Below are 115,492 nucleotides of genomic sequence, written 5' to 3' on the forward strand. Positions count from 1 at the left end.
AGGTTGAATTACTGCATGATGCTCAGTAAGTTCTTGGGAAGATATTTTAATAAGTTCCACGGATCATCTTAGGGGCTACATTAACTGGAAGAAAAATAACTTCTGAGAGTATCAGAGCACTGAAGCAAAATGAAAGACCAATGACACACAGCTCTTCCTCTTAGATTCCCCTGTTCTGCCATATCCTATAAACGCCTAAATTGTTCTGAGAACATTTGCAAAGGCACAATGTTTGATGATCATTCCGTGATTAGACATGGGTAGTCCTTGCCAGTGTGATGTTCCTGTCCTTTGCATTTGAACTACATGTTCTGCTCTCATTGTGCTAAAGATCATCTAACAATAAGACACATTTATGGAGAAAATTCTCCAGAGCTCCTGTATCATAACAATTTTTAATATTTTCTTCTAATCCTTATGCACCTAAGTATAGATTTATATGATGACAAATCATTGTTTTATTGCGCTGTTAAAAATGTGCTTTAAGTCTTTTCATTTACCGGGGCGCCTGGGTGGCTCAGTTGGTTGAGCGACTGCCTTCAGCTCAGGTCATGATCCCGGAGTCCCGGGATCGAGTCCCGCATCGGGCTCCCTGCTGTCAGCGGGGAGTCTGCTTCTCCCTCTGACCCTCCCCCCTCTCATGCTCCCTCTCTCTATCTCATTCTCTCTCTCTCAAATAAATAAATAAAATCTTTAAAAAAAAAAAAAAAAAAAAAAAAAAGTCTTTTCATTTACCATAATGCTTTGTAATATTCTTTTATTATTATAATTTGCTAACCTGTTCCTGTCTGGGTGGATAATTAGGTAGCTTCCAGTTTTGCTTTTAGACAATGCTACAGAGGACTTCTTTGTGCATATTTTCTTAGAACAAGTTCCTAGTAGAAGACTCATCAGTAAAAGCAAAGGAGAATTCTTTCTTAACATTTTTTGTCACAGACAGGGAAGAGTGCATAAAGCACACAGTTATTGAACAGTTACAAAGCAAACACCTGTCTAAGGACTGTCAAAAGTCAAGAGGGATAATTTCTGGCTCCCCAGAAACCTCCTCTGTGTCCAGGAAGGAACATTTCTTGGCTTTTGCATCATATTTATCCTATGGCTTTCCAAAGGGGTTAAAGGGATTTATGTTGTCACCTTGCTGGATTAAATACAATGTTTCACCACAACATTATCAGTTTTGAGTGTTTTTTTTTTAAATTAACTATAAGAGATATGTTTATTATTACATATTCATCAACATGCATATCCGTTTTCTAGTGCTGCTTATTCGATACACATCACTGCAAAGCCATTGTAAATTTCCGAGGAGGTATTTGGTTAAAAAAATAAATAATATACTGTCCACATGAATCAACTCTTGTTGTGGGACAAAGAATTTAACAGTATTTACCTGGTAATTCCTATGTTAACTGGAAAATACAGATGTATTGCCATAATTTTCTCTTACATTGATGTAACCTACATAGTTTGCAGAATTTTATAAAGTCTTTCATTATTGTAGCAATTAGTTTAATGGAAAGATTGAGTGGTTACTTTTAATATGTTTGCCAATTTAGTAGGTATAAAGAGGGCATCTCAAGGTTCTTTAATTGACATTTCTTGTCTTTATGTGAAGACAGAAAACAGATTTTTTTAATGTATATTTGTATTTCTTTTGAATTCTGTCTGCATCTCACCCGTTTACTTTTATTACATTTTCAGTACTTGGGAGACTTGAGATGAATTAAGGTCACAAATAAAATTTCACTAATATAGGCATCACTAATTTAGAAATAATAATTAAACCCAAGGCATGTGTTGAAAGCAAACCTATCAACAATCACTATTAACATCCCAGTAATTAATGTGATAGCTCACAAATATACATTGTGTCTCTCTTTTTTTTTTAAGATTATTTATTTATTTGACAGAGAAGAGAGTACAAGCAGGGGAAGCTGCAGGGTGAGGGAGAAGCCGGCTTCCCAGGACCCTGAGGTCATGACTGGAGCGGGGAAGGCAGACACTTAACCGACTGAGCCACCCAGGCACCCCTGCCTCATCTCTTAAAGTAGGTCTAGGAAGACCCAGAACTGCAGAAGAGAGCTAATCAACAGTCCTGGACATATAGTAGAACTGTATTTTTAATTTAATATTTTCCTAATGCAGATGTATCACAGGTGATCAGTAGTATTTAAAGGAAAATATGGACAATCAAGGGCCAAGTTTTTCTTCCAAAATTAACCGTGATATGTTTGAAATTTAAAATGGATTAATCCAGGAGACAACCAAGTGCAGATACCAAGAACATAGTCACACTAGTGTTTTATTTTTACTCATGCAGAGTCAGGGAGGAGGTTGTCCAGTGTGCTTTTATATCTCAAGCCTTGGTGGGTTCAGAGAGGAGAGTTTTCATCAGAGTTTCAGGAGAGCAGACATTCCTGAGTTTGGTAGTTCATCAGATTTAGCCATGTAAGGTGACTCTTGAACTAGTTGATCATTCAAGCTTTAAGGGCGCAAAGCTCGAACTCTGTTTGAGACAGGATCAGAAAAACAAACAGTCATGAAGGCTGCATGTCAGGAAGAAAAAATGGAGAGGTAGAAGTAATAAACAGAGTATTATTTTCTTCATTTCTCCTCCCTCCCACCCCCCTACAAGACTATGTCTGGAGAACAGGAAATCTCTTATTCCTTCCTGTGCTCATAAAACTGGTGCAAAGGAAACAACGTGGGGATGCATGGATGTGTGGGTGAATGTGCTTTGGGTTGATCTACAACGACTTCCTCTAATTCAATCTTCTCAAGGTTTCTTTCCGTCCAGCATATCAGAATTACCTGGGACTTGTTAGAAATGCAAATAGTTGGGCCCCACCCCAAGGCTAATGACTCAAACTCCCAACTGGAGCCTGGCAGGTGGTGGTGATGACCATGAAGGTTGAGAACCACCATTAGCTAACCTGTTCTGCCACCTACTGGAATATTTGGGAATAGCATCTGGCAATGAGTCGAGTACATTAATTCTATTAACTTTTTTGCCCTTACAACCACTCTGAATGTGTTCTAAAACTGGAGTTGCCTTCTACTTGTTTACAGTTATTATAGGGCAGGTTATGTCAAGATATCAACAGGCGGTCTGTGCGAACTTGTCTTTATTGTTTTAGAAATGCCTTTAATTTTGCCCTGAAATTGCTTTTATCATACACTGGAATAATACATAACTATTAAATAGTGCTAGGAAGAATAATACACGGGGAAATGCAAAAATATACCTGAAAAACAGGGTTAAAATGGCCTACAACATTATTCAAACTAAATGGTTGAAATAGGCAGAACAACAAAATGAAATACACCAAAAGGGTAATAGTGGTTCTTTCTTGCGGATGAGATTGTAGGTAAATATTTTCTATATGCTTCTTTTTCTTTTTTTGTATTTTCTAAGTTTTCTACGCTGAATATGAATTATTTTTAAGAATAATTTTTAAAAAAATATTCTAGTTATTCATTTGAGACAGAGATACAGAGAGAGAGAGAGCATGAGCAGGGGGAGAGGCAGAATCAGGCTCCCTGCTGAGCCAGGAGCCCGATGCGGGGCTCGATCCCGGGACCCTGGGACCATGACCTAAGCCGAAGGCAGACGTTTCACCATGTGAGCCACCCAGGCGCCCCAAGAATAATTTTTAAAATGTTTTAGGTTATGTAATACAGCTGCAAGCATCATTTAGCTCAAATTCTTTCTCTCCGGAAATATTTAATGAAGTCCCCATACCAGGCATTGTGCTAGGGCCCGGGGATGCAGCGATGAAATGTGTATGGTCCCTGCTTCCTGGAGCTCATGGTTCTCTGGGGTGTCATACACACAAAACCCAAGAGGTATAATGAAGGAAGCACAAATAAGGGAGAAGCTCTACTTAAGGGTGATAACCACGGTTTCCTGGAAGAAGTAACTCTCCACAGAGTTCCCAAGCTAAGAGGATTCTAGATCCAGATACCCAGTAAGTTACCAGCCTTTGTAAGCCAGCTCTAGGATATGCATGGTTGACTGGATTGTATTACTCCTGGGGGTCTCTGTAGTCAATACAGGAACACATAAGACAGTACTAGAATTTGAAGACAAAATCATTAAACAACTGAAATTCAACACAAAAAGAGCAGGTTGTTGGTGGAGGTCCAGTTTTTCAGTCTCTCCAAATCTGTCCATAAAAACACCCCCTCAGTAGAAAAACCAAAAACCCAGACAATACTTAAAAGTAGGTCTCGCGGTAACACCATGATCCCCAAAGTATAAGCAGGTGGGGCAAACAAGAAACTGCCATGAGAACAGCATTTGCGCAGAACGAAAAGGAAGGAACAGGTTAGTATATGACAGACGTGAGAACAGGAGAACCCAAGATAGGCAACAGGTGATCACCGAAGAGGGGCAGCCCATCTAAAAACGTTGGCTGAAGCTGGGAGAACTTTTGTTTTCTCCAACAGTGGGTTCATGTGAGGGCCAGAGCAGGGCAGCCCTTACAAGCTCATGAGACTGCCTGCTTTCTTCTAGAACAGGACCCCACACTGGGGAAAACACCTGTAACTAAAAGCAGAATTGAGCAGGACAGAAACAAAAGAGAGAGAGACTATTCCTCTTGAGAGTCTTTGTAGGCAATGTAGGAACATGTAAGACACTACAAGAATTTGAAGACAAGCAAAGAAAGAGATGGCCCAGACCCAAGAAAGGGTAAGGACAGAGCCAGGAAGTCCCAGAAAGCAAGCTGCTTTATTTTTAAACTCCACACACAAAAGCAACAGAAGAGAGGCCTCTATGAAGGTTGAAAATCTTCCCTGAATATAGCCTTAATTCAAAAAACCAGGAAGGATCATTTCACAATCAGATAAACAATAGAAAAGTCTTAAGGCCAAATTCCATCCAAAGTTATGAACAGAAAAGGGACCAAGAGGAAGCAAAATAACATCCCTGTAGACAATGGAAGCACACCAGGGAGACTTGGTTAGAAAGAGACCAAAACCATAACATATTTAAAAATGAAAATACATTAAGCACATGAAATAAGACATGAGGGAATTGCATAAATCCAAAATGGGATGAAGAATTCAGAAAAGAATGAGAAATTTTTTTAAAGATTTTTTAAAATTTATTTGAGAGAGAAAGAATGAGAGACAGCATGAGAGGTAGGAGGGTCAGAGGGAGAAGCAGACTCCCTGCTGAGCAGGGAGCCCGATGCGGGACTCGATCCCGGGACTCCAGGATCATGACCCGAGCCGAAGGCAGCCACCTAACCAACTGAGCCACCCAGGTGCCCCAAGAATGAGAAATTATTTAAGAAACGAAGACTGGGGGGCACCTGGGTGGCTCAGATGGTTAAGCGTCTGTCTTCGGCTCAGGTCATGATCCCGGGGTCCTGGGATTGAGCCCCACGTCTGGCTCCTGGCTCGGCGGGGAGCCTGCTTCTCCCACTTCCTGTGCCTCTCCCCTGCTCGTGCTCTCTCTCTCTCTGTCTCTGTATCTGTGTCTCAAATGAATAAATAAAATCTTTAAAAAGAAAAAAAGAAAAGAAATGAAGACTGGGGGCGCCTGGGTGGCTCAGTCGGTTAAGTGTCTGCCTTTGGCTCAGGTCATGATCCCAGGGTCCTGGGACTGAGCCCTGGGTTTGGCTCCCTGCTCAGCGGGGAGTCTGCTTCTCCCTCTCCCTCTGACTCTCCCCCCTGATCCGTGCTCTCTTTCTCTCTCTCAAACAAATAAATGAAAAATCTTAAAAAAAAAGAAAAGAAAAAGAAATGAAGACTGGACCACAAGCAGCATAAGGACAAAACACAACAGGTAACAAACACCTTAGGAGAAATAGAGGGTGATAAAGAAAAAGAAGATTCGATTGAACGTGACGCATCTTCAAGGCACCCGAAAGAGATCAAACACACAGGTTAACAGGGGTCCCTGAAGAAGAACACCAAAGCAAGAATACAGAAGAAATGCTAAAAACTGTAATTCAAGAAAAACATTCCATTTAAATAAAAAGGTCGAAACTGTATTGAGCGTATACTGTGTACCTGAGAATATAGAACCAGAGGGACCACCAAAATAACAGGTGAGGGGAAGTGCATCTTAATAAAAGTATTCCAACTCTGAGCGGGAAAAGAATGATAGAAAAGCACCAGTTGGCAGCCCCGCTGAATACCTAGGCATGAAGCATCAACGGCTGCTAAGATTCCAGTGAGGGAAACAACCAGACACAGGTTTCTTACAGTCTTTCCAAAGGGACCAAACCTGACTCTGAACCATTCTCTGAACACTGCTGCCGTTGTGCAGAAATACCAAGGACTGAGGACAGCATGCAGAGTGGCCCGGGGCGGATATGCGGACTGCGGGAAGCTGCAAGTTCAATGATTCTGCAACACATACTTTGTAAGAAAATGAAAAAACGATGGAAGAGGAATCTATAGATTAAGAGACAAAAGGCGGGACTTTTTTTTTTTTTAATTATTCCTTAGAAATTTTTTACTAGTCTCCTTGTTTCTTTTTTTTTTAAGATTTTATTTATTTATTTGAGAGAGAGAATGAGAGAAAGAGAGCACATGAGAGGGGGGAGGGTCAGAGGGGGAAGCAGACTCCCCGCTGAGCAGGGAGCCCGATGCGGGACTAGATCCTGGGACTCCAGGATCATGACCTGAGCCGAAGGCAGTCGCTTAACCAACTGAGCCACCCAGGCGCCCACAAAAGGCGGGACTTTAAAAAAAAGAGGCAAGGCTCTGAATGTGCAAAAGTTTTCGAAGTATCTCAACAAGTGTATTTTACTCTTGGTCAATGGATAAACAAAGGGAGGTATATCCATACAATGGAATGCTGCTCAGCAATAAAAAGGAAAAACCTATCGGCACCTACGATAACATGCATGCACTTCAAAATTATCATGCTGAGTGAAATCAGCGGTACACAAGAGAATGCAAGCTCTAAGATTCTACTGACACAAAATTCTCTAGGTAAAACGGACCTCTAGTGACAGAAAGCAGATCAGTGGTGGTCTGGGGTTGGGGATGGAGTTAAGGGTGGGTTACCAGAGATAGGAGGAACCTTTTGGGAGGGAGGAGATCTTCATTATCTTGATTAAAATGGATACTTACTCAAAACTCGTCAAATCGAATACTTCAAATGTGTGCAGCAAATTGTATGTTAATTACACATCACGGAAGTTGTAAAACATGATTTCCTGTTCTTGCTTTATATTTTTACGTGCCTTGCTTTATTTGTTTATTTATTTACTTACTTAAAATGCCTTACTTTCCTAAGTGTATTTACCATGCATTTCTCGACCAGTCTATTCCAGTCATTTTGCTTCAGATAGTGGATGTTTGTCTGGGTAGATGTTTGTCCTCCTTTTACTGTGGTTGTGCTTCTCAGGTGGCTAATTGGTTTGGTCAGTGAGGGCAGGTTCCCTTGAGATATCACTGCTCTGTAATGTTTTGGGGGAAGAGCTGAGGACCAGGCTCTAATCTCTTGTCCCTCCCACCAGGTTTAAGGTATGAGGAGGGGGTAAGCCCTGGGTCACAGAACCTCAGGTCCCTCCACAATGACTCTTGATCTCTCTGGTGTGAGCAGCAGCATTGGGAGGAGGCAGTCTCTCCAGGGTGTAATCTCTGGCTCCATTTTCTTTTTCTTCTCGTTGAGGCTTTTTGCTTTCCTAACAGGCTGACCCATGTGGCCTGCCTGGCCTGCTAACTTCTCCTGGGGCAAGGCAGGCGGTGGTTATCCCAGGACAACACCTGATGAGGCAGGTGCCAGCCTTAAAGGCCTTTCTTTCAGCCTGTTCTCTTTCTGCTCCCTCCATCGGCCTTCCTCCCAACCCCCCTCCCCCGGCTGCAGGTACCCCCCTCCCTGCTCCCAGCTGTACACACCAGTTCTAGACAGACTTCTGACTCCCCAGGGGCCTCTTCTTATGTGTTGTTTTACAAGCTCCTCAACTCTGTCCTTCCATTTTCCTAAAGAGAGAGAACCCCGTGTTAGTTGACCATCTTATTACGGACCCCATAACTTAATTAATCTGCTTTAAAACTGTTAAATATTCTTTGAAGAGGTAGTCTAGATCTGAGCATGTGGTTCCGAACACTGTAAGAGAACACTAAAGACAAAAAACACGAAAGAATGACAGAAAAGTGGAAAGTAGTTTGCTGATTCCAAAGCCAGAAAAATAACAACTTTTAGACATCTTTTGTCAAATACTTTCGAACGGTATCCATTTGAGTTAGCACTCAGTAAATGTGAGGGACTGGCATTACCCTGTTCTGAGTGAAGCAAAGAATTCTAAATACGTTACAAGGTACCTTAAGTTAGAAATGTTGTATTTAACAGATCCCACTGGCTTCAAGGCTGTGTGTGACTCAATGAAGATTTTTCCACTTTGGTTGTGTGTACTGACTTTTCCATTTGCCTAGAACACACTTCTCTCAGATCTCCGCTATTAGTCCTCTTTCTCAGTACTTAGGACTATCCTCAGATTTCCCCTTTCTAGAGATTTCCATGACCGCTCTACCCTCAAAATCCCCATGACCAACACCATTTACTTTCAAACTTATTTGCTTTGATTTTCTTCACAGACCTAAACTCCAATGAAATTATATGCCCACTGGTTTACTTAATTATTGTCTGTCTTCTCCCATATGAGGCTGTGGGTCTCCTATCTTATTCTACAAGGTGCAGATCCCAACACCTAGGATAATATAAAACCTGGTGCATAGTACGGCCTCAGTAAATGATTGTTAAGGAAATGACTCACCCCCTGTGCATTGCTATTTCTATCTATTGCTAGGTAATAGTCTACTCTGAAATTTAGTGGCTTAAAACAACAGCGATTTATTATTTCTCACAATCCAGCAGGTGAACTGGGCCTGCTGGGCTCCCCTGGTGGCTGGTCTGGGTTTGCCTCCCCCACATGTCTGTCCTCTCTCCATGGTCTTTCACCCAGGGTTTCTGTTCTCCATGGCAGAAGCCTTCCAAAGGGCAAAGGTAGAAGGAACACCACAAATCGCTTCCACCATGTTCTTTTGGTCAAAACAAGTCATGAGGTCACTGGGCTTTGTGATGAGTGGGTGTTGGAGGGTGAAGCCGCCTTGTAGGAAACAGAACCCTAGGGTGCCTGGGTGGCTCAGTTGGTTAAGCGACTGCCTTCGGCTCAGGTCATGATCCTGGAGTCCCAGGATCGAGTCCCACATCGGGCTCCCTGCTCGGCGGGGAGTCTGCTTCTCCCTCTGACCCTCTTCCCTCTCGTGCTCTCTATCTCTCATTCTCTCTCTCTCAAATAAATAAATAAATCTTTAAAAAAAAAGGAAACAGAACCCTAGTTTTATGAACAGAGAGACATGCATTGGAAAAACAGCTCTGCCCCTGATAGTCTGTGTCACCCCGGGAGATCCACTTACTCTCAGATTCTCAGTTCTCTCATCTGTAAAATGGGGTTAATGACACCTATCTCATAGGGTTGTTAAATGAGATTAGAAATAGTGCCTGGTTACGGCGCATAACGCCCTAACTCAATAAACAGGGTTAATACTATTGGTGTAATACCATAGGTGTATAGCGTATAATAGATGTTCAGCAACCGTTAGCCGAATTTAAATACTGTAAGACTAGAAGGGCAAGAATCATATCTTTTTCAATCACCATTGATTACCAGGATCTAGGGCATCAAAAATGTCTTATAACAGGTGCTCAACAAATAGTTTCTCAATGGTTGAATGAGGTCCTCATATCCTATCTCTATCAACGTGAATGTGTTCGCTGGTTGTGAGTGCACGCATGTATGCCTGTGTACGTGGGTGTGCACGCATGTAGTTATTTTATGTCTTCTAAGGACTTCCAGACACATTTTGCTTTGTGTATACCCCAACACTGACTAAGCTGCCAGGGGTCAAGTTGTTTTCAGAAGCGTTTTTTTTTATTGTGGTACAGTGAAAAGAATACAAGCCTTAAAGAAGACCTGGGTTCAAATCCCAGATCTGATCAGTCCTACTTGAGGCAAGTCACTCATCCTCTCTGAGCCTCACTTTCCCCATTGGGGACATAAGGAAGTTGTTGCCAAGGCCAAATCTGCTCTAATGTGTTCGGATTCTGTACATCTAATTGTGAGAACCAGCATAGCAAGTGGTGCCATTTTGTATTTTATTGTTGTCGTTTTTCTCATTGAAGATCATCATTAGCCAGTCACTTGTTGCTACATTGCCTTCATAATTATCATTTGTACTGACTGTACATTATTCTGTTGAATAACAGAATTTATCTAAGCATCTTCTTTATTATGGACTCCTTAAGTAGTTCCAATTTTATGTTACTGTGAAAATTGCTGCAATTAACATCTTTGTCAACATAACTTTTTGCTTCGGTTGGATAATTTCCTCAGGAAACGGGGTAATTTTGACTGCCTCTTATGGAAGACTAGAAGGATGTTGTCGCAACATTTTTGTGTGTTAGCATTTTGTGTGAACCAAAAATGAGAAAGATCAGAACTATCCTTCAGTAGGAAGAGCTTGAATAAACTATATGCCAACCAATCAATGAAATACTATGCAACCATTAAAAAGAACAAGGATTATGGAGCACCTAGGTGGCTGAGTTGGTTGAGTGTCCGAACTCATGATCTCAGCTCAGCTCTTGATGTCAGGGTTGTGAGTTCAAGCCCTGTGTTGGCTCCATGCTGAGCATGGAGACTACTTTAAAAAAGAGAGAGAACAAGGATTATTCATTATAGCCAATAAGTAGAAACAAGCCAAATGTCCATCAACTCGTGGATAAGCAAAATGTGGAATAATATCCATACAATGGAATATCATTCAACTGTAAAAAGCAATGAAGTTTTGAGACATGCTACAACATGGATGAAACTTGAAAACATGCTGAGTGAAATAAGTCAGACACAAGAGGCCTCACATAATAAATTCCATTTATATGAAATGTCTAGAATAGGCAAATCCACAGAGACAGAAAATTAAGTAGTTATCAGGGGTTGCAAAGGGAATGGAAAATTCTAACTATTGGTCTATGCCATTGGTATAATGGGTTTGCTAGCAGGTCTGTATTCTAATTCTAACTATTGATCCATACTATTAGTATAATGGGATTGCTAATAGGTAGTAGGTTTCTTTGGGGGATGATGAAATTATTCTAGAATTAGTAGTGATGGGTGCACAACCTTGTGAACATACAAAATCCCTTGAATTGTACACTTTATTTGATTTTTAAAAAGATTTTATTTATTTATTTATTTGAGAGAGAGATAAGAGTACAAGCAGGGAAAGTGGCAGAGGGAAAGGGGGAAGCAGACCCCCTGTTGAGATGGGAGCCTGACATGGGGCTCGATCCCAGGACCCTGAGGTCATGACCTGAGCCTAAGTCAGATGCCTAACTGACTGAGCCACCCAGGAGCTCTGAATTGTACACTTTAAAAGAGTAAACTTTATGGTATGTGAGTTATATCTCGATAGAAAAAGGAATGAAGAAGATCTATATTGACATGACCTATTATTCATTGAAAAAAGCAAAGTGCAGAGCACTATCTAAAACATAGCACTTTGGTGGAAGTCTTGTTTTCTATCTTCAGTGTTTGAGATTGTGAGGCTTCCCCAGGAAGTGTCGGTCCTGCCCTCACTCTGCTGTAAGCTCAGGCATGAGAGCACCCTCTTTCTCTGGGCTGTAGAGCCCATTGGATGCTGGGGGCTGCGATCATGTATCAGGACTTTTATGTAACATATAATTATTCCCATCGTTTCAGATAACAGAACTGAGAGGTGAGAGAGACGAGTGGCTTGCCAAGGTTATACAGCAGGGAATGTGGCTCCACCAGCAATCAAACCCAAGCCTGTATGACTCCAGAGGAGGTGAATCAGAGGCTTGGGTGCCCGGAAGCTAGTTTATTTGTTCCCCAGAGGCCAACTGGCCAGGGGCGTGGAGGCTGCTTCGCTACAGAGAACATAGCTTACAAGAATGCTGGTTTATGTATTTACCTGGAGAGGTCCTTTATTTTCCTTTATTTGAGGATTGTAGGAAGGGGATCTCAGAGACTTATCTTGCCCCAGGCTAGTCCCTTATTGCTTGATGGGAATATTTCAGTAGTTCCTAACTGGCCCACTCATGCCCCTTTACAAAGCTGCCCTTGCTGTTGTTTCTAACTAGAGAACTCTTCCTGGCACCAGCCACTCAAAGAACTCCTACTTACCTGTCAAAACCCAGTTCATATGTCCCTTCTCTTGTTTTCTTCTTATCAACAACATTTATAGATGCCATTACTGGCATCTGTAGAATAATACCAATAATATTAATAGCAGTTATCATTTGGAGAGCCCCACTGTGCACTAGGCAATTTTGACCATTGACATGTCTGTTCCTTTCAGTTCTCATGGGAATTATGCAATAAAAATATAATTATTTACATCTCTTTCAGGTGAAGAAACCTAGAGAGGTTAGGAAATTTGCCCAGAATCACACAACCAGGATGTGAAGAAACAGGTCTTTCTCACTCCAAAGTTCATACTTTCCCCTTACCCCACATCCTATCTCCTATACTAGTCACCTTGAATTGCAAATGCTGTTTGTTACTGTTTTCACCATTGCCCTGTGAGCCCTAGAAGGCAAGTAGTCAGTCAGTCTGATTTCAGCACCGTGACCCTACTGCCCAGTGTGGGACCTGCTCCCAAGTGGCTGATCCTAAGAGTCGAATAGGAGTGAATTGTTCCATTTGCTGGGACCCAGCCTGGAAAGTAAACGCAGCATGTTTGTCCTATCCCTGCAGATGGGACAGCCTCGCTATCTCTCCTGAAGAGGTGATAAAGGGGCAGGTCTTGCCTCCTTGAGGACTTGCAGATGTTTCCTGAGGCCATGAGAGCACTTTCTGCTTCTTGCCAGTTCGTGTGAGCTGCTAGGAAAGCTGGCTTCATGGCTCTGCTAGTGTGAACGTCAACAACCAACTCTAGCCAGCACTCTGGAAATCACAATGAAATATTAAGGCCAGGAGGGGCCCATGGAGGATCGAGGCACCATCCCCCGCTGGCTGCGTTTTTGCCACAGCCCACAAGAGGCTTCACCGTAGGGACCGCAGGACCTGGTGTGTGGGACCTCCAGCTTTGTAGTTAGCTCCGGCTTTGAACGCCATCTCCACCACTTACTTACTAAATCTGTGGCCTTGGAGCAAGTTTCTCAAACTTTCTAAACCTCAATTTCTTCATTTTTACCTGGGAATGATTGCCTCCTTTTAAAAGTTACGGTTAAAAAGAGATAATGCACATCAAACCCTTACCACCAAGCCCAGTACAGTGCCTGTGTCCAATGATAGGGATGTTAATGATGGTAATAACAATGAAAATAATTGTTATTATTGAATAATAACAATAAGAATAGTTGTTATTTTTGAAAACCCATATGAGATATTTGTTGTTTGCAGCCAAGAATCCTGTCTGATATAGTTAATGTTATTACTTGGGGAGCAGAGGAGTTCTCTAGAAGGACAGGCCAGTGGGGCCGGATGGGTGGTTTCCCCTGGTCCAGGACAAGAGTTGAGTGAGACAGTAGTCTTCCATCTTGTAGGGTGAGCATGTGCAGTTCTGCCAGGATCCCAGCTCCTAGAGTAACCTGAGAAGGGAGTGGCCTAGTCAAGACTCAGATCCCCATTCTCCCAAACCCCAGGCAGCAAACAATCATTCTTCCGTCCTGACCACCTAATGGGGCATTGAGCAATTAGCAGTTATTAAAATCATGGACTATATTTTGGAGAAAATGAATAATTTTATAGTGAACCACATTGAAAAATTAGAAAGTATTTTCCCACGGATTATTTTATTTACATATCTAAGCACCCAAATACCCACAAAACAGAGATGTGCTTTATTTAAATTGGATTTAAAATTTTCCTTGAGCTCTTCCAGTTTTCAGGTATAGGCCTCTAGGGAAGAAATTGATAGACCTGTGCAGTTTGGATTTCTCGTATTTTCACCAGACATTCCTTCGTACGTGTTTTTCCATGTCTTGACAAGATTTGTATTTGTCATTTGTAAGACTTGTCATAATGTTCATTCAAGTGGATGGGCCAGTTTGTCCTTCCACCTGTCATTTGGCACTGGGGTAGTTCCAGCTTTTTGCTGTTATATATAATACTATCAACCTTTATGAAAACAAGCTTTTAAAACAATCTTTGGAAGTATTTCCTTATGACACATTCCTAGAAGCACACTGAAGGACCAAAGGGTGGGAATAGGTTTTCTTGGCCTTGTTGCTTAAGGTTAGATCATTCCTGAGGAAAGACAAAACCAAATTGCAGAGATTGCCCACGTGTTCTCTCCTGGTCTGAAATGGGAAAGAAATACAGCTGCAGCGCCAACAAGACGACAAGACAATTTGCTGAGCCAGATAGAACTTTCTGGAAGGGGCTAGACTTTTCCATGAGAACATCCTCGACTGATATCCAGTCCTCTGACTGTCCACTTATTTGGGGCCACCCCACCCTTCCACAAGAATCGTACACCAGCCATTGGTGCAGAGCTGGGTGCTTTGCAAATCTCCTACGAATTCCCAAGAGTTAGATGCCTGTGGTGGGTGCAATAAATGTTTTACATGAACAAGGCAACGTAGCCTGGTGGAGTGAGTGCTGGCCCGACTGTGGAGCCAGAAGACCTGGATGCAGGCAGGGCCCTGCCATCCACCTGCCGACTCCACAGGCCCTCCCTCCCGTGTGCACCTGGAGGACAGATCACCAAAATTACCCACACTTTGATATATTCCTTTCACTCAGGACTTTGACTTTTGCTAAAATACAAGACTCCCCGGGAGAGGGCGGGCGTAGTGCCCTTTATATCCCAGGGTGAACGATTTTGTCATCGCTGACCCCGAGAAGAGGTCGGACTGGAGAAGAAGGTGAAGGGTCCCCTACAAGACTCTGAAAGCCAGGGAAGGAGCCCCGTGAAGGTGGTGAAGCTCAGAGTCTAGCCTTTCACAGAAACTTTTAGAACAGGGTCCTCTGGTTGCCTCTGACCTGTGGCTGCTCCAGGAGCGCAGAGTTCCCTGGGGGAGCAGCAGAGAGCCCTCCTGAGGTCATTGCCTAGGCAGAAACCCGGGGTGGAGGTCTGCTGTTGAACTGGAGAGCTCAGTCGGAGCAGGTGCCAGGCAGGTACCCCAGTGACCCCAGCCCAACCACGCGTGTGTGAGCACCTGGCCCCCCTCCTTCATGGGGCTCCTTCCCTGGCTTTCAGAGTCTTGTCGGGGACCCTGAGAGAAACCATCACGGCGCTGCTATGATTTCTGCTTTGCTGTGGCTCTGCTCCTTGGGGACTGGGATCATGCCGTGGTTTATTCTTTGGCCAAGCACGGCACGGTAGGTTGTGGTGCAGACCACAGGCTCCTCTCAGATTTTATCTCCTTCCCTCTTCCCCTCATTCACTATGCCTTCCCCATGCTGGCTCTTCTCTTCCTCCGACAGTCAGCTTGTTTCTGTCCTAGAGATGGATGTGCATGCGCTGTTCTTCCTCCTTGCCCTCCTTCAGGCCTCACCTCTTTTCCAAGAGGTCATGCTGCCCCCGAGTCGCAGTCTATCCCGTCTCTAGCATGTGTTCTTCCTAGCAGTGCCATTTCCTGAAATCATCCGATTTCCTCTGACTCCCTAACCGGAAAGGAAGCTCCAAGAGGGTGGTCTCAAAGATCCTTGTGCTCTCTGCTCAGAGCAGAGAACCATGTAGGTACATGTAAGGGAATCCAACCAAGAATCCCCAGCCGAGCTGCCCTTGCTCTTCCTTCATTTGGTTTTATCATTTTTCTCTTGGGCGGGATCTGGGCACGGGCCTGGCGGGGGAGAGAGCTTGGCTGGCCTGTGTGCAGATCGGGGCTCCTGCCTGACTCGGTGCCATCTGGGCCGCCTCCTACCCAGGTCTGCAGGAGGAGCAGACGGGACTCAGTGGACGGCAGCTCACAGGGGCCGAATCTAGTTCCATATGAAGAAGGCTCTGGAACAGAGCTGATGGGAGACAGAAAGGTCATTCCGCTGCTTACCTGGGCTACCTCCACCCCTTCTGGCCCGCTCACCACCTTCGGCCTCCTTGGGGCCTGCCTACCAACCGGCAACCTGGGGGAGCTCACTGGCTCTTGGAACTTTTCCCAGCACAGGCACTGGGCACCCTGCCTTGCTAAGGAGACTGGACCAGATGCTCCCTGTGGTCCATTTATTCTCCAATTCCAGGGGCTTGTGGAGAGCTGTTTATCTCTAAGCCACGGCCTGGGGACTGCAGGGCCTTCAGGCAGGAGAAGGTGACAGCCTGGGCGAAGATGCTAATGGTGTGCCGAGGTTAAAGCTCAGTGGCCCACGACACCAGCACCCTGCTCAGTGACCACATCCGCCCCACCTGCTGCTTGCTCTGCACTCAAAGCTGATCATCTGAGTCAGGAATGCAGCATCTAGAAGAAAAATGAGTTCCAGGCCTGGTTCTGCTGTCAAGTTAGGGTGTGAGCTCGACTACATCCTTTTCTTCTCTGAGATTGGTGTTTCTTTCTGGAAAGAAACAAGAATGTTTGGATTCGACCTAGATGCTTTTAAGGCTCTCTCTCCCAACCCTAACATTCTAAGACTCTGCCACTGAGCCTCAGATGTGAAAAACAGGCTCACCCAGGTTCACAACTCTTCAGCAAGTCACCTTTTTTAGTTGACAGCCTGGCAAGCAGCCAAGACCCCTGACCTCCATCATCAGCTGGTCAAGACTTTGCAGATTGTCTGTGTTTATTCACAGCTCTGGCTGGGCAGATGACATCCGTATGTGATCTGTCCGCAGGCAGAGCCCAAGGTGTCCATCAGAAGAGAGCTGAGCTGAAGCTAATCCAGAGTCACCCTGGAGGCGGCCCACCAGTGCCACTGAGGGGTCTGCTCCTCCAGAGGGCAGGACCGGGACTTCGTGTTCTGTCTTTGGCAGTGTCTTTTGTGGCTTTTATGCTGTGACTACGCTGGGTGTGGCAGCCCTGGGCAGGCCTCCCTAGGATCCTGAACCGGGAGTGGGAAAGGAGTGTCCTGAAAAGGAGCACTTTTGTGATGCCCTCTGCTAATTTCACGATGTTCTATAGTTTCACTCAGCTTTCCAGAACCGCATCTGAATTAATCTTAAGTACAACCACCTAGAAAGAACAGGGAAGCCTGGCTCTGAGTTCCGGGACCATTCTCTGTCCTGAGCCAGTTCTTTCTTTTACCCTGTGGGGTTCCTATAGGAATGAGAGGCTCAGAAAGCCCAGTATCTGAGTAAGCATTTCCCTAGAATCTTCCCAGAGCTAACTCCGGGTTGGGAACTGGGGATTAAAAATGAATCATTAACTTTTTAATGTTCTATGCAATATACTTATCTACACAAACACAGGGCATAGATTCTCGGAGGAGCAGACTTTTCAGGAGGCATAAGTCTCTCAGATCACCACCAAAGGGACTGAGACACTGGCTTAAAGGAATGTGTTTTTCATGCTTAAAAAATAAATACTAAAATTTAAAAAAATGAGTCACACATGGTCCCTGCTCCTAAGGAGTTTCGATAAACCCTTTTGCCCCTCTGAGCCCGCTTCTGCAAAATGGGGTTAACAATCCCTGTCTAAGGTTGCTAGATTTAGTAAATGAAAGGATACCTAGTTAAATTTGAATTTCAGATAATGAATACTATTTTAGCATAAGTATGTCCCGTGTAATATCTGGGACATACTTACCCTACAATATTATTCACTGTTTATCTGAAATTCAAATGTAACTGGCATCTCGTATTTTACTGGACAACCTACCCTGCACACACTAGTTCAGGAATTGTTTGAGGGAAAAAAGGAATAATATGTGAATTAATAATGTATGAAAGTGTTTAACAGTTTATAAAGTTCTGCATCCACAAGAAGATTTGGATTACATTACTTGGATGGGAAAGGGTCTCTTCAGGCCTAGGAGTCTTTTCTCACTGTGGAGATCCCAACGCATGAGCAGAAAGACCCAATGCTGCATCCCAAATGAACACTTTTTATTCCAGGGCAGTGGATCCTAAACCGAGGGCACAGGATGGAGCACACGTGAGGAAGGCTTGAGGGTGGTGCTTCACAGAAAACTCAAAACAGGACCCCACGGGATGTAATCCGCACCTGCAATCTCTGGCTGTATCCTCAGAAGTGGGGCCTGAATACTGTCTGGGCTGCTCACACTCCCCCTGAAGGTTTCAAAGGGACAGGAATGGGCAGGATTTAGGGGCCTTGGAAACCAGTGTCCTAGCAGGGGCAGGAGGAGTGAGCGTGTTTGACTTGGACATCTGTGCACCTAGGAGACATAAGCCATATGAGTCCCAGGCTTTCTGGAAGGCGCCCCTCCCATCCAAGGTGGCATTCTGCTTTGGTAAAGGGCCCCACACAGACGTTCCTTTTGTTACCCTGTGAGAGGCAGAGCACAAATAGCAGAGCGATTGTTCAAAATGCAAAGTCTGGAAAAGCCCTTAGAATCCCCAGTCCTCCCTCCTTCCATCTTCCGGATGGGGGAACCAGGCTGGACAGGTGACTCATCCAAAGCCGTGTAGTAAGTTAGGGGCAGGACTAGGCCTGGAGCTCACACCTGCCGCTCCCCAGCTCACAGTTAGAGTCACTTCAGCCCATCCCCTCGGATTCCTTCTGTTTGGGTGGGACTTTGGAGCAGCCATGGTCCTCGAATACTCCGGAAACCTTGGCTTCCCACGGAGGCGAGGCCAGTTCTTTAATAATAGTGATGGCACTCTGCGTGGGGGCAGTGCTTTCTAGTTTGCAGAATACTTTCGCGTCATTTACGTCCCCTGCCCTCGACTTCTACCTTCCTCCACCCTCTGTTTTCTGTGCTGGCCTCCCAGAGAGGTGGTTTGTGTGGTGCTGAGGGCAAGGCCTCAGGAGCCCAAGTGCTTAAGACTGAAGCCTGCCATGGGATGGTGCTGCCTTCGGTGAGTTCCACCGCAGGGCTTAGCTGTGCCTCAGTCTCCTCGTCCGCCAAGCGGAGGTGATCATCGGAGTATCTAGTCCTCGAGTTCTCGGGTGAGGACTCCGTGCGTAATTTCGTGCTCGGGACAGCCCCCCGCATGTCGTTAGGGCTTCACAGACACCAGCACGTTCCACCACTGCTGGTAGCCTGGCCCGCATTTGTTATTTCACAACTGTGATCTATGACGTCAAAGCCCTTCTCCTCGTTCCTGTTGCTCCTTGGAGACCGCGCTCACACTGCCCTCCCTTCGGAAGACTCCTTTGATGCCCTTCCCCGCAGCGCAGTTAGCCAGGGTCTGACTTACCTGCCGCGACCCTTCCTGGGTTGCGGTCAGGCTCCCTGATCTCCCAGGAGATCTCCCTGGGCATCTTTAGCTGTGACACCACGCCTGGGGGGCAGGCGAATCTATCTGCTTCCTTGATGTTCGTTCGGTGACTGTATGAGTCATCCATCGATCCCCCAATCTAGACATCAATCTTGATGTCTTTCTTTCCCTCACCCCACACCCAAACCAAGAGTAAGTCTTGACAAGTCCGCGTCTAAACTGGATCCTGAATGTTCCTCGAGGCGTTGGGCCGCAGTATGTCTTCTCACCCCTGGGCAACTCAGCCTTCTCACTGCTCCCGAGATTCACCTTCATGCCCCTCCTTAACCCTCTCCGTTGCCTTGCTGTTGTTCATCAAAGAAAATCCCTTCTGCGGCATGGCACAGAGCTCTGCCTAGCTAGCTCCTACCTCGTCCACTTCCCCTCCACTCCTTAAACTTCTCTGCCCTGCTCTCCTTCCCCGCCTCATGTCCTGCACTCGCTGCTCCTTCTTGCTTTCTGCGCAGCCAGAAATCTTCTCTTGATTTCAAGTTGAAGGTCACATCCTCCAAGAGGCTTTCCCTGACCAAACTGAGGGGACGTCTCCCAGTTATTCTGTGTCCCAGCACACTTTTAATCTCGTTTGTACTGCCAATTATTTATCTGTGAATAAATATTTACCCATTTATTTGTTAACTATCTCACTTGCTATATTGCATACATTTTTTAAGATTTTATTTATTTATTTGAGAGAGAGAGAGAGAGAAGCAGGCTCCCCGCTGAGCAGGGAGCCCGACGTGGGGCTCGATCCCAGGACCCTGAAATCCTGACCAGAGCGGAAGGCAGACGCTTAGCCAACTGAGCCACCCAGGTGCCCCTCACTTGCTGTATTGTAAGCATCATGAGTGCAGGGTACTGTTTGTGTGTGTGTGTCTTGTTCACTAGGGTATCTCTAGACCAGTGTTTAATACATTTCTGCTGAATGAATGAAGGAATCCTCCTAGCAACATGATGAGTAGACGAGGCATTATAGGTTCACTGGGCAATGACAAAAGCGTAGAGAGGTTGATTCTTGCCCTAGGTAACATAGGCTGGAAGTAGTGCGGCCAAGCCTCCTAGGTCATGGACTTTTCCCACTAGGCCATTCCACTGTGAAGGGAGATAGACTCTGCCCTGGGAACCCAGCTGGGCTGATTCATAGACTAATGCTCTAACATGGGACTAGATGGCAGAGATTCCAAGATTCCGATCTCTAAAGAAGTAGCACTGCCAGTATGTGGCTAAGGATTACATCCAATTCCAAATTCTGGGCTGCACTTGGGGCACTGCACACATGCAACAAACACCCAGTGATTGTAAGAAAAGTGATTTCCTTTGAGAAAGGAAATCAGATCCACAGGCCCAAGAGCAGGCTTGATCTTCCAGGACTCTCTTTAGAGCCGTTCTAATTTAGGCCTGATGGAATGGGAAAGATGTTGTTTCTAGCTCCCTCACAACAGTGTGGCCTAATTTGGAAGATTTTGCCATTCCTGAGGTCCTGACTACTGCCTGAGAGCAGACCCCGATTATTGTCATCATTTAAAATACTGCAAACTGGCAGGAAGGCACCATTTCTGTGATTCCAGGAGGTAAGTGGCTGGCCAGAGACTCTGGTGACATAAAGAGCTCTGGACCAGAAGTCAGAAGGTCAGTGCTATGGATGGGAAGGCCCTGGCATTTCCAGCCAGCAAACTCTGGGTCCCTTGCTGGCTCTTGGCTGCCCCTCTGTAAGGAATGGCTCGGGTCTTATGGTGGCCTGAGGGTCATAGGGTGTGGTTCTGACCCCGGCTCTGTAACGAATGTGCAGGGAGGGACCTTTTAAGGCCTTTTTCCTTCTCTGGATCTTGTTGTACCATCTGTACAAGGCCAGGGTTGGAAGGCCTGATTCCTCAGCCCCTTCCCACTCTGATATTTGTTCTCGCTGTGAAACATTGGCTCCTCCAGGACAGGGCTTCCTTATCATCCAGTCCTCAGAAACCAGCATGAAATTGACATAGCTATTTCAGAATAGTTCAACAAAGAGCATCTTTTTTTAAATAAATAAATAAATTAATTAATTATTTTTAAAGTAATCTCTGTGCCCAACATGGGGCTCAAACACACGACTCTGAGATCAAGAGTCTCATGCTCTTCTGAGTGAGCCAGCAGGGTGTCCCCTCAACAAAGAGCATCTTAATTCTAAAGGCCTGGATTTTTTAGGGGTGCCCGAGGAGTCAAGTGCCCACTCCTGCCACTCTGCCAGTCCCAGATGCTAGGTACCCACCCCAATGACAGGTGCCCCCTCTAATGAAGGGGGGGACTTCAAGAGGGGTGAGGTCATGGAAGCAGGTCAGTGAACATGACTCCTCTGAGAGTCTAGAATTTCTGGACGTTGAACCCCAAGGACATTCTACTCTCCCTGCACTTGACCCACTATGTGAGAAGACAAGGTTTAGGAAAATCAGACGTGTTCCTGTGTTATTTGAGTGTTTACTCGGGGGGCAGGCTTTGGCTGAACACTTCCTATACATTGTTTTGTTTGACCTTGAGCCCTATAAGATAGATATTGTGATCCTCATTCTACAGAGGAGGAAGTTGAGACACAGAGCTAAAGTGACTTGTCCAGACTCTTAACTCTAGGAAACACACTGAGGGTTGCTGAAGGGGAGGTGGGTGGGGGATGGGGTAACTCGGTGATGGACTTTAAGGAGGGCACGGGATGTGATGAGCCCTGGGTGTGTTATATGCAACTGATGAATTATTGAACACTACATCTGAAACTAATGATGTACTCTATGTTGGCTAATTGAATCTAAATTAAAAAAAAAATAAAGTGACTTGTCCAAGGTTATACATCTAGAAAGACCAGCATTGTACCCAGCACCCTACCACTGCACTAATGTCTCTCCTAATAATAGCAATACAAAATAATCAAAGTTGAGGAAGTTCAGTAAGCATTGGAAGTCACTGAACTTGAGGATTTAACAAATGCCTATTAATTCTAGTTCTTCCATTTATTGGCGTGGTGACCTTGGGCAAGCCATTTGACTTCTTTAAGTGACAGTATACTGACCTATGTGGAGATGATCACTCCCACTTTGCAGTAGAAGGACTAAAAAAAAAAAAAAAGATAATGTACGTGAAGTGGTCAGCATTGAAGCCTGGCATAAAAGTGCTCCATAAATGTTAGTCACTAATATAATATTATCACTACTCTGTTACTACCATCTTCCCTCCAGAGTGACTGCAAATTTCAAGGGAGATAACGATAGTGAAAGTTCTGTGTTCTGCAGTCAGTGGTCCTCTTTATTACAATTACAGCAATCTAAGGGAAAGAGTTATTTAGGAAGTTTTGGCCCCATTCCTTCCCCAAATGGCTCACATTCTTTGCTCTCTGGCCAACACTGATGACGAGTGAGGGTTTGACTTGGTGCCCACTCTGAATGACGTCCTTCAGTAGATCTCCAAGAACTGCAGCAAATGCTTTTCTGAGCTTATTTTTAGCATCTTCTAGAAGGACTCTGAAGCAGGATTTCAACATTTAGCCTCATTGTTTGGAGAAGGTGCTTTGCAATTAATGGAGTTTGTGACTTAGGGCTTTCTCTCTCTTACTATCCTAATTGAGATACCATGGAGGCAGATCAATGATGTCGCTGGCAGACATATGTCCAGATCCAAGTGAATTCTGTTGCTGGTTATTCCTGATTGAAGTGCTATGTGTTCATTGAAAATAAAAATTTGGAAAATGCGGGAGCACCTGGTTGGCTAAGTCAGTAGAGCATGTGACTCTTGATCTCAGGGTTGGGAGTTCAAGCCCCACACTGGATGTAGAGAATACTTAAAAATAAAATCATAAGGGGCACCCAGGTGGCACAGTTGGCTAAGCATCTGACTCCTAGTTCCAGCTCAGGTCATGGTCTCAGGGGCATGAGATTCAGCCCCATATCGGGCTCCACACTGAATGCAGAGTCTGCTTGAGATTCCCTCCACCTCTGCCCCTGCCCCCCGTCAAATAAATAAATATTTTTTAAAAATAAAATCTTACAAAAATTTGGAAAATGCAAAACAATATGAGGAGAAAATCTTACTGACAATGCAATCATTCAGAGACAAAGATTATTCCTATATTGGTGTATTTCCTTTTGGTCTTTTATACATATATTCTTTTTTTTTAAAGATTTATTTATTTATTTGAGAGAGTGAGAATGAGCGAGAGAGAGAGTACATGAGAGGGGGGAGGGTCAGAGGAAGAAGCAAACTCCCCACTGAGCAGGGAGCCCGATGCGGGGACTCGATCCCGGGACTCCAGGATCATGACCTGAGCCGAAGGCAGTCGCTTAACCAATTGAGCCACCCAGGCGCCCTATACATATATTCTTTTACATAATTTGGATCATAGTATAAATAGTTCCCTATTTTAAAAAAATTTTTTTAAAGTAGACTCCACACTATGTGGGCTTGAACTCAGGGCCCTGAGATCAAGATCTGAGCTGAGATCGAGTCAGACCCTTAAGTGACTGAGCCATCTGGGCACCCCATCCCCTATTTTTTATAAGACTATTTTTAGAGCAGTTTTAGGTTCATAGCAAAATGGAGAGGAAGATACAGAAATTTCCCATATACCCTCTGCCCCCAAACGTGCTCAGCCTCCCCTACTATCAACATCCTCCACCAGAGTGGTACATTTGTTACAATGAACTAACCTACATTGACACATCATAGTCATCCTAAATCAGTAGTTTATATTGTGGTTCATTCTTGGTGTTACATTTTATGAATTTAGACAAATGTCTAATGACATGTATCCATCATTATAATATATAATACTGTCTCCACAGATTTGCCCTTTTCAGAATGTCATAGAGCTGGAATCGTACAGTATGCTGTCCTCTCAGATTTGCTTCTTTCACTCGGCAATATGCATTTACGTTTCCTTCATATCTTTTCATGGCTTGATAGCTCTTTTTTTTTTTTCTAGTGCTGAATAATATTCTGTTGTCTGGATATACCACAGTTTATCCATTCACCTACTGAAGGACATCATGGCTGCTTCCAAGTTTTGGCAATTATGAACAAAGCTTGCTATAAAGATCTGTCTGCAGGCTTTTGTCTGGACATATGTTTTCAGTTCCTTTGGGTAAATACCAAGGAGCACAATTGCTGGATCATATGTAAGAATATATTTCATTTCATAAGAAACCACCAAACTGTCTTCTGAAGTGGCTGAACCATTTTGCATTCCCATCAGTAATGAATGAGAGTTCCTGTTGCTCCACACCCTCACCAGCATTTGGTGTTGTCAATGTCCAGGTTTTGGCCATTCTAAGAGGTGTATACTGGTAGGCTATTTTTTTCACTATTTTATATTGTAAGAATTTCCTTCATGCATATCATTTTTTAAATAGATGTATAGTGGCCCAAGCAGGGAGGTCATACAGCACAAAATACTTAACCTGTCCCTTACTGTTACCTGTTCAGATTTTTCTAATTTTCACTATTATCAATAACACTCTGATGAACATTTTTGTATGTAAATATTTACATCTGATTATTTATTTCCCTTGGCTATATTCTTTTTTTTTTGAGTTAAATCATCAGTTATTTATTATCACCCAGACAAATAAGAAAAGCAATTGCTTGGTAGATTTCAAGTATTCACAGTTTTTTATTTATTTTATTTTATTTTATTATGTTCAGTTAGCCACCGTATAGTACATCATTAGTTTTTGAAGTAGTGTTCAATGATTCACTAGCTGTGTATAACACCCAGTGCTCAGCACAACAAAAAAAGATTTTATTTATTCGACAGAGAGAGAGAGCACAAGCAGGGGGAGTGGCAGGCAGAGGGAGAGGGAGATGCGGCTCCCTGCTGAGCAGGGAGCCTGATTCGGGGCTCTCCATCCCAGGATCCTGGGATCATAACCTGAGCCGAAGGCAGACGCCTAACTGACTGAGCCACCCAGGTGCCCCTCCCTTAGATATATTCTAAAAAGTGGAAATAATTAGTCAAAGAGTACAGACAATTTTTAAGATTTCCTGGAAAATTTCTATTACTTTATATTTCTTATTAACAGACTGAGGCACTCCCTCATTAGCAAATATTATCAGTTTCTAAAAATTCATCCCAACTCGGGTTAAAAAAAAGTAACTCTTTGTGTCAATTTGCAAATCTTTGATTACTTCAGTTGAATATACAGCATTTCATGTTTTTAGCCATTTTTACTTCCCTCTGTGAGTTTTCTGTTAGTGTCTTTTGCCGGGCAGACTGTTAATAGTGGCCCCAATAATCCTAAAGTTGTCTGCAGATGATGCCAAATCTTGCATTTAGCCACATCTGATAGGAGGCCAGGCTCTGGCAGGATTAGAAATTGTCCATGTCAGCATTGCTGTTTCAATGAAACCAGAAAGGGGAAAGGTTCCATGTTTTATTGGAATCTGGGAGATGAAGTTATTTTGCTGAGCTGCATCTATTATTTTATTATGTTTTCTCTTCTTTTCATACTCCCAAAGATTCTCTTTTCTTAAATTCTGCTCTTATAGGAGGGTAAAATTTCATGTGTATGTGTCCTTTTTTTCAGTATGTGTTCATTGACCTCTTACTATGTGCGACACATAGTGGCCACATCAGGGGATGGAGGAGTGTCAAGAACAGCCTGGGCTTTGGAGCTGGGTAGATCTTGGGCAAATCCCTTCACCTCTCAGAGGCTCAGCTTCCTGTTCTTTCAAGTATGAGGACAGCCCTATCTTTGGGGAATAAATATGTTATGAATGCAAAACCCCTAGGACAGTGTTTGCCACTTGGTAAGACTCCATTTAGTTGAACAAACAGTTCCTTTTTTTTTTTTTAAGATTTATTTATTTATTTGAGAGAGAAAGAGAGAGAGAGCATGCAGGGCAGGGGGTGAGCAGAGGGAGAGGGAGAGAGAGATGCGGGGCTCTATCCTACGACCCCGAGACCACGACCTGAGCCGAAACCAAGAGTCAGCTTGCTCAACCCACTGTACCACCCAGGTGCCCCTCCACCAACAATCCTTGAGCCACTCTTGCGTATATGACATTGTGCTGGGTACGGAGTATACAAAGAAGAATCAGGTGGGGCACTTTAAAGCATCTCCATTGCCTACAGAAGAAAGTTCAGGCTGCTCATCTGCTCTGACAAGGTCCTCTCTGACCCCAGCTGTTCTGTGGCCCCTCATTATTAAGTCTAGCGGCCCTATGTTGTCATGGGCGGGTTGTCAGCTCTCCTTAGAGCCCAGGGTCTTAGCCACAGTTCTGGAGCAACAGGAAAAGTGCCACATAGCATCACAGCTGTAATTGTCTCCCCTCTTTTCTTCTTAACATTGTATCATAGCATTTTCCCTTTACAGCGTAATTGTTAAGGGAACTACTGGAGCTGGCAAACTCAGTTTGATTTCTGGGTCTATCACTTACTAAGTGACCTTGGGCAAGTGGCTTAACCTCTCGGTGCCCTAGTTTCCTTATCTGTAAAATAAGGATAATAATAGTGCTTACTTCCTGGGGTTCTTTGTTGGATTAAACAAAATATTTTATGTGTAGCTTTTAGTGTAAAGTCTAGCACACAGAAAGAACTCAATGACCTATTTTGAATATTTGACTATACTGTCTTCAGAGCCACCCTTACAATGACTTTATATGATTAAATTGAACAGATGTAATAATACCTTTGTCTAATACTGGATATTTAAGGTGTTTCTGATTTTTAAATTTTTTTTATTCATTTGAGAGAGAGCAAGCGAGGGAAAGAGAAAGAGAGAGAGAGAGAGAACATGAGGGGGGAGGGGCAGAGGAAGAGGGAGAAGCAGACTCGCCGCTGAGCAGGGAGCTGGACCCAGGCTGGATCCCATGACCCTGGGGATCATGACCTGAGCTGAAGGCAGATGCTTAACCAACTGAACCACCCACGCGCCCCTGGTGCTTCTGATTTTTAAACACAAAATATTATTCCTAAGAAATGGAAAAAAATGTTATCTTATGGTTTAGAGATAGAGGCAGAGCAAAAATATTAAAGAATTAAATGGTGAATGAATTGACATTTATACACTTAAATTATCTTTCAAAATAATTCAACATTTTCTAGACATAGTACAGGGTAATTAACCTATTTTAGAAGCCCTGGGCATATCCCTGTCAGGGAGTGACTGAGTGCTGGCCTGGATCACTTTGGTAAGGACTTCTAGTCTTTCTCTGTGATTCTCCAGGCCAAGAAGCTGCATCAGCTTTTCTCCCCGCCTGCCAGAGAATCTCTGATCTAGCACATCTTAGGACCAGCCCAGCATTTTTCAGCTATCACTTGCAGATAGCTGGTAGGGCAACTGTCAGGTCATGTCACCTGATGGGGAAGCTATGACACAGAGGAACTTGTGATCCTTCAGCCTGCAAGGCTCAAAGTTAGCATTGCTATAATGGAAAAATGAACCTATACAGGTGAAGCACCTTCTGTATACTAGGCTCTGTGAAAACATTCTCTTCAATCTTCAGCTCAAATAAGTGAGACAGAATTTATTGACCCCACTTTATAGATGAGAAAACTGAGTCTCAGAGAGGTAAAAGATTTCCTCCAAGGTCATACATCTGGCAAAGTCATGAGCCAGATCTGTCTGACTCTAAAGTTATGAGCTCTTTCCATGGCACCACAGGATCTCTTTTCAATTTAATTCAATTTTATCAGCATGGATTAGTGCTCACACGTATTACCCCTGCTAGGCACTAAGAACAGAGAGAACAGCCTAATGGGAGAGACAGACACATAAATTGCAAGTTCTAGTATTAAGGCTGATGCATGCCTGTGAGAAGTAGAAAAGCCGGGTGGGCAGTTCCATTTATCCTGTTGTATATATTTCTGGAAGCCATTCTTAATCCTTTTAGGAAGAGGCAGGGGAGAGGTAGATTGATAGATTGGGGCTATAATCAATGAATAAACCCCAGGGCCGTGGGCAAATGGGAAGGGAGTGTTTAATTCCCACTCAGAGATCCAGGGAAGTTTCTTAGAGGATATGGTATTTTGGTTGGGGTTTGAAAGGCTAGGAAGAATCAGCAGGAGAACATGGGGAAGGGGCTGACCTGTCTACCTCCTTCCCCGAGGGAAGTAAAAACAGAATCTTGATTTCCACTTGCTAAATGTTGGTCTGAAACCAGAACACCTACACACACCCCTCTCATTTTGCAGTCCTCTTCCATACATAGACACACCTACCAACACACACCCATATATGCTCACAAATGAAAAGAAACAAACCCTGCAGAAAATACACATAAAACATACACCAGTACACGTGCAGATACTTAAAACACGCAATACACAAAAATAGACACTAACTTTCATAAACTCACACAAATACATATCATACTTATACACACCCACAAAGATGTTTATGCTCTCATCCACAAGCGTGTACATATCCTCTCCCCACCTACTACTCAGGCAGGTGAATAAATGCATTTTTAAATTAACATATACCCAAGTTCACATACAAATCTCATCCTGCTTTTCTGGTTGGAGGCCAGTGACTAATGGGAAACCATGCACAAAGGCAAGCATCACGTAGGAGAGGCCAGGAATGGGTTGGCGTCGGGGCTGGGATTAAGCCCTGTCAGATGACAAACCCGTCCCCCCTGGCTCTCCCTAGAAGCTGCAGCGCCTGAGCAGGCTCTGGATCCTGGGCAGATGGTGCGAGGCTGCGCGTCGGAATTCCAGCTTTATACAGGGTTTGGTGTCACCGGGGGCCAAGCTCTGCTATCAGACCCACCCCAGTCCTTGCTGTAGGCAGGCGGCTGGGGACACTTCAGGGCTGTGGCGTGGGGCTTGTCCAAACCCAGTACACTGCGAGTAGTTAGCATTAAGGAGGGTTTTACTGCGGGCCGGGGACTGGGTTAAGCTCTTTCAGTACATGACTGAATTCTCACATCATCTCTGTGACAGGAGGTGTGGGGGTGTTCGTGTCTATTATGCCCATTTTAGAGGTGAGAAAACTGCGCTCAGGCCACAAAACCACTCAGCAGGAAACAGGACGCTGAGGTCCAAACCCCAGTTGGAGCCTATTCTCCTCTGGGGATGGGTTGGGGGTGCGGGGTCAGAGTAAATTGTGCACGTGATTCTGTCTCCACTATACAGGAAGCTCGCACCTTCGGCTCCGGGCGGGTCTCTAGTACCCCCGTCCTGCCTGGCACAGCGCCGGGGCCTACAGCAGGTGTCTGGTCCGGGCGTGGGTCTTGGCTCAGTGGGGCCTTCAGGATGGGCCTCAGTTTCCCCATCCCTGAAATGGGAATGGCAGTGCAGACCTCGCAGGGCCAAGGCCAGGTTTTCTCGGGCAGCACAAGCAATGCTGAGCTCTACATGCTCGCTGCCGCCGCCCTCGCCCATTGCGGGGGTTCCAGCCCAGTCTCCACCCGAGCCCGGGTGCGGCGCCGGCGCCCCATTGTTCAAGAGGGCGGGGAAGCTCCCGAGAGCGGATTCCCCGCCCCGGGTCGCGCTAGCCGCCCAGTGGAGCAGACGACTTGGCCCGGCGTTTGCCGCGCGGAGCGCGTCCTTTGTCTGCTCCGCGTCGCCCGATGCCCGCGGCCCGCGCCCCACTCCTTGGGCAGACAAAGCCGGGGCTGCCGCGAGCCCGAAGGGCTGGAGAGGGGCTCGTACCACCCTCCTCCCGCCTTAACACCGCCCCCTCCCCTCGGCGCCCTCTGATTGGTCCGCGGAGCTACAAAGAGGCCGGGAAGCGGGAGGGTCACGTGGGCCAGCGTGGCCTTCTATTGGCCGGGCGAGGCTGCCAATCGGGGAGGGCGGGCTGTCCGCGCTCTGCCGGGTCGCTCCCTCCGCGCTGGGGCCCGCCCGCGGGGCCGGCCGCCTGTCAGAGGGAGGTGGCGATGGTGCGCCCGGTGGCGGTGGCGGCTGCGGCGGCTTCCCTAGTCCGAGTGCAGGGAGGAGAAGATGACTGACCGACCGACTGAATGACTGAATGAATGAATGGCGGAGCCGAGCGCGCCATGAGGAGCCTGCCGAGCCTGGGCGCCCTCGCCCTGTTGTGCTGCGCCGCCGCCGCCGCCGCCGCCGCCTCAACAACCTCGGCGGGGAATGTCACCGGTGGCGGCGGGGCCGCGGGGCAGGTGGACGCGTCTCCGGGCCCGGGGCTAGGGGGCGAGCCCAGTCGCCCTTTCTCTAAGGCGACGACTCCCACGGCCCAGGCCCCGAGGACCGGAGCGCCGCGCACTACTGTCCACCAGCCCCTGGCTGCGTCCTCGTCAGCCCAATCCCCGGAGACCACCCCTCCTCGGGCGACGGCCGGACCCAACACGACCACCTTCCAGGCGCCGCTCAGCCCCTCGCCGACCGCCCCTCCGGCGGTGGACCGTACTCCGACCACCCCTCGCGCGACAACCAGACCCGCGCCGACCACCCTCTCGACGAGCACTGGCCCGGCGCCGACCACCCCCGTTGCGACCACCATCCCGGCGCCCACCACTCGGCTGAGCCCGACCCCCGAGCTCCCCGGCGGCAGCAGCGTCCCGCCCACCCCACCTGCCACCGAGGCCCCCTCTCCCCCTCCCCCAGGTGAGTCCCCGCGCCCCTCGCCGGCTGCACCCAGCCCCGCGACTGCCTCCAGGGTTGGGCTAGTGCCCGGAATTGATCATTCTTCGCCCCAAAGTTTCCCCGGATTTCGACTCCCAAGGGGGAGGTCCGAGCTCCAGCTCGCCCGCACCCCCTTCCCCAATCTGGAAAGTCTTTTGTCCCCCCCTGGGCTGGGCTTCCCCGGGAGGGGGGCGGCTGCGGTGTGGAAGGCATCGCATCTCTTTCCAAACGGGGCTTTCTGGCCTTTGTCAGAGACCCTGAATGGGCGCAAACTTTTGGGTTCGGTTCGTTCACCCTGCCTCTCCGCCTGGGTTATTTCGGGAAGTTTGAAAGCCAGAACCTTCAACCAATGGGTCAAAAACTGAGTATAAGGGATTCCTTCCAAAGCTTCTGTTTCCTTGTTAATTTCTCCGTGTGTGTGTGTGTGTGTGTGTGTATGTATAATGTGCATATAGATATAATGTGTATTATATATGTATATATATGATGTGCACGTGACAGGTGGAAGAGGTAGTGAGGATTTTGTTTACCACAGTAGGACAGACCAGCCGAGGCAAAAAAAAAAAAAAAAAAAAAAAGACATTGTAATCCATGTTTCCATGTTTTCCCTGCAAATAAGTGAATTCAGTAGGTCATTTGGGACAGGTGTGTATCTAGGTTGAGCATGCCTATAAATTAGGTTAAATCCCTTCCTTGCACCATTTTTTTCTTTCTTTTACAAGGTCAATTGTAAAGGTTTCAATTACAAGGTCAATATGTTTGGACAAATACACAATTTAAGCAGGGATGCCCATTTTTTCCCCTTTAAGTTAGAATGTTCAGTTTGGAGGATGCTGATAAATGCTAGTATCTGTTTTGAGTCCACATAGAAAATAGGCTCTTCTTCCTGCTGATTGAAGTCTTCAAGCAAAGTTAAAGACAACTCCTATTCTTGTCTCCTTTTAATCTAAAGTGGGCCTGGAACTAAACAAATAAAAACTACCTTGTCAAGACATTAGACAAGAGTTTCTGAATTCCTTTGCCAAAGTTGGGCTGGAGATTTGTCCAAACTATTTGCCAAGCTGTACTTACATTAATGGATCTCTGACCTAATTCTTAGGCTCAGTGATTTGCTGTAGAGTCAGGTATGGACTTTGGACTATAATTGAATTTGTAGAGTTTTCCCACATGATTATGAGTCTTAATACAGTTTTGAATCTTGGGTTGGAGCATGGCATTAACATCAGTAGGAATGCAGATTATTCCAACCATAAAAAGCTAAGTTTGCATCTCTTCTAGCTTGAAGGAGTCTATTAACTAGCTGGATTTTAACTGTAACCTTTTTTGGCTTTGGTATAGAGAGATTGACATATTACTAAGAGACAGGAAGCATAGTGGTTGAGAGTATGGACTCTGGAGTCCATTCTTAGGTTTGAATCCTAGCTCTGCCCCTTATTAACCCTGTAATCTTGAGCAGGTCACTTAACCTCTGTCAACTGTGAAATGAAGATAATAATAGTACTTACTTCATAGGATTGCTGTGAAGATTAACTAAGTTAATACATTTATGGTGCTTAGAACAGTTCCCGGTCCAGAATAAGCACTTTGCGTGTGTTAGTTATCCTTATGACTACAATTTTTTTGAGAAACCTAGTAGTAATGTGATGATTTCTTAGTTGTTGTTGTTGTAGTAAAATATAATAGAAAAAGAATGAATTAAATTTTCCAGAGTTTGAAGCACACAGTAGCATTTAAGAAGTAGCAAGATCACTCATTTTGAATGGTTAGTATATGATAAATAAGTCCATGTAATTGATATTATTTTAACTTTATTATTTTTGTATTGTTATTTTTAAATCACAAAGTTAACCTTTACTTCCAAAAAAATACAAGCAACCAGAAGTCTACAAAGGAAAAAATGAAGGTCACTCCGTTACTGCTTCCTAGTTCCAGTTAGTGCCTAGAGCTTACTACTGTTAACAGTTTGATCTCTTTTCAGACATTTTTCTGGACGTATATGAACATACATACATACACAGTTTTTTAAAAAAATAGTTTTTAAAACTCAAAATACTTCTACACATACTGTTCTACAACTTGCTGTATTCACTTAACTATATATTGGGAATTTTTTTTCCACGTCCATACTTAAGATCTACCTTATTCTTCTTTTAACAGTTGCATTTTTTGGTATAAGAATAATATAATTTTTTAAACCAATTCCTTATTTATGGACATTTAGATTGCTCCTGGGATGCAGTTTAAAAAGCACAGAGAAGAATGTGTTCTTGTTAAGCCGATCATGGACATATTCTCCAATACTTCAGCTGGAGTTTCAAAGAATCCAATTTCAAGTGAAGTAAAGCTGGATTGATTAAAATGTGCCATCTGAACTGTTCAAGGCTTTAGTAACTTCGTGGACTAACATATACCTATGTCTATCATGGTCTTTGGGTGACAAAAGTTTTAGAAGGGTGTCCAACTTTGGTAGCTCTTCTGTGTCTTAAATTTAACACAGTTCTTACTTTTTTTGTGTGAATTCACTATGGATTGCCTATGTCTAGTTCTTAGCAGCTGAACTGAAATGAACTTTGTGGACCTGTTGATACGTAGTTTTGGCTTTATAGTGTGATGTAATCAAGGATGGCCTATTTATCTGAGCATGGGTTCCAGTCTACTTCAAACAGTACACAAATTTCTTTGACAGAAGGAAAGCTTCTAGCTGATCTTGAGAGACCTAGTTTGACTTGCAGAGTTGGATTCTCTGGCATTTGGGAAGATGGTTGTACTGGGTATTTTATTTTAATGTTCCTGTAAGGACTGAATGCCATTGATAATATGTGATTAGATGGGTCTTCTAGCTGCTCTTTGATTTAATAAGAATATCTGTCATAGAGGTCTAGCTGAGAGCTCTTGCCTGCCCCTCAATTAGGGCCCTCTTTTGTTTATAAGGACACCGATCTGCAAACTGAAACTAATTGCCCAGCAAACAGGCACTTTCCTCCCACAGACTTGGCAAAACATTTGGCTGATTGGTTGGCTGGGTAGGACATTTTAAGAAGAGTTAAGGAAGAGGCTCTGATGCCAGAGCATGGTGGTTACCGGCAGTAAGAGACTAAGGTGATGACAAGTGTTCGATTTTTTAAACTATCGGCCTTTAGGGCTAGATAGGACTTAAGCCACTACCTCCTAGCGTGGCTCTACATTTTAAGAAATACTTCCAAGAGTTAGCTGAAATCTTTCTCTCTGTTGTTAACACCTACTGGTTCTGGTTCTGCCCTTTGGAGCCATGTGGAACAAGTCTGATCTCTCTGTGCCATGATAATTCTTCAGGGGTTTGGGGATAGTGATCGTGTTCCCTCTGAGTCTGGACTAAATAACTTTAGCTCCCTCAACTGTTCTTTATGTGACATGGTTTCACATTCCCTCACTGTCCTCTTCTGGACTTTTTCAGTCTTTCTGCGTCTCTCCCAAAGTGTGGAGCACAGAGCTCAACATAATGCTCCAGATATGCTCTAACTAGCTTGCGGTGGAGAGGGCAGTTACCTCGTTCCTTCTGGATGCTATGCTACTGTTGATGTAGTTAGTTCCTAATCACAGTAGTGTTTTTGGCAGCCACATTATGTTGTTGACTCATTGAGTCCATTAAGATAGCTAAGCTGTTTAAAAAAAAAAAAACAAAACACGTACTAGATGAGTGTTTCTTCATTCTGGACTGGGAAATTCTTGTTATTTTCTAAAGTATGAACCGAGACATTTGATGTATTGTGTTAGATTCAAGCCAGCCTTTTAGATCCGAAGTCTGTTAGCATACCCCACCCAGTTTATTCACATGCACCCACAGGGTGTTCCTATAGACAGAGTCTAAGGACAAGTTAGAGCAGGTTATTCTTACCTCATAGAGGAGAGTAAATTTATGGATGATAAAATAGTTTGGAAGGGAAGGAGTAATAGTTTAGTTCTCAAGGGTCTCTTCTAGCTTAAAAGTTCTGTGATGATTTGGTATGCATGATTCAGGGTACATTAATGCCCCCAAAGAGCTTTAATCATTTATTTATGATCTAAATTAAGAGCATAGGCTTTGTTTAAGCAAACCTTAGAATTTAGAGCTTGAAAATTCTGACTAGTATAACATGTAAATAAAATATCATGAATGGATTTTGTTTGAAAGGAACATTCTGGGAAAGCAGGGCCCTTCTAACTGTACCAGGTAATGTTTTCTTTTTTCCTTTTTTTTAAAAATTTTATTATGTTATGTTAATCACCATACATTACATCATTAGTTTTTGATGTAGTGTTCCATGATTCATTGTTTGCGTATAACACCAGTGCTATACGTGCCCTCTTTAATACCCATCACCAGGCTAACCCATCCCCCCACCCCCTCCCCTCTAGAACCCTCAGTTTGTTTCTCAGAGTCCATGGTCTCTCATGGTTCGTCTCCCCCTTCGATTTCCCCCCCTTCATTTTTCCCTTCCTACTATCTTTTTTTTTAACATATAATGTAATTATATGTTTGTAACATATAATGTATTATTTGTTTCAGAGGTACAGGTCTGTGATTCAACAGTCTTACACAATTCACAGTGCTCACCATAGCACATACCCTCCCCTATGTCTATCACCCAGCCACCCCCCATCCCTCCCACCCCCCACCACTCCAGCAACCCTCAGTTTGTTTCCTGAGATTAAGAATTCCTCATACCGGGTAATGTTTTCTTCATCCTAAAATCCTCTGCTCTAGGTACAGAGTGTTATTTAAGAAGGTATTAGTTTTAGGGACATAGAAGTTGTTCAGGCTCCAGAGATAATGTAGGTCCACTATCTTTTATCCAAAACCTGTGGGGCTGGATGTGTTTCAGAATTTAAGTTTTTTTTCTGGATTTTAGGAAGTTAATAAATGTACCCCAATGAAGTCTGGGGCAGCATCCTATGATCAAATACATGAAGATATTTGCAGCAAAATGCATGTATATTTACAGTGAGTGGGATTAATAAAGATTGTAAATAGCCTTGCATATGTTTGGGTCAGGTTTTGCTGCCAGATGAGTTACAGAAAGAATTTTGGTTTTTGGATCTCCTGGTACTTGGCATCAGGTCTGAAGGCTTATGGACCACTGTAACAGTAATTGCAAACACATACCGTACTTACTATGTTCCAGGCAGTGTTCTGAGCACCTTACGTATATCAACTTACTTAATCCTCACAACAGTTAGGTACAATTGAGTTAGATACTATTATTATCCTCATCTTACAGATAAGGAAACTGGGGCTCACAGAAGCCCAGCTATGGCAGAACCTAGATTCAAACTTAGTCATTCTGATTCCAGAATCCATATTATTGACATTTAAGGAAACAGTTACATAGAAGAGAAGGAAACCATTTTGCTAAAAATTATTGGTCCTTGGATACTAATCTGAGAAAATTTCTACTGTTCTACTGAGTGAAGTTACTCCCTTCACTCTATTGTATGCTATTCATTCACCTCTTTGAATTTTCTGTTTTACAGTGTTTTACAACTGTGGTTTTAAATTGTAGTTCTATAAAGTATTCATCTGTTCATTCAGTCATTCACAAATATTTCTTGAATATCTCCTAGGCCAGACACTGTGGTAGGTCTGGGGTTACACTAATGACATGGGACTTACATTCTCTTTAGAACTCTGAGTCTCTTAATTCTTATTTACTAAATACTTGACTAATATTTTTATTATGAATCTTTAAATTTTGACATATTAAATATTTTACTCACATTATTTATTGTTTAGCTCTTCCTACTGGAATAAATGCAAACTCTGTAAAGGCCAAAAAAAAAAAATAAATTGTAGTTCTAATTCTTCCTTTGATTAGATTTTAATATGGTCTATGATAGAGAAGTTTACAGTCTTTTTAGGGCCAGGCCCAGGGACTTCTCAAATTTACTGTATCTTATTTCTGGCCTAAGTGCCTAGCTTTATGGAGAAATTCCTTAGTCTGATTTGTTTTTGGAATAGCATAGTTAAACTCCATAACATTAGTTTCAAATCTTCTGAATTATGACCCCAGGAAGCCTTCTGGCTAATTGAAAATTTACACATTGAAATAATCTGACTAGGTCTTTTTATCTTGATTTTTTTTTAAGACCCATTAAATTAAAGTGTGCATTACTTTTCATCTCAACATTTCTAAACATGTATATATTAACTTCCAGACGTCCTGGCACCCTTATGAAAAGAATGGAAAAAAAGTATCACGGTACTGTTTTTACTGATGGGTAAATTATGGGTAGAGAGATTACTGCTCTAGGGCACTTAACAGATCAGAAGAGAATAGAAATATAAGATCTTGTTTAGCTGAAAGACAGTGTTAGATGATATTTTTAGTTATAAAGAGCTTTAATTCATGCTTTTTGCCTTGATCTTGATTTTTGTTTATTTACCATAGATGGGATATAAAAATCTTTATTACTAATGTTGAGATTATGTTACAGGCACCTCTTCTGTGGTCACTGTCTCTCTTCAAGTATGTATTTTGGTTTATCTGTTTTTCACTGGAAACAACTACCCAGACTACACTAGTAACTTTGAAGGGAGATTTTTGAAAATTGTGATGAAAAAGATAATGTTTGGACACATATGTGTTTGGATCACAGTAAAGGTTTATTCAAAAAAATTATCCTTGTAGATGTCTCTTCTAAGTACATGTGATAAATTTGTGTCAAAATAATCCCTGTGGTAATGCTACTGTTTCACAGATAAGCATTATTGTCAAAAAAACCTTTCCCCATTATTTTTTCTTCATTAAGAAAACAAAACAAAACAAAACCTTTCCTCTGTTCTCCTTGCTCATTTTTTCACTTTAAATTCCTCTATATATCCCTCTCACTCTCTTGTCTTTTATTCTTAGCCCCATCCATTCTTTCATGTTCTTTAAGGAATCAAATTATCCTCTCTATTTAACAATTTACCACTTTGTCCTCCTTCAGTGCCTCCTCGAAGCCCAATTTTTCCAAGAAGTCTTTCTGGAGGAACAAAAGATGTCCTTGAAGATGGCCTGGTAACAGGGTGCAAAGGGTTGAACACTTTGCACTCTGAACAAAACCTGTCTGTCTTTCTCTGCGTCTTTGACTTTTTCCCTATGGATTTGTTTTTAGTCTATTTAATTTAGATTATTAAGCCCATTTGAGAAGAAGTGTCATAATTTATATAGTATTCAGGACATGGTCTTAGTTCTCTCATTATGAAAATAATGAGAGAAAAGTTTTTTCTTTTTGCTCTGGGCTCTTTTTTTATTGCCCAGATTTTGTCTGTCTGCCTGTTTTTCTTTCTTTCTCTCTCTCTCTCTCCCTCTCTTTCTTTCTTTCTTTCTTTCTTTCTTTCTTTCTTTCTTTCTTTCTTTCTCTTTCTTTCTTTCTTTCTTTCTTTCTTTCTTTCTTTCTTTCTTTCTTTCTTTCTTTCTTTCTTTTGAGGAACAATACAGAAAAAAACTGTCATAACAGAAGTTTTCTGCTTCAAAAAAATTAAGTACTTTGAATAAGTAGCAAATTTATTTTTCTATTTATAAATAAGTTGTTTTTATTGGGTAGGTGGATTTGGGTTGCATACCAATATAAAAGGTTTAATTTGATTGAGAAACAAATGTTTGATCTTTTGAATGACAATTTCCTTTGTAGAAATCTAATTAAAGTTAATAGTGAACAGAATGCTTCTAATAAGTAACAAGTATGCAGCACTTTACAGTTTACAAGGTGCTCTTAGAGTCTCCGAGACTGTGACATCCATATTTTGTTGAGTTCTGGGAATTATATGAGTGAATAAAGGCTTAACTTCTTTCCTCTGTTAGTACTTTTATTGGTGAATATTGAGCAAACCTTTACAGGTTTTTGGTGGGTTTCACATTTGATATTTTGTATTTCAAACTGTTGCCTTTTAGGTTTACTTTGTTGAATATAAATCTTTGATTTTGCTGCCCATGATTGCAGGATGGAAAAATGATATTTGAAGATGAGGATTTCTTTATATTTTCTTTGCCAGGCACTCTGTGGGGCTGACTGTTAAGGAAAGAGCCCACTAGTCATTGAAAGTAAGTGTGATGGAGATGACAAGGTGAACTACAGAACTTGATTGGGAAGGCTCATGTAAATATCCTTTTTTTCAGATTGATATATTATTTACTTTTTTTCTAGTGTAGAAATCTGTTTGGAATTATCTTAATATACTATTTCAGGTGTATTGCCTCAAATCAGTGTGTTAGTAGCACAGAGACTTGATACTATCACTTCTCATTTCAAATCTAATATTTGACACTTTGGCCAGAATAGTAACAATGTTAGCTGAGCACATATTATTACATGCCTAGTTGCCTATCAGGATTTTTTTTCCATATATCATGTCATGTAGCTCTTCGACAATGCAATAGTTCGGTATTATTATCCTTACTTTCTGGATGGCAAATACAGAGATTCAGAAAGGTAAAATAGCTTATTCAAACACATCAGGCTTATAAAGTTCATGAGGGCAGGGATTTCTGTTTGTTTTGTTCACAATTATGTCCCCAGTGTCCAGCCCAAAACAGATTCTCAATAAATATTTAACGATTAAATGAGTGAAGAAGAGGGAAATGGTTTGTTGCTATACTATACTCACAGTGTATTCTTGGGGAAAATAATGTAATCTCATGGCCTTTTTCCTCAGTTTAGAAATGAACTTTTCTCCTTCTTTTACCCTTTACTCACAGGAATAGTATGAAACTTACTTAGGGCAAGTGGGGTTCTTTGAGATCTAGCAAATTCTTTGAGATCTAGCAATTAATCATTTAGTTTTTCTTACCTAACTTTGTTCCTTTTGTTTATCTTAGTAAAGGAAGAACAGTAGTAGGCAAATGAACATCTGAAGACTTTTGTGGAAAGAGTAGCTAAGTTGGAGAAGCTGAGCGTTTGTCTAAAGCCATGGGACCCAATGTTCTTTATCAGTTCTCTCACCAGTTCTGTGATCTTGGGCAAGGAATTTCATCTGTAAAACGAGAGAGGTAGACTAGATTTGTGGTTTTTAAACTGTATTGTTCGGCGGGACCTGTGGTTCCTCAAATGTGTTTGGGAGCCAGTATAGGGACTGAGGAGGCCAAGTGGGTCCACTTCTGGGCCCTCCTCCCAACCCTCACCTCTCACCCCTACATCATGGTCCACACTTGAATCAGCTCCACTCTCATTTGGTTTATATACTGGCTTTGTTCTTTTAGTAAAGATTTTTGAAATAGGAATTCTTCTACTCTAAACTTCTGTGATAAAGAAATTATGGTAATCTCTGAACTATTATGCAGCCATTAAAATGCTTACATTATGTTTAGTAGCAATATACGTAGGAAAAGAAAAATATACCAAAATGTGAAGTGGCTAAAGCTAAGTAATGGGATTATGGGTCATTTAAATTACCTCTGTGTTTTTCTGAATTTTCCAAGTTTTTTTTTTAATGAATATATCCAATTTTAATTTTAAAGTCATAAAAATAAATGAATAAAATGGAAAAAAATGAATAAAAAGTTGTGATAAGCTTGGTAAGCTTTTATTTATGTGAGATCAAATCAGGTGATATCACCAGGGCTAGCTTAATTTTTAATTCTTGACATCGACTCAGCAATTTTGATCTGCATCAGAGATATTTGCTCTCATTGAGTTGCAGTTCTGGAGAAAATAGATTACTGAAGACAATACTCAAGAAAGGAAATGATTCCTGAGGCCTGACAAATCTTAAACATAGGGTAGGATCAACATATCTTAAGATTTGATACCTCTAGGGGTCATTTAGCTGAGATCTTAGCAAAAGCTGAAAACGGAGCTGGGTCTTTATCCATATCATTCTGTTTCGGAGATGTAAAACAGGCAACTAAAGTAGTTTAGTGAAATATATCTTGTTTAAATTGTGCAAAATTTGAATTCATAGCATTGTTCACAGATTTTACCAATAGAAGAGCTTTGATTATTTCTTCCTTTAAAGATACAGAGCCTCCAAAATTTGGTTTCATTCTGTCCATATGTTTTGCAATTAGATCAGATGGGATTGCTTTTAGACTGGTAATATAACAGCTGTTCTATATGATATCCTTGCCAGGGAGACAGTTAAGCTCTGAGGGAGGGGGGAATTTATTCAGTTAGGAAAAGGAATGTATTCTGCCTAGTCATAAGGAAAATGATAGAGGTAGGAATATTTTCAATCTGGCTGGAGAATATTAAATAACCCTGCTTAGTAAATTGTAGACTCTAGATAACTCATTTTTGTAACTTTTGTTTCAGTCTTAGATGCTTCCTAGAAACTGGCATATTACCAGGAATCTTACTAGACTTTTATTATTTATTTATTTATTTATTTTTTAAAAAAGATTTTATTTATTTATTTGACAGAGAGAGACACAGCAAGAGAGGGAACACAAGCAGGGGGAGTGGGAGAGGGAGAAGCAGGCTTCCCGCGGAGCAGGGCGCCTCATGCTGGCTAGATCCCAGGACCCTGGGATCATGACCTGAGCCGAAGGCAGACACTTAACGACTGAGCCACCCAGGTGCCCCTAGACTTTTATTATTTATTTTTAAAAACCGAGTGCTTTTACTTGATGTATGTGAGCAAAAACAAGAAATTAGAGTAGCATTGTTAATTATAAGGAGAACATCATATTCTCTAGTTCCTTTTGATTTTGGAAATGGTTTTTAAAGGTGTAATCCTTAAAAAATATTCTAGGGAAAGTTTAGATGTTGTCATCTCTGAAGGAGATTGGATGAACTGAGTAGCTTTTAGGTTCTCTTCAGTCTCATCTATAATTTTTGGGATGTTATGTTCAGTTTGGGAAGCATTAATGGAAATAATAAGGAAAAAGAAAGGATGCTTGGTATTTCAACCAACTTATCCTGTTTTATTTGTGGATTGAAGTTTGATTAGAGGAAGGCATTGGACTTTTTCTGCTGTAGGTTTCTTGTTTGATTTTATAGTCATTATAATCCTACATTATGTTTTTACTTATTCATTCTGTATGAACTGCATTAACAATATAGCCCCACCATCCATTGATGTTGTGTGGGTTAATGAATAGTTATAAAGTGTACCAAAAACACAAAGCAATCTAGCTGTTGGGTATTATTATACTGAATTGTTGGTATTGCCTGCAAACCTATCCTGTTCAACTGGTTTTAGTTTCTAAGTTAGTTTGTTGCTTCAACTTGTCCACAAAGGCAGGGCTGAATGGTTTAGCTAATCAGTAGAAAAGCAGTCAGAACTAAATTCCAGTCTGTCTTTCTATTCACTTTGTATGTTCCTGAGCACGTTTTTTTAAATGGCTCTGTGACTTAGTTTCTCTAGCTATAAAATGAAGCCTATTCCTTACTTCCAGTCTTCCAAGGTTTTTGAGAAGTCTCACTTCGCAAAGTGGGCTTTTCTCAAATGCAGTGGTTTATAGAATTCAAACAGTTTTCTGGTATTCTTTCCTGATTACACGGTTCATACTAGCTTATATTATAATGTGAACAAGATAGCTTTTGACTAAAGAGAACAAAGAAATAAACAGATGCATTTTATGTGGCTTCTTTATGTAAAATATATTTTTATACTATTTTATAATTAACATATTTGTATAATTTATAGACCATAATGGTATTTTCCAAAGTTTGGGATGCTTCAGTATTATTTCTCTTCACATACGACCTTGAGAACATAAAATAATCTTTATCTAATATTAAACTTATAAAATAAATGAGTTGCTCTTTTGTAGATCTTTAATATTAGTTTTGGTTGAGCTATTTAGAAGGGATTCACTTAACCATTTTTATGATTATAAAAATAATATATATTCATTTTAGAAAATGTAAAGAAGTGTAAAGACAAAAACTAAACCCAGATAACTATAAAGTTAACATTTAATGGTAACTACGGAATTTTTTACATCTGTATTTACTTTATCCCCTTCTTTGCCATTGAGATAATTCTATATGGATGTATTGCTCTGGTACTGCTCTTAAACATATTTCAAATATTTTAACTTTTTAAAAAGAGACATCTTTCAAATGAAGTTGAAAATAGTAGAATTGGTGATATTACTCTATTAGATGCTTCCTAATAGTTACAGAAAAAAATAACTAAACCATAAAGCTTTTTATCATTGACTGAGTTTAATATTTAATTACTGCATACATTGCTCCATTTCTCACAAATGGATCTCACAAACGAGATCACTTATTTTTTATGAAAACAGATGTGTGAGTTGGGTTTAGCATTCTTCTGAAGTCAAGTATATGACAAATTAAAATGGGAAATAATTCACCACATTTAAATTATTTGTCATATTACCAAAAAGAATGTGAATCTATTTTGAATGGAGATCTTAGATTCTGTATGACGCTTTACTTGAGTACTTTACTTGGTACTTCTTGTCAGAACCAAACTAGCGACTATTTCTCATGTGTCTGTTCCAGCCCAAGCATGACTTTTGTTGGGTTCAAGTGGCCCTCAAAAGCCCAAAGCAGTCTGGAACCAAGCCAGGCATTTGATATTTTCAATTCTGTGATGAGGGAAGTCAAAGTGCCCATCTGCCTGGCTCAATATTGCCAAAAAAGGCCTGGGTGCTGTGCTAAAGAGTATGACAAAAAAATGGCTCTGGCCTCCAGGAAACTGATATCTACCTCACATAATGATCTCTGTTCTCTGAATTTTGTGAAGAAAGGCCTGTAACGTTTAAATCAAAATAGGAATGAACCATAGTGTTATTGAGAGGATTAAATTAATGCATGTCAAAAACTTGATTTAGTAGTGCTTAATAATCAGCACATAGTAAACATTCAAAGTTGGCTATCATTATTATTAATATTGTTTTATTATCTATTCAAAATGTTTAAAAAACAGCAGAGAGAACTTTGTCAATTCTAGATTAATAAATTTACCAGCTTCCCTGACATGGTCTGTAGACTGGCAAGACATTGGTAATCAGGAAGATTTGCACATTGTCACAGATCAACCTTTTCTAACAGGTGGTTCTAAGGTACAGGTAGGACCAATATGCTTGAAGCAAAAGGCTACCTCCTGTCCTATCAGAGTGGCCTAGGTCGAGCCAGAATTATCCTGTGCCATGTTGCCACATACACAGTAACGGTACCACTCAGAACTGAGCTGAATGGAAGCTGTTTTCAAAAAGCAAATGCAAAGATGGGACCCTAGGGAATCCCTGAAATAGCCATTGTCCAGTCCTGGCAGATGTTTAATCCTCTGGGATCTTTTGTAGGTATTGAGCCCTAGCCACAAATGACAGAGTAAAGTGAAAATAAGACTGGGGCCTGTAGAAAGACATGACTGCTCAATTTTATATTGCTTGCACGTTGATATTTTTGAAAGCGTGCCAAATACAACATGCACATACACAGTACAAGTCACATAATCTCCCTGGGCTTCTCTGTCATCATCTGTAACGTGAGTATAACAGTGCCAACCTAATAGGGTTCTTGAGTGTTGACCTAGAATTCAAACCCAGCTCTGTCTGACTTAAAAGTCTGTGCTGGTTTTTGCTTTTGATTGAACTATGCTGCATTGCCAAAGCAGATGGGAGTAGCAGAAATGAAATAAAGCATTCAGTGGATAAGAACACATTTTGGGTTCTGTTTTTGTCACCTTCCCTAGCATCCCCCAGCAAGCCCATACATTGTCCTTTTCAGCACTCATTCTGAATTGCACAGTGACTCTGGTTTGATTTCAGTAGGCTACTGGGAAAATCAAAATTAGATCAGAGAGTCTTTCTTGGAGGTAGATATGGGTGTGGAGTAAGGGTGGAGAGAGGAAGTAATGATGGAAATTAGATGAGACTAAACAGGTAGACAACCATGATAAATGGAAAGCAGAACTGAACACTAACTGTAAGACTGTCTAATCAGCACCAGAAGGATTAGTGCTAACAGAGACAATGTAATGCTTATTAACATTTGGCAAGAAATACCACATACTGCAAAAATGGTAGTATTGATTGTTTTTGACTTGACAATAAAGCCTTTCATCTTTAACTTAATATGTACTCTAGGTCAAGATGCTGGTGCAAAACAATATGTAGTAAAAAGTAGCAGGTGATATTTGATTATATAAAAGTCAGAGAAGAATCTTAGACTTGCAAATGTGGTTCAAAGTTCTACTGGTCACCTGAGGATGCAGTCCTCCTTCCCATTTTGTAAACTTCCCTCCTCACCCAAAGGTTAATTTTCTCTCAGATCAGACAAAGGAGAAGCTATTATTTCAAGTATAGACCTAGCCCCGTCTGATCCAGTTGCAAGACATATTGACAAACGATGTATATGCACACTTTTGGACAGTTTGTATTTATCAGAAAGAAATAGGGTGCCTGGGTGGCTCAGTCATTAAGCATCTGCCTTTGGCTCAGGTCATGATCCCTGGATCCTGGGATGGAGCTCCGTATTGGGCTCCCTGCTCCGCGGGAAGCCTGCTTCTCCCTCTCCCACTCCCCCTGCTTGTGTTCCTGCTCTCGCTGTGTCTCTCTCTGTCAAATAAATAAATAAAATCTTTAAAAAAAAAAAAAGAAAGAAAGAAATCGCTTCAGTTTGTATGACATCAAGACTCAGTAATAGCAATGTATATTACTACATCCTACAGTGTACAAGTACAGTGGTCAGGTTGAGCTATACAACTGGCTGTGGAGGATATATATACAATGCAAAACCTGGTTATATCATTCTCCTAGTTAATTTAATATGATGTTTATACTTAAATATAATTCTCCTATTTAATCACCATAAGTGATCCCAGCCCATCGCTCAAGTTTCTTAATATGACATGTAACTTCTCCATAATCTGTCTTTGTCCTCATTTCCTACCACCCCTCTCCTTGTGCTTTAAACGCCAGCAGAATCAAATTGCTTACATTTTCTCCCAAATACCATGCTTATTATGATCATCATTGTTATTAATAAAGCAATCATGTGTGGAGGTCTTGTTCTGTATCAGATATTAAGAGCTTTAAATGAGTTCTCATGGCCTTATTTAATTCTCAAAAGAACCTAATAAGAAATACGCACTACTATCCCCACTTTGCTAAGCAGGAATCAAGGCTTTGAGAGTTTGAATACACTGAGCAAGGTCTCATAGCTAGTAAAATACAGAACCTTGATTCAGGTTCAACTCTATCTAGCTTCAGAGCCTCCTCTCTGAATCACTAAGCTAACTACCTGGCCTCCTGTTATTTTGCTTATACCATTCCCTCTGCCTGGATTCTCCTGTTCAGTTTTAATAAAGGCCTTAATTATAAGCAATAAAAACCAATGCTTGCTGATTTAATCAGAAGTGGAATTTATTAAAAGGATATGGCAGATTTCACAGAATCTCCAGGGGAACCAAATTCAGGATGTGGAACTAAAGATAATGCTCAGTCGTGCCCCAGGGAGGTCCACTGAATATGCCACTGACACCACCACTGAGTTAGATGCTGTTGTTTGCACCCTTGACACTAACATTAGGTACTGGGTATGTTGTAATAGCAAGTACTGTTGCCACTTGTCAGACTGTAACCATCTCATCTACCAGAGAAGGGGCCTCATGCTCATTCCTTTGAATCTTTAGTTGCTAATTCCAAGTGGAGGGTGGATATGATTGTTGGAGCCTCAAACACTTGCTCAAGCCCTGGATGCAGGCGGGGGTGGGGAGCGGGGAAAACAATAATCTGGCATTATGAACCTTTGTGGTGGGAGAGCCAGGCTTCTTTCCCCAGATAGGAAGGAGCAGATACTAAAATAGTGGGAAATTATACAATGATACTAGCTGCCAAAAACAATGACAGATGTCTACCACATCCCTTTCTTTCACCTGAGAAATCTATTTGTCCTTGAAAAACATCATCCGTGTGGCCTGCTATACTATTGTACCTTATATATTCTAGTATTACTATATATATCATATCTTATGATTACTTGCTTTTTAAAGATTCTTGTTTTAAGTTTTAAGTATTACTCGTTTAGGTAAATGATTCCTCTATATCTTGTTGTCAAGTAGCTTATAGGCTGTTTTACTGATGTCTATACTCTCTAGCATCTACTTAGGATAGTGTTGAGCACATAGTAAGTACTCAATAAATATCTGAACTGAACGGAAGGGTAATCCTCCTGCCCACCATCACCAGAATGTAGGTTCCATAAGGGCAGAGATTTTTGTCTTTGTCTCTCTTTCTCTTCTTTTTTTAACCACTGTATCTCCAGAACCTAGATTAAGTCCTAACATGTGGTAGGTCCTCAGTAAATCTTTTTACAACAAATGAATAATCCTAAATAATAAATTATTTATTTCTGGGAATAACACTGTCAGAAAGACCTTTGAATGTGAATGGCAGAGTCAAAGCACTCTGGCATAATTTCCAACTAGACCACATACAATGTGTGGCCAGAAATGGCCTTATTCATCTCTGGTTACCCCTTCCTCCCATTTAGAAGCATGACCTGAGAAGGGTAATTTGGAATTCTTTCCCAGACCTACCACAATAGTCACTAGCCACAAAAAGGGCCTAAAGAACCATACCTGCTTGACATGAAACCTTTTTTTGTCCCCTTTTGTATAACCAGGTCTATCCTGAGATTGCATCTATTCTGGGAAGAAAGGGCTTTTGGGCAAACTGTCTTGTATCTTGTATTAAAAAGTATAATAACCTAGGGCAGTTAGTATTTCACTTTGAAGAACTGAGGAAATGAAGGCCTATAATTGTGGAATGATTTGTACAAGGGCAGTGGAGTAGTGGAGATGTACTGCAGACCAGAGTTCTGTGGCTTTTAGAGGTTAGCTTTTTGGAGGGAACAAAAGGACAATTAAGTCAAGCTGAAAGAGAACTTGTGTTCAAGCTAAATTAAGAATTATCATTATTATTATTATGAGTAGTAACTTTCACCTGGGGCCAGACTGCCTCGATTTGAACCATTTTCTCTACCACTTACTGTGTGACTTTGGGCTGTAACTCAATTCTCCCATCTGTAAAATGGGCCTAAGAATGGCACCTACCTCACCCCATTCTTATAAGGTTTAAGTGCTAACATATGTGAAATACTTAGAATGCCTGCATAGGTAGGCCTTCTATACATTAGCTCTTCTTTTTATTAGTATACTTTGAACACCTATTTACTTTCACTGCTTTCAATCTGTTTAATTCTTCACTACCCCTAATCCTTTCAATTCTGAATTAGTAGTATTACCCTGTTTTACAGAAAACCTGTGTCTGAAATGAGATTCAGTTGTTTGCCCAATAGTCACTAGCTGAAAAGTACTGGTTAGTTGGGATTTTAACCCAAATCTGTCTTATGTTTCAAGCTCTTTCTACTGGGGCAAAATAACAATCTAAAAGTAGATTGAGTTTCTTATGCTCTATTATATTCTTCCAACCACTCCTTTTAGTTTTAATGCATTTTTTTTCCCCTGCTGCCTTCACTCTCTTCTGATTTGTAGTCATTGTCTTTCTGTCCATACCATAGATCTGTTTACTGCTTTCATTGGTTTCCTCCTGATGCTTCGGACTTTTAGCAGAAACTATGCTCTGTACCTGGAAAGATCAAAGCATTTCCTCGCATACTATGACTGTCCACTTAAATTTCACTTTTCCTCTTTTGTTAGCCTAATTGATCTGTTCAGTGGACTGGTTTCCAGAAGAGAGAAGTTAGATATCTGTTATGAGTCAGGCAGGGAATTTTATACATTAGCTAGGACAGCATTGAAGGGCAAATGGCATACATCCAAAAGCTAAGGGCCATTTCAGCCAGTGTAAGGGTTTGTCCGATATAGAGACAGTATCAAATAATGATATTGAGTTGCTACAAAAGTTTGCCTCCTCGTAAATTACTTTTCTGTGTATTAATCATTGTTTAACTGGTCCGTAAAGCTTGGACTCCAGACATTTGGGGCAAAAAAAAGTATGATTTCTTAAATTTACTGTTTTAGAGAGTTATTTTGCTTAGTATGTGATCTTATTAACAACAAGCCTTTTGACAGCTTATTGGAAGGATTTCTCTTGCTAAATTTATTTCAGCTGATAATCATATAATTGATCACTTGTTTAAAAATACACTTAAAGTCAATGATTAAGTAGTCTTCAGGGACTAAAGCCACAGATGTCAGGAAGCTACCGTTTTCTATTTCCTTATTGCTTAACCAATCTGCAATGGTACCTTCCTCTTGTTTTCCCCTTTCTTCTTCTCCTCCCTCATCCCTTCTCCCCCTTCTCTCTTTTTTTTTAGCCAGAAAAGATTTCAGGCCCCTTTTTCACCTGATTTTTTCTTTAAGTTTATTTATTTATTTAAGTAATCTGTGTACCCAATGTGGGACTTGAACTAATGACCCTAAGATCAAGAGTCACAAGCTCTTCCTACTGAGTCAGCCAAGTGCCCCCACGTGATTTTTTTTTTTTTTTTTGGTCTCATAATACCCAAACTGGCCTTCAACTGTGTTTTCCTAGGACAGCTCAGCTTAAAACTTTGCATTCATTTTTACTTAAGGACTAGGGAAGAGGGTATGCTTTTGCCTGTAAGTTTACATTGGGCTTTCCATGTTAACAAAATAAAATTCTTTTATTCATGTATTAGATTGTTGTTAATCACCTGCTGTGCACCTAGTGCTGGGCTAGATAGATGCTGGAGAGACAAATAACACGTGGTTTCTGCCCTTGAGCACCTAGTGGAGGGTACAGAAGACCAGACTGCAGAGTGGTAAGTTCTATCATAGTGGTGTGCACACACGACAGAAACAAAGAGGGACTCCTTGCCCGGATATTTGATGGGGATGGGGGCAGAATGTCAGAGCAGCCTTTCTGGAGGAAGCTTGGTCTGAGCTGAAATAAGAATTACAAGGTGGAGGAGGAGGACCCTCTGGGAAAAAGGAGCAGCATGTGAAAAAGCACGGAGGTGAGAGAGCACATGCATGGAGCGCACGGGTGGCTCAGTCGTTGAACGTCTGCCTTCGGCTCAGGTCATGATCCCAGCGTCCTGGGATCGAGCCCCGCATCGGGCTCCCTGCTCCGCGGGAAGCCTGCTTCTCCCTCTCCCTCTCCCACTCCCCCTGCCTGTGTTCCCTCTCTCGCTGTGTCTCTCTCTGTCAAATAAATAAATCTTTAAAAAAAAAAGAGAGCACATGCATGGCCTGTTTGGGGACCTGCAATTCTGAATGGCTCCATTCGGGGAGGACAGGGTAGATGAGGGCAAGAGGAACTGGTGAGATTTGAGTCTGGACTGGCTGGCAGCCATCGAATAAAAAAGTGTTTTGTATATTATGCTCAGATGGATTCTAAAAGTAATGAAGAAGTATAAGCCCCCAGGTGACATGGTAGGGTTTGTGTTTTGGATCAGCCTGGAAACTGCAGTGTACTCCTAAAAGACTAAGTGATCCCCAGCAAAGATAATTAGAGGCCACTGACTCTCTCTCTAAATCTTTTCCAGCATTAATTTTGAATTAAAGGGTTTACACACTAAGATAAAGTAATAATAGAAGGGTGACATGAATTAGTTTTTCTATGCCCTCTTATTAAGAAAACATTTTGCCTGTTGGTATAACACACAGACTTAGATGACTAAAATTAGAGACTAAAATTAAAGCCGGCAATTGGTGCTGGGCCTCTTAAGGGATCTGGTGTTAGGTTGAACAACCCCAAGAGCCTTCTGTATGCCAGGCACTGTGCTAGAGCTGAGGGTGGAATTGTGAATGACTGAGGCATCTACAGTCTGGTGGAGGGACAGACTTGTATGCAAATACTTTAGGATACTTGTGTATTAGGCTCCTTTACCTACATTTTCACTTGCCATCTTACGTCATACCTTTGAAGTATGGATGAGGAAACCGAAGATAAGAGAGGTATTTTTTTTTGGCCAACTTCATCGAAATATAATTGACCAATAACATCATGTGAGTTTAAAGTATACAATGTGATGATTTGATATACATATATATTGCAAAATGTTTTACCACTATAAGGTTAGTTAACACATTCTTCTCCTCATGTAAGTATCATTTTGGCGGTGGTGTTATGGTGAGGATATTAAAGTTCTACTAAGAGAAGTATTTAACTTAGTCAAGGTCATTTGATGATGAATGGTAAATAGCTACAATTCAATATTCAATCTACCTAATTCCCCAATTTTTCCATTTCCCTTCCCCCCACGGTATATACTGCTTCCCTGTCAAGGCAGTGCATATGTATTTTTGAGCCTGATGTAGTTTTCTTCCCTTCTCTTAATTCTTTCCAACACAACCCAAACCAATATTGCTGAGCCACGAAGGATCCAGTCATTGGTGGTTAAAAGTGCAGGCTTTAGGGGCGCCTGGCTGGCTCAGTCAGAAGAGCATGCGACTCTTCATTGTGGGGTCATAAGTTCAAGCCCCAGGTTGGGTGCAGAGATTACTAAAAAAAATAAATAAATAAACTTTATGACTTTAAAGCCTGCTCTTTTTTTTAAATGTCTGGATTTAAATCCCAGCTCCGTCACTAGCCTAAGCCCACTTCATAGAGTCATGAGTACTTTTACAATATAATGTTGCTAAATAAAGCATTTAAAACAATGAAAGCACAGGGAAAGACTTCGATAAAGACTTCTGTTCGTTGTTAAAATCATCTTTGGAATAGCAACCCATCTATTTTCCAAACATTCAGGAAATTTTATTAAAATGAATTTAAATCAACCTATCTTATTCAAATTAATCTTAAAGAAATTTTACCTAGCATGCATATTTGAAATATGACTTCTTGTTCAGGGGATCAATGAATGGCCTTGCTATCAAAAAACAAAAACCTAAGAAAACATGCTTGTGAAAGTAGCATAAAGACACTTAAAAACTGTTTTATTATTGAAAATTTTGAAAATATACAAAAGTTAACAGAATAGTGTAATGACCTCTCTCATTCCTATCGCCCACCCAGAGAACCATCTAGGCCAATCCTGCCTTCTCCATACCTGCATCCATTTACTTTGCCTCTGTATTATTTTGAAATAAAATCCAGACATAGTATCATTTCCTCCATGAATATTTCAGCATGTATTTCTAAAATACAAGGCTTCTCTTACTTTTCTTAAATAGTCACAATGCTGTTATCAGATATAGTCAACAAAATGCTTTCTTTATGATTGAGAGGGAGATCCTTTTTTCCTTTTAAGCTAAATCTAGAGACTTGATTAATCATTTTTTTGGGAGAAGTAATGAAAATTGGTAGATTTTTTTGGTGGTTGTTTCTGACATTGCTAAATACTTCATATAGCCCAGCTGAAGATGAAAACTAACAACAGAAGGACTACTTGAATTGTTTGGATAGAATTGGGTACAGACGATTATCCAGTTTTTACATGTGAGTAAACTTGACTGAAAGAAACGATTTGTCAATGGTCATATAAGCTGCAAGCACCTTGTGCCAAAATCCGTCATTTGAATCATGCCCATTCCATAAATATTTACTGAGTTTAAGAAACTTGCTATTTATGTTTCTTTATAAATGCCTATGACCCACATTATTTTTATAGCAAGGACATTCTTCTGTTTGATTACCTAATTTCTTCTATCTTTTGTTGTCTTAGAATTTTAAAGTACTTTCCCCCTTGCCTGTCCTACCCTAGTTTTCAGCTGGTGGAATGACGTCAGGGTAACAGGGGCAATTTTGGTTTCCAGCAGAGGGTCAGTTGTAACTATGAAAACAACTCAGGCAAATGGTCTATTGATAGTAGAACTTTTCATTATAAAAAGTTCTTTTCAAATTCCAGGATATTGGTTGCTTAGTCACTGAAGAGTCTGTCCTACCATTCACTAGCACCCTGGGTGTCTGAGCAGACCTGGTGAAGAATGTACTGTTTATTTTGAATGAGAAAAAAGGATAGAGAAGCTGCCTCAAACATTGCATCACCGAAGTCAAACATTCTATACGGGATATATAGTTGATACAAGACATTAGTCTTTTAGAATATACTGTAACATACAAATAATTTTCATTTTGAGTGGTGCCATCTTGGACTACAGCCACAAATCTTTTAATATACATTAAAATGGGCATTGATGAAAGCACGTTGCTTTCCTGGTCTCTGTGGGTGAGTAAAATTGTAATGTGTCAAATCTGGTGCTATTAACAGAATACTTGGTGTACCTACCTTCTTTATTCCCCTTCTTTCATTTTTAAGCCCTTCAGCCTCATAATTTCCCCCAAAGTTTCGTATACTGTTCTCTCAACAACGAGCAGAAATGATAGCGCTGATGAAATCTGTCTTTGATACTGGTTCAGTTATATATCTGGAATGTTTATTCCCCTGGGCTTTCCAACCGAGGGAGCCTGGCATGAACTCCTACTTTGGAAAATATCTGAGTGGGCAGAATCATTTGCCACATTGCCCTCATTGTCTGTCTTTGTTTATTCAGCTGAAAAGCTGTACTTGTCTCTTATACAGCCAGGCATGAATCTCAAGGTCTCAGACGCTGTTAAAATGGGTAGAAAAATTGTTTGGGGAAGGGAAAGAATGAAAATTGTTATCAGATATTGACATAACGTGTAGTGAAGGTGCTGTCTTAGGGAAGAGCATAATGACTTTAGGTGGTTATAAAGTACAACTCTGAGAACACTTTTATGGGCCTGTTTTATTAGGGACTTTGGTTTTCTGTGATCTCCCTTACTTTTTGGGTAAGAGACATTGATTATCAGCAAATATGATCTGGTTTAGCTACAGTAGAAAACTAGGTTTTTAGGACATAAGCATACCATTGGGCCCAGGTAATGATACATTTCCTGTGGTCATAGTAACATGCACACACTCTTGGCATTGATTTTTCTGGCTATCTTTATCTCTCAACTAGATTATTTTAGCAGGCTACTAAAAGGTCTCTTTGCCTTTGTTCTTTCCTGTCCATTCTTTACACTGCAGTCCAAGTTATGTTTCTAAAATACAGATCTGGGTACGCCTGGGTGGCTCAGTTGGTTGAGTGTTGGACTTTTGATTTCAACTCAGGTCATGATCTCAGGGTTGTGAGATTGAGCCCTGCATTGGGCTCCATGCTCAGCAGGGACCCTGCTTGAGATTCTCTCTCTTCCTCTGCACCCTGCTGCCCCCCTTCCCCAGGTATGCTCTTTCTCTCTAAAATAAATAAATAAATCTTTTAAAAAATAAATAAAATGTAGATCTGATAATGTCATTCTATCTTGTGTAAAATTCTTCCATGGCTACTCAAATGCCCTTGACCTGTCACTACTCTGGCCTCCTATTCTATGCCCATGCCACAATGAATTTTTCTCAAGTCTCTGTGGTACTACACTCTGTCTTAATGTCTAGGTCATTACATGTGCTACCCCCTTGAATTTGGGATATTCTTCCCCTTTACTCCTAGCCTGGCTAAACCTCCTCCACATTCTTTGTGTGCCTATTTAGATTTCTTCCTTTGGAAAGTCTTAAGTAGGTGTTTTTCCCAGTGCAAACACACATACCATGTTTTCCTATAACATTGTGTGCATATTTCCATTTTACTACTTATCACAGTATATAGCTCCTTTGTTTTTCTCTCTGCTATAAGACTGTAAGCTGTATGAGGTCAGGGACCATAGTTTTCTTCTACATTGTTGTATCTCTGGCATCTAGAAATTATATTCCCCATTTCTGGCACCATACTAATTTGTTGAATGAGTGAATTAATCATTATGTGCCTTGCTGAGAATCTTCTCTCTAGCAACCTCAGAGAAGAATTAGGGTTCTCTCTTTTCATGGTCTTCGTATTTTTCTTCCCATCTTTTAGTCCTATTCATTCATTCATTCATTCATTTTTTTCCAGTGATTAGATTCTTCCTTCCTTCCTTCCTTTCTTTCTTTCTTTCTTTCTTTCTTCCTTCCTTCCTTTCTTTCTTTCTTTCTTTTTTTTTTAAAGATTTTATTTATTTATTTGAGAGAGAGAGAATGAGAGATAGAGAGCACGAGAGGGAAGAGGGTCAGAGGGAGAAGCAGACTCCCTACTGAGCAGGGAGCCCCATGTGGGACTCGATCCCAGGACTCCAGGATCATGACCTGAGCCGAAGGCAGTCGCTTAACCAACTGAGCCACCCAGGCGCCCTCTTTCTTTCTTTCTTTCTTTCTTTCTTTTTTTCTTTCTTTCTTTCTTTCTTTCTTTCTTTCTTTCTTTCTTTCTTTCTTTCTTTCTTTCTTTCTTTCTTTCTTTCTTTCTTTCTTTCTTTCTTTCTTTCTTTCTTTCTTTCTCTTTCTTTCTTTCTTTCTTTCTTTCTTTCTTTCTTTCTTTCTTTCTTTCTTTCATATAATATATTATTTGTTTCAGGGGTACAGATCTGTGATTCATCAGTCTTACACAATTCACAACGCTCACCATAGCACATACCCTCCCCAAGGTCCATCACCATTCATTTATCTTTTAGAGAGGCGGCAGGGGGTGGGGGCTGCACAGCGGCAGCGGGGAGGGACAGAGGGAAAGGGAGAGAAAGAATCGTAAGAAGGCTCCATGCCCTCAGGAAGGCTCCATGCCCAGGATGATCCCATGACCCTGAGATCATGACCTGAGCTGAAATCAAGAGTCGGACACAACCGACTGAGCCACCCTGGTGCCCCACATTCATTTATTTATTCATTCAGTTACTCAACAGAACATTGCTTTGAACCTTTTAAACCTCCTAACCTTGCCCAGAAGCATGTGTAAAGAACATGTAAAAGGAAAACTAATGTATATACTTACCATACGCTTCCTTTGTCCATTCTACCTAAAACTGTATTCCCCAATACGCATGCCTACAGTTTCTCTTCCTCTCCCATGTTTCTCTTCCTTACATTGGTTTTTCTCCTTACCATTTAACTACCTTTTAACATACTAAATATTTAACTTGTTTGTATGTCTCCCTCCTGGTAAGATACAAGGTCATGAGGGCATGAATTTTGGTCTTTTTTATTTACTGCTGTATCCCCAGCGCCTGATACAATATTTGGCACATGGTAAGCCGATAATATGTTTGCTGAGTGAATGAATAAATTCATGCCCATGGATGTGCATTTTTTTTCTTTTTTACCCTTTCAATGCATCTGATGCAGTCCTGCTTACAGTACCGTGCTATTTGTTTTCTTTCTTTCATTTCTTGACTTTACATTTAGTCCCATTTTGAGGCCATAGTTTTGGCTGTCCAGGCAAAGATTCTGTTTGTCCATTTTATTGCCTTAGGTAACCATCACTCCACTTACATCTGATCTCCTAACCTAGTATCTGAAGCCCAAGAGCCATGTCTCTGTGTGTTGGGAAAGGGTGAGGTTGCATTTAGGGATAAGTCAGATGTAAAACCTGTTCTTCCAAAACTTAGATAGGACAAGTAGATAAATAACCATAGTACAAGGTTGAGTAGGATAATATTTATTACTGAGAAATGTTAATTAATGGGGAGAAACTATGTTTCATAAAAATTATGAAATATATCAAGCTTTCAGAAAAGCTTATAGAAAGTGAACACCCTTTGTATACCTACCTCTCAGCTTTATAATATCTGAGTTTTCTCCCACATTCACCTTGGATTTTTTTTTCATCTTTAAATAAAATGCTAGATATGATTAAAGCCTCAAGTGTTCCTCCTTTATCCCATTTTCTTCCTTCCCTATTCAGATGTAACCACTATTCTGAATGTGGCCCTGTGCATTTGAGAAAGCTTGTACACACACGCATACATACACACACAAATATAGTGTTGTTTCAATGTTTTAAATTTTGCATAATGGCATCTTATGCTTTTCTCACTCAGCATTTTTTTGAGACTTATCTTTGTTGGTTCACATAACTCTGAATGACTGAGTTGTTGTGTAGTTGTCCACTCTGTGAATGTACCACAATGTATTCATTTTCTTATTGGTAGGTACTTCAAATAATGTTACACTGGACATCCTTGCACATGTCTTTCTTCACATATGGGAGAGTTTCTCTAGGGCAGTGCGCCTCAATTAATGTGCATAGGAATCACCTGAGTACATTGTTAGAATGTAAATTCTGATTCAGTTGGTCTGAGGCGGGCCTGAGAATCTGCATTTCTCAAGTTCTCAGGTAATACAGATTCATGGACACATACTGAGTTCCTAGGCACTATTAGGTTGTAGCACATCATTATCTTTCTAGATATTGCCACATTGTTCTGTGAAGACCTTATACAAGTTTATATTTCCATATAAACCAAATCTCTCGATTTGGTTGTTCCAGGAATAACCTCTTTTACATGACCACCTATATTTAATCTGTAATCATTCTCTCCTTAAAATTAGATAGATTTTTGGGAAGGGAAACGTTCAAAAATCAAGCAAAATTACTTTAGTAGATAGCTTACTTTCAACATTTCTTAGTAATTGATCTAAATTACATACATATTTTTTAATTAAAATATTTTATAAAAATTTACCTTTTTTCAAACGGTCATTCCATTTATCATTGTCAACGCAGATGGGGCTCTGACTCTAGAACAAACCATCACAGATTGCTGAAAGGGAAGGAGAACTGTGTGTCAGGCCCTGTGCTACATTGTTTCATCCCCACAGTTGTCCATGCTGACAGCTAAGTGGTAGAGCCAATGTTTGTGGCCTGGTCTATCTGGCTTCAAAGCTTATATGGGAAATTACTTTACTACTCTTAGCTTCAGTTACCTGTAAAAACGGGGTAGATCAGACAATCAAATTCCTAAGTCCCAGCAATTAAAATTTCCTAGCTCCTTTGGTAGAAGTAAGAAAAACACACAAACACACTGTATGATAATAGCTTCTACCCCACCTATTTTTTTTACTATGAATAAAAGATATGTAAAATTTACCATTGTGTAAATATACAGTTCACATTGCACATTGTGTAAGTGTTGAGTATATTTATATTGTTGTGAAACAGATCTCCAGAACTTTTTTGCAAATTTGAAACTCAGTATCGATTAAATAGAATTCCCCCTACTTCTTTCTACTTCCTAATCTCTGGTAAGTACCATTCTGCTCTCTGTTTTTCTAATTTGACTATTTTAGATGCCTTATATAAGTGGAATCATGTAGTTTTTTTGTTTGTTTGTTTTTTGTTTTTTGTTTTTTTTTGTGACTGGCTGATTTCATTTAACATAATGACCTGGAGGTTCATCCATGTTGTAACATATGACAGGATACCCTCCCTTTTTTAGGCTGAATAATATTCCATTGTATGTATATCCCACATTTTGTTTATCCATTCATCCATCAGTGGACCTTTAGGTTGCTTCCACATGTTGGCTGTTATGAATAATGCCCTGAACAGGGGATAAAATTGTGTCTTCAAGGCTCCGCTTTCAATTCTTTTGGATATATACCCAGAAGTGGGATGACTGGATCATATGGTAGTTAACATTTCTATAGGAAACTCTGTACTGCTTCCCATAGTGATTGCACCATTTTACAATCCTGCCAATGGTGTGGTGAAAGCTTTTAAAGGTACAGAAGGTAGTGAATGGGATGCCTGAAATCAGAAGTGAAGGAAAATTGGTAAATTCCATTAGAGTGGAGGTAAATTTCACTTAGCCTGTCTCTCTTAGATATTTTGGCTAATGTTGTTTGTTTCTCCAAGACTGTTACTTTAGGAGTAGAGGAGGGAATCACATTATTTCTTTTTCGATTTATTATTAACCGCTGGTCCCTGAGAACTTCTGAGATTAACTTTCATTAGTGCATTAGTGCTTTGGCAATGTTTAGGGGAAGTTCAAGGGTTGTGTTTTGTATTGTTTGCGAACTTAACATCTTGGTGCTTCCAAATTCTCATTTAAAAAAATAAAAGTCCTCCCAATCTATTTTAGCATTGACCATTTCAGTTTTCTTTTGAATATCCAATGAGAGAGAGAGAGTGTGTGTGTGTATGTGTGTGTGTGTGTAAAAGGGGTGTGATTAGGTTCCTCTAACAGCCTGTACAAGAGCAGGAGTGAGCTGTGGAGTTGGAAAAGGGCTTTCTTCTCTCTCGTGCCCTTAAGATTTTTGAATCTGAAGTGTTACCCAAATGCTTAGTCACGATGATAAAGCAAAGAACTTCACAGCTTGTAGTGTAGAACAATGTTTATACTGTGTAAGTGTTTGATAATAGTGAAGAGTGGCAGGAGAGTGGGAAGAATTTGTCAACATGTTTTGAGGAGTAAGAGGATTAGATAGGGCATACAAAGTAAGATAGCCCACTTCCAGTTCCAAAAGAAAAAGTACTTCTTTTAAGTGTCCTTTGGAATAACTCAAGGCTCAGCTATTTCACTTGGCTCTTAACTCCAAATCCATTAAACTTTAGCACTGAAGACAACTGCAGACAGGTATATTTTCTACCTTGCAGTGTTTATTTATTTAAAAGGCAAATAGATTTAATTTCACTGTATGATATACGGACAGGTATCTGTATGTTCTCAGAGCAGTCTTTACTAGTGACACTGCCCAATTTTAGATTTTCCTGTTGGACAGCTGCAGTTGATTATCAGTAAATCTCCCACCTCCAGTCTTCTCCCCTCTGGTCCCTTCTTCACACTGCTGCTAAAGGTAATCTAATCTCAGTTGGACATCGGTGGCCTTCTGACTTTGGGGAAATTCCTTACTTTCTCTGCGCCTCCATTTCCTTCTTTTATCCCCTGTATCACCTGACCTACCTTATAGATAGGTCCTTTGAATGTTTTAAATGTTTATGCATATAAAGTGCATAAAACAGTGCCTGGCATGGAATAAGTCAACACATAAGTAAGCACTAAGTAGTGGAGTGCAGATCATTACTGTTGTCATTATTGTTGTTGTTATTTTTGTTTTGGTGTTGTTTTTACTTCTGAAGCCCACCTCTGGCCACATCATTACTCTGCTCAAGAATTTTCCTTATTTCCCTTTTGCTTGTAGCAAACTTTTTAGGTAAATCAGAATCACTTTTGAAGCTTGTAAAAAAATCCATATTCCTGAGACCCTCTCCTCCCTCCGAGATTTCTATTCAATAGGTGTAGGATGGGACCCAGGAATCAGAGTTTCACTGTGCTCCCCTGGTGATTCTGAAGCAGGTGGCACTGATTTGGAGAATTGTTCCATGCAGGATAAAGTGCCCAAGTATACCTTTCTAATATGTATTTTCTTCTCCTTGTCCTCCCTGTCAGTCTTTGTTGCAACCATAGTAAGTAGATTTTCTCTCTACTTACTTGTCCCTATATACCTCATGTATTTTCCCAAGATAGTATGGCATAATTTTGTAATCAAATACATATTTATTCCTAATAATCCACAAACCATCCATTTAATAATATGTTTAAAAAGTTGGCTGGGATGGATGTTAAACTATAATATGTGGGACCAACCTTCTTTTATTGGAAATTAGGAACAATTTCTAGATTAAATCACTGGGTGCCTTAGGACAGTATTTTTTTTTTAAGATTTTATTTATTTATTTGAGAGAGAGAGAATGAGAGAGAGCACGTGAGAGGGGTTAGGGTCAGAGGCAGAAGCAGACTCCCCGCTGAGCAGGGAGCCTGATGCGGGACTCAATCCCGGGACTCCAGGATCATGACCTGAGCTGAAGGCAGTCACTCAACCAACTGAGCCACCCAGGCATGCAGGACGGTATTTTTTTTAAAAGATTTTATTTATTTATTTGACAAAGAGAGACACAGTGAGAGAGGGAACAGAAGCGGGGGGAGTGGGAGAGGGAGAAGCAGGCTCCTGGCTGAGCAGGGAGCCCGATGTGGAGCTCGATCCCAGGATCCCGGGATCATGACCTGAGCCGAAGGCAGACGCTTATTGACTGAACCACCCAAGTGCCCCAGTTAGGACATTATTTTTAAGTTGACCTTTTCTTTTGCTCTCTCTGCACTCCTTTCCCCAAACTAATTTTCTAGGTATTACAATGAGCAAATAGTGCTAGCCTTTAAGTTGCTCAGCTGTGCTCTGTAAATAGACACACTAAGGCAAATCTAATCCCAACCTCAGAAGCTATCGGCAGCACTTGAAATTGAAGCTCTCCTCTTTTTCTTAGCCTTTCTGTTCTATTGCTACAAAATTAAGGCATTAATGACATTATTTAGGGTAATTTGAGTGCATTCAGAGATCTCTGATGGTCCCTGTTCTCAATTCTTGCAATCTGTAGTAACATCTAAGGATGCTACTTTGCTAAAAAGATTGCTTATAATAAAAATGTAGGGTGGGGAAAGAGAAGGCCCTATCCTAGGTGTTTTCTTTGCCTTGTCTCCTGTAATTCTTAGAACATCCTCATAAGTTAGGTATCATTATCGCAATTTTATAAAAAAATCTTTACAAAGAGGGCATGAGTTTTAAAATCATAAACAATGGTTTCAGTATTTGAATCTAGGTCCCTTGACCTCATAGACTGCTCTCTTTCTCTTATAGCCTGGAGCCAGATTTTAAGTTGCACAGATTCAATTTCTGTATTTGCTCCTTCCTCCTTCCCACCTTCCCTTAAACTGAAGGATATTGTGAATGTTTTGTAAATAAAGAAGTTCATATAAATTCAAAGTTTGATAGACTAGCTATTCTTTCAAGCCATGTAGGTGGTATTTAGTCAATTCTTGCAGTACATTCTCAATTTGGTAATAGCCAGAAAGAAAAAAATGTCCTTCCAAAAAGTAAGCAATAACTTTTACAAAATGGCAAAACTGGTTTTTGAAAAGAAGTCTTGAAAAATGCAAGCAAATAGGAAAATGGTGGCACAGAAAACTTTTTTTGGCCTATGTTCAGGTAGCAGTTTTGTTCAGCATAGTCTGTATCCAGAATTTAGAGAGATACTGGAGATACTAATTAGCAGTATTATTTTAGCTATGAGACTGTATTTAAATAAAATAATTGGTCCCAAATATTAAATTATGAGTGTGTGTTTTTGGCTCTGAACAATATATTAAGACTCAGGGACCAAAAGCAAATGCAAGGTGTTCTAAGTCTCCCGTTGAGAATTATTTTTGTAGCTTGAGCAGCTGTTTCCCCCCGTCCTACTGTTTGCTAATCATCTGACTTGATGTCAACTGCTTACAAAGAAAATAGACTGAAAAAAAAAACAACAAAACCCACCCAACTGTATTTAACAGCAGTAGGTAGAATTTTGATTTCTTTTTCTTGTTTTTCCCCTTCCCTCCTTCCCTTTTTTAAAGGAAGAAAGCTCTGTGGTGAAGTGGAATGAGGAAGAGCATTAGAGTAAGAGAAACCTGGGTCTGAACACTGTCTCACCACGTACAGTAACTCTGTGGTCTTGGGCAGTGACTTCACTTCTCTAAGTTCTGATTTCCCTATTTATAAACACCCCTTGCAATGTTGTTGTGAAGCAAAGTGTTCATTCAAGTGAAATGTGTGACTAATAAAGGCTGAGACATTGTAGGTAATAGTAAGTGGTAATTACATTTATTACAATGAATAAGGCTGACCTAGGGATGAAATAATCAGTTGTGTGAAATGCTTTGCTCTATTTTACCAACAAACTGTCGTGGTTGAGGAAACTCAGAATTTTATCTATTGATAGCCAGGGAAGATATGACCTTCAGTGGAAGGCCTCCGTGTGATTTAAAATAGAAGTCTTACTCAAAAGAATCAAGGCAAAAAACATTAGAAATAATGAGAATTCTTCAAAATGACTATATATATATCTCCAAAAAAACTGAAGTTAATAAGTATTTCTAGCTAATACTAATTAGAGGAGATAATGGGGGAAAAATCACACTAATCACTACTGCCACAAATGATACAAAGTTTAGGAATAATTTCATCAAGATATGTATAAACTCATATAAATATATTTTTAAATTATGAAATTTTGCTGAGAGTTAGAGAGGAAGACTGAATAAATGGAGAGGCATACCTGTACTCACAGGTAGAAAAATGGAATATTATAAAGCTACCAGTTCCTGATACACTAACTTTTAGAATAAGTGGAATTAATGGGAAAACTACAATAGGATCTTTTCTGGAGGAAATGTGGCTGTAGAGTTCAACTATCAACAACTAAAAGAAAGTGTAAAGAAAGGTAATCCATTAGTGAAACATGTTATAAAGCTGCCATTATTAAAACTTTTTTTTTTTTAGTATACTGGTAAAAGAATAGATCAAGTTAATAAATCAGAAACAGATTCTGATGTGAAAAAATATATTAGCATACCACATAAAAAGGACCACAGTTTTTTTAATGATTCAACAGTCGACATTTAGGTAATTTTCAGTTTTTAGTGATTATGAATAAAACTGCTATAAACATTCACTGATGCTTACCTGTGAACATAAGTTTGCCTTTCTCTTGGGTAAATACCTAGGATTAAAGTTGCTAGGTTATATAGTAGGTATAAATTTAAGTTTATAAGAAATGGCCAGATTGTTTTCTAAGCATTCCTATTAATAACATGGAAGAGTTCTAGTTGCTCAGTACTGTTATCAGCACTGGGTACTGCCAGTTTTTTAAAATTTAGTCATTCTATTAAGTATGTACTTGTATGTCATTGTGGTTTCAATTTGCATTTTCCTAATAAAAGATGTTGAGCATCTTTCCAAGTGTTTATTTGTTATACATACACCTTTGGTGAAATATCTGTTCAGACCTTTTCCCCATTTTAAAATTGTGGTTTTTTTATTGTTAAGTTTTGAGAGTTCTTTGTGTATTCTTGACACAAGTCCTTTGACAGAAATGTGATTTACAAATATTCTCCCAGTTGGTGACTGTGTTTTCATTCTTTTAGTAGTTTTATAAAGAGTAAAAGTTTTAAATTTTAATGAAGTCCAACTTATAAATTTTCCTTTTATGGATTTTGCTTTTGGTGTTGTATCTAAAAGTTCTTTGCCCACTCCGGGGTCAATCACATTTTCTCCTATGTTTTCTTCTAGAGGTACTGTAGTTTTACATTTTACATTTGGGGCTATGATCTATTTTGAGTTAATTTTTGAACAAGGTGTGAGGTTAGGTCAAAGTTCAGCTTTTTGCATAGGGACACCCAACTGTTCCAACACCACTTATTGAAAAAATGATCCTTTCCCCTTGAATTTCTTTTGCACCTTGTCAAAAATTAGTTGATGATATTTATGCAGGTCTATTCCTGGGCTGTTTTGTTCCATTGACCTTTGTGTCTTTTCTTTCACCAATAACACATTGTCTTGATTATTATAGCTTTAAAGTAAGTCTTGAAATGAGTTATTGAAAGTCTTCCAACTTTATTCTTCTTTGGCTCTTCACGTTTCTTTACTTTTTAAAATTTATTTTAGAGTCAGTTTATGAATACCTACCAAAAAGTCCTGATGGGATTTTGACTGGTGTTCACTTAATCTGTAGATTTAATTGTTATGCTGTGTCTCTCCATTTATTTAGGTCTTTTTTTGTGTTTTTTTTTTTCAGTGTCTTATAGTTTTTAGCATAAAGATCATGTATATATTATGTTAGCTTTATCCCTAGGTATTTCATATGGATAGATGACAAGAATTACCCATATTTTATAGATCAGAGACATTGAAACTCAGAGCAGTTAGACTTATTGAAGGTCACAGATCTGGTTAATTAGCAGCAAATTCTGGTTGTAAGATGTCCTGGGTCTGTCTAGTGTTTTTTTGTACTTGTTTTGATAGTCAGAAGTTTCTCATAGTGAAAAGACATGGATTTTGGGAGTTCTTCAGTTTGGGTTGCAATCTGTTCTCCAGTACTGGTTGGTTGTGTGACTTTCATTTCTCTCAGACTTATGTTCCTTCAAGGCACCTACCTCACAGGATTGTGGTGAGGACTGAGGGATGTGTACATGTGAGGTTTTTAGTTCGATGTTGGATATACATGTCAATAACTGGTCATATCATCTTGGTTATTAGATATAGTAGTAGTGAAAGCTGGTTGTTACAACCTTTCCCAGAACTTGTCATTTTGTCTCATTAATCAGATGAATTGTCTTTGAATTGTGGAATGCTGGCAGTGAGCCAGGGCCAAGCACTAACAACATGGTCCTTAAGTGTGAGGCAGAAAATTTTCTATAAAACCTGTGTCGTTGTTACCCACTTTTCCCCCATGTGTCTACCATAAAGTAGAAGAAATGTTTTGTGACAATGAATTATGACTGGGAATTTTAATGGATACATTTTTATTTTAAAAGGTAAAGCTTAAAGCTTTTCTTTAAAAGTAGTGGCTTTAAAACTTTCCACATTTCTGTGAGATCTGGTTTAATGCAAGAAACTCATCAGCTTTAATACCGAGTTTCTCAGTTTTGCAAAGATTTGTAACCCTACCCTGGCATAACATAAATGTGAAATGTAACTTGAGTATCAGTGTTATGCTAGAGTAAGATTTTTTATAACAATAAAAATTCTGTTGATAATTCCTTTTCTCTAGAATGAGTCCTTTCCAAGATTCCTTTACTCTAAACCTACAAAGATGGAATATGAGCCTGATAAAAAGTAGATTTTGAAATAAATAAACTTAATATTTCCTAAGTATACTTAGGAAATCAGGCCTGTAGTCAAGACAATATTATTATTTGTTGTTGTTTTTTGTATTCTTTTGATTTATAGGCGAGGTTTGAATTAAGTATTCCTACTTTTGATTTTGACAACTATTTTTCTCTTTCTTTTCAATTTGAAAATCAGGACAGATGTTATTTTTGTAGATATTATCTTAGGTTTGTGGAAAAGAGAGACTGGGTAGATTCAAAGTCATTATACTTACAGGTATTTCCCTGGAATTTGTTTAAATAGAGTAGGGTTTTTAATGATGAATCTCAAAGGAAAGGAAACAGTTGTGTATGAAAAAGGGATGGGAATCCTGTACATCTTTATCTTATTTTTTCCTCTTCTCCTTCATTTTACACAAGAGCAATTATAAGCCAAAGACTTAAGTTGGAGCCAAAGGAAAAAGATTCTACTTCTTTTAGTTAAATAACATTTTCTTTCTTTATTTTATTATTTATTTATTTTTTTAAGAGAGATAAAGAGCACATGCATGTGTGGGAACTGGGGTGGGGGAGGAAGGAAGGGATAGACAGAAAGGGAGGGAGAGAATTCAGTCTTCACTGTAGCTCAGTGCAGATCCTAATGCTGGGCTCAGTCTCACGACCCTGAGATCACGACTTGAGCCGAAACTGAGAGTCAGATGCTTAACTGACTGAGCCACCCAGGTGCCCCAGTTAAAGAGCATTTTAAACCCTAAAATGTTCCACAGCTTTTTGTGCAGTAATCAATTGAAGCATTCATCAATTCTTGCTATCTTAATTGTAACATCAGCTTTGCAAGAGACTTCAATTATTAGTTGGGTCCCATGTGACTTTAGTGTCACAATCCAGCTAACGTAGTTGCTTGTGAGACACCAAGGCTTCCTTCTTGCAAAATCTAAGAACGCAGTCCAAAAAAAAAAAAAAAAAAGAACAGAATCTAGTAAAACCTCATTGCTTTAAAAAAAATTGTTTTTGTTTTTTTAAAATTTACATCCAATAAAATTTACTCATATGGTATTCAGTTCTATTAATGTTTTAAATTTTGGTTATGAGATTAAGTGCTGAGCCTTGATACATTTTAAATACATGTCTTCTAGCTTTTGCTACTTTGACATTGAACAGAAGATATATATATATATATATACAATATATATATATATACAATATACATATATATATACAATATAACATAAGTAAATATTATAGTACATTTTGTATGTCTTCTGAATATGGGGAAGAATGAAAAGTTTTGGAATAGCCTAGAGCAGTTTTTAAAAAATGTTCTTAATAGATAATTTTTTTATTCTTTCAATATCTGAAGATATTGGAAGCAAGAGTGAAATCATTGTCGAGGGAATGAAAAGGAGTTGGAAATTGAGTTTTGCAAAGGTGTTTCCACAATTTTGCAAGAGGCTATATAGGTAGGATTTCAGGCTATATTCCTGAATCAGATTCCTGTGAGTGCTCTGTGTTAGTTATATTTACAAGTATTTTCCCAGTCTCCATGCATAAATGCAATACTTGTTTTGTAATCAATTTAGTTCAGCAACAGTGTTCTTATCAATTAACATTTTTTTTGTTCTATGACATTTGCATCATGAATTGACTGGGGACAAAATTTTTTTCATTTCCTTATTCAGGTCTTTCATTTACCTCTTTTACAGATCTTTTTTATCTTCAAAAGGCTAACACACTATTGTACCAAATTGCTTGAGTTTCCAGACATCAGAGTTAATTACAACACTCAGAAAGGACTTCAAAAAGAGACAGAGAGACAGAGGACACATTAATTGGGACATAGTATCACAATTAATATTTTTCTAAAAACTACCATCAAAGTAGCTGCAGATACCAAAACACAATTAAAATTCTCTAGAAGATATGATGGACTTTTTACTGCGCAGTGACATGAGGTTGTTAAAAGCTGGATGCAGAAAGAAGACTCCCAGGTGTATGAGAAAAGATCTTTAGTATGTGCAGGGAGACAATCTCTTACCAGTATAAGTGTTTGTGCACAAAGCGAGTGGGGAGCTTATGGGACTTCTAAACAAAGTTACTCTATATTTATTTTTTATTGCTGAGATTGTTCATCTCCTGGCCCCTTGGTAAGGATTGTTTGAAAAAGTTCAGTATTTGATTTAAATGCGATGATTATTTTGGATAGTTTTACTATAAAATCATCACGTACGTTCAAGTTCTCAGAGAAAAATGCCAAGTTATTGTCTCTTCTCTGGGCCTTTATATTTCTATTTTCAAATAGTCTGGCACCAGATTTTAGTTTCTTATTCTTCCTTAGGGTTCAATTCATTGCTCTTCATAGTATTTCTTTGCTCTTCAGAAGTCAAACAAAAATAAAAAATATTGCTAAAGATTGCTGTCTCTTTGCTAACATTTATGTTACTTTTCTCTAATTATTTCTCTATAGAGCTTTCCCAAGAATCACAGGGCATTGAAAGAAAATCCACAGCTCAAATGATGGAGAATTTACTTCGTATGTACTCTTAGGCAGCCACATGAGATTTTTGGCATTTCATTCAGACTTGTCCGTGATTAGTTTTTTGTGTCCTCTTCGTATTGTTTCATTCCCATTAACTTCCATACTAGTGACTTACCATCAGTCGTGTCCCTGACTCCTTTGTGCTGCTTTGCTAAGATTCTACCTCATTAAAAAGTCAGCACTTTGTCTCTTTTCTTGGCTATAGATCCTTCCTACTCCTTCTATCAACTGAAATTCCTTTCTTCTTCTTCATATTGCCAGCCTGCTAGTAAATTGCATTGTTTCTGCATTAACTCCTGTTTGGTTCTATATGAATGTCAAGAACTGTGAAGGCTCTGAGTTTTTACTCTATTTGCAAGCTAACAAATTATCCTAACACAATTTATTGGATATTCATAGTGCTTTACATTTATTACTGTTGTTCATACTATTCATTTAAGTTGGGTCATTTCATTTGAAGTCAGTCACTGGGATAGGGCCTCAGATTCCGAGCTCCAAACAGAAAAGATGCATGTGTTCCCTGGCATTTTGTATGCTTTGCTTTAACTTCCTTTCCTTTGGTTAATTTGGAGAGGAATGTTAATGTGATAGTACATTTTGTCTTCATAAATCAACCCCCTTCTTAGCACGAGGGTTGCTGCTCTTGCTGAAATATTTGCCATATATTCCACTACTACTAGCATGATTAATACAAGGGGCATATAATCAATAAATGCTCTTTTCATCCTCCCTAAAACCACATCCTTAACCCTTCTGTTTTCATTATTGTATTTGTAGGCACCCATATTGGTAATATATGAAGCCCAAAATACATATTATACCTCTTATTTTCTTCCTAGATAACCTACAACTTGGATTTCTGAATGTCGGGACACTAATTCTATTTCCTAAACATTGTCAAAAACTGCCATGGTAATAAACCCAATCCCAGGCTTTCTTGTCCACAGAGTATAACAAAGCTGTGGCTATGAATCTGACATCTGAATTGTTGTTGTGTTATTTTATCTGGTGTCTCTTTCTTCCAGCTCTACTTCTCACAGTACTCCAAACTACCTCCAGCTTCAGTGTTTGGGTTGAGGGTAATTGGTACTGTATTATGCCCTGTTTACAGACAAGAAAATGAAGGCACAATGAGGGTAGTTAAATTCTCTAAAGTCATAAAGTTAGTAATGAGAGAGCTGGATTTCAACCCATAGCCGTCTGCCTGTATAGTCTGTATTCATAACTGGTTCGCTTTCCTGCCTCTTCAACTTACTGGCATATGAGAGTTATAGGTAATAGATGTTGTTACAGATTCATACGAGGGGTAATAGAATTAGAGTTTGTGGAGGAGTAAGTTTCAGCTGATTCTTGAAATAGGGAATAGGTTTGAATACGTGGAGAGTAGAGAGCATTTCAAGGAGGACAAAATGAGCAAAGGTTCAAAGATGAGACTAAAAAGAATATGTTCAGAGGATATGGAAGAGATTGACTTGGCTCTAGAGAAGTAATAAATAGCTAATGAACTTGATTTGTACTGAAGTTTATCCGTTAGAACTTTATTGGAAAAAAACAGTTTTTCCTCAAAGTTTTTAGGTTATTTTATTTTTTTAAAAGATTTTATTTATTTATTTGACACACAGAGACAGCTAGCGAGGGAACACAAGCAGGGGGAGTGGGAGAAGGAGAAGCAGGTTCCTGGCTGAGCAGGGAGCCCGATGCGGGGCTTGATCCCAGGGTCCTGGGATCATGACCTGAGCCGAAGGCAGACGCTTAACGACTGAGCCACCCAGGCGCCACTAATTAAGTTATTAAAAAAAAAAATACTTATCTCATTGATTGGGAATACTGATTCAGGTTTCAGATGGAAGTACATTTGTAAGGAAATAATAGAATAAAATTCTGCCTTAGAATTTTTTCTTAATCTGTTCATTTTCTTGAGCTAGTTCTGTCCACACCAGCATAATTTGGTTAGTTTAACTTGTGATGAAATTGGTCCAGCAGGAGGAATTGGATGTATGTTGAAATTCTGCCAGATTTGGAAGAAAAATATTACTTTAAGCATTCTGGTCATTTTTGGTGGAGTGTAGGTCTTACCATGAAGTTGTCATTGGCAACTTTTCAGACCACTAAACATGGCTTCCTTATTTACAAAAACCACACACACACACACACACACACACACACACACACACACACACCCCAAACACTACAAATAATGTGAAAACAAGTAACTCTGTCAAAGAGATGTCATGCTTACATAGCCTAGTAAAAATAAGTTGACTGAGATGGGAAGCTGATACCTTTCCTAAGTTTGGTGAATGAAGAAATCTTGAATTCTTCTCTGAGATTTGTAACTAATTTACCACACATGCTTGAATTATGCATAAAATAAATCACTCACCAATATATGTATATTCATTCATTTGATCTATTTACAAATTAGAATAGCTGGAAAGATCAGGGAGATAAGCTGACCCCAAAGATTAGGAACTGAAGAAGTGTGGGAGGTATGGATTGGTATGGGCGCAGCCAAGTGGGAATTTCTCTATGGAATCCTTTGCTTTGACTTGTGTGAATAAGCAGCTTGTGATGACATTAGGAATTTTAATTTCCTTTTCCAGACTAGAGAAGCATATGCCTTTATAACATTCTATTTAAGACCCTGGATTTGCAGTTATTCAGTAACTTTTAAAAAATCATCAAAAATGACATTAAGATTATTTTTTCCAAGCTAAATTTTTATAAATGTAATGTCATTTCATATAGTGCCTTACCTACTCAGAAGTTTAATTTGTACTAGATTCTGGAGGGACTTGTTAAACCTAGGTTTGTAGCTATTTTGGAATTGGGGCTATTTCTAAACTGTGTACAAGGTTTTACTTCATCTGCAGTTGACTTTACTTGTTTTTTAAATGCTCACAAGGTCCTGTGTTGGTATTGTGTCAAACCATTGTTGAAAATACTTTCTTGATAAAATGAGTGTAAACAATAGCAAAAACCAAATTCGAGCTGACCTTTAAATACATCTGCATTTAAAGGCTAAAGCCAAGGACTTCTAAATATTTTCATCCAAAGAACTCTTTGAAATGTAGCTAAAGGAAAGTTTATTTTCTAAATCTTAAAACTTAGGAAAGGGATTCAAACTGTGATTGGTTTTAGCCCACTCATCAGGATGACTGTGGCCACTTTCTCATCTAGGATTTATTGTTCATCTTTCCTTACCTTAAAGTTTCAACTCTCCATGAATTCGTTCCTGGGAAGAACGTATTAGCTTATCATTCCAGCTCCAGCACAATTTTGGCTGACCTGTATAAGTGACCACAGTAAACCATTTGAGTCTTAGGCTTTTGCTGCTGTACAATGAGACTCTTCATTATTTAACATGTTGCCATTTCCAGCATGTGCTCTCAGTGCCATGTGGGTAAGCCTAGGCCTTTGAGGTCTCTAGTCCAGCAAAACTGAGTAGTATACAGGGTCCCCCCTCCCATATTAGAGTGTAGGGCAGGAGGGCTAGAAGATAAGGAGTACTGGCAAGGACACTGAGAATGTTAGCTTTATAATTATGAGTGATGTATAGTTTTACATACTTGACTGCCTATATTTCCTGTCTTAAATAAATGGGTCAGCAGGTGAATTTGAACCAGAATTCATTCTTTTTCCCGTCCTTACAAAATTGCTATGAACATTTATTAGGAAAAATAAAATAACATTCATTTTATTAAGAAAGCATTAAATCTTAGTTACTAATGTCTCTTCCCTTCTTTCGTTTATAGATGATGCATGTAACTGCTCTGTGGTGGGAAGCCTGGACGTGAATCGCTGCAACCAGACCACAGGGCAGTGTGAGTGTTGGCCACCTTATCAAGGGCTCCGCTGTGACACCTGCAGGGACAGCTTTTACCTGAATCACACTTCTGGGCTCTGTCTGCCGTGTGACTGTAGTCCACATGGAGCCCTCAGCGTGCTCTGCAGCAGGTAAGCAGCAGTGGGTGGAGGTGATGCTATTTTATCAAGAAAAAGAAAAGGCTCTTGCTCTCAAGGACCAGAGTGTTTTAAATAAAGGGGGAAGAGGGGGCATAGATTTATAAAATATTTCATATACTTTTATTTTCTCACTTTGTATATTTAATATCAAAATTAAAAAGCATCTAATTTACTGATCTAGTTCTTCAAAAGGACCTGGGTCACCAATTTTGCTTTGTGATAATTTCTCGGAAAAAAATTATTGAGAAAGCAGTCTCCTTTCTGGAAGTGATAACTTCCTGGCATTTCCAGTGGAAACGTTCTTATTATGTTTATTCACATTTTCAGGAAACTTACTCTTTGCTTTATTTTTTCTCTTATCCAAATGCCAGAACTGTTTCTTTGCACATCTAAGGCTTAAAGTTGATAATATCCTAATTTCTCTAACTAGTGGGGAAAAGACTGGTTTCACCAGCACATTTTGGGGGACCAAAACTTGACTAAGTAGGAATTATCTGGAAATGACCTTTAAAATATTATGTTATTTGGAGGCAACTTAATGTAGTAGAACAGTGTCCCACCATCTGAGGATATGCCTTCTATTACATTGAAAGTAATTATTCTTTGACCTTGTATGAGGCACCTAGCTTTTTGTGAAACCCAAGTCAAAAAGCTGAAGAGACAGTGTTATGTAATGAAAAGAACATAAGCTTTACAATCAGCCTAACCTGGGTATAGATCCAAGATCTGTTTCCACTTAGGAGCTTTGTGCTTTCAGCAAGTTACTTCATTTTTCTGAGCCTCAGTTTCTTCTCAAAGTTGTTGTGAAGGTTAAATAGATAGATACGCGTAAAATGCCTAGCCACATCACACAATACATTCTGGGTTGTTTTAATTTCAAAGGAATACTGTTGGCTTAAATGAGGGAATAGTTTTAAAGAACTCTTAGCTCCTTGGTAGAAGTTTCTTTAAACTCAGCCGTAAGTTATCTTGGATGCTTTATAAATCATACTGTACACATGATATGCAATATTGTATCATATTATACCTCTATTAAAAATATGGATGTGAACTGGATTAACAAGTTTATAATTTCGGGCATCTAGGTGGCTCAATCGGTTAAGTATCTGCCTTGGCTCAGGTCATGATCCCCGGGTCCTGGGATGGAGTCCTGCATCGGGCTCCCTGCTCAGTGGGGAGTCTGCTTCTCCCTCTCCCTCTGCCCTTCCCCGCTGCTCATGCTCTCTCCCTCTCTAGCTCTTGCTCTCTCTCAAATAAATAAAATCTTAAAAAAGAAAGAGAAGTTTATAATTTCAAGTGCAACAATAATCAATGCTTATGATGGTTGGTATTTTAAAATAGTTATTTGTTTTAATCTTTGAAACTCTTTTTATGTGGGTTTTTAAATCACAGGGATACTAAGTGGTGGAGAAAGAATTCTCAGTTAGGATTCCAAGCCCAGTGTCCCTATCACCATGTCATGCAGCTTCTATAAGGAGAAAACTGATAATCATTCTATTATTTGAGGTTGAGAATATAGTAGTTACTTATCATTGCTCCCTTTGCTCCCTAAAAACATGCCCGCACAAGTCATCCTTAGGAGGTTCAACTTTCTTACCATTTTAAAAGATGAGATTTGGATAAGTTTGTTCATTCTAATATCCAATGGCATGACTACTACTTCCTTTAGAATGAGATTCTGCAAAAAAATTATTCCCTGAGCACTTTGGAGAGATAAAACAGTGTTTACTTCTAGGCCAAACTGCTTTGTTAGAGGAGAAAGAAATAAGGGGAGCATTGAGAGAGAGTTTTAAAAGCTGGAGAGGAGGGAAAACAGTAATTCTAAAATTCATGTAGTATCTTACTGTTTCCATTGATCTTTTACAAATTATTTCTTTTTTAAAAAAGATTTATTTATTTAATTTAGAGACACACACAGAGAGAGGTGGCATGTGAGTGGGGGGAGCGGCAGAGGGAAAGAATCTTTAAGCAGACTCTCTGCTGAGTGCAGAGCCCGAGAAGGGGCTCCATCGATCCCAAGACCCATGAGATTGTGACTGAGCTGAAACCAATAGTCGGATCTTTAAGCTACTGAGCCACCCAGGTGGCCCTATAAATTATTTCTGATTCTCCCCCCCACCCCCCCGCCGGACAGTTAGTGCCATTAAGTGACATGGGCTAAACACTGTTCTGAAAATAGGTCGTAACTAGAGAGTAGTGGAAAAGTGTATTGGACTAGTAACTCAGAGATCCAGGGTGGGGGTCTGTAAACTACAGTCATGAACCAAATCCAGTCCGCTGCCTGCTTTTGTAAATAAAGTGTCCTGGGACACAGGTGCACTCACTTGTTTATGTATCATCTGTGACTGCTTTTGCGCTGCTGTGGCAGAGCTGACTCGTTGCAACAGAGACTGTGTGGCCTGCAAACCTAAAATATTTACTGTCTGTCTCTTTAAGAAAAAGTTTGCCAACCCCTGGTTTAGGGTTCCAATCCTGGTAGATATTGCCAGGTAACCACGTAGCTTTGGGAAAGTCACTTTACTTTTTTTAAGCATTTATCTTTTAATCTGTGAAGTGGTGATAATAATCCATGTCCTGTTTCTCTCCTGTATAAAGTTGTTTTGTCTTAAAGATCAAACAAGAAAATGCATTTGTAAATTTTTACAATCTACACTTTCTAGATATACAGTAAAAATAATACTAGAAACCATTTTTTGAGCATGTACTGTATGCTAGGTCACTTATGTTCAGTATCTCATTTAATTTTCAAAAAACTCCCTTGAGGAGAGCACTGTTATTTTCCCACTTTGAATATGAGAATTTTGATGTTTAGGGGGTATAGTTAACTTGTGTAAGCTTACACACTAAAGCTACCATTCAATCCAGTTGAACAAATGTAATAAGCAAGTGCTTATTCCGTGAAACAGAATGACTTCATAATTACACAGTTGTTTTTCCTAGTAGAAAGGCTCTTGGTATTTAACACCCAAATATCCTAGAATGTTCTTATCTCTCAATTCAGTGTGTTTTGGCTGATGGTTCTTTAAGAAAAATTTGTATTTATATCCCGGAAACTCAATAATGCCATATACAACGTTTTAAACAAAGTAACACGTGGGAAGTCTTGTGTTAAATTCCAGATAAAATCGGTATAATGTCAGAATCCCATGTAAACAATCTGTAAATTGTACCACATGTCAACAAAGAGGATGTGCAGCATGTTACTGCATATAAGGCCCCTGGCAACAACCATGGAAATTGCTTTGGATCAGGAAGGGATGTTGTAAGCATTTTACATCCTAACATGGGACTTTGGTACTTATTTATAGGTGCTTTACTGTGTTTTAGTTACAGTCTAGAAAGGTGGTTAGTAGTTTTGGGTTGATATGTAATGAATTATAATTATTTTCACTTGAAATATTGGAAAATAGGTTCTTTGTTGGCATTTCATGTAGAATATACTGGATCCAATCATCCAGTAATGGATGATTGATGTTAAGCAGGAGGGAGAAGATACCTGTATTATGATGATGATGATGATGATGATGATGATTACTATTACTTGATCTATATGGACTGTTTTCTCTGCATACCTGACGGGTTCTATTATCCTTAGTAGGTCTTTTTTTTGATAAGTAACATGTAATTTTATAATATCTGCATATAGTCAAAGTATGTTGATTTCTCACATCCTTTACCATCATCTTCTAATTGACATCTGGAAGGACCTTGCTTCCCCTGCAGCCCTTAAAAGTGATATCTGTTTTCTCTCTCTCTTGTTCCTCTTATCTCTGGACCTGGAGCTGGAATAGATAATCTTCCTTGTTCCTGATTGCCACTTGTAGAGTTCTCTCCTTTCTCCCTTTCTAAAAACGTTGCCTCCGAAGCTCATAGCAGCAGAGCATGCTGTTCTACCTCCGTGTTGCTGTTCCCCTACCAGGCACTACCCCTGATTTCTTATACACAGCTCACTGTTGTCTCTCCACCATGACATCTGTCAAAATCCTGGATGATTTCATATCTGTAGATGATCTCAATGGTTTGGCCTTTCAGTTTCTTGACCTCTCTTCCAATAAACCTTCCTCCTTGCTCCCGCCAAGCTTTGTTTTATTTGCCCTATTTCTTGATTGTCTGTGGCCCCAAAGATAGGTATATTAATTTTTTTGAGATAAATGCATAATCCTTTTCTATGGGTTGCTGCAGAGTAATATTTAATTTAAAAAATTTTAACAGTGTTATTTCAGAATGTCAGGCAATTTGTCAGAACAAACAGCACATCACTGAAATCCTTTAAAAACCTGGACTCAAAGGAAGTCTTTAGAAGGAAGGTTCGGGAGCTTTAAATCCAGCTGTAAACACTGCATTTCTCGCTACCAGAAAGGAAGTTAAATTGACACAAGACCAGAACAGAAATGGGAAGTTGCAGGACTATGTACTTTGGCAAGAACATATGGGTGAACTATGAGGAAACACCTCTGTGTTCTGCTCTGCTATAAATTATATATGAGTTAAGGAAAAAGGAAATTGTAGGCAAGCAGTGTATGTGTAGTAGAAAGGAAGTGAAATCTGAAATTAGTGACTTTGATTCTATTCTTAGTTTAGCCACTTACTAACTGTATGACCTTCATTAAGATATCTGACCTCTCTAAGCCTCAGTGTTTTCACATGTAAAATAATATATGTGGCATGAAGGATTTTTGTGAGACTTAAATTGTGTGTGTGTATGTCCACTTACATTGTGACTGGCACATAGATTCAGCTCAATAACTTCCTAGAGGATGAATCTATTTTTTTTTTAAATATGAGGAATAGAATTGGTAACTCACCAAAGAGGAGGATTAAATCCACCTCTGTTGTGCATGAGGAAGGATTGGGGTATTTGTTTTTGTTGATAGGCTAAAGAAGAAATTGTTCATTCTAACAGGAAAAAAATTTAAATTCTTTTCCTCCATTTTCACAAACATATTAAACCTCTTAAAATTGGACAATCTATACTTTCTTTCTTTCTTTTTTAAGAGGGAGGGAGAGAGAGAGAATGAGTGGGGAGGGGCAGAGGGAGAGGAAGAGAGAGAATCTTAAATAGGCTCCACACCCAGCTCGGAGCCTGACGCAGAGCTTGATCTCACAAACTGAGATTATGACCTGAGCCAAAATCAAGAGTTGGACGCCTAACCAACTGAGCCACCCAGGTGCCCCGACAATCTATATTTAATAATAATAATAATAATAATAAAGTTAATCGAACACGTGGTAGGCACTATCCTAAACCCTTTGCATGTAGCAGTTGATTTAATCCCTATAGCAGCTGTATCAGCTAGGCACTATTATTATAATTCTCATTTGCACAGGAAAAAAAATTGGAAGTTAGGTAAATTGCCTAACTTATGAGGTAATAACCAGTAAGTAAAAGTGTTGGGATTGAAACATTTGCAACTTGGAACTAGAGTTTGGGGTATATTAGATTATATATTATATAATTACATAAATTGTATATTATAGAATTGGTGACTCACAAAGAGGAGCAAAAATTTTGGAGTAAAACAATATTGCTTTTGCTCTGTGTGGAAGCCTATAATCTATGCTAGACTAAAGGGCACAAAACTACTAGAAGCCAATACAAAACAGTTTATATATATACGCTGAATTTCTAAGTCAAATAGTTTAGAGCGGGAAAAGAATAAACTGAAGTAATAAGGAAAAAGGCTTTCCAGAGGAGGTGGGAACTGAGATGAGCCTTCTAAGTTATGACTTAGGAAGGCAGAGGGCTGAGAAGAAGACCTTATCAGGAGGAAAAAAAACATGCAAATTGAAGTGAATTTCCTAAGATTATACAACGAGATGAGAAATCTGATCTCCTAACACCTACTCAAAATTCTTTTCTGTTTCCACCTCCCTGTTCTCTTTTTAAAAATAAATAGAAGTAGAATAATGGACTCAATTCTATCCTGATTCTCTTGTACATCTAATGCCCATGGAACAAACAGCTGGCTTTTAAAAAATTCATCTCTCTGTTCTTTATGCCCCTATATTTTCAGTGGGAGTTGCCCTAGTGAGGGTAGAACTTGGCTATGGGAGCCAGACGTGGGTTGAGCAACGTCTTTATGTGCAAACACAAAGTCCTTTATGTACTGACAGATGGCCACCCCCTCATAGCACCATTGGTGTTCCAACCTTTTTAATTGGGAAGGAGTTGGTCTACGATATCTTTTCAGTTTTGCTTTTGCAATGCATTTCTAATGTTTTCCTGATTTATATTTGGACATATGTTTAATAAGTGAATGGAGAAATCAGATAACATGTTATCTCAAAAATCAGCTTGCCTAGTGAGAGCCTGAATCTTTTACTATAGCCCTTAAAATATTGTCAGGGCTGGCTTTATATGTAGGCAATTATACACTGATTTGAGATTTTTTAATGCATTCATAGTAGGTTAGTATGCAAGGTGTATCATTATAGACTGTCTCTGTAAGATAACAAAGAAGTTCTGTAGTGGCGTAATATCCTTTTACATAAAATCTGTGGTTGCTGCTGTACAGTAAGTGTATTTTGAAATATTTATTATTTTGCATTTTAATTATGGGAAGATGCCCCAGGACAGAGGGCAAAATTTTACTCATGAGGTCAACTTATAATGAAATAAATGTGAAATTGAAAGATGGCAAACTTCTGAGGCTCATGTTCACGTGGGGTTCAGAAAATCATCGCTTGTGTCATAATTGAGAGTAACAGCTGCTTGTGTAAACTCTTCTTTATTACTTTGCATATAATTCTGGGAGATCAAGAAAAAGTTATTTGATTACTAGAAACAGTTAACAATCGAGGAAAGCTGTGTCATTTTATTCACTCATTTCATTTAATAAAGGCATTGCATTTGCCAACTCTGTGTCCAAAGACATTATCCCTGTGCTCATGGCACTTACTCTCAGTGGAAAGATGGAAACGCAAACAAAACATGAGTATTCATAAAGGGCACAGGAGATTCAGGGAAGTCTTAAGAGACAAAGTTTCATTTAAATTGAGACCTGAAAGATGAGTAGAAATTTATATGAAATAGCAAATCATCTTTAGTAGAGTGCAAGTGGCTCACTATTTCTCAAAGGTAGGAACACTTGTTAATGATGGAGAGGAAGGGTTGAAGGACAGTGGGAAATGATGAGATGAGGCTTTTGTCTCTCTGTTTACTGTTGTGTCTCCAACACCTACAACAGTGCCTGGCATGAAGTAGATTCAGTAAATACTTGATGAATGGATACAATGAATGGATGAAGGATAAACAGGGCCTGACCATAAGGGGCCTAATTTTATCCATTGAAGGGATGAAAAAAATTTTATCCGTTGAAGAATACTGAAAAAGGAGTGATATTGGATTTGCTTTTAAGAAAAATCACTCTGTCAGAAGTCTGGTGGATAAAGAGAGTGAGCTCAGGGAAGGAGACCACTGAAACTGGACACTGGCATTGGCATTGGCAATGATGCAAGAGACAGGGGAACCAATATAAGGTATTTGGAGAATAAAATGTACAGGGCTAGGTGGTTGTTGGTATGTATGGAGTAAGGGGGAGAGAGAGAGAGATGACTGCCATGCTTCCTTCTGGCTTGGGCACATGAGTGAGGAGATATTCCATTAACTAGATAAAGAATACAGGCAGATAAGCAAGCTGGAAGGACATGATGATGTTAGGGTTCAAACATGTTCATTTTGAAGTGATTGTAAGATATTCAGATAGAGATGTCTGATAGATAGTTGCGTATACATTGTGTACCAAACTCAAGAAATCTTCTAGCATATTTTTTTGCTATTCCTTAGGAAAATAGGACAGAACCTTACAGTTTTAATTTTATTTAAAAATAATTTTATTCTATACCCCAGTTATCATTCTTGCAATGGTACCAATATCTAGTTTAAATTATTTTTTTTTAAATTCACTTTTATGTTTTTTCCTTGAAGTTATACTTTTAAAAAGTAGTTGTCTTAGTCAAAAGCAGGTAATTGATCTCAGCCTTTATCCTATCATGATTAATTTGCTTCGGTAAATGCTCGTGATTTACCGAGCCAATGTGCCAATGATTTATGTGTTAGAAGTGCCAATGATTTATGTGTTAGAAGATATTTTAAGCACATTACACCAAGTATCATGTTAAGTTCATGGTAAAAGAAATTAGACTAAAATTTGAATGTTAATAAATGGCCAGAGAGGGGCTCATTCAGAAAAAGGCATCAAGTGCATTGAATTTAAGTGTAAATAATGTATGTCTGTTACAGTTTAGATGGCCTGTGTGTTTTTCAGTACATTTCTGTTTTAAATCCTCCATTCAATACAGGGCATGCTCTGCCTTCCTGGTCTTCTAATTATTAACTAGATAACGGCTGTAGTCAAATGAATGAAAAAAAAAAAAACAACACATCTTTCTTCCAGCTATTGGTGACCTTTGAGAACATGAACATAACATGTCACAGTGAGTTGACACAGTTGCTCTTGATCAAACATAGTACTTTCCATAGCCCATGTTGTAGACTCTTCTTATTTATTTTATTAAGCCACTTTTGGGCCAGCTTGAGATTTTTAAAAGAAATATTTTAAACTTAAAATTTTGTTACTGATAATGTTAAAAGGTCATTTATTTTGCTTCTGCTGAGAGACTCCCCCAAATATGTAGATGTATATATGCTAATAATACAAATAATCAAGTTCATACAAATTGCAGTATTTGGTATCAGGGTGTTTATTTATTTAGCAAATTATGTGCAGTGTACTTTAATAGACCTTGTGGGGAACTGAAGATTAATAAGACAACGGGTCTTATTCCCAAGGAGCTTCCAGTCTAGTAAGGGCACTAGAAAAAGTATGTAAATAATTATAATATGAAGTAAAAATTGGCCGACATCATAAACTGTAAGGATAAACTGTCAAGGGGATTAAGAATCTGGGAGATCTCACTTATAGCTGAAAAAATCAGAGATGATTTCATTGAAGAGAAAGCTTTTGACCTTAGTTTTGAAGATAGGAAAGGATTAGGCTTCCAGAAGTGGACAAGGTGGGAAAGGGTGTTAAGAGAACAGGGAAGAGCAGGATTAATGCCTCAGAGATGTGCTTACACAGGATGTAAGGTAGAAGAGAAGTGGGGGCAGAGGGAGATAAATCTGGCAAGTCTTGCTGGGATCAGGTCACAGAGGGCCTCAAGGGCCAGACAAATGATTTGGCTTTTATTCCTAAAGCAATCTTTAAGCAGAAGAAAGATCAGCACTGTGTCCTAGCAGTAGCGGAATGGATGGATATAAGTAGGGGGAGATTAGAGGCAGAATGAAAACTAGTGAGGGCCAAAATTCGGATAATAATTAGTGAGAACAGAGAGAATATTGAGAGTGGACAATAGTGAAAATGGTGATATGCCGCATAATAGCAGGGTTCCTGTGCACAATTCTCTACCAAGGTTGTGATTTTTGCACTATCACATACACACAAATCTAAAGGTAGTTTGTATTTCTAAGTTGTATTTAAGGAATTGCTCAGTCCCAGGGTTCCTTCTCAGGCCCATACTCTCTCCCTTTGTTGCCGGCCGCGGGGACTGAATCTGCTCTCCTGTGTGCTTCAGTAGCTGCTACCACCCACCGCATTGCATGGCATTTTGATCCCCACCGCCCCCCCCGCCCCCCCGCCCCGAGCCTTGCTGCTGAGCGTCAAGCAGGGTCCCCACACCCATGTTCTTTCTTTCTTGCTAAAAATAAATCCAAGGGCCCTTTACCTTTTGAGAGTTTAAAAAATTATTAATCTTTGTAGAGAGGCCTGTGGGGGTAGTGAATATAATAGATACAGGGAAGTTGAATGGTTATATAAATGGCGGACTTTTCCACAAATAGGGCTGATAGAGGCCTACCTCTTTTATATTTTTCCAATTAAATAGTCTGACACTCATATGCCTCAGTGGCAACCCATTATCCTTTTGAGGCAACCCATTCTCCAACAGTTAATTACTCATTTTCCAGTAACTCTAGGAGTCAGTCCTCTGATGCTGAGTATCAAGGGAATGTGATTCTGAACCATTCACGGCCAATGCTGGCTCTCACCGGTGTGGCACTACCAGGTCGAACAGCCTGACAGATGATGCTTGCTCACTACTGTAATGATGCTCTCACTCGTCCAGATCCTTGAAGAGGCAGTGGCAGGTCTTTGAGGGAGGATGAACCCACTCCTCAGTGCCAAGTTTTCAAGGGTGCTCTGCATTAGGGCTCCAAAGTTCCAGATCTTAACAATCGACTCTTTTGGCTTATACGTGCAGCTGTATCCCTGTGTGCAAGTCAGCTCCAAGCATTACAGTTGAGGACATTTTGTAGAATCTTTCACCTAACAAATCCCAAATCTCCCTCCCTCCCCAGTAAAAAAGTTCTTGCTAAACTTTTTCTCAGGACAGCGGGGCCTATTCAGTCTGCACTTACACAACTAAGAGAAGCCCAAACAAGTGATTCTTCACCCAAGTTGGGAGAATCGGCTTCGGGATTATTTTCTCCCCCTGCCCAAATGGCCAAGCAATTGCAAACTTCTCTTGCTAAAGAAGAAAGAGACCACAATTTAATCTCTAGTTAAGCATCTCTTGGATAGGACATTTTACTACACTTAAAGAGTGTAAAAATCTTATAAACACATCGTGTTTTCTGTTCTAAAATTTGACTTCTTTCTCAGATGAAAATACCACACAGGTTGGCAAATAATATTAACATTATTACTACCACCATCAACCCCAGAAAGAACAGCATTAACATTTATTGAATGTTTGCTCTGTGCCAGGCCAAGTGCTTTATATGTACTACCTTGTAAGGATAAAATAACAACTGACTGAAGTGGTATTAGTTTCATTGTACAGATGAAGAAACTGAGACTTGAGTAATTTGCTCCCAAACAGACAGCTAGTAAATGGCAGAAACAGGCTCAAACCAATACCCGTCTCATTATTCTGCCTTTATTTTATCAATTGAGTGTTTATTAATTATTTAAGCGTTTATTAATTGAGTGGCTGAACCTCTGCTTATTTTCTAAATAAGCCTGGTAACCAACCTAAGTTTAGCAACCATACAGACAGATTCCTAGCATGAAAACTTATCGTTTGAGTGATCAAGATAACATCATCAGTAATAAGTCATGTGGATAGTATTATGTACTCCCTAATACAATGCAGTGAATGAGAAGGGCATGTTACCTCTAAGATAGTCTTCACTAAAATTCATAATCTCAGTCTAATTATGACAAGACATTAGACAAACCCAAATTGAGGAACATTTTACAAAATAACTAACCAGTACTCTTCAAAAGCTTCAAGGTTATAAAAGACAAGGAAAGACCAAGAAACTGTCAGATTGGAGGAAGCTAAGGAGACATGACCAGTAAACAAACGTAAGGTGATATCTTAGATTGGTTCCTGGAACAGAAAAAGGAAGTTAGTGTAAAAATCAGGGACATCTGAGAAAGTCATAGTGTAGTTAGTATTATAGAAATGTTAATTTTTCAGTTTTGATGAATATACCATGGTTATATAAGAAGTTAACATTAGGGGAAGTTGGGTGATTGGTATACAAGAACTCTCTGTACTATCTTAACACTTTTCTTTAAATCTAATATTATTTAGAAATAAAAAGTTAATAGAATTGTTATTTAGAGCAGTCAGTCAAGGGAATATGGATAGTATTACTGTCTTATGATGAAGACGTATTTGGTCCTAGTGATAATTCTTAGCCTTAGGTCCAGAAGAGGAATCAGACTAAGGAAATAAACTAACTTTGCTGGCATGAAGATCTGCCACTTTAGATGTATGACACTGTGGTTAGAATATACAATCGGGGGTGCCTGGGTGGCTCAGTCATTAAGTGTCTGCCTTCGGCTTGGGTCATGATCCCAGGGTCCTGGGATCGAGCCCTGCGTCGGGCTCCCTGCTCAGCAGGAAGCCTGCTTTTCCCTCTCCTGCTACCCCTGCTTGTGTTCCCTCTTTCGCTGTGTGTCTCTCTCTGTCAAATAAATAAAATCTTAAAAAAAAAAAGAATATACAATCAAATTCATAGCCTGTTTTAATGTTTTAAATACAGTTTTTCTATAAAGTTTTAAAAGAAGAGCTTCTAAACCTTATGTTAGTAGACTTAGGCTGAAATAGAAGGACGCTTGTTCCCACAGAGAAGGCTTTGTCTTCCCCTGTGTCCCCTGAAAGAAAATTAAATCAGCATGACTTGTTCCATCTCAGATGGTTTTTTTATAGCAAGAAATATGTTTCCTAGAGGGTAGAGAGAAATATGGGACTATTCATCTTTTTTCTCCTTGGATTTGATTTCCACTCAAAATATCTAAATTTGTCAATTCCAGAGAGAGACCTTGACTTGAAGTTTCTCTAGATTTCCTATAAACAGGATACAAGTGCTTTAGCCATGATGATTTTAACATTTGAAGTATATAGGGCTAGTTTTAAAAATTATCAATTCCATGATTATGGTTCTTTATATATTAAATGAATTCTCTGGTATGATATATTCCATGTGTTTCAACAGTTTGGGTATTTCAGGCTTGCTCCTGTGTTTATGAATTCAGTAGGTTTCCAGGTAATGTTAATAACTAATATCTCAACTAGTGTTCTTTTCTCCTGTACATTTTCTCATTTGATTCTAACAACAACCCTGTAGGTAAGGTAAGGACGAAGTAGGTAAGGATGATTTTTCACCAAATTACTAATGAGAAGTAATAATTGAAAGGTTGGAGCCCAAGCTTGGATACCTTTTTTTTTTTTTTTTTTTTTGATATCTATTAAATACCAGAGCAAGAACAGTCAACTCAAGCTCTTCTGACAACTTATCTCATGTTCTTTCTGTTACCTTAAACTCCCATGGCATTCAGTTCTGGGTTAGTATATGCTCCTATGCTCAAGGTCAGAAGTTCTTAACCTACGAGGGGGGAAACGCATGAAATGTAATGGCGGATATGTATTTTTCTATGGAGAAAGTCTATAAGATTAAATAGATTCTCAAAGAGATCTGGGATGTCATCAGATTTAAATTTTAGTCTAAATACTATACAGGAAGGACATAGACATTCTTGTCACACTGCCAAAAGCATAATGAAAAACATGGCTTGTTTTGTCAATAACAGAATCCCTTCCTTCTCTTCTGCCAATTCCTAACACCACATACACTATGACCATTTCCTTAATTAAGTTTTACTTTTGCTGATCCTGAATCGATTATTTAAAGAGTTCTATGGTTGAATACAATGTCTAGTAATAGATATTATAGATATTTGAAAGAAAAGTTTTTACAGGAAAATATATTAGTTTTTCTTAACTAAACTGTTCACCTAAAGAAGCTGCATAATCCAGGAGAGGCAGCAGGAGAAAAAAGAAGGAAATTAACATTTGATGAATATTGTTAAACCTCTATTCTTGATGCTTTACACATATAACCTCTCTGACTTCTCAGAACAACCTAACTGTCTTGCTCTTAGAGGCTGAGTTACTTAGCAATATGGCATAATTAATAAATGGCAGAGCTTAGATTTGAGCCCAGGTCTGTCTGACTCCAAGGCTGTCCCCACTGTACCCTAAAATAGAATGGGCAAGATTAGATATGGCAGTGTGAGTCTCAGTGTAAGTGTAGGTCTAGGTATGTGTGAGCATGGTTCATCAACCTAAGGAGTGGCCCATGGAGACATAAATCTAGAAATCAGATCTGGGCTACAGTGAAATTAAATACTGTATAGAAGAAGTCAACATTAAGAATTGAGAGCGTCCATAGAAAATCCTGAATCCTGAATCCTGAAAGGCAGGAATTAGCACACTATAAATATCAAAGTTGAGTCCACTTGACTTGTTGGGGCTTAAATGGCAGACATTTGACATATGGGAGATCTGAAAGCAAGCGTTGTAAACCTAGTCATTGGGGTGGGAAGCGGTGATGCAGGGCCACTGGGATCAGGAGCCAGGCATCAGGAAACGAGGGACAATAGTTGTAATTTAGCCATTGAGAATATAGGGGACTAAGGTCAAAGGAACGAGTAGAGAATGAGACTTAATGACAGTTAACTGAGGTTGACCGCCTTAAGTATCCTCTTCTTAGGCCAGAACTGATACCAAATTAAGGGTTAAGCACTAAGTGCAGAGATGGAAATCAAGCAGCTTTACCAGTCAGGGCTTGGAATATGAAAAGTAGAGTGAAGCAAGTATTGTGACATTTTTCCAGTTAATCTAGTACAGTGGTTCTTCAGGTATGGTCCCTAGATCAATATCAGCATAACCTGGGAATTGGTTAGAATTGCAAATTCTTGGGTCCAACACCAGAGCTATTCAATCAGAAATTCTGAGATAGGGCCTAGCCATCAGAACCAATATGTTGCCCCCAAAAATCTAAGGTCAACTTATGTGCAGAAGAAAACCAGAAGTAATAACAAGTAAGCTTATTTGAGGCATTCCAGTCTCTGTTCTTTGTTTATATGAGGATTATATAAGCTGAAGAGGTTTTTTTTTTAGTAGGTCATAATAGAAAATTGGGGTTAAGCAAGACAGACTTTTCTTTGTGGGCTAGTAAATTATTTTTTTCCTTTCTGCTCTTCTTTGTCCTTTAAAAAACAAATCCAAGGGATCAATATTTTACAATGTTGACTGGCCCATCATGGGCCAGTCAGTCATTAAATGTCTCATTTTGCTCACCTAGAATAAATATCCTGTTTCGAAGATTCTAAGAAGTTTATTTCAGTGTAATATAAAATATTAAATGGGCTAAATTGAAGACAAATACTATACCCAGAAGGCATCATGAATTAATGAAGGAAGCATACATAGATTTTGGAGCCAGATTACACAATCATTAAATGAAAAAGTTTGAGTGTCTGTCATGTGCCAGACACTGTGCTAGACCCTGAGAATATACCAGTGGAAACAAACAAACAAACAAACAGATAAGACCCCCTGATTTCATAGAGCTGACATTCTAGATGGAGATAATAAAAAATAAAATAAAATAAAATATATATTATTTTATTATAATATTATAATATTATAATAATTTTAGATGGTGTGGCTGGCTGAGGCCTTGTTGAGAATATGACATTTGAATAAATAACAAAAAGTGCCTTGTGGGATCCCCTGGGTAAAGGGTATTGCTGACAGAAAGGATAGTGAATGCAGGGTGTCTGATGCAGAAACATGCACAGCACATCTGAACAGTGTAAGGTGAGTGTGGCTGAAGGGATGTAAGTGGGGAGAAAGGATTAGGGAAGTACTAGGTAAAAGCAAAATATATATACAGATACTGAGAATACTGTTCTTACAACATATCTGTATTTTTCAAAAATTTTACATGAAAAACTTAGGGGGGCGGAATAAAGCTGTAGTAATTAAGACAGTTTGGTTTGGTTCAGGGATAGACAAATAGATAAATAGAACAAAAACAAAAACCCAGAAACAACCCATGTGTAGAAAGATATTTGACATATGGTTGAGGAGGTACTAAAGCTTAGGGATAAGCTTCAACAATACTAGTAACGTAGTAGCAGTACTTACACAGTTTTCACTATGTGTCCGACACTGTTCTGCATGCTTTACACATATTGACTTAATTAATCTTCACAACACACCTGTGAGAGAGAGATTATTTTTCTCTGTTTTACAAGTGAGGAAACTGAAGCAGGAAGTTGAAGTAATTTACTTATGGTCATATGGCCAGTAAGTGATGAAGCCAGGATTTGAATCCAGGTAATCGAGCTCCAGTGTTCACACCTTAACTACTTTGTTAAACTATAAAACTTATATGAAGAGTGGAAAGACAAGCTTCAAACTGAGAGAAGATAATTGTAGCACATTATACTGACAAGGGATTGATTATTCCAGGAATAAAGGTCAAAAATACTTGGGGAAAAAATGTGTAACTTTGTATGGTGACAGATGATAATTAAATTTATTGTGGTGATGGTTTTGCAATGTAAGTAAATATCAAATCATTATGTTGTACACCTGAAACTAATATAATATGTCAACTATCCTTTCATAAAAAATAATACTTGGGCAGACTCTTCATAGAAGAGGAAACTCAAATGGCCAATAAACTTGAAAACATATTCCATGTCATTAACAATCTGGAGAATGCAATTAAGAACCACAGTGTGATATCACTTTGAGCTGCCAGATTGGCAAAATTTTTAAAGCTGATGATATCAAGTGTTGGTGAGGATACAGAGCAATGAGACCATGATTCTGTTGCTAATAGTGGTGTAAATTGTTACTACCACTTTAGAAAACAGTTAGTGTGATCTTGAACAAAGTGTTACCTAGCAATTTCATTCCTTGGTATATACCCTAGAAAAAAGCATGCTCATATGTACCAGAAGATGTTTATAGGTATTACCTAAATACCTAATAAAAACAACCGAAATGGCTAGAAGAATGAATAAAATATGGTTATATTCATGTGGTGAAATATAATACAGCAGAGAAAAATGAATGCAGCTATACAGGATTCTTTTTTTTTTTAAATTAATTTATTTATTCATGAGAGACAGAGAGAGAGAGGCAGAGGGAGAAGCAGGCTTCCCTCCAAGCAGGGAGCCCGATGTGGGACTCGATCCCAGGACCCTGGGATCATGACCTGAGCCGAAGGCAGATGCTTAACCGACTGAGCCACCCAGGCGCCCTGACTATAGCTATACAAATTTACATTGATAAATCTCAAAAACATAATACTGTATTGAGCAAAAAAAGTAAGTGAAAGAATATATGATTTTTATTAATATAATGTTTAAAAGCAGGCAAAACTATATGATATATTATTTAGTAATCCATATAGAAATGGAGAAACTCATAAAGAGCTGAACTGATGAAAACTTAGTTGCTTCTGGGGTGAGAGAAGGGGATGTGGTTTCCACAGAAGGAGCTTCAAATGTCTTGCCTAGTGGATATTAAATTGTTGAGTTTATTCTTCTTTAAATTCTCTTGTCTTTAAATTTATCTATCTCTGAATGAATGATATATTTCACAATTTAAAAATGAGTATTAAAAAAGCTTTGCAAGGTTATATCAATAAAGCTATTAGGGGTGGGGAGATTTGCAAGGAAACTGGCTAGAATAGAGGCATTTGCAAAACTGTGCTAGCTGGTGGTAGGAAACTAGAGCTCCCAAGTCATAGAATTGTATTGAGATAGATCAGAAGCAATGTCTCATTTCCTTGGCAATCACTTTAAAATCCCATTCATCAGAGGAGTTGTTTAAACAACTGACAATTGAGCCAGGAGAAGACTAACATAAAAAACTTATAGAAGTGTTGCAGGTCTATTAAGATGAGCACATTAAATCCTTCTGTCTTGCTTTCATTAAGTACACAGAGGCAATCTATAACATAGAGGAGAGAGAAAAAAAAAAAACAGGTATTAGTTGGCAGAAGACCTGGGTTCTAATTCTGATTGCCCTCTGGGTGTGTGACCTTGAAAATTGAGTGAGTTCATGTCATGGAAGCTCTATGGTTTGGTGATGTTATTATCCCCAGTTTGACCATATAGAGAGCTACTAATATTTGGAAGGTACTCAAATATATAGTTTTAACTAGTTTTCACAATCGTTTGAAACAAGGATTATTGTTCTTATTTTTTCAGATGTGAAAAGTTAATTTGTTCAACAATTGAACAGCTAGAAAGTGGCAAAGCTGAGACTTATGAATGTCATAGAATTGTAAGAATGGAAGTAACTAATGCATATAAAAATATTATACTATTTACTTTATTTATAATCCCACAGTAGGAACTCAGTAGTAAATGTTAATATTGCCTCCTGACTACTTCATTCCCTACAGGGTTTAGAACTCAAAAGCTTAGGACTTGGGTATAAAGGACTTGGGCCTTAGCACTGTCAGTATCAACATTTTGAGGTAAACAGGTTTTTGTTTGCTCATTTGGAAACTAAGCCACCACTTATGCTGTCATTTCTGAGAAAATAAGTTCTAAATTCTAGGCACTACAAGTTAAGTCAATTTTTGGAACACAGCATGTACACAGATCAGGTATTAATAATTACCCTTTCAGGTTAGTATCCCAAATATATAAAGAATGTATAAAACTCAACACCCAAAAAACAAATAATCCAGTTAAAAATGGGCAGAAGACACGAATAGACATTTTTCCAAAGAAGACATAGAGATGGCCAGCAGACACATGAAAAGATGCTCAACATCACTACTCATCAGGGAAGTATAAATGAAAACTATAATAAGATATCACCTCACACCAGTCAGAATGGCTAAAATCAACAACACAAGAAACAGCAGGTGTTGGCAAGGATGTAGAGAAAGGGGCACCCTCTTGCACTGTTGGTGGGAATGCAAACTGGTGCAGCCACTCCGGAAAACAGGATGGAATTCCCTCAAAAAGTTGAAAATAGAACTACTCTACAACCCAGTGATTGTTTGGGTATTTACCCAAAGAATACAAAAATAACTAATTCAAAGGGAGGCATGCACCCCAATGTTAGTTTTTTTGTTTATTTATTTATTTAAAGATGGACATGCTAGAGCCTCAGCAAGGCTTGACTTTATTTTATTTTTTAAAATATTTTATTTATCTATTTGACAGAGTGAGGGAGCAAAAGCAGGGGGAAAAGCAGAGGGAGAGGGAGAAACAGGCTCCCCACTGAGCAGGGAGCCCAACGTGAGGCTTGATCCAGGACCCCGGGATCAGGACCTGAGCTGAAGGCAGACGCTCAACCATCTGAGCCACCCAGGCGCCCCTGCCCTGATGTTTATAGCAACATTATCTACAATAGCCAAATTATGAAAAGAGCCCAAGGGTCCAGTGATTGATAAATGGATAAAGGAGATGTGGTGTGTATGTATATGTGTGTACACACACACACACACACACACACACACACACAGTGGAATATTATTCAGCCATCAAAAAGAATGAACTCTTGCCATTAGCAACAACATGGATGGAGCTAGAGAGTATTATGCTAAGTGAAATAAGTCAATCAGAGAAAGACAAATACCATATGATTTCATTCATATGTGAAATTTAAGAAACAAAACAAATGAGCAAAGGGAAAAGAGAGAGAGAGAGAAGCAAACCAAGAAATAGACTCTTAACTATAGAGAACAAACTGATGGTTACCAGAGGGGAGGTGGGGGGGGGAAGGGTGAAACAGGTGATGGGTATTAAGAAGTACACTTATGATGAGCACTGGGTGTTGTATGGAAGTGTCGAATCACTAAATTCTTCACCTGAAACTAATATTACACTGTATGTTAACTAACTGGAATTTAAATTAAAAAAAATTTTTTTTTCAAAAAAAATTACCCTTTCATTAAGCAAAACTTTTACAATGGTTACAAAAGAATACAATGTTAACATATTCGAGGAGCATCTTCTTTTAAAGAAGATGCTATTGGGACATGCTTTTTCTTTTTTCTCTTTTCAAAATGACTTTTAAAATGCAGAAATCTCTATCAAATAATGGAGTAATTGTGTGGGTTTGAGTATTCTTATGGCCATATTTATTCCATTAAAAAATTGAAGGAAACAAGAAATAATTTTCCTAGTTGAATTAAGTTAAGCCTTCCCAAGTTATGGCTCTGGAAATATGACACTTTTTATATTTTTGCCATTAAGTTGTATTTCTGACTTTTCAGATAAGCTTTTAAATTTGATTTTGGTAAGATCAGCTACCAGAAAATATTTTTGCACTTAGGCAATACCCTTTTTGAGTATTAAGAATTTCTGTCTGAATATGGATTTCCTCTAAGAATATTTTAGACTATTTACCCGCAAAAATACAAGGAATGTTTAGTATAATAGCCCAATGTTTTCAACAATAAAGCTATCTTTTTTTTTCTCCTCCAGCAAAGGAGCTTTGCTCATTGCATAATGGTCTTTTCCATAATTGTAGAAAGACAGAGGAATGCTAAATGCAGATAGTCTTTTGCCAAAATTTCCAATTATTGGGTTTCTTTCATAACCAAAAAGAGAAACTATTTTTACTACCTTTACAAAACCATGACACAAATATGAAGTTAAAAAAAAAAGAATTGCTAATAACTTTTCATTTTCTTTGTTTTCCCATGTAAAAACTTTTTTTCTAGTTAAGACAACTTTTTCCAGCTTCCTTTTAATATTATTTTTAATATATTGAGAAAGCTTTATAATCAGCAATTTTCTGTTAATTTCATACTGTGTTTTAACTAGTGCTTCAGTGTCTTTCTACACTAAATTGTTTTTATTATTTTATTTTTTTAAAGATTTTTATTTATTAATTTGAGAGAGAGAGAGAGAGAGACAGTGAGCAAGAGAGCACAAGCAGGGGTAATGGCAGAGGGAGAAGGAAAAGCAAGCTCCCTGCTGACGACACAGGACTCAATCCCTGGACCCTGAGATCATGACCTGAACCGAAGGCAGATGCTTAACTGACTGAGCCACCCAGGTGTCCCTGCACTAAATTGTTGTTAGCTATTAAAGAAAAGATAGAAGAAAAAAATTGATACCTCTAATTATCCATTTTTTCTGTTTCTTGTTCTTTCCATGTCAGAGTGCCAACATGTAAACCGTGTGAGGAAGGAAGGAGAAAAAGCAAGGCTTCTGAATAACCATAAATTAATTTCCCCTAATTAGAACTGTATCTTTTTAGTTGTTCTATGACTTCTTAAGTTCTGATTGATAACATGATATCTAAAGATATGCCATGCACATCTCATTTATATCATAACTCTTAGGAAGAAAATAGACAATGTTTTTGATAACACAAAACATGCTAAGACATTTGACAACTTAGAAAAAAATAAATTAGCTAGTTTGTACAAAAACACATCAGGTCTCACTGATTTAGGTCCCACGTTATATAGGCTTTTATTCATTCATTTGAGAGAGAGTGCACGCACACATGAGTGGGGGGGGGCCAAGGGAGAGGGGAAGGGACAAGCAGATCGCCACCCCTCCCCCGCCACTAAGCATGGAGCCCAACGCAGGGCTCAATCCCAGACTCTGAGAGGACTCCGAGATCAGGACCCCAGCCGAAGTCAGATGCTTAACCGACTGAGTCACCCAGGTGTCCCTCCCTTCTCAATTTTAGAATTTTTTTCCCCCAAACCATTTCTACCAGGTTTTCATAATGTGCTATCTTTTCCTAGCCACCTTTTTGCTCCAAATTAGCAATTACCCCCATAAATTCTTGCAATTTCTCTAGGTTTGCTAACAAAATTTTAAAAGTAAATAACTTAGCCTTGTCTGCCTTTGCCTGTTAGAGAGTCCAGCCCATTTTCTTTATAATTCTCAGAAAAAATTCAAGATCTAGGGTTACTGTCATCATCTTCATAATTCTTTTATTCTTGGGTATTGATCACATGCCAGATGCTATGCTGAGTACCCTGGGTATGTAATCTTTAATTTTCACAGTAATCCTACAAAGTTTGGTATAATTGTCATCATTTTACAAATGAGAATAGTGAGTCTAAGATTGAATAAGCACTTGGTCCCAGCTAGTTACTAGCAGAGCTGGAATATGAACCAAGCTCTCTGTCTCCTTAGGCTATGAATTTTCCATAGACCCTGATACCTTTCTTCCTGTGTTCCACCCTTCCCACCCTCGTCAATGCTGTTATAAAATAATGGAAATTCTGGAGATTCTCCATCTACTCATCTAAACAGATCAGAACCTTTTAAAAAAGACATTTTGTTTAGTACTTGTATGACATAAATATGTGCCATATCTTGAAATATGATACACCATTGAATTCCCTTTTGAAAAATTAATGACTTCATGTCAGAAAATACATTATTCATGTTTTAAGAGAGAGTTTTTAAAAAGTTTTATTTAAGTAATCGCTACACCCAATGTGGGGCTTGAACTCACGACCCTGAGATCAAGAGTTGCATGCTCTTCTGACTGAGCCAGCCAAGTACCCCTTAAGAGATCATTTTTAAGTGTTCAAACCTTGTAATAGTGGTTCACAGTTATGAGTGTGATAAATTCTATAACTAAGCACCTGACACTGTAAGAAAATCTGAGAATCCTATTTGGGATAATTTAAGACATGTGTGGTATATACTTCATTATACTTAGTATGGCTTAGTTGCACAATACTTATGCTTCCTTTATAAATAACTATATTCTTCTTTCTGATATAATTCTCCTAGTAACTAACTCATGTCTATAAAAAGTGACACCAGATGAGCGAATTCTTAGTTTATCTTAGTTGATCTCAGTAGTATAGATTTCTGACTTCTGTTCAAAATCTAGTTTTGTACCCTTATTTTCCAGATATGAAGCTATGAGTCTTTGGTTCTTTCATTTCAAACCTATGGATAAGCATTAAGTGGTCTGTTAACTGGACTTTTTTTTTCCTGTCTTTGATTTCATTGCATTTATATCATTGACCTTTGCTTCAAAAAGCATTCAACAGTCTTTAACAGAGGGAGACCATGAAAAGCGGTGTTGTAAAGGCTTTGTTCTGTAAAATAAGTCACACAGGGAGAGCTTTATATTTGCTGAGTGATTTAATTCTTATACATGCCCAAGTTGGCGATGGGCCCTGTGTAACATGGAGAGCACTACTAGTGCGGCCTCACAGCAAACTTTCCCACTCTTTGCTGTATTTAAAAAAAAAAAAGACAGGGGGAGAGAAAGCACCTCCTTCCCCGTTGTTTTAAAATTTACCCAGGAAAAATTTAAAGGGAAAAAAAAAAGAAGTTAAAATCTACCCAGGAAAAGTGAAGCATGCTATCTAGGCTAGTCAATCACTTTATCAGGATTCATAAAGCCACTTGTGGGGTTTTTATTTTTACATCAGCAATGAAGGAACATATTCTCCAGGGAGAAAGATGCCTGCTTAAATCAGTCTTTTGAGTATGCAGAGCAGAATTATGAAGGGAAAGTCCACTTCCAGGAATAGCAACTACTTTGAGAACACTGACTATATTATGATTATGAGATATTATGAAGTGATAAGATATTCCAAGATAATATCCTTTTCTTGTAGGTTGGTGAGTTCGGCAAACACTGTCATTAAAAGTAACTATTCTTCTGTTTACCGAATAATCTGCCAATAGAGAAACGAGGAGCAAGCATAGTTTGATTAACATTTTAAAAGCCTTAGAAATTGGCTAATAAAATGTTGTTAGCAATTCTTGGGAAGGCAAATTATATCCTTTATAATTTTCTGACAGTTCAGTGAGACTTAGGTTGACTAGTTCCTTCTTGTTCAGTAATAACATATTCCTGAATTTCATATTTGATGAATACAGATTTACTTTGCTAGATTTTTAAGTACCTTGGGATATTCTTGTGTAAGACTGTGTAAGCTTATGTGTATTGGGTTTTTTCGTTTGTGTTTTTTTTTTTTTTGTGAAGTTACTTAAGAGACATGCTTGGTAATGTACATTTCTGTTGCATATTTAAAATCAAGGCTCATCTTCACTATGATCAGTACAAATTTTAACTAAGCTTTAAGCACCAAAGTATTTGGGCTTGCATCTCTGGGAACCTTGGACTTGGCTAGGCTGCAGTCTCTCTTCAAGCAGTGAGAACTCTTAGCTTTTGTTAAGGAAGACCTGAGATTAACTGGCAGTAAGAAAAGAGACCACTTTTCTTAGGTGGAGTTTATTCTGGGCAAGGCAGAAACAGCTCACTGGGGCGAGAACCTAAATAAATGGTGAATTGTGGTTCTTGGAATCTACCGAATGAAGCTTGATACCGAAGTAGGTATCAAGTTATTTGGCGTGCAGATTTAGATTCAGACTTAGGGAGTGGTAGGTGCCATGGTATAGTAGGAAAAGTCTGGCTTTGTATAAATCAGCCTGACTTACTAGGTGTGGACAATAACTTTAACCTCTCTGATTTCCTTCAATAGTAAAACGAGGATTAGGACTTCACTTAGTAGGGCTATTTTGAGGATTAGAGAGCATATCCATATTTACTGACATAGGCCCTCAGTAAGTGGTGGCTCATTACTGTCTTCAGCATCAACAACAGCAACACTGCTGCTTTCAGATGGCTCTGTTTTACGTTTTCTGTAGAACTGCTTGTTAGTCAGGCAACTGTGGAACCTACTATACTAGACAGCTTCAGGATAGGAATACAGAGGTCTATGGGTGGCTGCTCAGGATACAGGACTTTGAAATATGTAAAGTATATTGTTTACAGAAGCCTGGCTTCCTTTCCCTTCTGGACTGATTTTGTTTGAGTAAAGCCCTAAAAATATTCCATGTTGAACTGTTTTTCTACTTTTCCACTCCTTTTTGGCGTAGCCTAGGATAGTGCAGAGAACTGTAAGTAGGAGAGAGAAGTAAACTTTGACTCTAGCTGCTGAAAATAGTTTTTAGGGATGGAGGATGTAGACCTCATTATTTAGCCCAGGGGATGCTGATGAAAAAGAGAGGCATATCTCAAAAAAATAAAAAAATAAAATCCTTAGGTTTGTACACTACAAGAATACACATGGTTGAAAGTTGCTTTACTTCCGTTCTGCAGAGTTCAACTGAAAATTCCAGTAACTCTCAAATTTGGAACTTCTGTTTTTGTAGAAATAGGAATATGGGAATTAGAAGGGGATTACTTTAACTGATATGTGTAAGAGCTGTGTAAGTATTAATAATGAGCTTGGGTTCTTGAACTAAAATTATCAGTCCCATGGGGGCTCATTATTAGGAGCTGAATCTCTAAAAAATATTATATTGAAAAGCAGTTTTACCTTAAATTGTCTCCCATCCAATATGACTGGTGCCATGATATGCTCAGGTGAAGTCTAAAAATTTCAGGTTCAGAATAAGCATATAAAGAAGAGTCACATTGTTAAATAAAATATTTTTCTTTCTTTCTTTGTTTTTAAAGATTTTATTTTATTTTTTTTAAAGATTTTATTTATCAGAGAGAGATGGAACACAAGCAGGGGGAGTGGGAGAGGGAGAAGCAGGCCTCCCGCTGAGCAGGGAGCCCAATGCAGGGCTCGATCCCAGGACCCTGGGATCACCACCTGAGCTGAAGGCAGACACTTAACGACTGAGCCACCCAAGCGCCCCTAAAGATTTTACTTTTAAGTAATCCCTATACCCAACATGGGCTCGAACCTACAACCCCAAGATCAGAGTCACATGCTCTACTGACTGAGCCAGCCAGGCACCCCGATTTTTCTTACTTTAGATTTTAGACTTCTTTTTGGGTTGACAATCTAGAGTTTTATATGGATTTAATCCAGAAAGCAATAGAGGTCCCCCTTATAGTCATATTTACTTAATTGTGAATTCCAGTTTAATTACCAGAAGTATGATTTTAATATAGCCTGGACCTAAAGTAGAAAATTATATCATTTTCAGCATCTAAATGGATATTAATTGACACATTCATTAAGATCTTCATCTTCATATTCTTCAGCCAGAAGCTAGGTTGGATGAAGACTAGGTGGAGTTTCTTCTCTTCTCCATATTGGGCAGGGTGGATGCTGATGGAACTGTGGAATGATCCAGGAATGAGATATAGCAGTGGTACCAGTTCTATGCCCCACTGCTTAGTAAACAAAGATTTCTAAGCACTGGGGACTTATGTTCTCCATGGCTCCATTATCAATAATTTTAAACTACCTAAGTGCAGAGGATTAAATTGTCACAAATGATTAGTGTTCGTATGTCAATTGAATGTTTATAGTCATGAAGTTGTTAAACTTACAATTCAAAAAATAATCACAATAATTCTAGTGATTAGAATCTAGTTGAAACTATTTCTACATTAAGATCATCTATGATGGGATGTTAGGCAACAAAACTTTCAAACTCATTTACTTTTGTTCATTGTCTTTGCTTTTATTTGCAGTTCTGGGAAATGCCAGTGCAAAGTGGGTGTCACCGGCTCTACATGTGATCGATGCCAAGATGGATATTATGACTTTAGTAAGAGTGGCTGCTTGCCCTGCCGATGTAATAATCGGTCTGCCAGTTGTGATGCCCTCACAGGTACACGCTTTCCTTAACTTTGTCATGTAATTAGTCTTTTATTCTTTTCATAAATTTCAAAAATCATCTTGGTTGGAGAACTATGGAAGCAAAGAAGACTATATGAACTAAAATTCCAGAAAGGGTAGAACTCTTCCTAAGTAAGTGGATGATCATCAACCATTTTATTTCCAGGGGACATTTGCTGATTCTGGTCATAGGCTAAGGAGCAGATTTAGCCCAAGCAAAGGAATTCTTCTTGAGGAAAGAGATACAAGAAGAGTTTTTGGCAGTTGTTTGGGACTTGTATGATGGATTGGAAACTAGAAGAGCCCTAAACACAAGGCCAGTTTTCTCACAGGACATTAGCTGATTGTGTAAGAGATGAAAGGCTGGCCCAGTAGGTATAAAGAAGTCTCTCAGTCTTGTGGTGCTTAGGAGATAAAATCCCTTTTGAAAGGGGCTCTGCTACCATATCCCACCATCTCTCTCTCAAGACATTGCCAGGTTCTGAAGTGTGTGGAGTGGGACCTGGGCTGAAACCACCAAAGGGCAGTACTGAGTCTGTTGTAGTCTTTCAGGGCTGAGGAGACTCAGGGATACTAGGTTCTTAATCAAAAGCATTAGAGGGCCATGACCAGGAAATAGTGATGAACCATAGGTGAACTGACTCATACTAAAATTGCAGTCCATCGCCAACCCATCTCAATTTTGAATTGGATTGAGGCAATTCTCTCATTATATCTGCCTAACAGAGAAAAGAGGAGTCACCTGTGGTTCTTTTATACACTGCATCTGGCATACAATCAAAAATACTAGACAATGCTGAGGAGGGCAAATGTGACCAGTAATAAAGGGAAAAAAGAAACAATGGAAGCAGACCCAGAGATGATCCAGATGTTAGAGTTAGCAAACGATGCCTTTAAAATAACTAAAATTCATGCTTTAAGGAAATAGAGGAAAACCCAGAAAATAGGTAAAAAGGCAAATTTCAAGAAAATTGGAATCTGTAAAAAACCAAAAGGTCAGTCTAGGACTGAAAAATATAGCATCTGAAATGAATAACTCATTGCATGGGTTTCACAAAAGATTATTCACAGTGAAGATAAGATGAGTAGACTTGAATACAGCTCAGTTAAAAATATCCAACTGAAGCACAGAGGGGAAAAAATGCAATGGAAAGAACAGAGCAGGAAAGACATGTAGGACACAGCCCAAAAGACTAACATAAATGTAGTTGGAGTCTCAGAAAGAAAGGAGAGAGAGATTGGGGCAGAAGCAAAATTTGAAGAGATAATGGCCAAGAATTTTCCAAACTGGTGAAAGACATCAGCCCACCGATTCCAAAATCTCAGCAAACCCCAGGCAGTATAAAACAAAGACCATATCGAGACAAACTATTAGAAGCTAAAGACAAGGAACTCTTCCGATGGTCAGTTTTCCTAAATGTAAGGATTAGAAATCCTTCCTTGGAAATCTTTTTTCCCCAACAGAAAAGTCAGGACAAACTAGTCTGACAAGTACAAGTGTTTTTATGAGAGCAGGGTAGCAGAGTACTTGAAAATACCCTGGAAAGTATTTGAAATTCTTCGTTTTACTCCTCTAGTCCATGGTGAAAAAAATTGATTTAGGAGAAATCTTGTTAATTTTTTCTGTTATGTGATCTGGTCCCTGGCTACTTACTGGTTCTCTCTTGTGCTATTTTTTTTTTCTACTGCCTGTGATCCAGTGATACTGGCTTCTATCCGTAAAACAAGCTATCTTTCCTTGTCCTAAGGTTTACATACATGATCTTTCCTCTGCCTAGAATGGTCTTTCTAATATCCACTATCCCACCGCTAGCCCCTTTACCTTATTAAATCATTATTTTTCCTTCAGGCCTTCAATTAAAGTTTACTACATTGGAAAGCAGTTCCTGATACTCCAGGCTGAATGACAATTCCCAATTATGCACTGTCATATGCACTTGTATTTTTTTGTCACAGTACCTACCGTAGTTTATAATTATGTGTTTATTTATGATTATGAGTCATGTGTGGCTTACTAACTATATTGTAAGTTCCATGAGGGCAGGGGCAATATCAGTTTTGTTCATCATTGTACACAATCTCTAGTACGGAGACTGGCATGCAGTCAGTACTCACTAAATGTCTGTTAGGTAAATGAACAAATGAATGAAAAAACACACAGAGGAAAGATAAATTTCAATCCTGGTTAAGGACAGGAATGCTTCATCATACTGAGTTGATTTACATTTCTCCCCAGGTCTTGTACAGTAAGAAAGCAGTCTACACTGCTGGTTCTCACTGCTAGTTTTCCTTGCAGCAATGAAGTAGATGTCTTTATCGTCAAGTAAATCCCAACCTGTCCTTGCTCAAAATAATTTAAGGCAAAAGATAGCCTTTCCATGGTTATGATTTCTAAAAGCAGCTAGGAATAAGAGGAATAGATGGTTTCTCTGTTTGGAAATATAATAAAAGTAGAATTCAACATGAAGGGATGCAAGTACTTAATCGAAACCTGCAAGCTTAATATATAATCAGCCTTTCCTTTTGTCTCAGATTTTTTTTCAACAGCACTGTGATACGGCTGCCCTCTGGTGGCCACTTACTATGTTTTCACGTCTCTACATTTCCCGTTTCTGTAAGTCTTTTTCTAGACTCTGTGTTTTAGATGAAACAGATTTTAAAGTAACCTTTTTGTGATAAAATATATTGGGGAAAAACATTTTGGAAAACAGTTTCACAATGTGTATTGGAGTCTTCAGAATACCTCCTTGATCCAGTAATTCTGTTTCCAGAAATCTATTCTGAGGAAATAATTCTAAATTCATAAAAAGCTTTGTGTTCAAAGAGGCTTACTAAAGTGGTAGTTATGATTCTAAAAAATTAGACAACCCTATTTCTATCCACAGAGAATGAAGCCAATTATGTTACCTACGTAGTATGTGGTTAAGAGCATGGCAAGTGCAATCTTGACTTGACTTTGGCCAAATTACGTAGCCTATTTCTTCACCTAGAAATGCAGATAATAACAGTAACCGTCTAATAGGTTGTTGTGATGATTCAGTGCAATATATTTATAAAGCCTTTAATACAGTGCCTGGCTCATTATGTGTAATCAATAAATGGCAACTATTAAGCTGTCATTAAAATTTTTTAAAGAGTGGTATATATAACAACGTAAGAGAGTGAAAAAAGCAGGGCGTGAAATGACATGGCCATATATTTAGACTATTTGAAAAGCAAAACTTAAACTTATATACATAAGGAAAGTTTTCAAGGGAAAGTATTCAAAATCTTAATGACAGATTTCTTATGGTAATTTTTTTTCTTCTACTTTCCCATATTTTCTAGATTTTCTTTATTGAGTATATATTTACTTTAAAATGGAGGTGGGGAGACTTATTTTTTCAAACTAGAACTTTATGTTCACATGGTGTACTTCTTTTTTTTTTTTTAGAAGATTTATTTATTTTTGCTTCTCTTGGGGCGCCTGGGTGGCTCGGTTGGTTAAGCGTCACACTCTTGGTTTCAGCTCAGGTTATGATTTTAAGATCCTGGGATCGAGCCCTGTGTCATGCTCCACACTCAGTGGGGAATCTGTTTGAGGATTCTTTCCCTCTCCCTCTGCACCTCCCCCCACCGTGTGCATGCTCTCTGTCTCTTTCTAAAATAAATAAATCTTACATGTTTGTCTTCTTCATTTGTACTGTCCGCTAAGTGATCTCATTCAGTCAACCGGGTTTAATTTAAAATGTCATCTATGTCTGTACTGACTACCAGATTTACATTTCTCCCTTGATCCTCACACTCAAAGATCTAAAGTCCATTGGACATCTTCGCCTGAATGCCTCAACTGGCATCAGAACCCTAAGACATCCAAAAGAGCTCTACCATGTAAGCCAAGCCTGCCTTACTCCTAGTGTCCTTCATTTTGTTGACTGACACCGTTCAGCCAGTTGCTCAGTCCAAATGCCTAGGAGTCATATTTGGTTCCTTTCTTTTCCTCACTGCAAATAGCCAGTCCATCAGCAAGTTCTATCAGCACAGCATTCAAAATACACCATGAATTTGACCACTGTTTATGACCTTTGTTACTGTCATCCTTGTCCAAGCCCATCATCTCTCTGAACTACTGTGACACTCTCTCATCTCCTCTTACCTCCTCTCTTGTCCTCTCACCCCAGAGCCCACCCCACCACAGTCCAGTCTCCAAGGAACAATCAGAGTGATCTTTTTAAAATGTAAAACCACATCATGTCATTCCCATGCTTAAACCCCCGGATGGCTTCCTATCCCTCTTGGAATAAAATTCAGACTTCTTTCTATAGCCTGCATGACTTTACATTTTGTGGCCCCTGCCTTTCTGACCTTATCTTCTGTTACTCTCCCTTGTTCACTTAGGCTTGGCTTTCTTTCTTTTTGACAGGTTAAAGTTTGCCTTCTGCCCTGTAGGGAGGATCGGGCATTTCTTCCCACAACAAAGCACATTGCTGTATTTCTGACAGGTTTATATATAAACTATGAAATGGCAAAATAAATAAGGACAAGGCTTTTTACAGGTGGCGATTTATGTTTTCAAAGCGTTGTCATTGAATTTGGTTGGAAAGGAGCCCGGCATTCTTTTCTTTGACTGGTTGCTTTCTTGGTTACCCCTACCAGATTAGTTTGCTGCCTAGCCAGCGAGCATGATGAGGTCATCTTCAGGAAACACTCATTCCTTTTTTTTTTTTCCAATTGGTAATCCGCTCCTTTGGCCATCTTTCAGCAAAGAGAATGTGAATTTTAAGACAGTATTGTATTTTGGGAGGTTCCAGGCAGAGTATAATAAAGTTAAACTTCAGCTAATTTATACATACCTTTTATCATAAAAGAGAGACCCTCAACTTTTAGATTTTAATGGGAATTTAGATTTCATGTAGTGCAGCTTTTTTAATTTATAGATGAGGAAATTAAAACATAAAGAGAAAACATTTGTCTTATGGAATAGTTTTTCACCCTTTGAAATATTCATGTTACATTAAATTATTAGCCCAAGAATTATTGCACTTTACAGATTAGAAAAGTGAGAGCCAGAGAAGTTATTTCCCAAAGGTCCCATCACTGGTAAGTGATCCGCTGGGAGTGGGACTCAGATCTGACATTAAACAGTGTACCAGTTTTCTTATGCTCTCTTGCCTCCTGGAGAGGAGCTATAAGCTGTTAGAAAGGTAAATCCACACCATCAGTTCCTACTGGATGTGGATTTGAAAGGTTATGATCTTTATTGTTATTATAAAAACATTTCCTCCAAGTTTCTCATGAAATGTTTTAAACTTGCTTGAGTTCTTAAAATATTTTTATAATACACATGCAATAGAGTTTATAATGTATTAGCTTTGTAATGAGGAAAAAAATCAAGACAATAAAAAAAAGGATACAAGCATACCAGAGACACGTGAAGAGTAGAGGGGAGAAACCAGAAGGACTGTTACCCTCACAGCTACTGTGAGCACTCTGCTGTATTTATGTCTGTCTGTCTGTAATTTATGAGTTTTCTTTCTCAGTAGCTGTGTTCCAGGTGCGTGCTATTTTTGAAGCAGTGTAGAGTAATGAGTCTTATTATTAGAGTTGTTTTCATCTTTCCTTTTGAGACAACATATTTACCACACAGGGTTATTTTTTTCTCATTGACTTCTCATTGTAGGGTATGGCATAAAACAAATGGAAATAAATTCTTCTGGAAAAAAGTGTTTAATTGTTATAAATTTTATAATTTCTTAGAAAAATTTATATTCTAATATAAATGGTTTAAGAGAACGGAATGATATTGTGATAAGCACCAAGGCTTGATAGTTTATCTAAAATAGTAAAAAGCCCCCAAACAATAAGCATGTAAGCCCAATAGCATTGTAGAAGCACAATATTGGCAGTATATATATTTATCATTTTTAAATAAGAATAGCAATATGACCTGTTCTTGCCACATTAGTCACATGCAAATGGCATGTTCTTGGAACACATCTTTCCCCGAACATCCTTATTCTCTTAGAGGACTATTAACATTTTTGAGGTATTTTGAAAGTTCAGGACTTAATCAGAACTTGTTTTCTTAAAAATTATTTCCACTGCACATTTTTAATAGGGGGCGTTCCCGTGGCCAGATTTTACACATAATGCAGGTTTTGATTTTTACACACTGCAGAACACTTTAACATTTAAGATTATCTTATTTGTTGGGGCCCCTGGGTGGCTCAGTCAGTTAAGTGTCCAACTCTTGATTTTGGCTCAGGTCATGATCTCAGGGTTGTGAGACCGAGCCCTGCATTAGGCTCCTTGCTGGGCATGGAGCCTGCTTAAGATTCTCTCTCTCCCTCTCCCCCGCCCCCCCCAAACAAACAACAAACAAAAGATTATCTTATTTGTAGAGCCAAAATCCGCAGTTTGGGTTTCTTACTATGTATTTTTTAGCTATTTTTATTGTCACAAAGATACATAGCTAAAGAGACATCAGAATATAAAGAGATGTGGAAAGATATCAGTACCTAATGTGTTTATGATTGTATGAGGATATACTACTACTTTGTTATATATGTGAAAAGTATCATTAACACTAACAGGCCTTAAAAAGTTATATGATTGGGGCGCCTGGCTGGCTCAGTCAGTTGAGCGTGCGACTCTCGATCTTGGGATCATGAGTTCAAGCCCCATGTTGGGTGTAGAGATTACTTAGAAATAAAATCTTTAAAAAAATTATATGATTGAAGGCGACATTTTCATGTGAGTTTGATTTAGTTCAAAGTTAAGTGTTCGGGTAATAAATTTTTGAACCTGTCTTTCCCCGTCAGTTCATGAAGTTTGGGAGAATTCTGTTGTAATTACTTAAAAATTGAGGTGTGCCATGTGTGTTGATAACACTGTCATTATTTGGTTTTTCAAAGTTTGCCCCAGTTGTCAGAACATTTTATTTCAACAGCCTCAGTCTCTCTCCCCTTCTTCTCAAATATTTCACTCATAAGGAAAAGAAATAAAATACAACTGTTTATGAATAGTTTCAGCATTGAATGGTGTTTCACTTATCATGTAAAATTTCATTGTCTTAGGTTTCTTTGTCACATTTTCTCACTTATTCCTGTAATAGCAGTTCGAAGAGTCCCTGTGCGTCTCTATGGCGCCTTAAAGAAGGGATGTTAATTACACTGCACTTTTTAATTTTCTGTTTTTAGACACTATGCTGCTTCAGTGCCTGTACGATATCTTTACTAATAGAGTACCACACGGGCGGTACTACAAACACATCGCTTTGCTCTCCTCCTTCCTTTTCATTTCTCTAATTGTTTTTTTTAAGTTTTTACTTGTTTATTTTTTTAGTAATCACTACACTCAACATGGGGCTCAAATTCACAACCCAGAGATCAAGAGTCACATGTTCTACTGACTGAGCCAGCCAGGTGCTCCTATTAATTAATTGTTTTTACTTTGATCTCAAATTTTTTTAATATAAAAATGTATGGAGAATAATATAATGCATACTCATGTACCTACACATAGAATTAATAAATATTAACGTTTTGGTATTTTGCCTAATATTTATACATATTATATACAGTTGTATATTTGAAATAGAAAATTTCAAATACAGTTGGAGTCCTCTCTTTTTTTCCATAGTCTCGTTTTTCTTCTTCCCTCCACAAAGATAAGCAGAGCATAAAATTTTCCTATGCCCCCTCAGTCCACATTTGATTTTTACTGCATATCATATGTATGTACCCATTTGCTTCGTGTATTCTGTATCCATTTGCTTAGTATTGTTTAGGATGGTTTTTAAAATTTTACAAGATAAGTAAGTACTCTCCATCTGTTTTGTATCATTCTGCAATTTGCTTTTTTTCAGTCAACATTGTTTTCAAGATTTATGCACGTTCATACATATAGGTCTAGTTCACTTTTTTAACTATAGTAGCCCAACTATGAAAATAGTATATAATTTATTCTTTTTTAAGTAGGTCTTTAGATTGTTTTTATTTTTAATTTGAAAATAGTTGGCTTGCTTTCTGTATGTAGTCAACCATCAACCTGGGCTTATTGCTACTCTACTCATGTACCCAGCCTTTCCCTAGAGTTTACAATATAGAAGGGGACACAGACCTCACAGATGTGGCCAATGTAGAGATAAAATGGGGTAGATTAATTCTAATTCCTTTCACACCACTTCTTCTGGTGAACTTGTAAAGTCTTTTGGTTGCATGTATGATTTGTTTAAAGTTATTGTGCTTTCAGAGTAAATCTTTAACTTCTTAAAATAATTTGCTTCTTTTAGGTACTTGTTTAAACTGCCAGGAAAATAGCAAAGGGAATCACTGTGAAGAATGCAAAGAAGGATTTTATCAGAGTCCTGGTGCCACGAAAGAATGTCTTCGCTGCCCTTGTTCAGCTGTGACGTCGACAGGCAGCTGTGTCATAGGTAAGGACTTCCTCTAAGTCTTCATTTTGAGAGGAAAAACCAGGCAATCAGCTATCAATTGATATCAAGTGTGTTGATAAATGAAGTTCTGGGCTAAGAGGAGAGTGGAGTGAGTAGGTGAAAGGGAGTTAAGGTTTTTCTTTCTACAGATTTGCAACCAAATCCAAATACATATATGAAATGAGACTCGAGGGAGAGATGAGGAAGTTTTTGTTAAAATCTTGTTTATTCCGTCTGTCACAACTAAAGAAGCAATAAAATAAAAAAGTTATGAGTGCCTCGTCATTACAATTACTCATATTCCTTGAGTAAGCATATTTCTTTTGTTTCCCACCTGCAGAGAGTCTCTGGAGGGCCCCATCATTTTTACAATTAACTGGACAATTAAGAATTAAGAAATAAGGTATAGATCATTAGTCTCTTTAAGTTGGAGAAGAGATCGCAGGGAGGGTTTAAAAACCGGTTTGAGGACTAGTAGTTGGCTTGCATTTTTCACTTTAGCTTGAGGCTGTACTGAGTCTCTTCTGTGTTTTCTCCCTTTTAGAATCGGGTGAATTGGAACCTAGGTGTGTCCAGTGTAAAGAGGGTTACACGGGCCGGAACTGCAACACGTGTGAAAACGGCTATTACAATTCTGACAGCATCTGCACCAAGTGCCAATGCCATGGCCACGTGGACCCAATTACAGCTCCAAAGATCTGCAAGCCCGAGAGTGGTGAATGCATCAGCTGCCTCCATAACACCACTGGGTTTTGGTGTGAGAACTGCCTAGAAGGCTTTGCCCGAGACCTCGAGGGAAATTGCATCAAGAAAGGTAACACTTCACCTAAGGTGGTACATTTAATATCTAAGCCTAGCAGTGAAAAGTTCAGAACAGCCACCTTTAGCTTTATAAAACCTTTTGATCCCACCAGAGGAGTTTTCTGGAAATAGATTTTGATAGATATTTGCCTAAAGGGATCTCCTTCTATTCCTGCTGCTCTCCTGCTGCTCCAGAGTCAACTCCAGAAATCTGAGGCCCACGACAAAGTCATTGCAGGCTTCCCACATTTTCTCTTCATCTATTTTCATTTTTATGTTAATGATTTAAAAGTCCTATGATTTCTTTTATCCTTTGCTTCCTATATTCTCATCACTCCAGTGACCAGCAAAGGTTGTTGGAAGTAGGTCCTGTAATCTGGTTGGAAGTTCCAGCTGAGAAACAAGAGTCCACCGTGGCATCTGTCCTAACTTCGGGCCAGAGTTTTCCCATGTGGGATGGAGGAAAGAGTAGTAATATTCCTTCTGACTTTTAAAAGAAAAAGTTACTCATATGGCAAAATGTTTCTTGCAGGAAAGGTTGGTAAAGGTTTAGATAAAAATAAATGATTAGAAATTCAGGATGAGTTAGAGATACTCAGGCTTTATTGGGTCACAGAGTGATGAGACCATTCTCTTCTAGAAACCACTCTGATATTCTGACAGATGCTGAATACTGGGCTGATGGTCTATGGCAAGTGTCGTCCCTCTGCCATCTTCTTGATATCCTTATTCTGTTGTGATCGAGGCTAAAAGACGGACACTGAACCCTGTCACTAGCCTGGAGATCCTGTCACTAACTTCCCTTTCCCGTTTGGAGGCATGCTTCGTCCATACTTAGCTGACAGGATCGTGATGATTTTTCTTATTAGTTACTAAGTAATGTAAAACATGCCTCTTTTGGGGATAGATTAATGTGTCTGACTGTGGTGACGAATTAGAATGACAACAGAAGCCATTTTATCGAGTGCCTATGATGGGCCAAGCCCTGGGAACATTACCTGCGGTAATGCTCCATTGCGCACTATCTCAGCTAACCCTCCCCAGAAACTCTGCAAAGTCCGTATTATCATTCCCATTTTACAGATGGGGAGCCTCCATGTTAACAAGATTCACTTACTTATCTATAGCCCCACAGTTTGGTATCTCTACTCAGCTGTGCTGCATTAGCACTTTAATTATGAAATCATCTATGATATACACAAAGGAAGAATTACTACACATATGGTTAAAGGAAGGCTGTGTTTTCTCTTGGCTGACATCAACTTTGGACATTTAAATTGTGTTTTTCAGAAGTAACTAGAAATACAATTTTCCTTATTCTGTTTTTGCCTCCTTTGAAGAGAATTTCACCCTTATGAAATGCCATCAGACATGTGGAACTGATTTTAGTTCAGATAATTGCCTTTTTATCCCTGTCACTTTTAACCAAGTGATTCAGGATTCAGTGTGACATATTTACTGCTTTTGCAGGAGGAGGTATGAATCTATCCCAGAGTCAAGAAGGATAGGAAACTCCAACATTAGAATTTTCCCAAAGATTTTAATATTATACATTTTGGAGAACAGCCATGGATGTAATAATCTAGCTTTCTAGACCTTGATTCTTTTCACTATATTTCTTTAAAAATTATTTTTAACTTGCATTACCTTAAAGCAGAATATCATGTCAACATCCCATATCAACTTCCACTCCCATGTGTATTTCTTTTATTGTTTCTTAAAACTAGATAATTTTGTCTTTTACATTTCATTCTCTGTTTTTATTTTCAGAAGTTATTGTTCCAACACCTGAAGGTTCTACCATTTTGGTTTCCAATGCCTCTTTGACCACATCAGTGCCCACCCCTGTTATAAATAGTACATTTACCCCCACAATCCTGCAGACTATCTTTTCAGTAAGCTCTGCTGAAAACAGCACATCAGCATTAGCTGATGTTTCATGGACCCAGTTTAACATCATCATTTTGACAGTCATCATCATTGTGGTGGTGCTGCTGATGGGATTTGTGGGGGCTGTCTATATGTACCGGGAGTACCAAAACCGGAAACTCAATGCCCCCTTTTGGACCATCGAGCTGAAAGAAGACAATATCAGTTTCAGCAGCTACCATGACAGCATTCCCAATGCAGATGTGTCAGGACTCTTGGAAGATGATGGTAATGAAGTAGCTCCCAATGGGCAACTGACCCTGACGACACCCATACATAACTACAAAGCCTAAGGAGCTAGAACCGTTGTCTGGATTGTTAGACCACAGTGCTCACTAAGACCACATCAGCTCCTGGGCCAGATGAGGCCTGGGTAGAGTTTGCTGAGAACGCAAAGGCATAGAGTGCATCTGAAATTTTTAGGTACAAATTTGTAATGCACTTAGCCCATTACTCTTAGTTTCCCCCATGAAGATCTGAAGCAGTCGCTGTCAATAAGGACTTGTGGTAAAGTATATTTTTGTACCAAACTACATGGGAGTATAGAAAGGCTGAACCCTGTAGTGCAGCCCACATCTACTCTGACCTCCGAACAGACTCCTGGGGAAGTGTTCACCAAACCAGCGGAAACGAGATGGAAGTGGAGGGGGAGGGACTGCTGGAAGACTTTTCATCTTCATTCCTGAGACACCTTGTTTAAAAGGAGAGTCAGGGATGATATTCCTTTTACTGTGCTAAAAGGCATCACCGAAGAAAGCTTAATGTCTGGGCTGTATCACAATAAACAATCTCGACTGTTTTTAAAAAGGGGCAGAAAAGTCTCAAGAAGATCTTTAGAAAAGCTTGATTTTTCCTTCCCAAGTTCTTGCTCAATGATAGGATCAAAGCACAGAATAAGCTTCTAATGGTAGAAAGAGGAAGGCAACATCTGGGAGCAGGAAGCTGATGGTCCTCCTTAGGGTCTCAGTGTAAATGGTACATTGTCTAAAAATAAGGTCTCTTCCTGCCTCTAGAGAAATAAGGTGTATATAGTTAATGTAGCATATCTGGTCAACATTGTATTTGTATCTATTTGTAAAAAAAATCATGTCATATTTTATCATCTAGAATTTATTTGTACAGCAGTTAATGGTGTTGTAAAAAGAAAATATGGGGATTGGTTAAAATAGAGTAACATAGATGGCAGTATTGCTAGAGCTGGGACTCTGGTGACCATCCGTCATTTTTAGTCCCTCTTTGGACACTGTTGAAATTTATAAGAGGTTGAATGTTTCTAACCTTTCTTTCCCTTTCTCAGTCTCAAAGTAGAGTTATATGTTCTCTGACTTACTATAGATTCAAGCAATAGATTTTTAAGCAATTGATTGTTAAGCTGGGATAGAGGCTGCGCTCTCCAAAGCACTCCCCCGATTAGATGTTAGCCAGTCTACATATTTTACATAGATTAATGTAGAACGTATCCTCATGAAAAAAAAATGTCTCTAAATGTAGAAGATAGTCTTCCAAAGGAATTAGAAATATTTTAGTTCCAAAAGAAAAGCCATCGTATCGCTTGGGATCCCCTGTTTTCATGCCTGTGAAATATTTATATTCTTCCTCCATCCCCCTCCAAAAAAATACCTTTGAACATAGCTTATCATCCAGACTCCACGAGGTGTATACCACCTTCCTGCAGAGATACAGTTCTGCTGTCTTCTTGTCCGGTTAGAGGGTGGCTCTGGAGGTGGGTGGGTACAGTTAGTCCTTGCTTTTAGACACAGCTTTTCCCTAGAGGCCACACACTGTTGCTCTCATCTGTTATGATATTGACAGACTGTGGGTTAAGCAAGCCAGGAAAAGCAGCCAGAAGTCAAATATAGGTATTTATTAGGAAGAAGGGCAAACTGTCAAGTGGTTAGAAAAAAAAAGCAAGGATTTATTAGATCAGACCTAGGATATCCAAGTTGACAGCCTTGCCTAACTTCCCCCAAGAAAAACCTGGAATTTGGTCATCCCTCTGTAGGAGACCCCTCAGTTTTCTCAGGTTTTAGAGATGATGTTCTGGAGGATGGACAGACAAATATCTACTTCTGATAACCTGAGGTGCTCCGAATATTTGGCCGTTGCTCATGAGGGTAGAGGTTACGTGGCATTACATTATACTAAAATCAGTGACTATGGCTATAGCCCTTTGCAGTTCACAAAGCATCTTTCCATATATGTGTCCTCTGTTCCTCATCATAGCCCCCTGAGGAAGTAATTATTGTCCCCATTTTACAGATGAGGTTAAATGTCTTGTTCAAGGCTCTACAATATGTCATTATTAGGCTTGGAATCAGGCCTCCAAATTGAAGCACATGTTCTCTCAACTATATGCTAATGCAGAAACTGCCTAGCCCCAGACCAAGAAGGCTGGGAGGAAGAGTCCTGTCTGGGACTGTTTCTAACTTCTGTAAATACAAGGTATGGTCCAGGACCATACAGCTGGGAAGGAGTTTGTGGAAAGGACACAGGAGGATTACTATCTGAAGCTAGTATTGGTGATAAAACAAAACCACCAGTTTGTGCTTCATTAAAGGGAACGAATCCTCCCAAGCGGGGAGGGAAAATGTGCTTTCCCCACAGCTGCTGCCTTTGCATGTACAGACCGAACACTGCACAGTTCCAAGGAAGTGTGCAAACTGACACACCTGCCTTTCTCCCAGATTGCCATCCCCTCAACGTGATGGATTGAAGGTGGTGAAGAAGAAACATTCGTTAAGTAGAAGTTAACTCAATAGAGAAAGCATGAGTGTTTGTCAGGGTCTAAGAGCCAAAGCCAAATCATCCAGATTCTGGCTATAATAGAGATTTTTTGAAACAGACCTTAAGAGATATTGCAAACATTGAATCACAAGAAACGTTAACCTCTAAGTACTGATTAACAACTCTTAGGTCATGTTCTTAATTCTTCCCAGTGGAAAAAAAAATTAAGGTCTTAGAATTTTTTTTCAACAATATTCTTTAGTGCCCCCTGCTTTTTGCTGGGGGAAGTAATTTTGCTCTAGAATTTAAATCAATCATGAAGTGATCTACCAGCAAAATCAGACTAGGAAACTAGAGGGAATATGCATTACACAATATTCATTCCTCTGAAGGCAGGATCCCTATGAACCATGGCATTCAGCACTGGGATCCCATCAGTCCTTTAGAAAGATAATATGGGAAGAATTTTTAAATAAGGATTAGAAATGTGTTTATTTTCAAATAAGGCTAGTGTGAATCTTATTGATAAATGATACTGCTATTAAGTGATAATTGTATCTTCATTCATTCATTTTCATAAGCCCTGATGCATTTCTGACAGATACCGTAGGTACTGTTGTTAACTATGTCTGTCCTCCCTTATTTTCCCCTCCTTCCCTGCACTGTCAAGCTCCCAGATGTCTCTTATTAATGGAATTTCTCCAGGTATAGGGAAAAATGGTAATAAAAACTAAAGCTCACTTGTACTAAGGTCCTATGGATTTGATGTGTTACTACTCTGAGGGGTACCTGCATTTTAAGAGAGAACAGAGCAGATGTGGGATGGGAGGAGAGAGATCTGGGGGGAGAGGATTTGTACAGTGTCAGATTATAAGGCTGTTCTCTAGCCCTAACGTCCCCCAGAAAATTGGTCATTAAAGCAATACTCACTGCCCTGCTAGTTCATTTTGGTCAGCGAGTGCCTTCCGGACATTTAGCCCTTCTCGTGCTGTTTTGGAAGCAGAGAGCTAAAGCAATAGTACGTGTTCCTAAGAGCCTCAGTTGGGACGGGGTTATTAGATCACTCACCGTGGTCCTCTGTTTTTTGTAGGACACACGGTGAACGTAACAGCACTTGTAATTAACATTCCCTGGTTCTTATACTTTGAGGTATGTGGATAGGAGTTCAAGATATATGCATCTCAAGGAAAGCTCTCCAACAAAAAGTTCAGAGAAGTAAAAAGCGACCCAGTGTAACCTGTTAGAGCAAGGAAAGCATTTCTGGCCTTATGATCCATTATGATCTTCTTGGACAGTATGGGGTTTGGGAACTAACAGGAGTTTGGTGTGTGCAGGGGAGTGACAGAAGGTTAGTGGCGATTTTCCTCTTTAACCCTGAGCCAGTGACTATGCCGAGGGAAAAAGCGGGGAGAACACACCGGTTCAAGACGTCAAAAACGTCAAATGGACTGAAGGTTATGGATCATTAAAATGGAAGTGGTTGAATGATGTTTTTTCCAAGGCAGACAGGAGCCTCCCTTACGTGTTACTTCTGCATATGCAATCACTGCAGCCGGGGTGACGACGTGAGCCACGGTAGTCCAGAGCCGAAGGATCTGCAGCTGAGTTCTCACGCTAGGCACAAGCACTCTGTCCTGCATTACCTGTCAGCCCGAGTGATTAGGGAATGTTTCTGAAACATTGAACTCGTCTGTATGTCACTAAAATTCTAACACAAATTTTTAAAAAAAACGTGTCTCCTACATACGCTGTACTAGGCTTCATGATGCATTTCTAAATTTGTGTATGATTTGAATATATGAAAAGAATTTATACAAGAGTGTTATTTAAAATTATTAAAAAAATAAATGTATATAATTTGTACCTATTGTAGATTTGTTGTTTTACTTTTTTTATGTGGTCAGATTTGTTGGAAGTCTTTTAACATAATAGCATTTATTTTCAAACCACTTCGTGAAAATCTTTGAACGCTTCATTTATTGACCATGCTTTTTGTTTTAGCTTCTTTTAAATAATGTTTTTCCACTTAGGAAAAGAAAATGCCGTAAGATTCCCCCTCTTAGAACAAAATAAAACACCCTGGGAGGGGGGCGCATTTATTAACATATCCTTGTTTGTACTTTTGCCTGTCCCCTATGAGATTCATTGGGATTTCCATGAAAATATTAAAGAAAAAATTTTTCCTCTTGCATTTCTTTTTCATACGTATAAGAAATTTTCTTTCTTCAGTGTAAATCTGAAGGGAACAATGTTCTATGCATTTATTAGACAACCTGCAACGACCGTACATCTTTTTATTATTTTGAGGTACACTTGAAGATCCTGTATTTTGACAAAGCTTAGTGGTGTTTAATGGGATGCCATCTAGAAATCCAAGGGGTATTTTGGAAAAAAAAAGAGAAAGTAAGTCGGCTTTCCTTTGTGCTGAGAGCTTTATAAACTTCAGTTGGTTGCTATTTAAACTTCAAAACCCTGTTTTTCCTTTCTTTTCTTGTCACACAAGAAAATAAGTCATATTACTCTATAATCCCACCTTATATTTTTATACATGTGGTTCTATACATGTAGGTCTATAATGTATATGATTTCGGTATTATTTTAAGGAAATGGAACAAGCATGGCAGAAATCTAAACAAATTAAAATCTCAAAAGAAAGGAAATGTATGTACAATCTTAGCACACCAAGAGGAAGTATTGCCAAAAATATTACTTTTATAGTATTGAATTCATACTTTGGATGAAAGTCTATCAAAGACATTTATTAGATTGTCAAAACTGGGTGTATTCCTTTTTCATAGGAGAGTAAGATGCATACGTTTTATTTTTTTTTAAAGATTTTATTTATTTATTTATTTATTTATTTATTTATTTATTTATTTATATTTATTTCTTTGACAGAGAGACAGTGAGAGAGGGAACACAAGTAGGGGGAGAGGGAGAGGGAGAAGCAGGCTTCCCGCAGAGCAGGGAGCCCGATGCGGGGCTCGATCCCAGGACCCTAGGATCATGACCTGAGCCGAAGGCAGACGCTTAACGACTGAGCCCCCCAGGTGCCCCAAGATTTTATTTATTTATTTGACAGAGAGAGAGAGAGAGAGAGACAGTGAGAGCCAGAACACAAGCAGGGGGAGCAGGAGAGGGAGAAGCAGGCTTCCCACTGAGAAGGGAGCCTGATGCGGGGCTCGATCCCAGGACCCTGGGGTCATGACTTGAGCCAAAGGCAGACGCTTAACAACTGAGATACCCAGGCGCCCAAGATGCATGTGTTTTACAAAAATTCCCCTTCTTCCATTATAATTAAACCAGTGACTTCAAAGTAACAATTATGTTTAGTTACATTTAAAAAGTTAGGCTAAATTCAAAACAACAAAATTATTTTCGTGAGATGGTAGGTATTAGAAGTGTAAACTGACAGGCTGAAAGATGTTTTAGGTGAATGTTAAAAAGACATAGTTTTACATGTAAGTTAGCTTTTCAAGGCAATTTTATGAAGAAATTATTGTCGTACTTATTGTACTGGCTTTCTGATACTTCCACTTACAAAATGAAAGCCATCACATTGTTAAATGTGTTGTTTGTATTAATAAGTAGGTTTTAAACCTTGGATGTTGAGCACTGAGCTTTCAGACAGTTGCACAAAAAACAGGCAAAATGTTTTCCTTTGTGTTTAATAAGAGTAGGTTTGGGGTAATAAAGGAAGTGTTTGGGAGGAAATCATCTTTTGTGGTTTCCTTCTGTTGTCAGAACAACAGCTACAGTCTTCTATGTCCATACTGTTTTCTTAATCTCAGTCTCAAATAAGGAAGAATCTCAACCCTTCCTTACGTTCATTACCGTTCTAGCCCAACTATATTGGACTCATGTATAACTTCCTATAGGTGCCAGGTTATATGATGCCTTTCTCCTTTTGCTGGTAGCGTTTCTCCTATCTATAACATCCTTGAGGATATTTATTCATTTTTTGCAACCCCTAGATAAAGGAAAGTTGATCAATCCTTAATTTGTATCTCTGTTTTGCCTAGTGAATACCTCTCTTATTGCACATATTTTATTGGAAATG

At 39.3% G+C, this 115,492-nt stretch overlaps 1 protein-coding gene across 1 annotated transcript; it reads left to right on the forward strand.

Moving 5' to 3' along the window:
- Positions 1–30,100: 30,100 nt before the first annotated feature.
- MEGF9 (multiple EGF like domains 9) lies at positions 30,101–113,295 on the forward strand. Its single transcript, XM_027616244.2, has 6 exons — positions 30,101–30,826; positions 71,428–71,629; positions 97,415–97,554; positions 105,835–105,978; positions 106,523–106,792; positions 108,550–113,295. The coding sequence occupies exons 1-6, from the start codon at positions 30,238–30,240 to the stop codon at positions 108,999–109,001; spliced, it is 1,797 nt and encodes a 598-aa protein (XP_027472045.1). The 5' UTR covers positions 30,101–30,237; the 3' UTR covers positions 109,002–113,295.
- Positions 113,296–115,492: the final 2,197 nt, after the last annotated feature.

The sequence above is a fragment of the Zalophus californianus genome, chromosome 13 (assembly GCF_009762305.2).
Source record: "Zalophus californianus isolate mZalCal1 chromosome 13, mZalCal1.pri.v2, whole genome shotgun sequence".
Lineage (NCBI taxonomy): Eukaryota > Metazoa > Chordata > Mammalia > Carnivora > Otariidae > Zalophus > Zalophus californianus.

Coding starts and splice junctions, on each gene's coding strand:
- MEGF9 (XM_027616244.2), top strand. CDS start 30,238: ATGAATGGCGGAGCCGAGCGCGCCATGAGGAGCCTGCCGAGCCTGGGC. Junction 71,630..97,414: donor CTCAGCGTGCTCTGCAGCAG/GTAAGCAGCAGT, acceptor TTTTATTTGCAG/TTCTGGGAAATGCCAGTGCA. Junction 106,793..108,549: donor GGGAAATTGCATCAAGAAAG/GTAACACTTCAC, acceptor TTTTATTTTCAG/AAGTTATTGTTCCAACACCT.